Source organism: Microcaecilia unicolor, chromosome 2 (assembly GCF_901765095.1).
Source record: "Microcaecilia unicolor chromosome 2, aMicUni1.1, whole genome shotgun sequence".
Taxonomy (NCBI): Eukaryota; Metazoa; Chordata; class Amphibia; order Gymnophiona; family Siphonopidae; genus Microcaecilia; species Microcaecilia unicolor.
Window position 1 is genome coordinate 371473089 of NC_044032.1, and position 144179 is coordinate 371617267.

Consider the following 144179-nt stretch of genomic DNA (forward strand, 5'->3'; position numbering starts at 1 on the left):
TTATAAAATAGAACATAGGTCTGGGAAACTGTTAGGTAACGCTGATGTCTTATCCTGAATCATCAACTCTCCGGTTAAGGTTCAGAACCAAACGGAGAGTGGCGCTAGCTTGAGTAGGGTGGGGGGGGGGGGGGGGGGGTATGTGATGACTCAGTAGCTCTGCCTAAAGCTGGCAGGCAGAGCAGGGAAAATTCCTACCTGTTTTACCCTCAACCACAGCCTAGGTTTTTGAAGGAGGTAGAAAACCTGGCCTGGCAAGAGAAAGGGGAACGTATTCAGACAGCCAGATTCCATGCCATTTCAGGGACAACCCTTAAAGACAAACCAGGATCCCTATTTAGCTCAAGCTCCCTGGCTTACCAAGCAGTTGGGAGGGGGAGGGGTTCCCGCAGGCTAATAAGAAAGAGGTAGAAGTGAGGAGCAGGGTTGCCAGATGGGCGGTTTTCCCGCCCAATTGGGCGGTTTTCCGCAACCCGCCGCGGGAAACTTTTGCCCGCGGTGGGTTGCGGTTTTTTGGGCTGGTTTTGGGTTTTTTGGGCGGGTTTTGGGGCGGTTTTTCGGCCGGCGGGGGGGTGGGGCTAATGGTGACAGAGGTGGGGTTTATGACGTTTTGGGTGGGGTTTGCCGACGTATTGGGCGGGATGATGACGGTGGGGGCGTGGCTGATGACGGCGGGGGCAGGGGTGATGACGGAAGGGGCGGGGTTGATGACGGCGAGGGTGGGGGTGATGACGTCGGGGGTGGGGTGTGTGCGGTTTTTGGGCGGGTTTTGGGCTGTTTTGGGTCAGAATTTTTTTTTTTTTTTTTACTTTAATTATTTATTAGTTTCAAAAATTTTTTAACAAATAACACATTTGAAACAGAAAAGGTACCTTCGTCAATTTTACAAAGAAATCTCATTCCAAAATTAACTTTATGACTAAGTACACTCCAGTCCACAACGTCTAATCCAAGATTTACTACTAAGAGGGATTACAACTAAATTAAATAAAGGAAAAAAAGAGCCGGTCTATTTGACGGTGTCCTTTTTCCTTTAAGAGCTTTACCTCGTAGAACTTCTGGCGGCTATGAATTCAGATAATTGAACAGATTCATAAAAAACATATTTAACCGATTGATGACAAATTATGCATTTACAAGGAAATCGTAACATAAAAGTAGCTCCCAGTTGAAGCACCCCTGGTTTTAACAAAAGAAATTGTTTACGCTTCTTTTGAGTATCTTTACATACATCCGGAAATATACGGACCTTAAGTCCTAGGAAATCTTTCTCTCTACTTTTAAAGAATTTTTTCATAATTAAAGTTTTATCCATGGCTAAAGCCAAAGTAACTAGTAAAGTTGCGGAACTTGTTAAATCTGCTGTTGGTGTTTCTAAAATTGCGGAAACGTCCAGTGATTGATCCATCTGTTGTTCAGGTTCATCGAAATTTTTATTAGGTAAGTAATATACTTGAGTCATTGGTGGTAAAATGTCATCTGTAAAACCCAGAATTTCTTTCAAATATCTATTTATCATTTCTCTAGGAGTAGTAGTAACTACCCTAGGGAAATTCAAAAACCTCAGATTTTTAGATCTTTGAGCATTTTCCAGGTTTTCAATTTTTTTTCTCAAATTAGAAACATCTTTTACAATATTATTTTGCAAATCTCGTGATTTCTCTGAGTTTTCAGTCACTGAATTTATCTTAGCCAGCATTTCTTCTTTTTCCAATTCCAAACCCTCAGCCTTCTCTTCAATTTTCCTTACCCGGGACTCAAGACCTTGAATTTGAGGGCATATAGCTTTACCCAAATTAGTAATTAATACCCAGAGACTTTCCAGGGATATCTCTGCTGGTCTCTCTTCTAAAAAGGATAAAGTACCTTGCATTTGTAATCCTCCGGTTTGTATCTTTCTCACTTCTGAGTCCATAGCGTCCATAGCCTTCTCCTTCGTTCCTCCCGCAGTTAAAGTTGTATTCTCCCGGTTTAATTGAGGGCTTTTATCTCCCTCAATTCCTTCTCTCTCCAGGCTGATTTCTCCAGCTCCCGCTAGCTCCGGAACGCCAATTCCTGGCTGTTTCGGGGTCAACGCCATCTCTGGAGAGGAAACACACTGGGGTTGCGGGGGAGGAGCCCGTTGATCGGGGCTGAGAGTAACCTCCAGCAGGCGGATTTTTTTTTTTTTAATATATGGCAACCCTGGTGAGGAGATTGGAGTGGGTTGATCAGGACATGTCCCACTGCTCCAGAGATCACACTTCCTGAAGAGGAAAGGATGTAGGTAGCTATAGAGAATGATTGAAGATTGAAACTTCCAGCAGCTATGATTCACTGCACTGTACATTCTGCTTTCACACAATCCCTATGGGAGGAGCAGGGTTGCCAGGTGGAAAATATTTTTCCAGCCTAAAGGAGCCCAAAATCCAGCCCAAAACCCGCCCAAACTCAAACCCCGCCCCTGACACCCCCGCCCCCGCGTCATCACCCCCGCCTACGCCGTCATCAACCCCGCCCCCGCCGTCATCGGCCCCGCCTTCCCCGTCACTAACCCCGCCTTCCCCGTCACTAACCCCGCCTCCCACGTCACTAACCCCGCCTCCCACGTCACTAACCCCGCCCACAAACGTCACTAACCCCGCCCACCGCGGCCGAAAAAGCCACCTAAAAAAACCGCCCGAAGCACAAAAACCAGCCCAAAAAACCGCAACCCGCCGCGGGCAAAAATTTCCCGCGGCGGGTCGCGGAAAACCGCCCAATTGGGCGGTAAAACCGCCCACCTGGCAACACTGGGGAGGAGGACCAGACCTGTTTTAACCTGTAAAGTGGGAGGTGGGGCAAACCCCAGTGTGGATGTTAGCAACAGGTGTGAAAAGCAATTAACTATTTCTGAACTGTTTTGAACTGAGAAATGAACTTTAACTGATAAGCAGTAGCAGTGCTCTGAGTTTTTGTTTTGCGTTTATTTTTGAAAAAAAGACTGTGCTTAGAAGTGGGAGACATTTAAGTTCCCTGGAAGTTTTCAAGCCTGCAGAAGGACAAACCCTTAACATACTGTTTGGTCCAGGAGTTGAGAGGAAGATTAAGTGTTTCATCCTTTTTGGATTTAAACCATAGGAGGACTAACATTACAGAGGGCTGTGCAATAAGAAAGAACTATCTATGCTAAGGAGCACTGACTGTTACTTTGTTCTTGGTGAAGCCAAACTGAAATCCTGGACTGGAATTACAATTGGGATTGCAGTATTTTTATTGTTGTTGTTTGTTTTGTATTTTGGGGGCTTGCTTTGTAGCAGCCTCACCTTCCAACACTGGAAAGGACTCTGTTCCAGCTGCTACAAACTAGAGAATGACATGGGAGCGGGTAATCGCTGTAAACTGCAATAATCCGCAGTAAAACCGCAGGAATGGGGAAATTTTTCAAAGTTTTACCGTGGGTGCAAAAAGGTTATTTCCCCGCCCCGCAGGAGCAGTAATAACCCCTGCACTCGTGGTACAACAGCCGCCTACCCACGGGCGTAGTTTGGGGCGAGGGGGGCCATTGCCCCCCCAAACGCAGGGCTGGTGCAACGCTGCAGGCAGCTCTTCCCGCCAGCAGCTACTCCGCCTAGTTCCCACGCATGTGGCCGAGGGATTCGGGTGGCTACGCCCCCGAGGTACGAGGGCGACAGTAAGACCTGCCGGGGGTTCCTCAATCAATGCCAAATTGTCTTCGAGTTGCAGGCCCGGGATTTTCCTTCGGATCGGGCGAAGGTGGCTTATATTATCTCTCTACTGGCAGGCCCCGCTCTGGCCTGGGCCTCGCCCTTATGGGAGAAGAAGGATCCCCTCCTGGATAATTTGGCAGAGTTTTTGAAACAATTTCGGCTCATCTTTGAGGAACCCGGGAAGCCCTCCTCGGCGGCGACTCAGCTGTTGAACCTACATCAGGGGCGACTCTCTCTGGGTGAGTACGCCATCCAGTTTCGGACTTTGACCGCAGAGCTAGGTTGGGATAACCCAAGCCTGACTGCGGTATTTTGGCATGGTGTCTCGGCCAACATTAAGGACGAACTCACAGGCCGGGAGCTGCCCTCAGATCTGAATGACCTCATCCGTCTCTGTACCCAGGTGGACATCCGGTTCAGGGAGCGGGCCTGTGAACGTCGCGCTGGTCAGCAGGTTGCAGGGGCTAACTCGAGGAGCTCGCACAAGAGCCCTGCTTCCCCGTCGCTGGGTGTGCCCGATGGGTCTGAACCTATGCAGGTTGACCGGGCGGCCCAGGAGAGACAGCGGAGACGCTCTAAGGGGCTGTGCCTGCATTGTGGAGTGAAAGGGCACTTTGTCCGTGAGTGCCCGAAGAGAAAGAAGTCGGGAAACCAGCAGCCCTGATACCGGCTAGGGAGACCGGGTCAGGGCCAAAGTCCTTCTCCCCTTGGATGCAGGTTTTGGTGCCAGTTCTACTGGCGATTAAGGATACCCCTTGTTTTGAGGCGCTAGTTGACTCGGGGGCGGGAGGCAACTTTATCAGCGCGGACCTGGTGCGGGTTCATCAAATTCCTACGATGGAGTTACCTCAGCCCATCACCGTCTCAGCGGCTTGGGGACTGGTTCGGGGAGTTCTCCGCTCCAGAACCGTGCCTATGACCATACGGGTAGGAGTCTTACACAAAGAAGTTATCTCCTTCTACGTCCTTCCGTCGGCCACTGAGGCCATAATCCTGGGATTACCCTGGCTTCGCCTGCATAACCCTTGCATTGATTGGGCCCGGGGTGAATTGACGGCGTGGGGCCCGGGCTGCCAGAAGGTCTGTTTGGATAAGGTCTCGCCAGCCCCAGTGACGCTTCCTTTGGATCGAGCCAATGTTATGTTACCGGGGCCCTACAGATCCTTTGGAGATGTTTTTTCCAAACAGCAAGCAGAGATTCTGCCTCCTCATCGCTCCTATGACTGTGCCATAGAGCTACTACCTGGCACTGAACCTCCCCGTGGCCGCGTATACCCCCTATCCCGGCCAGAGACGGAAGCCATGTCCCAGTATATTCGAGAGAACCTAGCTCGAGGCTTCATCCGGCCCTCTAAATCACCCGCGGGGGCTGGATTCTTCTTCGTGGAGAAGAAGGATGGGGGTTGCGCCCCTGTATTGACTACAGGGGACTCAATGCCATCACGCGGAAGGACAAATACCCCCTTCCCTTGATTTCTGAGATGTTTGACCGCCTCCAGGGGGCCCAGATCTTCTCCAAGCTCGATCTCAGGGGGGCCTACAACCTTGTGCGGATCAAGGAGGGGGATGAGTGGAAGACGTCGTTTAACACCCGCGACGGGCATTACGAATATCTGGTAATGCCCTTTGGACTTGCTAATGCTCCAGCCGTCTTCCAAGCCTTCATGAATGACATCTTCAGGGATCTCCTGTATAAGTTTGTGATGGTCTACTTGGACGATATTTTGATTTTTTCAAGGGCTGAGAAAGAGCACCAGGAGCACCTGAAGACCGTATTGCAGCGGTTGAGGGAGAACCACCTCTATGTGAAATTGGAAAAATGTGAATTCCATCGCTCCGAACTGCTCTTCCTGGGGTACATCATTTCTAACCACGGGCTGCATATGGACCCCAGTAAGCTGACAGCCATCCTGCACTGGCAGCAACCTACGGGGCGTAAGGCTCTACAGCGCTTCTTAGGTTTTGCCAACTACTATAGGCAGTTTATTTGGAATTACTCGTCCCTGACTGCCCCTCTTACTGCCTTGACTAAGAAGAACGCTGACGCTCGCAACTGGTCGCCTGAGGCGTGTCAGGCCTTTGAGAATCTGAAACAGGCATTTGTTGGAGCTCCAGTGTTGCGCCATCCCAACCCGACAAATAAATTTTTCGTGGAAGTGGATGCATCATCGGTTGGCATAGGAGCAGTGCTGTCCCAGGCCCACCCCAGTGGGAAACTTCTCCCATGTGCATTCTTCTCTAAAAAGTATACCCCTGCCGAGAAGAATTATGCCATCGGGGATCAGGAGCTATTAGCCATTAAATTGGCCCTGGAAGAATGGCGTCATCTGCTGGAAGGGGCGCAGGAGCCCTTCACGGTGTTCACGGACCATAAAAACCTGACTTATTTACGAGAAGCGAGAAGGCTGAATCCTCGCCAGGCCCGGTGGGCACTATTCTTCTCCCGCTTTGATTTCATTCTGACCTATCGTCCAGCGGAGAAGAACATCAAGGCAGATGCCCTCTCCAGGTCCATGGAGGCTGACCTGGAGGAAGAACCCCTGCAGTATGTAATTAAACCTGATGTCATTGTGCCCGCGATGACGCTAGCAGTACCTTCAGGTATGACCTTTGTGCCACCCCGGCTGAGAGAAAAGACACTCCAATGGGGGCATGCCTCTCGAATGGCAGGACATCCCGGGATCCTGGGAACCAAGCGGTTCATCTCCCAGCAGTATTGGTGGCCTTCACTTGATCGCTGCGTGTCCTGAGTGCGCCCAGCATAAGGCTGACCGTCGGAGACCCCAGGGGTTGCTGATGCCTTTACCGGTACCTGAGAGACCATGGACCCACATTGCCATGGACTTTGTTACGGATCTGCCTAACTCTGAAGGGCACACAGTTGTCTTGGTAGTGGTGGACCGGTTTTCTAAAATGGCCCACTTCATACCCATGCCTACCCTTCCTTCGGCGGTGAAGCTGGCACAGTATTTCATCAGCTCTATTTTTCGTCTCCATGGTCTGCCAGAATCTATTACCTCTGATCGAGGAGTACAGTTTGTCTCAAAGTTCTGGAGAGCCCTGAATCGGGCCCTTGAAGTAAAGCTGAACTTTTCGTCGGGATATCACCCACAATCCAATGGCCAAACAGAACGAGTGAACCAATGCTTGAAGCAGTTCCTACGGATGTATGTCAATGAGCACCACAACAACTGGAGTCAGCTGCTGCCTTGGGCAGAATTCGCTCATAACAACCGAGTGAGCTCGGCCACGGGCGCGTCGCCCTTTTACATCGTATATGGACGACACCCGCGGATACCAGCCCCCTTGAAAACCAACTTGGATGTCCCGGCAGCGGTTGATGCGGTGACCTCGCTCCAAGCAATTTGGTCATCAGTTCAGAAAGCGCTGCGAGTGACCTCCACTCGTATGAAACGCCAAGCGGATCGGTCTCGCAGAGTGGAACCGCACTTCCAGCCTGGCGACTTGGTGTGGTTGTCCACGCGTAATCTTCGTCTGAAGATTCCCTCCTCCCGCTTTGCACCTCGATTTGTGGGCCCGTATCCCATTGTGAGGCAAGTGAATCGGGTCTGTTATCAGCTAAAGTTACCACCTACATTACGGGTACATAACACCTTTCATGTGTCCTTGCTGAAGCCTGTGATTCTGAGAAAAGGGGCTTTGCCCGCGTTGCCTGCTAGTCCAGCCATCTCAGCCTCCCAGGGGGAATACGAAGTCCGGGATGTCTTGGATGCAAGGCGCTTCCGGGGACATCTCCAGTATCTCATTGCGTGGATGGGATATGGACCGGCAGACAATTCCTGGGAGGACGCTACTCATGTCCACGCGCCAATCCTAGTCAGACGGTTCCATCGCCTTTTCCCTCACAAACCTAAACCTCGTGGACGGGGTAGGGGGGGCTCTTGAAGGGGGGGGTGATGTTATGATTCTGCCGGTTTGGCTGAGGGGGAGGGGGGACGTCTCTTCTGATTGGCTGCCAGGGGTTGTGCTGATGTCAGGGGATAGTACTTTAGCCTGCAGCTGAAGAGTTTCTCTGCTTTTGCGTTACTTATCTGGTGGTAACAGGAAAGCCTGATAGGTTTCTCTCAGAACGTGCTCTAGGTTCTGACAGGGATCTGTGTTGATTTAGAGTATTCTTTTCCTTCCCTCTGGGTTAGCTGCTGCTGTGTGTGTGTGTGTGTGTGTGTGCGTAGCTCTGTAATCAGGGTCAGCTGCTCATTTGTTTAGTGGGGGCTGGGCATTGCTCAGCCTCCGGGGCTCTGGGCTGAGTGAGAGCGTTCTCCTTTGTTTGTTTGTTTTAAGGATTTCTCTTCCCAGTGTCCTGGCCTGCTGGCTCAGTGAGTTTAACCCTTTGTGTACTGTGTGTATTGTATTCCTGCCTCTGCCAGTGTGTTTGTTTGGATGGGCCCCACTCCCTCTCCGGAGGGGAAGCATTCTCTCTGATTGTTTGTTGATTTATGGCACTCTCTCTCTGCTGGCTCTACAAGCTTAACCCTTTATGTTCTGTGTGCCTCTGTCTACAGTGGGTTTGAGGCAAAGGCTTTCTGCCTTCCTTTGTGTTTGGTTCCTCTGGCTTCTGCCTGGGGCTCCTACCCTGGTGGGGAGGGGGTTGCTGTGTTAGTTCCCCTGTCCTGCGCTAGTCCCCTGCGTGGGCGTGGCCCGCTCTGGTCCTTTGTTTCCCCCTCCGCCCTATTGCTGGTGTTCAGCGCGTGTCTGGCATCTTGGGGCCCTCTGGGTTCTTTCACCCCTCCCTGTGTGTGATTGGGTTCCAGTTCAGCCGTGAGGCTCGCACGAGTGGCTCTGTCTGCGTGGGTTCCGGTTCGGCCGCGAGGCCCGCCTGTATGCCTATTTCCCTTCTTCCTGAGGGACTGGGGGGAGGGGTAGCTTAGGGGGTATTGTGTAGCTGGGGTGTGCGGTGGTGGGTCGGTCTCCCCTTGGCCTGGGTCGGCGCCCTGCTGGCCTCGGCCAGGGCCCAAGGGCTCACGACCAACCCAACGGATTACAGGATGGAGTGGAGGGCAGGGAAGAGAGGAGAAATGTTGGACAAGGATGGAGAGAAGGAAAGCAACACCAGACTTTGTGGAGGGGGAGAGGGGAAAGTGACACCGGACCTTGGAGGGAAGGAGAGTGACACGACCTTGCAAGGGGGAAGAGGATGGAAGGGCATGGGGTATAGGGCCTTGGAAGCAAGGGAATGAAAGAGAGTAAAGTATGGAGCTGGGGACTGATAGGGTGATGAGATCCAGTGGAGGGTAGATGAGGGCTAAAGGATGGAAATGAGGGCTAAGGAAGTGAGTGAAAAAAGATAGAGGTTTAGGAGACTAGAGGTCATGCTGCCGTATAAGGTCCTTTTTGCAAGACTACTGCTAGGGGTCACCAGCACTGAACCTGACACTGGCAGGGGTAGAAGCAACTAGGGATTATTTCTGCCCCATTCTCACTAGACCCAAGGAATTTGAAAAAGTTAGGTGGAAAGGGGAGGGAAATGGGGGGGGGGGGTTGGAAAGGGATGCTCATCGGGAAGAGCCTATGTGCTAAGGGGGGGGGGCGGGTCATCAAGGGGCAGTATATGCTGAAGGGGTCATCGGGATGAGGGTGTGTGATGGGGAACTCCTCAGGGCAGGGGGATATGTTATGGGGGGGGGGGGGGGCTTTGGGGGAAGAGGCAGTTTAGCCATTATTAGCTAGCTTCTTTAAGATGAAGCCCGGGATCATTGGGCTACTAAGCCATGGCTCGATGGTCCATGGCATTATGAATAACACGGTTTGTGATCAACTTTGCAAGCAGCACTATTCATGTACTATGGGAGTCACTCAGTACTGAGGTAGTATAGGTTAGTTGCCCCCATGGCTGCTCTTTTATAACTACTCTCCTAAACATTGTTTTGTTTCTAAGCAAATGAGGGTGGGAAATGAAATGGTAGATGAGATCGATGTTCTTCTGGCTTTCAGCCTGGACTGCTAGCATGGGTTAATAAACAGGAGGGTAAATTGGTTGATTCTCAGGATCCTATTTTTGATCGGACAACCCTCTTGGTAACATTTGCCTCTGAAAAACATAAAAGTGTGGTTCTGAACACTTGTTACCTTAATAAAGATTTCCCTTTTGTGGTATGAAATTACAAGTGCTTCCAAATATTGAGTGAGCAACACAATGAAAGTGGAAATCTTTTGTTGCTTTTATGTAAAGGGTTAAAATATGTTTCAAAAAATATATAAAAGTTCTTTTTGTTTAACCTTGGGAGGCTTCTGGGACTCTGGAGGGGGGGCTTAAAATGTTTAAATTTTAATTTATGCTGTGAATTTAGTGTAACCTCTCTTCAGCTGGACTCTTTATGAAGCTAGTCACAAAATAAAAATATAAGCCAATGCCCTCTCTGAGTTAACCCAGTGTACCTAATCAAACCTGTTCTCAGTCAGATCCACCTGTCTGCAACTCTGATCTGATCTGGCAAGTTTAGTGCTTGGCAAGCAGATTCCCTTTCTGGGCCACTCTGCCTTTGGGTTTACCCTACTGAAGGAAACTTAATTCGTTTCAGCAATACTCAGACTTTTGGGCCTGCTTCCCAAAGTCACCCTTTTTACTGCCAATTCCTTGTGGCAAAACTCAAGAGAAATGCTTGGCCAACAATCCCACTGACCAAACCAAATCAAGCTTCTCCTTCTTTAATACTCCTCTAAATTCCCCTCTAAATTCCACTTTTAAAACCCACCAGTCTATGGATTGATCAGCTTGATGATATGGAAACTTCATTTGGCCACCCCCAAACACCTCTCAGGCCTGTTTATTTCAGCTAACCTGCCAGCATCTACAGAAACACCTCTCCCTTAGCAGTGCTAGTCTCCAACTGAACTTTTTGTCCTGCACATTGCACAAGCTGTTGTTATGGAAACAGAACTCTAGCTAGCATCATCTGACCCCCTCTGGCCAATCAGTGATCCCGAAACAAAAGTTACAGTTTTTACCAAGAATATGAAACCTGGAATCTTTTGAAGCCAGCTCCATTTTGTAAACCAAAATCTCCATAGATTATAATGGGAAAAGGAGCATTTTCCAAATATTTCAGTGATAATATATGTAACACACTTCTCGTTCGCTACACTGGTCTAGCACATCTCCCTAAACGCCCCTGTAATTTTAAATTTAAAAAATACTTATTTTTCTGGGTACACTACATTTTTCTCAATAAAGTCAATAAAATAACCAATGAGATTTCCCAAAAAACACCCAGAAATTTCCTCAAAATTCCTCTCTAACAACTATGACTTACGGAATTTCAAAACGTGTGCCCAGAGATGCGCAGGCCTTCCCTAACATGTTTTCCCATTTTACGGCTGTAAATTAATTTTTCCCCAGGTCAGACGCCCATAGCCCACCTAAAGAGAGTCCCCAAAGACCCCTACCACCAAAAATAATTTTCTAAAAATTTTCCCCTGAGCCCCTGTCAACTCATTCCAAAAAACACATTTTAAAATTAAAATTTAAACATTTTAAACCCAAGGGGCTTCTTACCTTGCTCCCCACACATCAATAAGACCACTTCCTCCTAAGTCAGTCCAGGTATCCCATCAGAGCTCCGTTAAAAATCCCCCAAAATTGTGATTTTTTTTCCTGGAGCTCCAGCCCGGCAGGCCAAAAATTGAGGTCCCAGCTTCTACTTTGGGCCTACTTGGAGTTCTGGAGCTATACTGAGCATGTGCAAAGTTCACGGCTGATCGCGTTTTCTGTTGGCTCCTGCCCTGAACCCCCTAATACCTTCTGATAGACACTGGCTATCCACAAAACACCCTGGAACCAGCTGCAACCCTGTGGACCACCCAGAAAATCCCCTCCAGATCCCCAGAAGCCTCCCAAGGTAAAAGAAAAAAAAACTTTAATATATTTTTAAACATATTTTAATCCTTTATTTATTTATTTATTTATTTATTTATTGCATTTCTACCCCACATTATCCCACCTTTTTGCAGGCTCAATGTGGCTTACAGAGTAGGTTATGATAAAGTCAATACATGATTTAAATACAGTTGATCATAAGCTGAGGTAAAAGAGGATTTAGATGGGCGGATGTTGGGTAGGTTGTGTGAGAAGTGTTTTAGGTGTGCTTGGGTGGTTTGGGGGATGATTTGTATCATTGAGGGTGACTTTTGTAAGCTTTGTTAAAGAGGTGTATTTTCAGAGCTTTGCGGAAGCTGGTTAGATTGTTCATGGTTTTCAGGGCCTTGGGTAACGCATTCCAAAACTGTGTGCTTTTGTATGCAAAGGTCGCAGCATAAGCCTGTTTGTATTTCACTCCTTTGCAGCTGGGAAAATTCAGATTGAGGAATTTGCGGGCCGATCTTTTGGCGTTTCTGGGCGGTAGGTCCACTAGGTTTAGCATATAGAGTCCCTCCAATCTTGTCCCTGACATTTCCATAACAACATCTACTATAATAAAAGCACCTCCAATGTTCTGAAGCTGACTCCATGGCTTCAGTGAAGGGTTCATAACGTTCGTAAGTCTGTCACATCTCTCTCTGCCCCGCCCTCGTGTCAAAACGTGATGACGTCGAGGGCGGGTAATCAGAAGGCAGGACTGAGGGAACGAACTCACCTCCAACGTTCTGAAGCTGACTCCTTGGATGGCCAGGGCTTTCAATAACGCCGCCGCTTTGACGGAGCTAATCTGGGGACAGTACAATCGCTGGGTGGCTGGAAGGGGGACAGGGGACAGAGGAGAATTGCAGGGTGGCTGGAGGGGGGCAGGGGACACAGGACAATCGCTGGGTGGCTGGAGGGGGGACAGGGGAGAGAGCAGAATCGCTGGGTGGCTGAAGGGAGGGGGCAGGGAAAGAGAGCAGAATCGCTGGGTGGCTGGAGGGGGGGCAGGGGAGATAGCATAATCGCTGGGTGGCTGGGGGGGCAGGGGAGAAAGCAGAATCACTGGGTGGCTGGAGGGTGGGCAGGGGAGAGAGCAGAATCGCTGGGTGGCTGGAGGGGGGGCAGGGGAGAGGAGAATCGCTGCATGGCTCGAGGGGGGGGCAGGGGACACAGGACAATCGCTGGGTGGCTGGAGGGGGGCAGGGGAGAGAGTGCAATCGCTGGGTGGCTGAAGGGGGGGCAGGGGAGAGAGCATAATCACTGGGTGGCTGGAAGGGGGCAGGGGACAGAGAAGAATCGCTGCATGGCTTGAGGGGGGGCAGGGGATACAGGAGAATCACTGCATGGCTCGAGGGGGGGCAGGGGAGACAGTAGAATCGCTGGGTGGCTGGAGGGGGGCCACAGGAGAGAGGAGAATCGCTGGGTGGCTGGAGGGGGGCAGGGGAGAAAGGACAATCACACACACTCTCTCACAGACACACTCGCACCCACTCTCACTCTCTCTCTGTCACACACACACACTCGCACGCTGCTGCCAACCACGCAGAGGGGGGAGAGGCAGGGGTCCTGAGACAACAGGGGAGGGGAGGGGAACACAGAGGGGGGAGGGGTTTCTCAGACCTGAGAGGGGAGGAGGGGATCCTGAGACCGGGGGGGTGTCCTGAGACCACAGAAGGAGGGGAGAGGTATCTCTGTCACACACACACTCTCTCACACACACTCTCTCACAGTCAGTGTCTTTCTTTCTCTCACTCTCACACAGTCTCTCACACTATGTCTCACACTGTATCACATTCACTCTCTATGTGTCACACAATCACTCTGACTCACTCTCGGTCTCACACACTCAGTCTCATACACTCTCTCGGTCTCACAGACAGTCTGTGTATCGCACACATACTCTCTCACAGTCTGTCTCACACACACACTCTCTCAAACACAGTGTATGTATGTGAAACGCACTCTCTCTCTCTCACAGTCACTGTGTCTCACATACGCACTCGCACACACTCTCATTCAAACACACACACTCTCATTCTCACACACACACACTCTCTCTCTCTCACACACACACACTCTCTCTCACAGACACACTCACACCCAGAATCACTCTCTCTCTGTCACACACACACACACTCGCACATTCACTCTCTCACACAGTCACTCTCATACATACTCTGTCAAACATATACACTCCGAGGAAAACCTTGCTAGCGCCTGTTTTATTTGTGTCAGAAACGGGCCTTATTTACTAGAACATCTATTCTCTCATTTACTATAATACACTATCACGCTTATTTTCGAAAGAGAAGGACGCCCATCTTTTGACACAAATCGGGAGATGGGCGTCCTTCTCACAAGGTCGTCCAAATCGGCATAATCAAAAGCCGATTTTTTGACACCCTTGACTGCTTTCCGTCGCAGGGACGACCAAAGTTCACGGGGGGGGGGGGGGGGGGGGTGTTGGCAGGGAAGTGAAGGCGGGACTGGGGCGTGCCTAACAGATGGGTGTTCTCAGCCGATAATAGAAAAAAGAAGGGCGTCCCTGACGAGCACTTGGCCGACTTTACTTGGTCCATTTTGTTTCACGACCAAGCCTCAAAAAGGTGCCCAACTGACCAGATGACCACCGGAGGGAATCGGGGATGACCTCCCCTTACTCCCCCAGTGGTCACTAACCCCCTCCCACCATAAAAAACAAGTTTAAAAATACTTTTTTGCCAGCCTCAGATGCCATACTCAGGTCCATCGCAGCAGTATACAGGTCCCTGGAGCAGATGTAGTGGGTGCAGTGTACTTCAGGCAGGCGGACCTGGGGGGGGGGGGGGGTTGGGGGCTCAGCACCCAAGGTAAGGAAGCTATGCACCTGGGAGCAATTTCTGAAGTCCACTGCAGTGCCCCCTAGGGTGCCCGGTTGGTGTCCTGGCATGTGAGGGGACCAGTGCACTACAAATGCTGGCTCTTCTCACGACCAAAGGGCTTGGATTTGGACGTTTTTGAGATAGACGTCTTTGGTTTCTATTATCGCCGAAAACTGAGGACGACCATCTCTAAGGTTGACCTAAATGTCAAGATTTGGGCGTCCCCGACCGTATTATCGAAACGAAAGATGGATGTCCATCTTGTTTTGATAATGCGCATTGCACCGCCCCTTTGCGGCACCGTCCTTAGAGTTGGGCGCCCTTAGAGATGGTCGTTCCTGTTCGAAAATGCCCCTCCATGTAATCTTTCAGGTGACGGGGCCTACACCCCTGAGTTATTCACTTTCATGACTGATATTAGTGCTTGTTATTCTGTCACTGGTACTTTCTATACTTTCTATGTCTCATTCTTCTTGCATGTTTTCTAATTCTAAGAGGCCACTATCTCTTCTTTCAGAAGCTGGTTCTGGATTATTTATCAAGAACCAAACGGTCGCTAACTACTCGACTCTGAGTCACTTTCTGTATGCGTGTCACTTTCTATGTATTGTCCTGTATCTTTATCCTGAAAAGTTTAATTGGTAACATTATCTGGGAAAGCATTTAACATAGGCCATGTCAGCACTTGCAACTTATTTCTATGTACAATTTTACAGAAACCCTTAGAATCCTTGATCCTGTATGTGCTTCCCTCAGTTGGAAACACATACACTACTTCATAGGGTACTTCTTACCATTTATCCCTTATCTTTTTCTGGCCTCTGAACTTATTATCCCTCATCAACATTCTGTCCCTTTTCGAGATGATTGCTCCTTTTGCGTGCCAGTCAAACAATCTTTTTCTTGATGCTGGACTGACTCTTGCTGAATGATTCTAAGAGCGTCTTGCAACTGCTGATGATGCAACCGAACCCAGTTATCAAATCTTCCAACCTCGATTTCTTCAAATTTTGTTTTCAAGTCATGAGGTAGACAGGAATCTCTTCCAGAGAGCAAATAAAATGGTGAGTAACCCATGTGAGCTACTATTATAAGTAAGTACTAACTCTGGCAAATATTCTGCCCACCAGCTCTTCTTTGCTTTGGAAAACATTCTCAATATATTAAGCATGGTTCTATTGAATCTTTCACACTGGGCATTTCATTGTGGGTGATAGGATGTAGTGTGGCTTTTTCGCATTCCGTACATCCAGCATAACTCTCAGATTACTTCCGACAAAGTTTCGGCCCTGGTCTGAATGCAGCTGTGAAGGATTCCCGTAGTATGATATTTAGTGTCGAACTAGAACTCTTGCAGTGGTATATGCAGTCTGATTTTGAGTGGACACGGCTACTGTGAAACGTGTAAACATGTCAGTTAATACTACTATGTGCTCCATTCTGTTGCTACTTGCCTCTAAGGTGACATAATCCACTGCCAAAATCTCCATTGCATAGCTTGCCTGAAAATATTTAAATTGTGCTCGCTCCCTGGGAAATAAATCTTTCACCAGTATACAGTGACAACATTCCTTCACCCAACACATAATTAAACTCTGGAATTCATTGTCGGAGAACGTGGTGAAGGCGGTTATCTTAGCAGAGTTTTAAAAGGTGTTAGACGGTTTCCTAAAGGACAAGTCCATAAACCACTACTAAATGGACTTGGGAAAAATCCACAATTCCAGGAATAACATGTATAGAATATACGTTTGGGAAGCTCGCCAGGTGCCCTTGGCCTGGATTGGCCGCTGTCGTGGACAGGATGCTGGGCTCGATGGACCCTTGGTCTTTTCCCAGTGTGGCATTACTTATGTACTTATGTACTCACATCTTGGCCCAGTCCTGGCCAATAGTAGTCTGTTCACAAATGTTTAAGTGTAATCTCTTCTGCTGGGTGCCCAGCGTGATCGTGTTTTGCTTGAAATACTCAGGGCCGCTGAGAGGGGGGGACAGGGGGGACAAAATTCCCCGGGCCTGGGCCTCCAGGGGGGCCCGGCGCTGCATGTCCTTTGCATGCAGCATTCGTTTCTTCATCCGTCGCCGGCAACGCTGCCATTCATTCTCATAGGCAGCTCCGCTCCCCTCTGCCGCGTTTATCCGGCCCTCTCTGATGCACTTCCTGTTTACGTAATGTAGGGCCAGATGGACGCGACAGAGGAGAGCGGAGCTGCCTGTGAGAATGAATGGCAGCGTTGCCGGCGACGGATGAAGAAAAGTAAAACGGTTAAACACGCATGGGGGGGTAGGAAGGAATACGAGCGAGGAGGGATGTCGGAGAGCTGAGGAAGGGCAGGGAGAATCGCTGGACAATGGATGGGAGGGCAGGGGGTGAGCAAATCGCTGGTCAAGGAGGGCAGGGCAGGGGAAGAGAGAAGAGATCGCTGGACATGGAGAGGAGAGGAGGGGGGAGAGAAGAGATCACTGGACATGGAGAGGAGTGAAGGGGAGAGCAGGGGGGAGAAAGAAGAGATCGCTGGACAGGAGGGGAGGGCAGGGCCGGGGGAGAGAAGAGATTGCTGGACATGGAGAGGAGGGGAGGGCAGGGGGGAGAGAAGAGATCGCTGGACAGGAGGGGAGGGCAGGGCAGGGGGTAGAGAAGAGATTGCTGGACAGGAGGGGAGGGCAGGGGGGAGAGAGAAGAGATTGCTGAATAGGAGAGGAGGGGAGGGCAGAGGAGTAGATAAGAGATCGCTGGACAGAAGAGGAGGGCAGGGGGGAGAGAGAAGAGATCCCTGGACAGGAGAGGAGGGCAGGGGAGAGAGGAGAATTGCTGGACAGGAGAGGAGGGTAGGGTAGGGGAGAGAGAGGAGAATTGCTGAACATGTATGGATGAATGGAGGGGGCAGGGGAGAGAGGAAATTTACTGGATATGGGTGGATGGAGGAGAGGCCAGGGGAGAATGGAGAGTTGCTGGACATGGATGGATGGATGGAGGGGAGGGAAGTCAGGAAGGAGATGCACATGGATGGAGGGGAGGGAAGAGAGGAGAAATGCTGGACATGGATGGAGTGGTGGGCAGTTAAGAAAGAAGAAATGTTGGACAAGGATGGAAGGAAGTAGATGCACATGGATGGACGGGAGGGGAGTGAGGAGAAATGCTGGATATGGATGGAGGGAAAATTGCTGAATTTAAGGGCTGGATCGGAACACTTTGAGGGCAGATGCTGAAACCGGAGGAAGGATAGGGACAGGGCTACAGATGCTAGACAGGACGCATAAGGACACAGGAGGATGGTGGACGTGGTGAGAGAAAAAATATCAAATGGAAAGAAGACACTGCATAAAACAGAAGACGCTGAGACCAAAGCGAATAGAAAAACTAAATGATCAGACAACAAAGGTAGAAAAAAATATTTCATTCAGAATTTATTAATTGGAATATGTCAGCTTTTGGAAATGTGCATCTGTGATATTTTTCATGTAAGTTTTCATTGTTCTAGTATTGCTGCATGCTGAGTCTGACTTCTTGAGGTAACTTTCCAGTTCAGTATTTTGCCTTCATATTTTTTTTTATTTCTAGTTCCTTGTATCATATCTGTTGTCATGTGTTTTTCATGTGTGATCAAGGAGCAGTATTCTGCTAGCGTGTAGTATTTGCAGCCCTTTTTGTTTTGTTTTTTTTTTGTTTCACTAGGTTGTGTACTGCTGTTTTAGATCCTGGTGTAATTATAGCGCTGCCTTTCCACGCATAAGGTTGTAGCTCGTCCTGTCCTTGGAATTAATGCTGTTATGGTTTGGTAAGGTTATGAGTGGGTTTTTGCACAAGTTTGTGTATAGTGTTTTGCAGTGGAGAGATTGTGTTTTGGCCTTACTGAGGTGGCACCAAAACATCAGAAGAGGTGTAGAGCCTAAATCATGACACTACCTCTTGAAGGATCTACATATAATGCAGGGGGCCAGCCCAGTGGCGGACGGAGGGGAGCGGGTGGAGGATGAGCGGTGGCAACCTCGAGGGGGGGGGGGCAGGGGCGGCCAGGGCCCGGCCAGTCTCTCGGGGGCCCTGGAAATACCTTTCTTATTATGGTACTCGGCACGAGGAACTGCTTTACTTCCAAGCTGTCCTGGGGATTAGTGACCCAACGATACCACACAATCCATGCTCACAATGCATTCTAGCCCGTTGTCGCCATAGCTTCTTTTAGCCAAAATACCACTGGCTGATGTCTACTGGTGTGTTCAGACTCAGACGGTCCCTCTCTGGGTTTTTCTGCTACTGCTCTCTTAGCTTCGTCATTCTAATATTTAACACTAAACGGTTACATTTAACTTTCTGAAATTTCTCCATTTTGCTTCTTGACCACAAACGGTCTCTCACTTCTGCTGCCTTAATCATTAGAAAATCTAGCCCCAAGCCCTCTTCTTCCATTTCTAGTTTCTGGGGTTGTCTGGACAAGGTATCAGCCACTTGATTGGTTTAACTCAGTTTGTAACAGATCTTGAACTCCAACTCTGCTAATTAGGCAAGCCACCATTGTTCTGTAGCATGAATATTGGTGGTCTCCAAGTATCGCAATGGACTATGGTATGTTTGTATCAGGAAATGTTTGTATTAGGTAATCCTTAAATTTCTCAGTCGCAGTCCACTTGAGTGCTAATAATTCTAATTTTAAAATGCTGTAATACTTGTAATTTTGCTTTGACTTGTGAAGGCCTTTACTGACATAAGTTATCACTTTTTCAGTGCCCTCTTGAATCTGGCTAAGAACTGCACCAAGGCTGCGATGACTAGCATCTGTTAGTATGAACAGCTGATCGAACATTGGGTAAGCTAGTACTGGTGTCGTAATCAAACTGTGCTTTACCTGCTCAAAAGCCTTCTGACATTCAGATGACCACTGGACAGGCATATTCTTTGACTGCTGCTTATTTTTTCCAGTTACCCTCTGAAGTGGCACGGCAATTTTTGAGAAAGATGGAACAAATGTCCGGTAATAACTGGCCAGTCCCAAGAATTGGCATATTTATGTAGTAGTAGTTGGTATCTTCTAATCTTTTACTGCCAAATTTTCTCACTGTCTACATCTACGCCTTCTGCTGACACGATGTGCCCCAAATATTTGACCCTCTTTACAAGCAAAGTGCATTTCTTGGGCTTGAACTTTAGACCACACTCAGTCAAATGGGTGAACACTTTGTCTAGCCTGTCCAATTGACTATCAAAGTCTTTGGAGAATATGGGAATATCGTCTAAATAAAGCCGGTGAATATAAAAAACATAATCACTAAGGACTCCTTCCATCAAATGTGAAATGTTGTGGGGGCATTGCTTAATCCAAATGGCATCCTGGTCCATTGGTATAAGCCAAATGAAGTTGTTACAGCCGTTTTTTCTTTGTCTTTCTTGTCCATAGCCACTTGGAAGTATCCCGATGCCAAATACAGGGAGGAAAACAATGTGGCTTGACTTAGAGCATCTAATGCTTTGTCGATGCATGGAAGTGGGTATGCATCTTTTATGGTTATACTATTTAACTTCCTGTAGTCCATGTAGAACCTTATGGACCTATCTTTCTTTTGTATTAAAACTGCAAGTGAAGACCAGGGACTCATACTGCTCTCCAAGATCCCTTGAGTCACCAAATCTTGGACATGTTTTTTTAAACTCCTCATATTCATGAGGTGACACTCTTCTGTATGCATGTTTGATAGGCAGATGTGTTCCCATATTCACAGTATGTCGGATGCGATCCGTATACCCAATGTCATTTTCATCTTTAGAGAAAACATGTGGATGTTTGCTCAGCAGTCTTTTCAGGTTCTCACTCTGTCTCCCAATCAATGGGCACATCCTCTTCAGCTCACTTCACTGCCTCCTGTAGCAATGTGGCAAATGTCATATCAGGAACTTGCTGTACCCTTCATCTTGCAGCGTAAGCCATCCTCCTGAATTCCTTGCACAAATCTTTCTTTGAGCATTTTTGTGGGTCATTAAAACAGATAGCATCTATTGCTTCAATTTGTTACAGTTTTTCTTGAAGCCCATAAGCATATGAATGGATATCTTTCCCTAAAGCCTGCCTTCTTTCGTAAAATTTTTTTACTCTCACCATCAGAGGAACTTTATCTCCATAAATGTTTTTCAGAACCTCAAACAAATCTTCAACAGGTTTTTTGTGAACCAGGGGCAACAAACCAATCTGTGTCCCTGGCTTGTCCAATCAGATGATCTTTCACTAGTTCTAGCTGGTCTTCAGGAGGGAGTCGCAAAACCTTGAGGGCAGCTCTAGTCCTCTCAATCCACTTTAATACAGAAAGATCACCATGTTTCTTTGGAGTACCAGCAAAATCAGGAATTTTCTTATCCCTAGGGATATGCATTGCTGTCGCAGCTCGCGGTCCCTCTAAAAACCTCTCAGATAGCTGCTGCTCTCTCCTCTGTTCCTCCTGAATTTGCGCAACTTTTCATCCCTCTGCCTCAGCTCCTCCTCTTGCCTACGCTGTCGTTCTTGTCGCTGCTGCTCCTGCTGTTTACGATTCCTTTCTCAACAGCTGGGCCCAATCTTTCATGCTGCTTCCAGAAGCACCCAACTCTACCAGGAGAAAAAGTGTTGTTCTGGGAACCTAGTGCTCACTCCTGAAAGGGTGTACCCTCACTTTGTGACCCCAAAACACTATTCTGTCCATGATACCAAAAAAGGGGCTCTGTAGCGCCCCCTAGATTTCAGCGCTGCTCTGTTTCTAGGCGATAGTGAAGTCCACTATCAGTCACAGTGGTCAGGGGTAGGATGGTTCTCCCTCAAACAATGCACACTTCCACCTTTCAATTCGGTCCAGGTATCCCAGCTGGAGCTCCAGAGAAAATCACAACTTTTGGCGATTTTTAAACAGAACTCTGACGGGATACCTGGACCGAATTGGAAGGTGGAAGGGTGCTTTGTTTCAGGGAGAACTAGCCTACCCCTGACCACTGTGAACAATAGCGGACTTCGCTATCACCTAGAAACAGAGCAGCGCTGAAAACTAGGGGATGCTATAGTTACATCACAGGTACTTGCTCAAGGAAATTTTTTTTTTTTTTTTTTTAAGTTCTCCTGCAAATTTCTTGTCACTTATAAGTGCATTCAATATGTTTTTGTTGATTCAGCACAATTGGAGAAGTTTCTTTTGGATAAGAAGTAATTGGATGGGGTAAAGAGACCTATGTGTTATTATTAGGGCTTAATAAATGGAATGATTTCTTTCTTGCTTCTTTTCTATATTATTGTTTCCTTATTTATTCTATTTCCATTTTGTCTCTATTGATGTGGTCTAGTAGTAAGCATAATGTTTTTAGATGAGTATATTTTTTTCTTCTTTTTTTGAGATTTAGGGTTCCTTTTACAAAGCCGCAATAATGATTACTTCGTTTCATATGCAAAGAAGTCCATACGAATTGAACGGGCTTTGTCGCATTTGGCACACTGCTCATCACTAGCATGGCTTTGTAAAAGGGAAATGGAACTTGATATACTGCCTTTCTGAGGTTTTTGCAACTACATTCAAAGCGGTTTACATATATTTAGGTATTTATTTTTGTACCACGAGCAATGGAGGGTTAAGTGACTTGCCCAGAGTCACAAGGAGCTGTAATGGGAATTGAACTCAGTTCCCCAGGATCAAAGTCTACTGCACTAACCACTAGGCTACTCTTCCACTCCCTTAGTATTGTTGAATGCATTGCTTTTTCCTTCCTTATATTTGAAATGTGTGGGTGCAATATTCACAATGATGAGAAGTGGGAAGTAAACCAGGCTTACCAGGAACAAATGCGGAGACTTCTGAGTATGGTAAAACATTTATTTATGAAGATTTGACACAGACCAGATTTTTTCATCTACTTTTATCGACCACTATTCACCTGTTGGTGTTTTATCCATATTATATGAAGGCCAGTTTTTCCCATTGGTTTGTACATGATCTTTTATGAGTCCGTTTAAGCATTATTTATAACATTTGTATCCCACATTTTCCCACCTATTTGCAGGCTCAATGTGGCTTACATAGTTCCGTAAGTGGTGTTTACCAGTTCCGGATAGGAGAAATACATAGTTGAGGTACAGAGGACAGAGTGGATTAGGTTACAGGAGGAAAGTTCGTCTTGTGATGAGAGCTGAAGGTATATTAGGTTAAACTTCATTCATGACAAAATTAACTTGAACATTAGGAACATTAAACTACAAATCAAGAAGATTTAGCAAAAACAGTTAAGACATATAGAATACATGTTGTAAAGATATGTTTTGTTAATTGGCATTTAGGATGAGTTGTTACTGTATGCTTTCTTAAATAAATACATTTTCAATAGTTTACGGAAGTTCATTATGTCGTGGGTTATTTTTATGGATTTTAGTAATTCATTCCAAATTTGCGTGCATATGTAGGAGAAGCTGGATGCATATGTTAATTTATATTTCAGTCCCTTAATGCATTATACAAGATGACCCAAAGAAGCTTGACATCTGATAAACATATGTACAGTACTGTTTATTATACGTACAGTATACAGTCTCCGTTAACTGACGTTATACAGTCTCTGTTAACTGACATTAGGCTTACTTGAAGTAATCAGTCATAGTCCTCTGTACACTCTGGTGTCTGTGAGTTCCATAGACTACGTCTGCCAAACAGTAAAAACTGTCATAGCACTGACATCCAGTGGCCTCCAGATAGGCCCGCACCATGTTGACACTCTCCAGCGCTCTTGCAAAAGTGACAGGAGGTTGTTGAATTTCGTCAGCATGTGCCTTGCTGCTCATTTCATCATCTTTTTCATCATCAGCCGTTGCCTGCGTGCAGGCGCATATCTCAACATCAGTGCTGTCGTCAGCTGTTTGTAGACCGTAATCAACAGCTACCTAGTGATGAAACTCCTCTTCAGTAACACCGGCTGGGATGTCAATAGCCTGTTCATCTGACGCATTTGCAACAGCTGCATCTGTTTCGTCCCTCTCCATATCCATAACAAAGCTTGCCCGCTTGTAGCAGTTCACAATGGTTGCCTGTGTAACATGATTCCAGGCTTCTTTTTGCATATGTAGGGAATCCAACAGTGATAGATTACGAGCCAGCTGAACAGCACGTTTATCCTTGCCAGTCTGCTCATCCATAACGCTCATCAGACGACGTAGCACAAGAGCCTGATAATGTTGTTTGAAATTGGCTATTATGCCCTGATCCATAGGTTGGAGAGAGAGGTAGTGTTTGGTGGCAGGAAGACCACCTTGACGTGAGACAGCCTGACATCATCACTGTGCTCAGCACAATTATCACAAAGCAACAAAATCTGACGCTTTTGTGCCCGCATTCTAGTGTCTATCTTCTTTAGCCACTGCTTCCAAATTTCCCCAGTCATCCATGAATTTGCATTAACCTCATATGACACAGGAAGTCGCTTAACATTCTTGAACCAATGGGGGAGTTTGCTCTTTCCAATGATGAGTGGTTCCAATTTCTCACTCCCATCCATATTGCAGCAAAGGAGGATCATCAGTCGGTCCTTCGACGTTTTACCTCCTGTAGTTTTGGCTTGTTTGAATGCAAGTGTTCCATCAGGAATCGCTCGCCAGTAGAGACCGTTTTCGTCAGCTTTGAAAATGTCACAAGGTGCAAACTCATTCAAGATGGTAGGAAGAACTGAAACAACCCAATTTTCAGCACCAAAGTCATCAGCGTCTTGTTTTTCACCATGCTGCTTTGTGAATTTTATGTTGTTCCTCTCCTTCCATCTTTCCAACCATCCAACAGTGGCTTTGAATTCAGTTAGTCCAAGACTTTCAGCTAGCTGATTAGCTTTCTCCATAAGCAGTGGACCACTGACAGGAAACTGTCTGCTCCTGACTGCTCCTGACTTGAGAAAACCACAGAAGAAGAGCATTTTCTACATCCTCAGCTTTTCCCGCCCATTTTCGTTTCCTGTGTGGATTTGTATTGTTTTGCCAGTCTTCCAGAAGCTGATCTTTCTGCTTCAAGATACGTGAAATTTGACTGGGATTGACACCATATTCTTTAGCAATAGATGCTTGACTTTGTTTTCTAATTTTTTAAGAACTTCTATTCGTTCAGTGTTAAAGTCTTACAGTTGCGCAACGACGACAACGACTCCAGTGTACACTCTAACAATGTTCTTTCGCTTATTCTGCCTGTGGCACTTAGCCAACGAGATTTCAAATTTACCGCCCCTTTGTCTCGTGCCAATCGGCTTCCATATTCCATGCGTGCACTTATGTGGAGTCTTTCCTGCAGAGGAGCGGTCTTAAACTACGCATATAAGCGAATCTTGCACTTATCAGTGGTGCGCTAAACCAAAATTTGGTTCCATAGAAATTGATGGCACCAAAAATGGGACCGAAATACGGCATGCAGTTAAACAGAGCATGCGCTTATCCGACGTGCACTTAAATGGAGTGCACTGTGTGTATATATATATATATAGTTTTATTATGCATATTCCCTTATTGTTTATTGTTTTTAATTTAGACTCCTGAAGCAGGCTAACCTCCGAAACACAGGTCTGTGTCGAGTCTTCACAAATAAATGTTTTACCATACTTAAAAGTCTCCGCGTTTGTTCCTTTTCATCATTGTCTGTCTGTTACAGTGAGATTTCAGTGTTCCTCTGCTTTGGCAGATTTGCACTGCAGTATTCACAAGACTTAATTTGGAAGGAGAGGCTCCTGTCCAGATTAACCCCGCTGAGTTATCTGACAATATTGAGTAACACTTAAGTAGTTAGTGCCTCTGAATATTGCCTATTATCACTCAGGCACTGTATAGTAAGTGCTGGGCAATCTAGAGGTGGAGTTTGGGTAGATTTTGGGCAGAGCTGGCCAGGGGCGTAGCCAGACTTCCGTGGGAGGGGGTCCAGAGCTCGAGGGGAGGGGGCACATTTTAGCCCCCCCCCCCCCCCCCCCCCCGCCGCCATTGCCACCCCCTCGTTTCTGCCGACCCCCCTCCTGCCGCGAACCCTCCCCCGCCGCCGCCTACCTTCGGTTTTGCTGGCGGGGGACCCCAATCCCCACCAGCCGACGTCCTCTCCGACCGTTCTGCTGCAGTCAGACTCAGAAAAGTCTTCTTCCTTCAACAGTTGATTTTTAGCCGTGACCCACATAAATGTCTAATACTGGTCCTGACTCAATATCAACCTGCATAAGAGCTGGCAACCTGACAGAGTCCGATCAGTCTCAGATTTTCAATGCTTGTACCCAGATATGGCCCAACATTGAACATCAGGGTCTCAGGCCTGCAGTGGTGAGCATTTAAAAAACTGATAACTGCCACCGGCGGCAGTCAGTGGTTTTATAAATGCTGGTGCTGAGGGTAAAATTAGGTCCCAATATTCAATGGTGAGCCATGAAGTACAGACTTAAAATACTGTGGAACATACTTGGTTAAAGCAGGCTGCAACATCCCTATTGGATTTATTATATGGTTTTGTGAAGCTTTAAAAGAAATATAGTTAGTATAAAATGAAAACAAGTTCAGCTTTTATTGCTGTGTAACCATTTTACAGTTTGTAAAAGTACATTTACTTTGACAAGCTATACTGTTCTTGGCACAATATCTTGAATCGTTTCTGAAAAATACAGGGCCCAATATATATTTGACTGAGGCCAGACAGTAATTTCTGTTCACATTGTTCAGATAATGTTACTGATTGATCACCCCAGTGCAGGGGCAGTCCTGGGGTAGAGCTAAGGTGGAACTGAAAGTTATCCTGGTACTCCTGATATCCAGCACTGATACCCAGATAATTATTCAGGTAAAGTTAGGACAGCAGAACAGCTGAATGTCAGTAGTAACCAAATTACTATGGTGCTGCCTTACACAAGATACTCAGCACTAGTATCCACGTATCGTTTGGTGTTGAATATCTCAGTATAAATTTAAATACTGCAAACAATGTTTGAACTCAGCACTGACTGTGGTGTATAAATATTATCCCCACAGTTTTAAAAAAAATTCACTTCTTTTTTCAGTGTTAGAACTGCAAAATGTAGCTCATTTTAAGTAACTACAATGAGGTGGGTTAATAAATGACAATTTGATCGTGCTTACAAATTTCAAACTTTACAACTTTATCTCTTTATCTTGAAAGGATTCCTTGACTGTGCAATTACTCATTTTAAATTAGATTGAGGAGATTGTGAAAATGGGGGTTAGTTGCCCTTGAAGTAAACTTATGAGAATATTAGGATACTGGCTAATTTATAACACCTTTGAAAATTCATGCTACTGGAAGCAGGCAATTCTCATTTTCTTAAGTTATATGCAATACTACTACTATTTAGCATTTCTATAGCGCTACAAGGCGTACGCAGCGCTGCACAAACATAAAAGAAAGACAGTCCCTGCTCAAAGAGCTTACAATCTAATAGACAAAAAATAAAGTAAGCAAATCAAATCAATTAATGTGTACAGGAAGGAGGAGAGGAGGGTAGGTGGAGGCGAGTGGTTGCAAGTGGTTACGAGTCAAAAGCAATGTTAAAGTGGTGGGCTTTCAGTCTAGATTTAAAGGTTGCCAAGGATGGGGCAAGACGTAGGGGCTCAACTTTTACATGAGACTAGTGCAACCAAGCCCGTTTCGTCAAAAATGAAACGGGCCCTAGGAAGGCTCTCATCTAAGCGATTTCTCCTCTCGGGGCTTCGGAGCCCATCTGTGAAGAAAGTTACGGACACAGGCAGGCAGACGCATAGAATGTTGGAGGTGAGAATTATTATATAGGATTTGGTTACAGGTCCTATGATTTAGAAGGAGGTCATCCTTTCTTCTCAAATGTATGTCATGGAGCATAAAGACTTTCTATTGATTGCCCTGGAGTTCACTGAACAATCTTCCCCCCTCCCCCACTTCCCTGGATTATTTCGCTCATTCACATTCCATGATCCTAGTTTTAATGATGTTAGCCCCCCTCGACTGTGGGCAGTGGTGCATCCATTTTGCAAAAATATACATCAAAACAAACAAACAAAACATCATTACCCAAGGCTTCACATATATAAGCTCCAGCACTTACACGCATAAGTGCAGATTTTTGTCAGCTATGCATGTAAAAGCCAGAACTTATATGTACATGTACTGGATGTATAAGAGATCAAATAAGGAAACAATCTTTAAAACTGTAATCCCCCTGTTTACTAAGCTATGCTAGCGGCTGCCACACGCTAATGCTGACACAGCCCACTCATGTTGAATGGACTGTGTTGGCATTGCCATGCAGCAGCCGCTAGCATGGCTTAGTAAACAGGGGGTATAACAAAAGAGAGGGAACAAAGTACAAACTAAAGTCCAAACAAAAAAACAGCACCACGGGCCTTTAAAATGGAACAAAGTTCTTTAATGAATGAGCCTTGACCCGACACGGGCCGTGTTTCGGTGACTAGCACCTGCGTCAGGGGTCACAGTGATGACGTGGAAAACTTGGGGAATAACTCGAATATTTTCATCTACAATATTCCTTACCCCACGTCTCATGTAGTAAAAGCTGCAAAGCACCAAGGCACTTTCACTTTCTGTATCCATTTTGATACAGAAAGTGAAAGTGCCTTGGTGCTTTGCAGCTTTTACTACATGAGACGTGGGGTAAGGAATATTGTAGATGAAAATATTCGAGTTATTCCCCAAGTTTTCCACGTCATCACTGTGACCCCTGACGCAGGTGCTAGTCACCGAAACACGGCCCGTGTCGGGTCAAGGCTCATTCATTAAAGAACTTTGTTCCATTTTAAAGGCCCGTGGTGCTGTTTTTTTGTTTAGTAAACAGGGGGTGCATAATTATTACTTTTTTAAACCTTTGCAGTTATAATCTTTTCTTCAGGGAAAAGGTGTTTCAACAATAACCATTGATGCTTCTTAACTCCCTTTTCCAGGCCTCTGTATTGTTTAGCAGTGGGATTTCCTCCTTTTCCTAGGTTCTTAGGTCATTGTAATCTATTTTATGTTAATCCAGCTTCCTATGGTTTTGTTTGGATTTCTCCTCAGCATATGTAGACTATATGGTTAATCTGATTCTAACTCCCATTTTGGATTACTCATTTTCTTTGTACCATTTCTGATTTTCTTTTCAGTGTTATTCTTTCTTTGTATATATTTTAATGCTTTCAAATAGCATAAACTGGTCATATGCAACAAAGTTCTCTCATTGCACCTCAAATAATTTACTCCCTCTCTTGACATCCCTGGGAAAAGGGTCCTCAGTAGAAGGCACCCCTCCCCCATCTGCTGATTTCTTGGAAGAAGATACCCTGAACCTCCTTGAGGTAAAAGGCATTTCCAACCCTCAAACCCCCTATGAGAAGGCATCCCCTGAAACCTCACTGGAAGAAGGAACTCCCTTCCCCAAGCCACCACCAGATGGTGGTACCCTCTGAACCCTCACTGGAAGAAGCTTCCTCCCCACACCAAAGATACACTGATCCCCACCAAGACCCCACTACACCATAGACAAAGCCTGGGCACACTAGTCTTTATTTGGCAGCATGATTGCTACTGATAGTACCAAGAAATTACCTCTAGGGGGCAACATACACCATTTTAATGCTGTGCCTGACAAGGTAAAAGTAACTAATAAATCCTAAATCCTAATAATAATAAATCCTAATAATAATAATAAACTGGGAATCTCCTATCCTGCTCCACTGTAGACACTTAGAATTGATGAGGTATGCCTTGGAGGCAGTTATGAGGAATGGGTGAGGGGGTCTTTGCTGGTGGTCAGTGAGGCCCTTATATATATGATGATAATGCCTCTTAAAATTACCCTCATACTGATTTTTTAAACATATTCTTTCAAGCAGGTTAACTTCAAAAATCAAATCAAAAGACAAATATATGACAGATAGCATTTAGAAAACAGTGGGGGAGCTTTGCAAACAAAGCACATTTTTAGAGGCCTCATCTCATTACACTGGTAAACCCACAAACTGCAGCAGTACTTTGGATAGAAGGAAGGGCATTTTTTCCTATTCTTCTTTCTTTGGTGAAATTTATGAATAGCTATGAGCTATTTGCTGAAAACAGAGCATTATCCTAGTAGCCTAGCTGTGTATGCATCTCATTAGAGTTTCATGAGATTGCCATGGTAAAGTACTACACATTTCACTGATGACATGAAACTGGAGGATATTAAATAATGAATTTGCAACTTCACCGTAGGCTGAAAATGAAAATGCCAGCATACTACGAGTGAGAAACAACGGCAGTTCATAGCGTATAACACTGATTACAATTTGCATGAGAACGAGGAGAGAAAAGAAATGGAATAGGAACACAAAAATTCTATTAACCTTCCTCATGATTTCACTGGTCCAAAATGAAAATGTCAGCCTCCTCCAGGGTGACAGTACCACTAGGAGAGCTGGCACTAAAATAGTACAAGTAGAATAGGGAAACATCACAGCTATTGCAGGAATATTCAGGTTCCAATACGCCTCTATCAAACATTTAACTTAACACCATGAAAAAGATCATTTGGAACTAGATTTAGATTTTGGACAAAAGTAGAGCAGAGTTTACCACAAGTTTGCGTGTCTGTTTATGGTACAGGTGTTTTAAAAATGACAGTGCAACGTGATGCAGACTTCTCTTTAGAACACAGTAACCTATACATACATTTATCATCATTATTATGAGGAGAAAATAGATTTTTGAGCTGTATTTTTCTCCTATTTATGTAAATTCTATAAAAAGAAGTAAAAAGGAGTCATTGATATTTTCTAAGAAAAAGTTCAAAGTTCAAATATCAATTCCATTTCAACCTTCTAGAGTATAATTGTATAACTGTCCGCATTAGAAAAAAATGCATGAGTGCACTTTCTTTTCTGTTTATTTTGCTAGAGTTTGAAAGTGAATTACTCATGCACTTTCACTTTGAAAATTATCCTAGTAAAAAACATACATATGCATTGACACCTACTCAGTAGCGTTCCTAGGGGGGGCTGACACCCGGGGCGGATCGCCGATGCGCCCCCCCCCCCCCGGGTGCAGCACCCCCCTCGGATGCAGCGCGGACCCCCACGGCGAAAGGACACCCCCCCCCGCGAAAGACCCCCCCGGGTGCACGCTGCTGGGGGGGGGGTGCCGCGTACGCCTGTCCTCCGTTCGTTCCGTGCTTCTTCTTTGGCCTGGAACAGGAAGTAACCTGTTCCGGGGCAGAGAAGAAGCATGGAACGAACAGAGGATGGGCGCGCGCAGCACCCCCCCAGCAGCATGCACCCGGGGCGGACCGCACCCCCCCCCACCCCCTAGGAACACCACTGCACCTACTACTGTTAACCACTCTGAAAGGCTCTTCAAACTTGAAATTTGAACACCTACTGACTTGCACTTATGGAGAAGATGGGGGGGTGGATTTTTAGAAAATTGGGTACTATACAATTGGCATGTCTAAAAGGTCTGGTCCTCAGTATTGAGCCATGGCACTCAGTGGTTTTGGTTTTTTTTTGTTTATTTTTTGGGAAACCAGATACAGACTGTCACTGAATATCTGGACTCAGAGCTGGCCAGTTGTGATATCTGGTTAGCGGCAATATTTAGCTTTTTTCTGTTGTGACTTTATCTGGATAGCTATCCAGTTAGCAGACACGCCAAGAGACTTATTTTCAAAGCACATAGACTTACAAAGTTAGGTGGAGGGGTATTTTCAAAAGAAACATCTAAATAAGAATTTGGACGTTTTACAAAGACATCCAAATTCAAAACAGGAAAGAAGGTCATTTTCAAAAAAGATGGATGTCTATCTTTTGTGTTCAAAAATACTATGGACGTCCTGTGATTTGGACGTTTTGGGAATTGGACATCCTTTTTTGGTCCATTTTCAAACAAAAGATGTCCAAATGCAAGCCTTCCAAAACAGAGGAGGAGTGGCTTAATGGTTAGTGCAGTGAGCTTTGATCCTACCAACATGGGTTCAATTCCCACTGCTGCTCCTTGTGACTTTGGGCAAGTCAAATGTACAAGGGGCATTTTTGGATATGACATCTAAGTCTGAATTTGGATGTTATTTGTAAAACGAACAGGAAAGGTAATTTTCTACAAAAAAAAGGCTATCTTTTCCTTTTGGAAATACTGTTTGGAAAAATGTTTTGTGATTTGGATGTTTTATTTTTTGGTCCATTTTCAAACAAATACATCCAAATGCAAAATGTACAAAATACACAAGAAAATCCACAATAAAGTGAAACCATTCACATATTCTAAATGTGGTAAAATCTTTGGTTGTAATGTAAATTTCAAAGTGCATCAAAAAGTCCACACAGGACAGAAACCATTTGTATGTATAGAATCTGGTAAAAGCTTGGTCAGAATGTAAACCTCACAATGCACCGGAGAATACACACAGAAGTGAAACCATTTACATGTTCTGAGTGTGGTAAAAGCTTTGGTTGGAAAGAAAGCCTCACATGGCATCAGAGAATCCACACAGGGATGAAACTATTTACATGCACTGAGGAGGTAAAAGCTTCAGTTGCACTGGGACAGGTAATTAGGGCATGTACACTCTTGATGTGAAGTATGGAAAAATAGCACTCTGGTATTTAGATATATGTAATGAGACCTCCTTTTCATCTATAGATCTGAATTCAAAGCCCAAATCTAAAGATAAACAATAGACAGAAGGCTCAGATGTTATAAAAAAAAAATTGAAAGCTTGACATCAGGTAGAATAGTGGAAAAGTGACATCCTAGGAAAGCAATAGGGCATCCTTGAGGACACTGCAGTAGACTTTATAAAATGCTCCCAGGTACACATCTCACCATTGCTCTCCTACCTCGTCTGCTGAGCCCCGCAAAACCCACTACCCCCAACTGTACACCACTACCATAGCCCTTACATGTGAAGGGAGCACCAATATTTGGGTACAGTGGGTTTCTGGTGGGTTTTGGAGGGCTCACAGTTGCCTCCACAAGTGTAACAAGTAGGGGGAGGTAGAGGCCTGGGTCCATCTGTCTGCAGTGCACTGCACCACTACTAGACTACTCCATGGACCTGGATGCTATTCTAATTGACCTGAGTATAACATCTGATGCTGGCATAGAGGGTGGCAAGTAATATTTTTAATCACATTTTTTGGGGTGGGAGGGGGATAGTGACCACTGGGGGAGAAAGGGGAGGTGATCCCCAAGTACCTGCAGTGGTCATCTGGTCATTTGCGGCACCTCTTGTGTGCTGTAGAGGTGTAGCCTAATGGTTAATGCAGCAGACTTTAATATTGGGGAAGTGGGTTCAATTCCCATTGCAGCTATTGGCTATAAAAACAGGTCTAGCTCAAAATGTTGGATGTCTTTGTTTTGTTCCATTATTGCTGAAAGACGTCCATGTCTTAGGAACTCCCAAGTCCCACCTTAAACATGGCCCTGGCACTCCCCCTTGAAATTTGGACATCTTTCTGATGGACTTCAGAGAAAGACGTCCAAAAAGAGATTTCAATAATATTGATTTGGACGTTTCTGTGAGATAAACGTCCAAATGCTGACATGTCACTTTTTGGACATCTATCTATTTTGAAAATTAGCCTGATAGTAACCTACGGAACTTTGCAAGTCTAAGTGCTTAGAAAATGTGCCCCCAACAGGCTCATTTTCGAAAGAGATGGACGTCCAAAAGGTGACATAAATCGGCATTTGGATGTCCATCTCACAGAGACATCCAAATCGGTATAATCGAAACCCGATTTTGAACGTCTTTCTCTGAATTTCGTTGGAAGGATGTCCAAATCTCAAGGGGGCATATCGGAGGCGTGTTTAAAGTGGGACTTGGGCGTTCCTAAGACTTGGACGTCTTTGAGCCATAATGGAACAAAGCAAAGACGTCCAGGACTAAAACTGACTTTTTCATCTACATCTGTTTTTATTACAAATCAGGCACAAAAAGGTGCCCCAGATGACCACTTGAGGGAATCGGAGATAACCTCCCCTTGCTCCCCCAGTGGTCATTAACCCCCTCCCAACCGCCAAAACTGTGATGAAGAACATTACTTGCCAGCCTCTATGCCAGCCTCAGATGTCATACTCAGGTCCATTATAGTGCATGCAGGTCCCTAGAGTAGTAGTAGGTGCAGTGCACTTCAGACAAGTGGACCCAGGCACATACCCCCCTACCTGTTACACTTGTGGAGGAAACAGTGAGCCCTCCAAAACACACCAGAAACCCACTGTATCCACATATAGGTGCCCCCTTTACCTGTAAGGGCTATGGTAGTGGTGTATAGTTGGGGGTAGGGGGTTTTGGGGGGGGGGCTGAGCACACAAGGTAAGGGAATTGTGTACCTGGGAGCATTTTATGAAATCCACTGAAGTGCCCTCTAGGGTGCCCGATTGCTGTCCTAGCATGTCAGGGGGACCAGTCTAGTGAAATTGATGGCTCCTCCCATATCCAGATGGCTTGAATTTGGACGTTTTAGACTTGGACATTTTTGTTTTTGAAAATGGCTGAAAATCAAAGACATCCAAATCGCAAAACGTCCAAATCCAAGGACGTCCATGGTATTTTCAAACACAAAAGATGGACTTCCATCTTTTTCAAAAATGACCTTCTCCCCGCCTCAAAATTTAGACGGTTTTGTAAAACGTCCCAATTCACACTTAGACGTTTCTTTCGAAAATGTCCCTCCAAGTCACATATATTTGGACTGTGATGCATGCATTCAGGCCCCTTCTCCAGCTCATATGCCTAAGTGCCACAATCTTGTGCATTGGCTCCCTTCTCCTGCTGGCGATCTGGCATCCTCAATTTTCTTTCTTTACTCCCACAGCCCAAAATCTCTCTCTTTCTCAGCCCCCTAATCCTCCAAATTTGCTTGTGTCATTAGCATTGCAGAGATGCAGCTTCCAGACGGTCCCGCCTCCTCTGATGCTTCATCTTGTTTCTAGGGGTGGGGCAGGCAGATAGAAGATATCAGGCCAGCAGGATGAAGAGTCTCTTCAGTGCTACTGGCAGAAGCAAGTTTGGAGGACCATAGGGGCAGGGGAGGGGCGGAGAAAGTGAGATATTGTGAGCTGCAGGAGTAGGGGAAGAAAAGGGAGAAAAAGAGTAAAATTCCATGTAAAGCTGCAGTAATTGCAAATTTTCACACATTTTAGAAAAATGTCCCCTTAGCTTTCAACAGCTGGGAGTAGCAATAAAATAATACATCTTAACTGTAGCCCATGTTGCTAACTCCCCTACCCCATCCCCATTACTAATAATTTGGGGTTAATAGTAAAATAACACATCTTAATGGTAGCCCATGTTAGTAACTATGGAGTCCTTTTACTAAGCTGTGGTAACAAATGAGCTTAGTGCAACCTTAAGTAGGTCATTGCTACACATTAAAGCCATTTTTACTACAGCTGAAAAAGCCTCAATTTTCTATTTTTTTTCATTAATGTTCATGTGTTAATGTTGCTATCAGTGCACGACCATTAAAAAAAAAACTACTGCAGGCACACTTACCGCCACATATTTTGTTGGCAGTAAGGGCTCCCGTGTTATTCATGCACGAACCAGTAAGTGTGTGGGAATGTAGGTGCACTAACTGGTTAGCACAGGAATGTCCACTCTCTGGCCCTGACATGCCCCTAAAAGTATTTATTGTGAAGTTAGGCGCGCACATGCAAAAACTAGCATATGATGCTATAGTATGTCCCATGTTAGGCATCTTTTTTTTTGCAGCATTCAGCATGTGCTAGCACCTAACACAGCTGAGTAAAAGGACCCTTGTGCCCCTGAAGAGAGAAGTTATCAATATGGGCTACTGTTAAGATGGATTATTTTACTGTTAATCCAAAAGTTATTACTAGCTAGGTCTCATTGCCTAAAATAAGACCTGTGCTAAAATAGTACGAGATACTGGTAAAATAACCCATCTTAGTGGTGTTCTATATTGATAAATTCCCTTTAGGTTGCACTGCATAAAATGAGATCTATGCTAAAATAGCATGAGTTGTGGTAAAATAACCCATTTTGGTGGGAAGTTAAGACATGCTATTTTACCTCTAATTTCTGCTATTTTAGTACTGGTCCCATTTTATGAAATGAGACCTAGTTACTAATAACTGGGCTTAACAGTAAAATAACATATCTTAACATAGCCCACGTTGATAAACTCTCACCCTTTAGTGGTAGCCCACATTGATATCTTGAATATCAGTCTGCTGATTTACACATACAGGGGGGGGGGGGGGGGGGGGAGTTATCAACATAGGCCACCATTGCAACCTCTACAACTTGGATGTTTTTCAGAGAAAAATGTCCAAATGCCACTTTATGCCATTTTTGAGACGTTTTTCTCTTTTGAAAATGAGCCCCCATATTGTGGTATTTATAGTCTCAAATTATACCCATTGAAGATAGCGGTGTCTGTCCCATAATGCATCAAGATGGTTATGTTAGAAATCTAGGACTGGTACAAAGTCTCTCTCCTGGATCAGGGTAACTTGATAGATCTAAATATATGTACTTTCCTTTTTATTGTAGCTCACTTTGATGTATCAAGTGATGAAATAAGTAAATTCATGAAATGAAAGTTACCATTTATAATTTATTTTGATGGTTTAAAATAGGGCTAATCTTGATGACATATACAGTGGTGGAAATAAGTATTTGATCCCTTGCTGATTTTGTAAGTTTGCCCACTGACAAAGACATGAGCAGCCCATAATTGAAGGGTAGGTTATTGGTAACAGTGAGAGATAGCACATCACAAATTAAATCCGGAAAATCACATTGTGGAAAGTATATGAATTTATTTGCATTCTGCAGAGGGAAATAAGTATTTAATCCCTCTGGCAAACAAGACCTAATACTTGGTGGCAAAACCCTTGTTGGCAAGCACAGCGGTCAGACGTCTTCTGTAGTTGATGATGAGGTTTGCACACATGTCAGGAGGAATTTTGGTCCACTCCTCTTTGCAGATCATCTCTAAATCATTAAGAGTTCTGGGCTGTCGCTTGGCAACTCGCAGCTTCAGCTCCCTCCATAAGTTTTCAATGGGATTAAGGTCTGGTGACTGGCTAGGCCACTCCATGACCCTAATGTGCTTCTTCCTGAGCCACTCCTTTGTTGCCTTGGCTGTATGTTTTGGGTCATTGTCGTGCTGGAAGACCCAGCCACGACCCATTTTTAAGGCCCTGGCGGAGGGAAGGAGGTTGTCACTCAGAATTGTATGGTACATGGCCCCATCCATTCTCCCATTGATGCGGTGAAGTAGTCCTGTGCCCTTAGCAGAGAAACACCCCCAAAACATAACATTTCCACCTCCATGCTTGACAGTGGGGACGGTGTTCTTTGGGTCATAGGCAGCATTTCTCTTCCTCCAAACACGGCGAGTTGAGTTCATGCCAAAGAGCTCAATTTTTGTCTCATCTGACCACAGCACCTTCTCCCAATCACTCTCGGCATCATCCAGGTGTTCACTGGCAAACTTCAGACGGGCCGTCACATGTGCCTTCCGGAGCAGGGGGACCTTGCGGGCACTGCAGGATTGCAATCCGTTATGTCGTAATGTGTTACCAATGGTTTTCGTGGTGACAGTGGTCCCAGCTGCCTTGAGATCATTGACAAGTTCCCCCCTTGTAGTTGTAGGCTGATTTCTAACCTTCCTCATGATCAAGGATACCCCACGAGGTGAGATTTTGCGTGGAGCCCCAGATCTTTGTCGATTGACAGTCATTTTGTACTTCTTCCATTTTCTTACTATGGCACCAACAGTTGTCTCCTTCTCGCCCAGCGTCTTACTGATGGTTTTGTAGCCCATTCCAGCCTTGTGCAGGTGTATGATCTTGTCCCTGACATCCTTAGACAGCTCCTTGCTCTTGGCCATTTTGTAGAGGTTAGAGTCTGACTGATTCACTGAGTCTGTGGACAGGTGTCTTTCATACAGGTGACCATTGTCGACAGCTGTCTGTCATGCAGGTTGATTTGGAGCATCTACCTGGTCTGTAGGGGCCAGATCTCTTACTGGTTGGTGGGGGATCAAATACTTATTTCCCTCTGCAGAATGCAAATACATTCATATACTTTCCACAATGTGATTTTCCGGATTTAATTTGTGATGTGCTATCTCTCACTGTTACCAATAACCTACCCTTCAATTATGGGCTGCTCATGTCTTTGTCAGTGGGCAAACTTACAAATTCAGCAAGGGATCAAATACTTATTTCCACCACTGTAAGTGATATCTATAATAGCTTGGATTTGTATGTTTCACTTGCTCCTTTCTTGACATCTACAGTTCTAGACATCAAGTCTTTTGTTGTTTATGTTTAGAGGGCGTGCAATGAAGCTACTAAGTACAAAGTTAAGACAAACTGGAGAAAACATTTCTTGTTCTTGTCCATAGCAATTGAAAACACAATATTTGAAGCACTGCCCCCTACTGGTAGCAGTGGAGTTGGAGGACACCTTCTTAGCTTAGAGAGAACAGTGCCAGCACTGCTGATAAAACCCAGAAAACCCCTGCGGCTGGTGGAGGTAGAGAGGAGCGTGAGCCTGGTGATCATTGCAAGAGGCACCCAGAAGATCTTATTGAGCTGACTGTGATTGTTTCTGGATCCATCTCATCGGCTTGCTGATGTCATCAGTGCGGGCCGGTGCTGCCGATAAAACCCAGCAAACCCTTGCGGCACAGTTATAGGGTATGGCCAAAGGGGTGTACCAGGCCCTTGTAAGCCCCTTTGGAACCCCAGTAGAGCTGCGGTGAACTAGGGTAATTGGCTTGGATTTCTATTTCTCTCTCATGTACACTATTTTCCTTTTTAAATGGGGAAGCATAAAGTATTTTGTTGCCAGTACGCCAGTAATGTTTTTCATCACATTTTTGGGGGATGGGTGGGAGGGGGTTAGTAACCGCTGGGGGAATAAGGGGAGGTCATTCCTGATTCCTCCAGTGTTTATCTGGTTATTTAGGCCACTTTTTTGTGCCTTATTCGTAATAAAAACAGGTCTATCTCAAAATGTCTAAGTTTTAGTCCTGGACGGTTTTGTTTTGGTCCATTATAGCTGAAAAATGTCTAAGTCTTAGGAACGCCCAAGTTCCACCCTGAACAAGTCCCTGGCACTCCCCCTTGAGATTTGGATGCACTTCTGGCGGACTTCAGACGAAAATGATTAAAAATAGGTTTCGAAAATGCAGATTTGGACGTTTTTGTGAGAAAAATGTCCAAATGCAGACTTACGCTACTTTTTGGAAGTTTTTCTCTTTTGAAAATGAGCCCGTTAGACATCTAACACCCGTACAAGTTTTTACAACTATATGGCCCTGTTTACTAAGCTGTGCTTTAGACACGCTAGCATTTTTAGCATGTGCTAAAAATTAGCACACACTAATGCTGGAGACACCCATATATTCCTATGGGCGCCTCTAGCATTAGCGTGTACTAATTTTTAGCACATGCTAAAAACATTAGCACACCTTATTATACAAGGCCCATAATGTGGTAAGTATTGGGTCAGGCACTGCAAAATGCTATCACCACCATATTAGAACATATAGGGTCAGATATTCAGATCGCGGGAGTTAGCCAGGCTGACTTCCACAATTGGCGCTGAGCTCAGATATTCAATGCCGGGCCATTTCCGGTAACCAGAATTGAATATCTGGGTGTTTTTTCACCAGTTTCAACTTAGCCCACAAAGCCAATATTCAGCGCTAATTGGTTAATTTCAAATCAACTAAAGATAAGCCAACTATTTCGGTGGCCAAATTTGGCCGCCAAACTTAGCCGGCAATGTGCTGATTATTAGTGGATAGCCAGTTATATCGTGTGATATAATCAGTTATTCGCTAAGCTCTGTTCAGCAGGAGATGTACAGTTATCTCCCGCTGTGTATTGCTGGATAACCGGTTAAGTGTCATTTAACTGCCAAGAGCTGCTCCTGGCCAGTTAGTTTTAAATATTGGGTGGATACAGAATACAATTAGCACTTAGGAGAACACACTTGTACATGGATATGGCCAGAAACACATATAATTGACCTCATATAAAATACTAATCAGCGCAAAGTACGCGCTTTGAAATGATGATGTATAGGGCCCCTTTTACCAAACTGCGGCAATAGGGGGCCGGTGCTGGTATCAGCACATGTTTTACACGTGTACCAAAGCCCCCTTTTTTTCCGTAGCTGATAAAAGGGAAGGTCTCGCTTTCCTTCAGGAAATGGCCAGATGGCAAGTAAATCACTTGCCACGTGGCCATTTCGGCGGGGAGCCCTTACCGCCACCCATTGAGGTGGCAATAAGGGCTCCCGTTCTAACCCGGAGGTAACTGGGCAGCACACAGCACTGCCTGATTACCACCAGGTACAGTCCAACGCTACAAAAATAAATACATTTTTGTAGCGCCGGAAATGATGGCACAGTAGGGGTGGGAAGTACCGCCGGGCTGCTGCGGTAGCCTGATGGTACTTCTGTTATAGCGAGCAGTACGCCCGTGTTGGGCTTACTGCCGCTTAGTAAAAGGAGCCCATAGTTTGGTGGGCATGTAAAGAAGTAGAATTTAAGTGCAAAATGGTGGAATATACACATATAGATTATAAATTATATTTTAGGTGTGTACTTGACAAATATTGGTACACTTAAAGTAACTCTAGGACAGGTATAAATGTTCCCTTCTGCCACTTATGGTAATATTTTATAAAGACAAGTAGGCATCTTCCTGTTTTAATAAAAGGGGCTTCAAATAAGCATCTCAAAAGACTCTTCAGTCAGGCACCACCTTATAAAATTAGCCTAACATGGGGTTATTTTAAGAAGGGATTTCTGTGGGTGAATGTCCCTTGGAAATGTCCCTTTAAAAATGGCCCAGGACCTCTGCATGGAAAATATTTGGTGCAGCGGTGAGGCTGAGGTGTTTGCAAATGAGCAAGCCCAGGGATTTCATTTTGAAGATCCCCTGTCAACTCATATACTGTGCACCTTCAAAGTATGCAGATTAAGATATTCCTGCCGGCACTGCAGTTCAGGAGATTTTAAAAGGATATTCTGCTCTCTAAAATATTGGTCAGTAACCCGGTGCTGCTTATGTTTATTTGTTTGTTTGTTTGTTTGATTGATTGATTGCTGGGATTCATTAACTGCCTTTATGGTGAGATTCACCCAAGGCAGTGTACAGCAGATACAGATTAACATTAAACTTACAATTTTGTTAACGGCATAACAATAGTAGAATGACCAAATGTAAGCGTAAATACAGTAAATGAGGTAAACTTGGAAATGGCAAATTGAGTCCATGGAATGAAACATGATACAGTATAAGAATTATAAATATTTAATAGCTGAATAATTCCCGGCTCTACACCAGCACCACTCCCTGTACCGCCTATGACCTGACCACTTTTTTGTTGGGCGATCTGAATATTGACCAGAAAGAATTTTGTGTCCATTAACTGAAGCAGCTCACCTAAAGGGTTGAGACAGATATTAAATACAATAGGTGAATGGATCCCTGTGGTTCCCTGCAGTTCAGTACCCAAGGTGATGATGTGCTGTTGTTGAATAGAACTGATTGTTGTCTACTTGACAAATAGGATTTGTATCATGTAAATACTGTGCCATCAATACTATACTTGTGTCTGACTGCCTTGTAAGCTTGACATTATAATTCACAGGCTGCTGACATCCAGTGTATAATTGCAGAGAACTGCAGGCCTTTAGTTATATACTGTAGGTTTTGTGCTACAAAACATTTTCCCAATTATTCTATAAACTTATCGCCTAAATGTGAGTGCCATTTGCAGTCTAAGATTATGTAATACTAGCACTTACATGCATGAACTTAACAACATGTGGAAGTGCTATGTGCAAGGTCAACAGTATTCTGAAGTATGAGAATACACGTCACATGGGGGGTAGATTCAGTAAAGGGCACCTTAGGTTAGGCGCTAGGATACAAAACATTAACTGCCAGATTCAAAATGTCATGCATAGTGTCCCATGCTGAAATCTAAGCGCATTCCATAACAACACATGTAACTTAATTGGCTTAACAAGCCAATCAGCGTTTTTAACAGCACTTAACAAGCAATAATGAGCACTAATTGGCAATAATTAGAATTTACACGCACAACTCGCTAAGCGTATTCTGTAATGAACTGTGCCTAAATTCTAAAACATGCAGTTCAAAGGGGGCATGGCCATGGGTGGGGAAATGGGCGTTTCATGGGTGTTCTGAAATTTACATGTGCTGTTATAGAATAAGGCCCAGTCCGCATAAATCTACATGCAGGGATTTATGTCACGTGTTAATTGGTGTAATTGGAGGTGCTCAGTTTTAGGCACTGGGATATCCAGTAAGCCTATTCTATATACTGTGCATAAATCTTATGGAATACGTTTAGGTAGAAATGTTTTCCACGTAAATGTTTTAAGAGCCATATATAGAATCTGGCCCTGAAGGGTAAATTCTATAAATCACGCCTAAAAAATCAGCATAGAAAACTCCCTGATTAAGCTCTATTCTATAAGTCACACCTAAAGTTAGGCACGGTTTATATGATAGCACTTAAGCTCAGAGGTCACACATAAATGTAGACACATCCATTTGCACCAATGAAAACATGGTGCAAATGCCCTAACTAAATTTACACACAGAATCCCCTTATTCTGTAATTGCATGTGTAACTCAATTCTACGCCCATGCTCTGCCATATCCCATCCTTGACCCACTCATTTCCACACCCCCTTTTCTGGGACATGCATAAAATATAGGAGCAGATCACATGCTGAATTTTGCACGTGTATATATTACTTAATTTCAATTAGCGCCAACAATTGCTTGTTAAAAAGCCAGTTATTGGCACTGATTGGCTGATTATTCAGTTAAATTGTGTGTGCAAATTGGGGCACTTTCAAATTTGTGCACACAATTTTTGGTGACTCATGGAATTAGGGGGTAAACATGAGTTCTAAAATGGCAGTTCCATGGGTAACTGCCATTATAGAATACTAGCTTAAGTCTGCTTTTTCACACCTACCTTTAGGCATGAGCATTTACGCCAGCCAAACGCTGGTATCACTGCTTGTGGTTAACTACTGACATTTAAACAAGTATTCCATAAAATTGTACCTAAATTCTGGGCATGACCCTAACCCGCCCATGCTACATCCCCTTTGGAGTTGCACACTAGAGAAATTAGGCATGGTTTATAGAAATAGGGCATAGAATAGTTACACATATAACTACTAATTAATGCCAATAATCATGTGTTAAGGCCAATTAAGTGCCAATTGCATGAATTAGTTTCTGCGTGTAAATGACCCTAGTCTATAACTGTGTTAACAATTGTGTGCCTATCGTTGGGTACCATTTATAGAATGTAGGGGATAATGCCTAAATGCAAGATAGCATTAATAGGGGATGGGTGGGTCATAGGTACGTCACAATTTTACACTTCAAGATTATAAAATACTGTCATATAGGCACGCTAGCATATGTTATCATATCCTAATCCAAAAGATGTGTTTTCATCCACCTTCCAATATGAAGCTGTTAAGTGGTGGAATCAATTACCAGTCAAAATTAGGACAATGTGTAATTATGATGTGTTTCTTAAAATTCTTAACTAATTTTTTCTCAAAATATGTAGTAGATAAACATTGATTATTCTAAATGTAATTAAATTTGTAGTTCCAGGAAATGTCCAGTTAATTTCCTGTAAATTGCATAGAACTCTATTTGAGGAAATTGCGGGGTAGAAGAAATTGAATTGAATTCTATAATGAAATATGGCTGTCCGGATGCAATTCACACACTTTGCACTGCATTTTGGTGCACTTTATAGATTTTCTCCCTTTGTAGTTGTATAAAAAAAAAAAGGTAAGTAAATTATTGAGTAAACTTAAATATATCCACTTGCCATAGGATGAGCCTAATGACAACTCTGGAATCGAGTTTTCTTATTGACCTACTTTTATAGCACAGAAATAGAGGGGGCACAGCATTCCATATATAATCCAATATCTTTTAAAAATCTATAAAAGCATTGTGGTGGCACTCAAGCAGAGGATTGACGTATTTCAAAGGGTTTAATAAAACTTGAAATGTGACAAAAAGATCTAGTTTCCACCTTTTCGCCAAGAGAACTGAAACAAAATTGATTTCTTGTGAATATATCTGCCTCAGAATTGCTTGTGACTTTTCAATTTACACTTTTGCTATTGTGCTACAGGACAGTGTGCATTATGTATTGAAAGTAAAGGAGTATACAGAAAATGTAATTGAATTGTTACTATGCTGTATTTCTAAAAGTCTAGGGGTCCTTTTATTAAGGCGTGGCAAAAAGTGGCCTCTGGTAGTGTGGGAGCGTGTTTTTGGTGCGCACCAGGCCAGTTTTTACTGCGTCTGGGAAAAAGGGCTTTTTTTTCAATAGGCCATGAAAGGGCCTTCAGTAAAATTAAAACCTGCAAGCGCCTATTTATGGTCTGAACCCTTAACACCACCCATTGATCTAGCAGTAAGCACTCACGTGCGGTATGCATGGTGACCGATCAATGTGTGCTAACTGCCGGGTTCAGCTGCATTTGTTCATCCATCTGTGCCATCTGCTGCTCCATGATCACCAGTGTCCATTCCTGTAATTCCAACTTACAGTCTCCATGGACTATTATGTCCCTGTTCTGAGCCAGAAGATCACATGCACAGGTCACAAGTTCATGCTGCCATCTAGATGAGAGTATTGAGCAGCACCCCACTATCAGCTGTTAGCTCTGCATCTTCAGCATGGTCCGTGAAGGGTGAGGGCACCAGCAATTTGATGTCCCCATAGTTGGTGCTACTTGTCACAGATGTCTTGCTGCCCTCTGGTTGCCTTTCCTCCTGGCTGAGCACCATCTGTTTCCTTCTGTCTGCAAAATCTGTTTTGCCCTGGACTCTGGGAGCAGCTGTCACTGTTTTCTGAGCTGGATGTTGATTTCTCAGTGGCCTCAGCTGGCTGGGAGCTCCCTCCCTGCTTGAGATCTGTGACTTGGCCTTCTGTCATAGGTAAGAGGACATAAAATCTATAACTATCATATTGGCTTGGGTGTGGAAACACAACTTCTGGCCGTAATATGCACTTCTTGGAGACCTGCTGGGATACATATATCCTGTGGCTCTTTCCCTATACCTGTATATTCATATGCCACTTTGTTGACTGTTGTTGAAGATGTTGCAGTTCAATCATTTTTGTCTTTGATTAATGATTTTTTTGATACAGGGAGTAGTTCCATATTCATGGAAAACAGCAGCTGTTCATCCTATCTTTAAAAACTCTACGCTTGATCCTAGTAAACCAGAAAATTACAGACCTGTTTGAAATTTACCTCTTTTTTTTTTAATCAAAAGTATTAGAGATGGTAGTATTAGTTCAGCTCCTGACGTTTGTTGATGAATGTAGTTTACTATCTATCTGTCTGGTTTCAGGAAATTTCATAGCACCCAGATTGTGCTATTAAATGTCACAGATGATTGTTGGAAATTTTTGTATAAAGGCTCTGATTTTCTTCTGGTATTGTTGGATTTGAGTGTGGATTTTGATACCATAGATCATTTCCTCTTATTGAACAGATCATTCTTAGAAGACAAATACAAAGTGTGTTGGGTGGGAGCCAACCCTTCAAAACCAAGGCCTTTTCTATCTGGAGTCCCTCGAGGTGATCTTCTGTCACCATTACTTTTTAATCTTTATGTGAGATCTGTGATTGAAATTGCTATAAAATATTAGATTTTTATTCATACTTTTGCTGATATACAACTATGTGTTCCTTTTGGCTCTTCTTGCGATAGAGAAATTGCAAAACTGTTTAACAAAAATCAAGAGTTGGATGGTTTTGAATAAGCTTCAGCTACATCCCTCAAAGACTAAAATTCATAGAGAAAGTTTCACTTATCAGTGTCTTAGTTTGTTGTGAGATAGAGTGGTTATATCATCAAAAGATCAAGGGGAGGGGGGAATTATTTCCTCTGCAACAGAGTCTGGACAGAGATGCGAAAGCACTATCTCGGGGAAGTGGCAAAAAGGAGTATGTTTCAGTTGTAATATTTGTGCCCCACTGTCCTGTTTCTTTCCTCTGCTCCTTAGAATATACACCAGGGAGTGGAATGTTGGATGTCCGAGAACACTTCTGATTTCAGTGCAGCACAGGTTACCAATGTATATGATTGAGTTGCTGGGAGGGGGGATGGGTAGACTTGGGATTCGTACATAAAGGGATAGGGGTAATGTTTTTATTGCCTTGAAAAGAGTTACTTGTTTTTATTGATGAGACAGTGTACCTTGTTTTTAATTGTGTATAGAGGGTGGGGTGGAGAGAAATGGGAACCTTTGTTTTCCCAGGGTGTAGCTGACAGATGAAATTGTAGTTAAAAGAAAGACTATACAATGTCTAGGTCCAAACAATGTAACATGTTTTATTCAGTTTTTAACAGAAATATGGAACATTATTATATATCAAAATAAATGAAAACTTGTCAGTCTTAAAATTGTAACTCAACTTGTCACTTGGTGAAGCATTTACTTGTTACAGTGGTGTAATAAATATACAGATGTTCATTAGGGAGGACCCTGTACTATTCAGCTGGAAGACAGGCTGCAGACTTGGGGGGGGGGGCTATGGGAGGTGGCACCCAGGTTTATATGACCCATAAGGCCTGTGAGTTGGGGGGCTAAGATGGGGGGGATCTAGTGATAAGTGCTCTTAGCTGCTTCTTGGCCTCTGTGAGGTCACATATCTCCACCCTTATTCCCTTCATGATTTTGAACATGATGCCCATGATATGGTGGATGTGTGTAAAGACCAGCAGCAGGTCCTACCTGAGGGACTCAAACCTCTGCTGGACTTCACGTAGCCACCTTGGCTCAGGCAATTCAGGATCAACACCATGGTCCACAGGCTGGGTGTATTTTGTTCCAGTGGGGTCAGCAGATACAGGGGTGAACATGGGACAGGTTGTCTTGTATCCAGCTCCTGCTGCTGATGTCCTCCAGGTTCCACAGCTTCCCTAGGGTTGGTGGTATGGATTGAAATGGAGCTGTAGGTCCCAAGGCCATCACTGCCTCATCCTCCCCATAATCCTCCTTTCCTTCCTCCTTCTCCCATACAGGGACCAGAGGTGGTAGGGGGCCAAGGTGGGCCTGATGCTCATCATGGCCCCTTCAGGGACTAGGCAGTGTGGTGGGGCCTCTGCTGCTTCTTGGCTCTCCCACTCCTCCTGTTCTTCTTCTTCCATCTCCTCCTCTGATACGGATGAGTTGTTCTCTTCTTCTTCCTCCTCCTCCTGCTACTCAGTGGCGTAGCCAGAAGTCAATTTTTGGGTGGGCCAACAGGTTGGATGGGTGGGCACTAGACAGTGGTTTGCTGGAAATGTTTAACAACAGGCTCTCTCCCTGGTCCACTTCTGCGCCCCCCCCCCCCCCCCCCCGTCCACCTCCCCTCAAAATTGCAGAGCTGGCTATAGCCGGGGAGAGAGCCTGGGGGGGGGGGGGGAGGCAATGCATTACTCTCTCCAGGAAAAAAAAATTAAATGATCCCAGGTTCCAATCTAATTCATGTTTAATGTGGGATAATATGCCATAAATAAGTAAATAAATAAATATAAACTTTTAATGTTGAGCACCTGATTCTCAAAGTGGACATATTCCAAACACTATAATGAAAATAAAATGATTTTTTTCTACCTTTGTTGTCTGGTGACTTTGTTTTTCTGATCATGCAGGCCCAGTATCTGATTCTGCTGCTATCTGTCCTCTTAACTCCGTTTCCAGGGCTTCCTTTCCATTTATTTCTTTACTTTCCGCCTTTCTTCTTCATTTCTTGCTCTACGTCCTTAAGTAAAAGCTGGGTCCTCCGCAGATTTGACTGTCCAGTGGATCCAGCTTCTGCCTACTTTCTCCATCCATGTGCAGTTTTTCTCCTTTCTTCCTTTTCCCTATCACCTCCTTCCTCTCTCTTTCCTCCCCTCCATCCATGTCAGCATTTCTTCTCTCTCCCTTCCCCTCCATCCATGTGCATCTCCTTCCTGTCTTCCCTTCCTTCCCCTCCATCATGTCCAACAATTCTCTCCCTGCCCTCCCCTCCATCCACCCATGTCCAGCAACCATCCTTTCTCCACTGCCCTTCCCTCCATCCATGTCCAGCAACTCTCTTCTACCCTCCCCTCCATCCTCCTATGTGCAGCAACTCTCCTCTCCCCTGCCCTTCCCTCTATCCACCCATGTCCAGCAACTCCCCTGCCCTCCATCCATATATCCATCCATATCCAGCAATTCTCCTCTCTACCCTGCCCCCCTCCATCCAGAAATTCTCTCTCCCCTGTCCTCCCCTCCATGTCCCGCAATTTCTCCTCTCTCCCTGGTACTTGTCCTCCCATCCATGTCCATCGATGCTCCTCTCTCCCCTTTGACCATCTCCCTCTCATTCCCTCTCCAGCACTCACATTCCCCCCTCTGTCTCTCCCTTACCCAGTCTCCTAAATTCCTCCCCCCATCTTTCACCCACTTCATTAGTCCCCCATTCCCCATACTCTGTACTTACCACCCCTCCCAGTCCCATCTATCTCCTGCTCCTTCCCTCAGCTCACCACCCCTCCCAGTCCCATCCTTCCCTCTGCTGAATAAAGAAGACAACGTGGATGCAGGCAGCACAGCAGCTCACTGGTTTGCTTGCTGTGTTTTAAATGAATGGCGACGGCTGCGCAGGGGAGTAGAATTGGCTTCCTTCTGTAGTCGCAGCAGCAAACTGGTGAGTGGCGGCACTAAAAGCATAAAGCAGCCAAGCTCTTCGATTCCGTCCTTCGCTTTCCGTTCCTGCCCTCTCAGCGTCCCGCCCGAAAGGAAATGACATCAGAGGAAGGCGGGACGCTGAAAGGGCAGGAAACGGAAAGCGAAGGACGGAATCGAAGAGCTTGGCTGCTTTATGCTTTTAGTGCCGCCACCCGCCAGTTCGCCGCTGCTGCGAGTCTGGATAGATCAGCTGGGTGGGTGGGCCTAAGCTGAAATTGGGTGGGCCTGGGCCCACCCAGGCCCACCTGTAGCTACGCCCCTGCTGCTACTCTTCCTCCTCATCCATGTTCTTGGCTTTGGGAGGAAGCCACTCAGGTTAATCTTTTGGAAAGGGTGCATAGCACATTTCATAGACATGATTGGGAGATGCAATGTTGGTTTAGCATACCTTGCCTTCTACCTTCCTGTGCCTCCTCCTTCTTCCCTTGTGTCTCCACGGGCATGCCAGTACTGCATTTGTCATAGTCAGTGCTGCCTACATATTTTATCATTGCAGTTTTTGTAAGAGCAACATTGTCCCTGATTGGAAGTGTAATGCTCATGTTTGATTTGGGGACATACAACTGCATCTGTCACATCTGTGTTCACTTAGATCTGACTCTCTAGAGTGGTTGGTTATGTTCCAGTGACCAGTAGAGGATTTGCAACAGTTTCAGTGTGATTCAAAATGCATGAGAGTGGATTTCGTACACAGGACTCATGCACATGATGCATCTTCCCCCCCCCCCCCCCCCCAATACAAGTGCATAATCATATACACAGAGCCCACTAGGGAATGGATGTCACATGTAGGCTGGCTTTCTATGAGTAGTGCAGAGCTGCTGTGTGATGATGACATCATCACCACCTGTGTAGTAACTTATTCCATATGTGGCCATGCACATATCATGTTTGGGTAATGAGGCTTGTGGCAGCCTAGGAAAGAGAGATGGCATGATATCTGTCCACCATGTCACAATTAGGTTGTGGGTGATGCAGCTGCAAGGAGCAAGGTGGTTTGGTTTACATGCTATAAGAAATGGTAAAATGCATTTTGAAGGGACATTCCTCTTCCGTGTTGCAGCCAATGCCTGATGTGCAGCAGCAGCAGCAGGAAAGGGCTAGCCCCCTAGATGGCCCAGAAGTAGCATTTGAGAGCATCAACATCTCTTGTAATGCTGAAGATTCTGTGAGATTGATGGAGATGGCATATGCATTATTCCAGTGCACCTTCAGATGTCTTTGCAGAGCCTCCCCTAGCATAATATCAGGATCTCCCTGTACAGGAGCCAGACCAGCAGCTGGGAATCCCACAGATATGTAAGGCTGGTAGATGCTAGTAGGGCCAGGCCTGGGTATGACAGACAACCCCTACAGCAAACTGAAATATCCTCTCATAATACTGTAATTGGTTTGGTTGGGTGGGATACTGGGAGTATGGCAAAGTGACCTGTACAGAGGTAGCAGGCCAGCCAAAGATGGCTCTCATTGGTGCCATCATGAGGCTTGTGTGGCACATTTGTGCCCTTGGGTGTCACTATGCTCATAGCAGCTGCACAGCACTCCATGTATATACTGTGAATGTGTCCTGGCCAACTTGCCACTGTGCTGTGACCTCAGAGGTCTGTAGCTGTGTGCGTGTGCTGTCAGCATTTTGCTAGCTGTATGACTTGGCAAAGTGTCACATAGGTAAGGTGATTGTGGGTGCTTGTTGGCAGTGTAAGCCCTTATTTTGCCTGGGTCTTTGGCATCTCCTACTAGACCCCTTTTTGCTGCTGCTTGTGGGACCCTACAGTATGCCTCCTGTCCCTGAAGAGGTGATCGTCATTCTGGTTGACTAGGAGTGACAGATGGTCACGTTCCTTCTCAAATAAATTACACTCTCTCCTGGCCTCCACTTGCTTTTGCATGTGGCAGGTTCCAATTGTTGGTTCTGTATATTGTGGGGCCTGAACCACATAGTGCTAGCCAGCATGATACTTAGATGGTGGATCTCGACATTTATCGTTGTTACCAGAAGCTGGACAGAAGACGCTGTAGGGCTAGCATTACACGTGTATGGCTGCTGCTGAACCCAGGTACAGGTTTTTCCCAGAAGGCGCTACACAGCCATCTTCCACAGCCAGGTAGCATGGTGGCCAATAGGTATTGCATGTGTATGGACCAGATAGGCACATGCTTCCCTAGTTGGACCTGCTTTCAATGTGTTTCTCCCCATTTTTTGAGCTATCAGGATTTTTACATTTGCTGTTGCATTGTTTTGATTATGTCTGCATGTATATCCTATAAAGCTTTTTCCTCCTTTTCTATGTTTTTTTTCAGTGGGGGGGGGGGGGGGGGTGCAGATATGTCTATTTTACATGACACACACACACACACACACACACACACACACGCAGTCCAGACTTTGTAAAACATGTTCCTTTTTCTGCACATTTGCTCTACCATGTTGAATATTCATTTATAAGGAAGTGGAGGCTGACTTGGGCTCCATGGCTCTTCAGTAAATTGGTGTCTGTATAAGTGGATGTGTACATGAAGAAGTGTCACTGCAGTTTTACATGTTAGTTCTAATTATAACAAATCTGACCATAAATCATTTCTTTTCAGTAAAGTTATTTCTAAACTATATCAGCATATAGAATGATATCGCTGATATCTTACAGGATAAATATTATATAGTGAGTCATTTTGATATAAATCTTATAGGCCTGCATATTACTTGCCAATGAACTGAAATTCTCAAAAGAACAGAGGTGGCATGTTTGCATCAAGGCAGAGTGTATTATAAAGCAAAAAAACAACTCTGGGGAAAACAGATCCAGACAAGGGTCTTGCTTTATCATAGCAGAAAAAGATTTTCTATTTCCTACTCACAATAAGGGTTTCAGCAAGGCCAGATTTATTTATAAGCTTAGACAAGCTATAGCTTAGGGCGTAAAGCTTCACTAATATGGAAAACTATTAAACCTCAAGCTTACTTCCTACTTAATTGAGAGGGCCTCTTAAATGTTACAGCGTAGGAGCCACAATACATATAAATCTGGCCCTGGGTTTCAGCTTAATAAAAACACTAGGAAGTTTATTCACATATTGTCAAATTTTAGGTCACATTACCAATGAAATAAAAGAACGTAAGAACACAAGAACTGCCATACTGGGTTGTAGGGCAAAGAGGTGATGACTGTGCCTAGGGTAACAATTACACCTCTCCCTGGCCTAGGGTTTACTAACTTTCTGCTGACAAAGAGAAAACTGAGAAAACAATTCAGTGCAATGAGCAATTTATTGATGTAACAAAAACAGCAAACTTTTAGGCAATAATCATAAGCAATATTTTTAAGTAGCAGTTCCGGCACAAAGGCCTATCTTTTTATAACAATAAATTGTGTCTTACATAAACAATGACCAAGGTATCAGTCCTTCAGGTTTTTGTGCAGATAAGTCAACATTATCTTACTATTATGTAACATTCTGTATATGGCATATGGCATTAAATTTGATTGTTTGCTGATATTAAATGTTGAAGACGAGGATCTTTTTGAAATTTCATACACTGTGGACACTGAACACTGCTCAAACTGGGTATGTAATTAATTACTTAATGAGCCAATTAGGGCAGATAATTGTGCATTAACAATCAATCAGTGCTAATTAGCACTAATTGAAATGTACACACACATCTTGATAGTCGCTATTCTATAAAAATGCGTGTGTAAATGTTTACACGCAGATCTGAAAAGAGGGTGTGGCTATGGGAGGGACATGAGCAGGTCAGGGGCATTTCTAGTATTTGTGCAGAGTGTTCTAGAATTCAGGGGATCCGTGTCTAATTTAATCATGGGGATTTACACCAGGATTCTGGCTCCTAGACAGTTAAATGGCACATAACTGGCTAACCGGCAATATTCAGAGGGAAATAGCCGGTTATCTTCCACTGAATATTACCAGTTAGCACTTAGCAGAGAGCCTATTATATCACATGATATAACTGGCTATACACCGATATTCAACACATCACTGGCTAAGTTTGGTGACCAAATTAACTGGTCATTGCTTAATATCAACTTGGCTGGTTATGTTTAAACCGGCCAAAAATAAACTGGATATGCAATGCCAGTCACCGTAAATGGCCCGGCATTGAATATCTGGAATCAGTGCCAACCGTGGGAGTCAACCGAGCTAACTTCTGCAGTCTGAATATCGATGCATAACTAGGGGTGCATTCTTGGTGCCTTTTTGGAGATCATTCTATAAAGAGCTTGAAGATCTATAAACCTACTTGTACTCTGAGATCTAGTAGTCAGTACCTCTTAGAGATCCCTTTATTCAGGCACATCACCTTGAAAGAATACAGGAATTCATTGTTCGTGGTTGTTGATCCATCCTTGTGGAATACTCTACTGTTAGATTTATGTTTAAGTAAATCTTTGCTTTCAATTTGAAAACATCTAAAAGCATTCTTATTCCAACATGCTTATTCTTGAAGCTTCAATTCGTGTTCATTTTTGTAAGTATTGTAAGTTGTTTTTTTGTTATGTATGTGATTTTGTAAGCTGCTCAGATTATTAGATGTGCAGGATATAAAAAATATTTAAACAAATAAAATAAAGTAAGGCAGCATTTAAACACATAAATGCAAGCATTCTCATCAATATCCTTGTCTGCCATTATTTATAGCTTTCTGAGAGACGCCTCATGATTTATTCTCCATGTTAAACAAGGCTGTTCACGATGAAGGGTTCCAAAACAGGGTACTCTGTTGGACAGTGGCTCAACAGTGGTGCACATAAGTGATTATTGAATATAAAAATGTGGAAGACATAGTTTTGGACTATTTTTGAATGTGTTTGACATTACATACCTTTTGTATTTATTAAGTGGACAGAGTGAGCTTTTCATGCTAGATCTCATTATACCGAAGTGGAAGGTTAATATTTTTGTTGTTGTTGTTATTATTATTTGATTCATATATGTACATGCATTTGCATGTTTGCTGAGGAGTATCAGTGATGACACAAAGATAGCCAATAGAGTGGATACCCTGGAGGGAGTAGAAATGAGGAAAAGGGATCTCCAAAAGTTAGAAGAAAGGTCGAGGGTCTGGCAGTTAAAATGTAATCACTCTCCTAATTCAATAGGGTATAAGTCCATTTGGTTTTCTTCTGTCATTTAAACTCAAATGCTGGAAAACCTTTAATGCTCTTTCACTACGTGAATCACAAAAACATGTGAACAAAATCAAATTCTAAAAAAAATGTTTTAAAAATATTTGTTTGTGCTCAGATTAGTGCATTACACTACCCTAGGACCTCAGGCCCTTCTTTATTGTGTAGTTCACAGCCATAGCCATCATCGCATGAGACCAACTTCCTACCTTATCTTATATATATCATTGTATTTTAAGTTATGCAATCCAATTTAAGCATAATACAGTTTTTAAAGGAGGCTGTTGTCGCAATGATTTTCTTTTGTCTTTTTTTTTCTTCTTCAAACACTGTGGCTTAGGCGAAGGGTCCCTTTAGTCCAAACAAAACCTGTGTTTATAAATCCAATAATATCCTTGTTTCAAACATCCCCTCATGCTCCCTAGGATGAAATGAGGACATTATTGGATTTATAAACACAGGTTTTGTTTGGACTAAAGGAGAAACAGGGGTGACATAATACAGACGTTCAAATATTTGAAAGGTATTAATCTGCAAACGAACCTTTTCCGGAGACAGAAAGGTGGTAGACCTAGAGGACATGAATTGAGGTTGAAGAGGGGCAGACTCAGGAGTAATGTCAGGAAGTATTTTTTCACGGAAAGGGTGGTAGATACATGGAATGCCCTTCCATGGGAGGTGGTGGAGATAAAAACGGTAATGGAAATCAAACATGCGTTTAGAAGGAATGGATCTATGAATTCTTAGCGGAGATTGGGTGGCAATGCCAGTAATTGGAGAGTAAAAGCAGTACTGGGTGGACTTCTATGGTCTGCACCCTGATCGTGAAGGATGGAGTGTAAATCTTAAGGGGCTTCGACGTTAGCTTCAGATCTTTTAGTACAGAAACAGTGCTGGGCAGACTTTTACAGTCTATGCCCTGAGAAAAGCATGGAGAAATCAAACTCAGGTATACATATAAAGTTTCACATAGCAAGTAAAATTAGTTTATCTTGTTGGGCAGACTGGATGGACCATTCAGGTCTTTATCTGCCATCATTTACTATGTTACTGAGATACTCCCCTTCACATTTACTACCTAATAAGTTTAAAGTCTCTGGGATTCCTATTCAGATAGATTTTTGTCACCGTCTCAGTTGTATTCTACAGTATCCTCATATAAAATTCTTCACAGTTTTTTTTTGTTCTAGTTTTAATTGGTGGTATTTTCATTGTACTGATGCTCTTTCCCAGTTGCCTATAGAGTTATTTGGGGTCCTCTCTAAATAATTTATTTTGCTCTCTCTTTGTTTTCTTCATTTCTACGTCTTTTGTGCTGATGATTGAAGCATATGAATTTATCTTTCATATTATCTTTGTTGAGCTTGAATCAGATACACATTTATCAGGGCTACTTCTTTACATAGTGGTTTTATTTAACTTCATTGTGCTTTTTCCCTCTTAAGAAGGATTTGTTATTTTTCTCCTTTGCTTCTGGCGCTGTGTAATATTTGGTAGGATTCTCTCAGTAACAGTTAAATCATTGGACAAAAAGCTATGGAAATGTCTTAGGAGGTCACCTAAGGGGGTGTCATGATTCACTTACATGAAAACTTTAAACTGCACAAAACACAGCAGCGCGTTTGATTTATGGAATTTCAAAATTTGAGAGACTGACACCTCTATGTATGAAATTGCACTGGCTTCTTATTGAAGTCCATGCTATTTTCAACTTGTAAGCTATGGGCCCTGTTTACTAAAAATGCACAAACATTAGAGACACCCATATATTCCTTTAGCACACATTAAAAACGCTTGCGCACCTATAGCATGGCTTAGTAAGCAGGGCCCTATGACTTTTCTTATTCTGCCAGATTCTATATAGTGTGTCTAGAGATACGCAATGGTTTTCACATGAGAGATGGTTCACGCACGTGCAATGGTTTGGATGAGCACACTGTCGGGAAAAGACTCTTTTAAAAGAGCACCACTGTTATCAGCAAACAAAAATACATGTTTTTATTAGTTAATGACATGCAATGACGTGGGATAGGTCATTGATATTGCCCATGTTGTTGCAAATGAAAGCACATCCCTATGAAATAGTGTAAGGGGATCAGGAGGAAAAGATATGAGTGCATAGGTAGGAAAAAGTGCAAGAGGGAAGGGAACATCTATATAACAACAGCTGTGCACCCTATCACCTATCTTCCTAATAGACAATCTCCCAGACACTCTCCACAGACATATTATGACACTCAAATGCACTCCTAACACACCCCTATCCTCCATATCCCCAGATATACAAACCTAGACTCTTTTCAAACATGTGCTTCTTATTCACTCACTGACTTACACACACACACATACACACACTTCAGCCCACCCCTGCCTCACCCATCCAGCTATCCACAAATGCACCACTACCCTACCAAGACAACATGGTTCTCCATATGGAGCCTCAGACAACATTGTAATATGATTTATGTAGTAATGAGAGACATTTCAGCTATACATTTTACTCCATGAAGAAACCCATTAAGGGTGAAATGCAGTACAGTACAACCTCAATTATCCGACATAAATGGGATTGGCCCTTTGTCAGATAAGTGAAAAGTCAGATAATACAGAAAACAATGGTAACCCCTCAAACAATGCATGAAAAACATACTGTATGCACAAAGAACAGGCACAGGGTAACTTTAATTAAAATATTGTTTATTAACACTAGTGGGCAATGAAAAAATGAAAAAGAAAATTGTGTAGCAGGCAATTTGAGCACAGATTCACAGTACAGTACACACAGCACAGCGATTATCAGCAGGCAATATGAACAGACATACTGTACAGGTAACGAAATGGGCAAGAGAAATCATATTTATCAATTGCATATACAGAAATACAGAACCAAGTACAGCTCCATTTCTCAAGATCACAGCATGCCTAGCCTCACTCGAGTTGTCTTCTCCAGTCAATAACAGTACCATATAAGCAGAAATCAAGACAGCAGAACCAAGCAGAGTCCCATGCTTCAGGACAGCAGAACTGCAACTGGAAACCCTCTGGATCTAAGAATGAGAGTAAGAATAAAGGAAGTGCTGTAAATGTAAATGAACAAACAGGAAATACAGTAGGTGTACATACGGCACTGCATAAAACTCATTGTGCACAAGAATCTTACCATGGTTCCATTTCTGCAAAAGCACAGCCTCAGATCAAAAATGGTTCCCTGACAGGAAAAGCAGGCTTTCGGGTCAAAACAGCTATAAAGTTCACTTTCTCTAGCATGTCCTTTCTGCAAACGTTTCTGCTCTATAGACAAAAAACATTTTTCCTCTTTTAACTGGCAAAAAATTGTTGTCATGCTGTTAAAGCAAGGTCCGGCGCTATAAAAATATTTCTATTTTCATAGAGCCGGTGCTTAATTGGTGGTAATCACTGCCTGGTTACTGCTGGGTTACCATCTAAAAAGGCATTTAAAATCAGAAACACGATGCGACTGGCCTTAGATCCAGTGATGAAGACACGCTATATGGAAACTAGAAATTCTTCCTTTACTGTTGCCAGTATGCAAATGTGGAACACTCTTACAGGACACTTGAGGCTTTGTAGTAATGTGATGAAATTTAAGAAACTTCTCAAAGCACAGTTGTTTGTGGCTGCATTTTATTGAGTTTTTGGAATGTTATGCCCTCTGATACAACATAAATTGAACTGTAATTTTGTATTAAAAATGTGTCTGTGTGTTAGGTTCTGTATCATATGGTTATGTATGTTTTTTGCAAATCACTTATGGGCTCATTTTCGAAAGAGAAGGACACCCATCTTTCAACATAAATCGGAAGATGGACGTCCTTCTCACAGAAACTTCCAAATCGGTATAATCGAAAGCCGATTTTGGACGTCCCCAACTGCACCATGAAATCATGGTCTCAAATCAAAAAATGGTTCCCTCGCTCCAAATGCAGGGTCCCAGATCCAAAAATTCATGCATAGAAGCATGGGATCAAATTACAAACAGGAACAGAATGAGGGGCACATGGAGTATCAACTGCAAAGCATGGTTCCCTTGCAGTGAAGCACAGTCTCAGCTAAAAGGAGTCTCAAAGATGGCTCCCTTGCAGCATATGAAGCTGAAAAACAGTAAGAGAATCAGTGCACTTCTTAATGGCAACACAGTGACATCACTGGAGGGAGTGTCTGTCGATAAACCGGATGGCTGGATTAGCGAAGAAGTGTACTGTGCTGCACTGGAGTTTTTGAGTCTTTTGTTTGGATATGGCAGTAATAATGGCTCTCTTATTTGGTTGTGTGTGCTAGGAATAGGACATTGTTGAACTTATAGACTGAGATAAGTGATACTATATATTTCCTGCCTTTAGCTATTGATCTGTAGAGTGTATAGTTACGATTATTTGTTGTCTATGGACTTTGAAGGTTTTTTCCTCGCACAGTGGTGACCTACAATTTCTCTTCTGTTTGCTATAAGCACAGGGCGGCTGTTGAGTGCATGATGTTTCCTTCATTAGTTTACTTTTGGATTTTTTTTTATTGGTTTTGAAGCATAGGGTTTTTTTGTATATTTTGTTTGTTTTGTTTGTAAGGAATCTAAAGTACAAGTCAATCTACGCTTCTTCCTTTGCGTACATCAGCCCGCACTCCTGGAATGCTTTGCCGAGACTACTGAAAGAGACAATGGATCACCCGACATCTAAAAAATTACTAAAAGCTCATTTGTTTAGTAAAGCCTATCCCCAAGACCTCCATACTCTTTAAACCCCTATTTCCGCTTTGTTTGATTTCCCGCTTTTTGCCTTATGTCTGCTTCTCTTTTGTTGCTCCTATTTTCCCATCCATATTCTCTTATTTAGCTGCTTTCATAACTGTATTTGTTAATTTTATATAACTATTATATCCTGCTGTATTATGTAATTCTCTTGTAACTCTGTTAGCCACATTGAGCCCGCACAAGCTGGGAAAATGTGGGATACAACTGTACCAAATAAATAATAAATAAATAAAATTGAGTAGAATTTTAGAAAGGATGTCCAACTCAGAATATAGATATCCAAGTCAGTACATCAGATATGAATGTCCATGTCTCATGTATTTTAGAACAGTATCTGCTGACATACAGCCCGTTTTAAATACAAGAAAATGGATGCCCACGTTCTGGCTACATCCAGCATTAACCTTTATTTTACAAACTGAAAGGTCCAAACTATGAATGGGGCAAAACAAGGCATGGATGTCTATGTGGCAGCAGAGGAATGTCCATATTATAAAATATTGCAAATTTCAACCCTCAGGCAATAACCTAGCCATTAACAATAGGGAGAATATATAATCATCGATCCAGTTATACGAAGTCCAAACTTATATAGTAGAACTATCAAAAACTTAGCTTTATTTGAGATTCTTCTTTTCTTTCTGTCTTTATTCTTTTTCTTTAAATAAACATTTCAATCGGGAGACGTATCACACCAACATGAATTCACATTTTGCCATAAGGCTGTCTCAAAGTCTGTCTTCCAAAATATAAAATAGTAATTACAAACGATTCTTCAGAAATTCATTGCATCCAATAATATAGACACCAACTATTAAAGTGCATTCCAGTGGTACATCCAAGATTGCCACAGCATTTTTCTTCAAATTATATATATAATGAAACTATGATACGATAGGCACCAATCAGAGCACAGGGTCAGATCAACATCATCCATTTGATTTCTCGATTCCAACCATTAGGTTCTACAGAGTTCAAAGCGAAGATCCAATATTGTTCTCTATAACTGAGGTAGTATTCCAAATTTCCACCCACCCAGCTGACACATGATTAATAATTATCCATCTTTCAATAACCAAAGATGCTAATTCCAAAAGAAATGTAGAGGAGATATGAGGGGAGGGTTGTCTTTGGTTATTGAATTTTTTTTTTCTAGCTTGATGGCGTGTTTTACCAACAAATACATGGTATTTGCTATGGGGTCCTTATACAAAGCCTCAGTAAAACATGGCCTGCGGTAGTGTGGATGAATCTAGTTGGCACGTGCTGGGCCATTTTTAACCACAGCTGGGAGAAAGGCCGCTTATAAATTGGTTAAGTTCATTGGACCCCAATTTGAAATTCACTGCTACTTGTCATCAGTATTTTATGAATTTTTTTGGATATCCATATTGAGAAAAGCAATGGATTTATTTCCTTCACCATATATTGGAAGAGTACAGATCAAAATAATTATTTACATTTGTATTGCTTTCATCCATATAGATTAAAATGCTTCCTTCCTATAAGTCAGTTTCTGTGTTTGTGAAGATTGTTCATCTTTGCCAGAATTTAAATTTCAAGCAGAAATTTTATCTACAAGATTTTTGGAACAACGTTACCCACAGGCTGTTGTAAGAAAGGCTTATGTAAGAGCTCGCTTTATACAATGTGAATTATTGCTTAATTATAAAGATCAAGAGGAGAAGGAGAACTTTGTATGTGTACTTCCCCATTCATCTTTGGCAAGTTCTATTGTACATTCTATTATATCTCACTGGCACATTTTGCAAATGGAAGATGTTTTCCATGAGAAGCCTATTATTGCATTTCAGCATTCAAAAAATATTGGTGAGCTACTATCTAAAAAGAAAAAAAAAATGTTTGTCCCATTCTACGATCAATGCCATTCCATGGCACATGTGGTCATTGTCAGTGATGCACTGGATCCAAGATAGGTCTCCTATGGGTGGATCCTCAAACTCAAAGGAGTGTTAGATCTCATATAGCATAGATTGTTCTACTTCTATGGTTGTTTATGTGATCCAGTGCCTCTGTGATAAGTAAATGACCTATTAAGTTTCATCTAACAGAATATAAATCTAGGATTTTAATTGATTCAACACAGGATGCGAATGAATCTTTGTATTGAAGATATTTGTTGGATAATTATTGATCATGGGTCAGCTGGGTGGGTGGGTGGGTGGAAATTTGGAATACTACCTCAATTCTAGAGAACAATATTGGATCATCTCCTTGAACTCTGTGGAACCTAATGGTTTGAATTGAGAAATTGAATGGATGACGCTGTGCTTTGATTGGTGCCTATCCTATCATATGATTGAGTTTCATTATATATATATATATATAGTTTGAAGAAAAATACTGCAGCCATCTTGGATGTACTGCTGGAATGCACTTTAGTGGTTGGTGTCTATATTATTGAACGCAATGAATTTCTGAAGAATTGTTTGTAATTACTATTTTATATTCTAGGAGACAGACCTTGAGACAGCCTTATGGCGAAATGTGAATTCTTGTTGGTATGATAATGTCTCCTGCTTGAAATGTTTATTTAAAGAAAAAGAATAAAGACAGAAAGAAAAAGAAAAATCTCAAATAAGGCTAAGTTTTGGTAGTTCTACTACATAAGTCTGGACTTTGTATGACCGGATTGATGATGATTACATATTCTCTCTATCTCTAATTGCTAAGTTACTGCCTGGGGGTTGAAATATGTGATTCTGAAAGATCCAATAATATGAGTGTATATGACGTTACTATTACATATTGTGGAGAAAGTTGTTTTTCTATGCTGAGATCATTTTTACCTCCTCCTGATTGAGTATGAATTGTGTTTTGGATTGAATTCATACTATAAAATGGCCACACAGACATCTATGTTAAGGAGTAACTTAATGGTTAGACCAGCCTGCTCAAAACCATTACAGAGATACAAAGATTGCTGGTTCAAGTCCTACTGGTAGCTTTTTGGAATTTTTTTTTTTTTCAAATTGTGTGTCATCTGGGGACAGGAAAATATCTACAGTGTCTTCCCTTAATTCATTCAAGCACCTTTCTGTAACCTGGATGTGCAAGTACCAGGACAAAATACTGACATCCATCTTTTGAACATGGACATCCCTTCCCCTTCTGCAATCAGAGCTGGACATATATCTGTTGGCCCCTTCCTAGCATCACCCACACCATACCCCTTGCCATATGAATATATAGCAGTTTTAGATGTCCATATTCTGGTTTTTAAAAATCGGTATTTGGACATCCATGCAATATGGATGTCTCAATGCTGATCCAAAACACAAATAGAGTCTCTAAAATAAGCACCTTGGTCTCTTATTTCCAGAATTATTTCAAAGTCAGTGGTTTACCTGATTACTTTAGCAGTTTGTCAGGTAAAACTTTTGACAACTGATCCCTATGGGTAGTTGTATATATGTTCATGTGAGGGAGAGAGATATACAATTCACTTTTATAACAAATGGAAGCAGATGGCTTTCACTTATTTAAATTCAAATCATCTTCTTATTTTTTAGGATTTACATTTTAAATGTTTCAGGAGCTACAAGCTAGCATAAAACCTTACTATCAACAATATTGTAAGCAGCACAGAACTAGAAGAAAAGTACTGTTTAATTTACCTCACTTGACTCGGTTGAAATACTTGTTCGTTGTTTTCATTTTTGTGTGCTTTAAAGTTCTCATCTGCAAATGGTATTCCTTTTACCAGAAAAGATTACAACATGCAATTTAGCTTGTATTATTACAGTGGGGGAAATAAGTATTTGATCCCTTGCTGATTTTGTAAGTTTGCCCACTGACAAAGACATGAGCAGCCCATAATTGAAGGGTAGGTTATTGGTAACAGTGAGAGATAGCACATCACAAATTAAATCCGGAAAATCACATTGTGGAAAGTATATGAATTTATTTGCATTCTGCAGAGGGAAATAAGTATTTGATCCCCCACCAACCAGTAAGAGATCTGGCCCCTACAGACCAGGTAGATGCTCCAAATCAGCTCGTTACCTGCATGACAGACAGCTGTCGGCAATGGTCACCTGTATGAAAGACACCTGTCCACAGACTCAGTGAATCAGTCAGACTCTAACCTCTACAAAATGGCCAAGAGCAAGGAGCTGTCTAAGGATGTCAGGGACAAGATCATACACCTGCACAAGGCTGGAATGGGCTACAAAACCATCAGTAAGACGCTGGGCGAGAAGGAGACAACTGTTGGTGCCATAGTAAGAAAATGGAAGAAGTACAAAATGACTGTCAATCGACAAAGATCTGGGGCTCCACGCAAAATCTCACCTCGTGGGGTATCCTTGATCATGAGGAAGGTTAGAAATCAGCCTACAACTACAAGGGGGGAACTTGTCAATGATCTCAAGGCAGCTGGGACCACTGTCACCACGAAAACCATTGGTAACACATTACGACATAACGGATTGCAATCCTGCAGTGCCCGCAAGGTCCCCCTGCTCCGGAAGGCACATGTGACGGCCCGTCTGAAGTTTGCCAGTGAACACCTGGATGATGCCGAGAGTGATTGGGAGAAGGTGCTGTGGTCAGATGAGACAAAAATTGAGCTCTTTGGCATGAACTCAACTCGCCGTGTTTGGAGGAAGAGAAATGCTGCCTATGACCCAAAGAACACCGTCCCCACTGTCAAGCATGGAGGTGGAAATGTTATGTTTTGGGGGTGTTTCTCTGCTAAGGGCACAGGACTACTTCACCGCATCAATGGGAGAATGGATGGGGCCATGTACCGTACAATTCTGAGTGACAACCTCCTTCCCTCCGCCAGGGCCTTAAAAATGGGTCGTGGCTGGGTCTTCCAGCACGACAATGACCCAAAACATACAGCCAAGGCAACAAAGGAGTGGCTCAGGAAGAAGCACATTAGGGTCATGGAGTGGCCTAGCCAGTCACCAGACCTTAATCCCATTGAAAACTTATGGAGGGAGCTGAAGCTGCGAGTTGCCAAGCGACAGCCCAGAACTCTTAATGATTTAGAGATGATCTGCAAAGAGGAGTGGACCAAAATTCCTCCTGACATGTGTGCAAACCTCATCATCAACTACAGAAGACGTCTGACCGCTGTGCTTGCCAACAAGGGTTTTGCCACCAAGTATTAGGTCTTGTTTGCCAGAGGGATTAAATACTTATTTCCCTCTGCAGAATGCAAATAAATTCATATACTTTCCACAATGTGATTTTCCGGATTTAATTTGTGATGTGCTATCTCTCACTGTTACTAATAACCTACCCTTCAATTATGGGCTGCTCATGTCTTTGTCAGTGGGCAAACTTACAAAATCAGCAAGGGATCAAATACTTATTTCCCCCACTGTATACATTCCTAAAGGGTATCACAGATTATTTAGGTCTTTTCCTCCATTATAAAATAAAAAAAATTGTAAGTTAAAACATTTTAAAAAATATATAAGTTGAGATTGTGGAGGTGTGCCAAGCACTGTATGTTTAAATTCACACTATTTTTTAAAAATAAAAATATGGACATACATTGCAATGCCACCTCTACTGAATGTGAAGAGAGGGGCAGAAATAGTGAAAGAGGCCAGAAACATTCTGAGGTATGAGCAGGACAGTAACTTCAATAGAAAGCAAGGAGACAATTGTGGCCATGTTTATTGTGTTTTAATTAGTGCATTCCCAAGGCTACTGGTACTCAGTGCAATTGTCTGCCAAATTGATTTCTTTCCTTGTTCAGCCTTTGGCTGCTGTTCCATTGCCAGCTCCTCTGTATTTTCCTCTACTTCTACTTGATGCCTTCCACCTCTTTGACAAACACAAGAGGCATATGTATTTGGCTGCCCTTCCCTCCTTGATTCTTCCTTTCCCTATTCTCATCCCTTGCTACCCCTGAAGGACAAAGGCTGAACTGTTAGAGAAGATGGGTACAGTTGGAACCTGAATCTCCCAGATAAAGGGCTGTAGAGACTAGGTGGAGGAATGCAAGAGAGCAGATCAAGGGTATACAATACATAAACTGTTTTGGTTGTACCACAGAAAGATGTTATATCAAATGCATGACCCATATCCATTGATATCAGGATAGCAGAGGAGTAGCCTAGTGGCTAGAGCACCAGTCTTGACATCCAGCAATGCCTGGATCAAATCCCACTGCTGTGCCTTGTGATCTTGGGCAAGTCACTTAATCCTCCATTGCCTCAGCTACAAACTTAGATTGTGAGCCCTCCAGGGACTGAGAAATACCCAGTGTGCCTGAATATAACTCACCTTGGTGTGACCAAAATCAAAATAAATAATAGAAGCATTCAGGAGAAGAATGCACAGAATCATGGCCACAATTGTCTCCTTGCTTTACATTGATGTTACTATTCTCTGGATGTCTCAGGCCTCTTTCATTGTTTCTGCCCCTCTCTTCTCATGTAGTTTGGACAGAACAGAGGTGAAGTTGCAATATAGATAAATTTGTGTCCATTTTCTCACTTGTCCTGCATCTCTCATATTACTTTCATACTTATCATGCATATGCACAGTTTCTTGCCCCTTTCCCATCTTTTCATGCAATGCATATACTCTCACACTCCTCTTCCAAGGTACTTATTGATATAAAAGACAGAGAGAGAGAAATACACCCTTACTTTCATTCTCACCTACAGAACAGGCACATCGAGCAGGAAAGGAAATGCACAAAAGAAATATAAGACACAATACAAGTCAAACATATATCTGATTTTTTTTTCTTGGAACACCTTGCTCTCCTGATCACACCTCTTTTGGAGTTCTGTTGCATGTCCTACTTTTCCATTTAAAACTGACAGACCAGTCTGTTTGTTCAGCTAACTAAATATAGAACTGAAACAGTGAGAAACAAATAACACTGACCATGGTTAATTTAGTGCATATGTACTATTTTTGTAGTAAACACATTCCATTTAGTACCCAATAAGACAGAATGAGATTGATATTCCAAAGCACTTATATGAGTGGTGACGGCACTAGCTACTTAAGGGGCCCTTTTACGAAGCGGCATAAGCTCGACGCAGGCTTACCACATGCTATTCCGGGACTACTGCTGGCCCAACGCAGGTCAAGTGCATGCCATTTCCATGGAAAAAAAATAAAAACCCTGGAAATGGTTAGTATGGTGGCAACCCGGCAGTAATCAAGCATTGCCGCACGCTATCCGGTTACCGTTGGGTTATCACAGGAGCCTTACTGCCACCTCAGTGGGGTGGGAAAAATGGCCCTTGCTGCTACCACAGGGCCTTTTTTCCCACAGCTTGGTAAAAAAGACCCCTAAGTGCTTTAAAATATTCCTGGTGGATCAAAATATAACTTCGCCCATGTATTTATAGGCACATTGCATTCTGTTCTCTCTCCTTCTCATTATGGAATGCTTTACCAATCTCAATTCCTAATGAAAATGTGTTCCCTAAATTTTGCATGTCTCTGAAAACCCATTTTTTTTCACTCTTGTTTTCCCAGGTGCCATGGGGATTGGATAGTGGTTGTGCTAGTACTGGAGGTTAGATTTGATGTGGTTTTTTTTATTTTATTTTTCTTTATCTTAAGTATCCTTTTCTTTACTTTGCCTGTTTCCCCTATCCTACATATTTTAAGCATTGTAGTTCCTTTCCTTTGGTTACAATCTCAGAGAAAGTGAGCCCTTGGGCCACTGCCAGATACCAGCTAGTGGCAAGCAAACTACCTGTGCAGGACAGAGCACTAAGGCAGAAACCAGGTGAGACAGGGAAGGAGCACCCTTGACCCACCCATGCCCTTCCCACAGCCAAGGCCCCTAGAAGCAGCACACGACAGAAATTGCTCAAATGGCATATAGAACAGTGACTAAGGTCAGTTGGGAATGCAACTGCCAATTGGTGCCAATTAACACCAATTTAAGCCACTAATTGACTGTTAACTCCAATTAACAGCCAATTATGAAAGTTGCACATGCAACTGACCTTATTCTATAAAATGTGCTTGCAAATTTGTATGCTGAGCATAAAGTTGGGCACCCAAGTTTTAAAAATTCGGGGGATAATGTGCATGTAAATATGAGAGCCTAGGTTATAGAATTGCCCTTAAAATGTATACAATCTGCCTTTTTCTAGATGTTACCCGTGACACTCAAAAGAAACATAGGGATCCTTTTACCAAGTTGCGGGAAAAAGGGCCCTGTGGTAGTGGTGGGGGCCATATTTCCCACATATCAGGGCCCTTTTTACTGCACCAGGTAAAAAGCCTCCCAAAAAATGGCCACGCGGTAAGATAACTCTTATCGCATGGCTATGCGGCAGGGAGCACTTACCACAACCCATTGAGGTGGCAGTAAGGGCTCCAGTGGTAACCCAGCGGTAACTGGGCAGCGTGCGGTGATGCCCGATTACCACTAGGTTACCACCACACTAACCATTTCCAGGGTATTTATTTTTGTTCCCGGAAATGGCATTCACTTAACCCAGAACTACCGTTGGCGGCCATGTTGGGCCAGCAGTAGTCCCAGAATAATGTGTGGTAAATGTATTATCCAATTTCAGTCCCATAAGTATGTTTTCTGGGAGCCTAAACACCTTACCTCATTTCTCATTTCTGAAGGGTATTAGATTTTGACCTTCTGAATGTCAGCTAGTTGATATTGGTGATAGTCAGGATTATGTTAACATCTAGGTATAGTTATGTATAGTTATCGATCATTTTATAAGATTTTGATTATGGTGCATAAAGCATTATATGGAGGGATTCCTTCTTATTTGCGGTCTATGATCTGTTGCTATGTTCCAGCCAGAGCTTTAAGGTATGCCAGTGGGGCTTTTTTGTTGACACTCCCTGAGTCATCCCAAGCTCGGTTGACACTTACTTGGGAAAGCATCTTTTTTTGACGTGTTCCTGTTTTGTGGAAGCAGCTTGGAGTTGCAAAGGGAAGTATCATTGGACCAATTATAAATGAAATTGAAAACCTGTTTTTTTCAAAAAGTGTTTGGATCAGTTGGCTGACCTTTGGCAATGTTACTTGGTAGCCTGTGAAAATAATGAGAATAATGTGTGTGAGTGTAAACTGTGTGAGTGTGATTGATTGATTCTATTCTATGTTGGCATTCTTTTCTGTTTCTTTATTATTCTAGTATGAACCATTCTGACTGGCATTAGAAGGATGGAATATCAAGCATTTTAAACTGTTAGACTACCGTCCTTTCCTATTTCATATACACTGAGATGTAAAGTGTATCTTTTCCCTATTTGTTTATTCTCCATTATCTATATTGGATCCCACTTAGTTGTGGACTGAAACCTTTTTCTTTCCTTTTTATTAGGTTCGTTTGTATTTTTTTCTTACTATTTCTGTTTCCTTTTGGCTATGCTGTAAAGAGTATACCTTGATTTGTAATTTTGAAACTTATAAATAAAAAACATATTTTCAAAAAATGTGTAAGTTATATGCCCAAGTGCCAGCAATTAAATACAGAGTAGAACTTCTAAAAGTCTAACTAGTTGTTTAAAATTCTATGTGGATTTTCAAAGTGGCAGTTGTATACAGTGGGGGAAATAAGTATTTGATCCCTTGCTGATTTTGTAAGTTTGCCCACTGACAAAGACATGAGCAGCCCATAATTGAAGGGTAGGTTATTGGTAACAGTGAGAGATAGCACATCACAAATTAAATCCGGAAAATCACATTGTGGAAAGTATATGAATTTATTTGCATTCTGCAGAGGGAAATAAGTATTTGATCCCCCACCAACCAGTAAGAGATCTGGCCCCTACAGACCAGGTAGATGCTCCAAATCAACTCGTTACCTGCATGACAGACAGCTGTCGGCAATGGTCACCTGTATGAAAGACACCTGTCCACAGACTCAGTGAATCAGTCAGACTCTAACCTCTACAAAATGGCCAAGAGCAAGGAGCTGTCTAAGGATGTCAGGGACAAGATCATACACCTGCACAAGGCTGGAATGGGCTACAAAACCATCAGTAAGACGCTGGGCGAGAAGGAGACAACTGTTGGTGCCATAGTAAGAAAATGGAAGAAGTACAAAATGACTGTCAATCGACAAAGATCTGGGGCTCCACGCAAAATCTCACCTCGTGGGGTATCCTTGATCATGAGGAAGGTTAGAAATCAGCCTACAACTACAAGGGGGGAACTTGTCAATGATCTCAAGGCAGCTGGGACCACTGTCACCACGAAAACCATTGGTAACACATTACGACATAACGGATTGCAATCCTGCAGTGCCCGCAAGGTCCCCCTGCTCCGGAAGGCACATGTGACGGCCCGTCTGAAGTTTGCCAGTGAACACCTGGATGATGCCGAGAGTGATTGGGAGAAGGTGCTGTGGTCAGATGAGACAAAAATTGAGCTCTTTGGCATGAACTCAACTCGCCGTGTTTGGAGGAAGAGAAATGCTGCCTATGACCCAAAGAACACCGTCCCCACTGTCAAGCATGGAGGTGGAAATGTTATGTTTTGGGGGTGTTTCTCTGCTAAGGGCACAGGACTACTTCACCGCATCAATGGGAGAATGGATGGGGCCATGTACCGTACAATTCTGAGTGACAACCTCCTTCCCTCCGCCAGGGCCTTAAAAATGGGTCGTGGCTGGGTCTTCCAGCACGACAATGACCCAAAACATACAGCCAAGGCAACAAAGGAGTGGCTCAGGAAGAAGCACATTAGGGTCATGGAGTGGCCTAGCCAGTCACCAGACCTTAATCCCATTGAAAATTTATGGAGGGAGCTGAAGCTGCGAGTTGCCAAGCGACAGCCCAGAACTCTTAATGATTTAGAGATGATCTGCAAAGAGGAGTGGACCAAAATTCCTCCTGACATGTGTGCAAACCTCATCATCAACTACAGAAGACGTCTGACCGCTGTGCTTGCCAACAAGGGTTTTGCCACCAAGTATTAGGTCTTGTTTGCCAGAGGGATCAAATACTTATTTCCCTCTGCAGAATGCAAATAAATTCATATACTTTCCACAATGTGATTTTCCGGATTTAATTTGTGATGTGCTATCTCTCACTGTTACCAATAACCTACCCTTCAATTATGGGCTGCTCATGTCTTTGTCAGTGGGCAAACTTACAAAATCAGCAAGGGATCAAATACTTATTTCCCCCACTGTACATGTTATTCATGTGAGGAGGCATTTTCTAATGTAGATAAAGGGAATGGTGCACATCCTATATAATAATTCTCACCACCAACGTTCTAAAGTAGCTGCCTGTGTCCGTGGCTCCTGGAGTTGCTGAACTAGGCTCCGTAGCCAGGATGACGTCACTCACAGCTGATTCCCAGGCAGGGGGAAGAGTAGCCTACTCCTCCCCCTGCCTGGGAATCATCTGTCAGTGTGCTGCTCCCTGCCACTTCGGAGCAAGTGGCAAGGAGTGGCGCATCAAAAAACTACAAGCGCGGCACCACAGAACCCCCCCCCCCCCCTCGGCGCATCACCCAAGCTCCCCCCGGCACATCAAACACCCCCTCCCCCCGGGCACATCAACCCCCTCGCCACCTGCAGCTGCCAGTGGTAACGCTATCCAGCCACTGCTGCTTCTCCTGTTGAGCAGCAGCGACCGCTACAAAAAGAAAAAAAACGTAAATGTTTTTAAACCCAGCCCAAGTCGTTCGCAGTCTCTGCAGCCGCTCTTCCTCTCGCCTCCACGACACTGCCCCTGGCCTAAGACCCCGGAGGAGCGCAGCGACATGACAGGCGAGAGGAGGAGCAGCTGCAGAGACTGCATTTTAAGACTCAGGCATTTGCGAATGATTTGGGCTGGGTTTAAAAACATTTATCGCTTTTTTTCTTTTTGTAGTGGCTGCTGCTGCTCAACAGGAGAAGCAGCAGTGGCTGGATAGCGTTACCACTGGCAACTGCGAGTGGCGAGGGGGTTTGATGCGCCGGGGGGGAGGGTTGCTGGACATGGGTAGCTGGAGGGTCGCTGGACATGAGTCACTGCAGGGGGGGCAGGGGAAGAGGAGGGTCGCTGGACATGGATGGCTGGAGGGGGGCAGGGGAGAGGGAGGTGGGGAGGGGGCTCTGAGACCAGAGAGGTGGGGTGGGGAGGGGGGCCCTGCGAGAGGGGGGGGTGGGGGCTCACACTCACTCACTCACTGTCTCTCTCATACACTCTCTCTGACACACTCCCTGTCTATCACACTCTATCTCTCTGTCACACACACACAATCTCACACACACAGACACTCCTGCTTATAATCGAAAGAGAAAAACGCCTATATTGCGACCCAATTCGGGAGATGGGCGTCTTTCTCCCGTGGGCGCCCAAATCGGTATAATCGAAAGCCGATTTTGGGTGTTTCCAACTGCAATCCGTCACGGAAATGGGTAAAGTTGACGGGGGCGTGTTGGAGGCGTGGTGAAGGCGGAACTGGGTCGTGGTTATCGGCCAAGGAGAGATGGGCGTCTTTAGCTGATAATCGGAAAAAAAAGGTGTTTTTACCGCGATGTTGGGTCACTTTTTTTGGACCCTTTTTTTTCACGAACAGGTCCCAAAAAAGTGCCCCAACTGACCAGATGACCACTGGAGAGAATCGGGGATGACCTCCCCGGACTCCCCCAGTGGTCACTAACCCCCTCCCACCAAAAAGACCCCACTTTAAAAACTTTTTTTCCAGCCTGTATGCCAGCCTCAAATTCCGTACCCACTCTTCATGACAGCAGAACGTGTTCTATCCTGTGACAGCCTTTCCCTGGTTCTGATATGGCTCTCGGGTGAGTGTGACACCTTTTCTGTTATATGCACTGCAGAGTCACATCAGCAATGCATTGTGGTGGGTGTAGGGTATTGGGCTCCGTGATTCCACTAGCTTGTGGCAAATGCTCACGATGTTGGTAGTTGGTAGGCTCTACTCCCATGGTGCTTTTCCCCCTGCTTACTGGGTCAGAGTGTGTCCTGTTTTGTTTCCGGTAGTCCATGAGGTAGTGGCCATTTTTGTAAGCCAGTTTTAGATCCCTTTCACGTGTTAGCCACGTTACAGAACTTAGTTCTTCCCTTGAATGTTGCTGAAAGAGGGCATTGTACAGCATTCTGCCAGCTCTGACCTACTGCTCATCTCAGTACCAGGGAGAATCGTTTCCAGTGGGGCACAACCTCTGATCTGCAGTTAACTGTGAGTAAGTGTGCTTATTCCAATAAAGGACGTTTTCGTAGAGATTAGTCTTCAGGTGTCAACTGGTGTGCCAATGTTATATAGCAGCAACAAGTCTAGAGGTCTGCGTTTATGCAGATCCCTGGAGCACTTTTAGTGGGTATCGCAGTGCACTTCAGTCAGGTGGACCCAGGCCCATACCCCCCTACCTGTAACACTTGTGCTGGTAAATGGGAGGTCTCCAAAACCCACTGTACCCACATGTAGGTGCCCCCTTCACCCCTAAGAGCTATGGTAGTGTTGTACGTTTGTGGGTAGTGGGTTTTGGGGGAGGGGGGGTTGGGTGCTCAGCACCCGTGGTAAGGGAGCTATGCATGTGGGAGCGTTGTCTGAAGTCCACCGCACTGACCTCTAGGGTGCCCAGTTGGTGTCCTGGCATGTCAGGGGGGCGAGTGTACTACGAATCGTGGCCCCTCCCACGACCAAATGGCTTGGATTAGGACGTTTTTGAGCTGGGTGTTTTTAGTTTCCATTATCGCTAAAAAAAACAAACGCCCAGCTGAAAAACATCCATTTTTTCGAAAATACGGTCTGTCCCGCCTCTTCACATACCCATTTTCGGACATAGACGCCCATGGAGATAGGCGTTTGTGTTCGATTATGCCCCTCACTGTCTCTCACACACTCTCTCTCTCCCACAAACACACACACACTGTCTCTCTCTCATTCTCTCTCTGACACACACACTTCATCTCTCACACACACACTCTCTCTCTCAAACATACACACTCCGAGGAAAACCTTGCTAGTGCCCGTTTCATTTGTGTCAGAAATGGGCCTTTTTTACTAGTTTTTTGATAAATTATGGGTCTTTTACTAAGCTGTGCTAATGGATCTAGCATGCACTAACAAATTAGTGTGTGTTAAGTGCCTTGTAGCCCATATGTATACAATGGGTTGAGCAGCATTTAGCAAACACTAACCCCCTAACTATATAAAAGCCGTCAACAATTGTGCATGTAAATTTGAGTTGAGTGGAGGAGTAGCCTAGTTGTTAGTGCAGCAGATGTTGAGCCTGGGGAATTGGGTTCAATTTCCCCTGTAGATCCTTGTGACTCAGGGTAAGTCACTTCACCTTCCATTGCCCATGTACAAAATAAGTACCTGTATATAATATGTAAGCTGCTTTGATTGTAACCACAGAAAGGTGGTATATCAAGTCCCACTCCCTTTTCCTTAATTGAATAATATGCCAATAATTGGCTTTTTAACAAGTAATTATTGGCACTAATTGTATTTAATTGGACTTTTGGCACTAATTAAATTTAATTGGACAGGATCTGCACCTAAATTTTACACACAATTGGAAACAGGAGTCATAAAAATGGGAGGAGCATGGTTAAAATGGGGGCATCCCTAGCATTTAATCACGTTATTATAGAAGAAGGGGGAAAACACACCTAATGTAGGCACTCGCACTTGCACCACATTTCACTTGATGTAAATGGTCACGCCTAAAGTTAGGCATGACTCCCGGGCATAAGCGATATTCTATAAACTGCGTATAACTTTAAGCATGGCTTATAGAATAGCACTTTTTTTGCAACTAATTGTTTGGCACTATATATAGAATCTAGCCCTAAATCTGTTAGCACACCTTAGTAAAAGGACCCCTATATGTGTTAAATGCAAAATCAGGTGTTAGTTTCTCATAATTCACAATTTTTAGCTCAGCACAAATTACATAATAATAAAGTATGTAAATGAATGCTAAGCAGCTTATTATTATCCAAAATGATTAACACAGCTTATATTTAACCTGAGAAGCTATGTCATTCATGGAAAGAATACAGCAGCTTTGAGCAAGCAAACATTATCTTTCTTCCCCAACAGCATTGGTTGTAGCTCTGATCGTAGGGTTATAACCATAGCTACTCAGCACATTTGCCACAATTTTCTGTTAAGCTTAGACTTAAAGAGGCCAGTATGGTGTATGTATGATACAACCTGCCCACCCTAATTCCCTCACCAACAGGTACCCAATGATTCCCCCCAAGAGAACCTCCCATCTCCTGTTTCCCTCAACAGGAATCCTCCCATTCCCTGATCCCTGTTGCACCTATCAGGAATTTCCCTGGTGGCTAGTGGGAGAGGAACAATCCCTGGCCGCTTTTACCCTGTTGGCGACTCTATTAAAAATGACGCCCAAATCCCCCTAATTGCACTTGAGACAGAAGCATTTTGTCAACTTTTTGATACACAGTTTTACTTGCAGTTATTAGATCCAATTTGAGAGTTACATGGGGACAGAAATTTCACCCATCCCCACCTGTCCTCACTGGAATCTAACCTGTCCCCACCTATCCCCACCGGAATCTCCTCCAACCCCGTAAGTAATCTTCTCCATCCCTGCCCATTCTCTGTACTAAAATAACCCGACTTGTGGTAAAATAACCCAACCTTTACCATTTTATCTATCTTTCCTAGCCATTTGCAAATATCTTTACCAGGAGGTCCCATTCATAAGCATATTTATTTGTACATGTATTGTGGGAATCGAGGAGGAAGGAAATATAGAGATCTCTTAACCTTTCAAACTGCTGTGCCATACATCTAGCTTACTCAGAGAGCCCAAGAGAAAAATATTTGTCATCTATTATATGGCTACTGTACATGTAATGTATCCCCAGCGAACAGATGAAACCAATATTGCTTCCTACAAAATTAGCATGACAAGTTTAAGATTAGGAGCTTTTATTTCACTACATTTTCCTTAATTATTGTTAATCTTAAAATTGGTATTATAGTTACATCTTTTACAGCCATCTGCGAGTAAGCTGCTTAGCACATACAAGTGACAGCAAGCACAAAGCTGCTGTTCCTGCTCTATATTCTGAATTTCTCTGTGTACTGCACACCAAGATAGGCAGATAGGACTAAGGAACTCACTGCTTTCATGTGCTGGACGTCTTGTTCCTGCTCACATAAGCCATGTGATAATTCAGCTATGGTTTTGTGCAATTAAATGCCCCCACACAACAAAATTATAACACATTTAAAATCATTAACAGGAAGTACATCTCTAAAGTACCCTACTAACTTCCCAGAATAACCATAATGTTTTGGAATTTAAAACAAATCGGAAAAAAATTTCTTCACTCAAAGTGTAATTAAACTCTGGAATTCGTTGCCAGAGAATGTGGTAAAGGCGGTTAGCTTAGCGGAGTTTAAAAAAGGTTTTGACGGCTTCCTAAAGGAAAAGTTCATAGACCGTTATTAAATGGACTTGGGGAAAATCCACTATTTCTGGGATAAGCAGTATAAAATGTTTTGTACATTTTTGGGATCTTGCCGGGTATTTTGTGACCTGGATTGGCCACTGTTGGAAACAGGATGCTGGGCTTGATGGACATTTGGTCTTTCCCAGTATGGCAATACTTATGTACTTAAATGCACTTATGTACTTATGAATTCCTTCCATTGGCCATCTGTTTATATAACTCACCATCTTCCGGAATGGCATTCCCAGCAGACTGGATGGTAGTGAATGGTAAAGACAGCAAGCTGCACTCAATACACCTGTCCTGACTCTCAGTAGCTCATGTTGATGGTAACTTAGGATGCAGGAAAAGAACCTGAAAATGGCACTGTGACATGGGACAAGGCTGGGAGGTCGCACTCATTATCACCAGTCATGACCTCCCAGTCCTGCCCCCTGCCATCTTCAGTTTTCTTTGCATTAGAGTGGTAGGATAGGTAGGTAAGTAGGCTGGTGTGGTGCTACACTACCGTGAGAACCCCAGGATCCCTGCGGACATTGAGGGGATCCCTGCAGGAGTCTTTTGGCCCTGGAGGGGATCTCTGCAGGATTCCCACAGTAGCTGCGGGATTCCCACTAACCCCGTTCTGTGCAGCTCTCCAGATCCAACTAAACAGTTTCAAGAAGAGATTCAGGCAATCTTAGTTGAGGTTCAAGAGAAAAGTATCATCTCAAGTTGAGAATTAAAGTTGCTAGATCAGATATACCCAATAGTTCCCTGTATTTATTTTCTATCTAAGATACGTCAGTCTTTGAATAATCCTCCAGGATGTCCCATTGTTTCGGGTATAGGTTCCCTTTTGAAACCTTTATTTTAGTTTTTGGATACCTTTTTACAAACTCTAGTTCCTCAAATACAATCTTACATTAGAGATTCATCAGATTTAACACGTTTTTTACAACAATTGGAACCAATTGAGAGTCAAGAGGTGATTATGGTTACTATGGATATTACAGCTTTATATACTAATATTCCTCAGGACCAGATGGTGTCTTTGGTTAATATATATTTACAACAAGAAATGTTGTCTATAGATAAAATTGAATTTTTAGTCACATTATCATCCATTATATTGAAAAAGAATTATTTCCAATCTCAAGATCAATGTTTTTTGCAAGTGAAGGGAACAGAGGTGGAGGCTTCAGTGGTCCTCTCGCTAGCATGTTTATACATGGATTCATTTGAGAAAAAGTTCATATACAACTCACATTATGTTCCCAAACTTTTATGGTGGAAAGGATTCATAGAAGACATTTTTTTTATTTGGTTGGAAGATGTGAATTCTCTTTCTGAGTTTTTTTGACCTAGATCAATATATATGATTATAATATTAAATTTACAGCATCTTATAGTTAAACTCATGTTTGGTTTCTAGATAGTAAATATTGAACATGAAGAGGCCAAATGTATAACATCCATTTATAGGAAACACACTGATTGTAATTCTTTACTCCACCTTAGAAGTTACCATCCACAACATCTGCAAACAAATATCCCCATGGGTCAAGTCTTTCAATTAAGAAGATTATGTACAACACTTAGGAGGTCTTTTATTAAGTGGCAGTAAGCCCAACGTGGGTTTACCACTCGCTAAACCGGAAGTAACGCCAGTACTGCCGCAGCAGCCCTGCGGTAATTCCCACCCCCAGCGCACTTCATTTCTGACACTGCAAAAATATTTTTATTTTTATAGCGCCAGTGTTTACATGGCAGTAATCAGGCAGTGCCACATGCTGCCCGGTTACTGCAAACTCAATGAGTGGCAGTAAGTGCTCCCCCCCCTCCCGAAATGGTCACGCGAAAGTGCTCGCTTGCCATACAGCCATTTCGTTAACAAAAAAACCCAGCCTTTACCCACTATGGTAAAAGGGGGCCTCAGCGCACATCAAAAATACACACTGATGGCAGCACAGGCCTCCTTTTGCCGCAACTTAGTAAAAGGACCCTTTACAGTTTCAAGCTAGTTATATGTATCAACAGTTTTTGAATCGGGGATATCCAAGAGTGGTAGTCAAAAAGACATACAAGAGAGCTTTATATTCACAATGGGAGTGATTATTAATTCCACAACAGAGAGAAGGTATGAAGTCTTTGATTTATGTTTTGCTCAACAAGTCTTATACATCCTACACATGTAAGATATTTGTTCAGCATTGTCAAATGTTGCATTATCGTTCAACATTGAATCTGCCACTGAATTTTGCCTGTCATAGAAGCAAGAATCTTAGTGATACCTTGATTTGTTCCTCCATGTACAGTTTGACAGATATTGTGGAGGATCAATCTTCTATCAAAGGTCAATTTAAATGTACCCATTGAGTTTATTGTCAATACATAGGGTAGACTGACCAGGTTCAGATTCCAACAACTGACTGAATGTTTAGATTACGTCACTCAATCTGCAGCCCCCCATTACCTCTCTACCCTCCTCTCCCCCTATGTCCCCACCCTTAACCTCCGCTCTCAGGACAAATCACTCCTATCTGTACCCTTCTCCACCACCGCTAACTCCAGACTCCGTCCCTTCTGCCTTGCATCACCTTATGCCTGGAACAGACTCCCCGAGCCCATACGCCATGCGCCCTCCCTGCCCATCTTTAAGTCCTTACTTAAAACCCATCTCTTCTCCCTTGCTTTTGGCGCCTAACCACCTTCCCCATTCATGATACACTGACTACACTGACTGCATAGTTTGTTACCTTTAGATTGTAAGCTCTCTTGAGCAGGGACTGTCCTTCCCCATGTTTTAACTTGTACAGTGCTGCGTAACCCTAGTAGCGCTATAGAAATGCTAAGTAGTAGTAGTAGTAGTAATGTGTTCTTGCGGATTGTATTATATTGGCCACACTACTAGGATGATTAAAATTCAGGCTACTGAACAGTTAACACTTAAGTAATCTTTGTTCCAAAGAAATGAAGCACCCTCACCAGTCCAACATTGGAGTTCTGCAAAACAGAGAGTCAGTTATTTATGTTTTATTATACTGTTACGAGGCAATATATCTACATCGTTACTAAGAAAAGAAGAAATGTTCATATTGAAATGGGGAACTGTTATACCTGGAGACTTAAATAAAGAAGTTGAGTGGCAAAAATTGTAGAAACGAATCATTCATGGCAATGTCATTTGTCAGAGGGACAATGATTTGAAAAAGAGGCTCAGTGTTTTTTGTTTGTTATACAGGAATGGGACTCATGATATCCTGAGTATAAGCCATACAATTAATGTTAGATTTTTTGATGAAAAATATTTTAGATGTATTTTGATATTAAATATCATTTTTTTAATGTTCAGGTTCATAGTTTACCCCCTGATGAATCTGGGATCCTTGTTGAGGTTCTTTTTACATATGGAAGCACCTTGAATGAAGACATTTCCTTGGTTTGAGTGTTTCTATACATGAAAATTTCATCGGATTGCACCGTTATCTTGAAGAGACACAGATAATAAAGTAGTCGCTGAAATATTTTCTTGTTAAGCTATTGCATTATTGAAACTGAGTACTGTGAACTGAGTTTATTGGAACTGGAACAAATGGAACAGCTATTGGTTTATTCAGACATGGATTGCACTAATTTTCTTTCTGGGAACTTTTCACTTATTTCATGTAAAAGTGAAAGTTTACATAGATACCTGTTTATTTATTTATTTGTTGCATTTGTATCCCATATTTTCCCACCAATTTGCAGGCTCAATGTGGCTTACATTGTTCCGCTATGGCTATCGCCATACCAGAATAAAAGAAACAATTAGTAATTGCATTAGAACATGGGTAACATAATGGAGTAAAGCATCAAATATAAAGAGAACATTATCGGAATAACAGATAAAGCGGTAATGTTTTAGAGTTCATATGATGGATCGCTATGGTATGCTCTGTTGAAGAGGTAGGTCTTCAGTGATTTCCGATAATTGATTAGGTCACGCATTTTTTTCGCATCCAGTGGTAATGCATTCCAAAGCTACGTACCTATGTAGGAAAAACTGGATGCATGTATTAGTTTGTATTTTAGTCCTTTGCAGCTGGGGAAGTGGAGATTCAAGAATGTGCGAGAAGTTCTTTTAGAATTCCTGGGTGGTAGGTCTATGAGGTCTGACATGTAGACAGGGGCATCTCCATAGGTAATTTTATAAATCAGGGTGCAAATCTCGAACGTAATACGTTCCCTGAGTGGGAGCCAGTGTAGTTTTTCTCTATGAAGTGTGGCATTTTCGTATTTTGTTTTACCAAATATGAGTCTGGCTGCAGTGTTTTGGGCTGTTTGAAGTTTCTTGACGATTTGGTCTTTTCATTGATATGGAATGTGACACAAATGTAATATATATGAGATTGAGATTAATTTTTATCAACTAAATAGGAAAAATGTGTATTTTTTATATGAATTGTAAGGTTTGTCATTTGAAATATGTGTCGTCTGCAAATATAAAAAATTGCTATATGTTGTTTCTTTAAATATGTATATTTAATACCATATTAAAAGCTACAATATTACTCCATCATGTCAGAGATATACATGGAGGGGCATTTGTGAAAGGACATCCTAGTCAGAATATCCCAAATAGACATCCATTTCAAATGTATTTTTGAACAGGAAATCAAAATTAACAAGGGACATGGACATCTATATGGCAGCATTCTTTGAAAATGGCTGTACAGATGTCCATGCAGAGCACACGGGTAGTGGTTTGTGCAGTGGAATGTGTGCCAAGGGACTCAGGTTTAAATTCCACTTTAACTCTTTTATTTTGTAATTGTGAACCCTCCAGGAGCAGTAACATACCTACTATACTTGAATGTATACCACTTTTATAGTCTTTAGGCTTGCAAATGGCTTATACTTGTAGATAAGGTAGATATTTTTGTTTTTCTGGAGGGCTCACGATTACAAAATAAAAATAATAATAATAATAAAACAAAAGAGCTGAAGTAGGATTTGAACATACATCCCTTGGTTTATAGCCCATTAAACTAACCACTAGTCTACTCCTCAGACTTGCTTCATGCTTTATTTATTTCATGTATTTATCCAAGTATTTGATGTACTGCAACTAAATCCAATACTGACAACCAAGCGGTGTACAAACAATCAAGAGGCCACAATGATAGTGGAGAAAGGTAGTAGGGAGAATAAAGAGAAAAAGGGTAAGAGAGCTGGGGAATAGGTGTAGAAAGGCGAGGTATGGCAGAGCAGACAGGGAAAGGGAACTAGCTAGAAGAGGAATCAAAAGCAGCAGAGAAGAGAAAAGTCTTGAGAAGGGCCTTAAAGGCTTAAAGGGAGGTAGCAGATCTGAGAGAGGAAGGAATGGAATTCCAGAGCCGAGGACCAAGGTAGCTAAAGACAGTAGACCTTGGTATCTCCTTTTAGTTTTGCTTGCAGGGGAGAGGGAAGGGGTAGCAGCCACTGGGGGATTAAAACATGTTATGCCTTAATCCTTCCAGTGGTCAGCTGCTCAATCATGTCCTTCTTTGTAGACATGGACATTTATTCCCCTTTGGTAATTGCTCTTGGATGTCTAGATTTCAGGCTCTCCCATATCCCACCCAAAACAGACCTACAACACACTCACTACTATTTGGATGTACTGCAGTGTTGGACATCCCTTTTCTGCCTTTCAAAACTGACACTTGGACGTTTCAAGCACATGGACATCCATTTCAACATTTTGAGACATCCATATGCTGTGAAAATAAGCAACAAAGCCAGTTTTGATTTTCAATTCTGGTCTTACGGAAATGAGTTTAGAGCCATAGACAGAAGGTAAGCTTCAGGCTGGCAATGGGACTCCCACAACTAGTTTATTGTGATCAGTTTAGGGATTATTATGGTGAATTTAAGAACCTCAGGGGTCCTTTTACTAAGGTGCTCTGAAAAATGGCCTGTGGTAGTGTAGGCACGTGTTTTGGTCATACACAGATCCATTTTTCAGCAAGCCTGCAAAAATACCTTTTTTAACATTTTTGCCAAAAATGGCATGCGGCAAAATCAAAATTGGCGCATGTCCATTTCCAGTCTGAGACCTTACCGTCAGCCATTGACCTAGCAGTAAAGTCTCACACGGTAACTAGGCAGTAATGACCTATGCGAGTCAAATGCCACTTGGCACGCATCCAATACGTGCATCTGAAAATAAAAATTATTTTTTGGACGTACATATCAGACACGCACCAAAAATGAAATTACCATAAGATCCATGTGGTAGCCGGGCTATAACTCCATTTTGGTGCATGTTGGGCGCACAAAGATGTTTACGCAGCTTAGTAAAAGGGCCCCTCATAATTTCCCATGGCAGTTTCTGCAGATGGTATTGCGAGAGTCCATATGTGCTACAGCTTGAAACTAGGACTTATACGACTTATACAATTTCTCTGTGATGACCTCCTCTAACTGATAATGCAGACAGTAATGTGCGTCTTTCTATATCCATCATATTGAAAAAGGTAACAGTAAAGGGAATATAAATGGTAATAGAACAACTGAATTACAAGTTAGCTATAGTGCACAGTTCACACAGAGGAGGCACGTTTTGTTTAAATTCTCCTCGAAGGGCTGATCTGAGCTGCCTATCAAGAGCACTGAAGTTAGCTGAGATTGGGAGTGTTTAGATTTTGGCTCTAGATCAGGAGCAGTAAAAATGAGTGAGCTATGCAATCAGAGCCTCCCCATGCTGTTTTCATAATCAAAAATTAGGTAATAAAAAGCTTTATAGATTAAGCAACCAGTTGCAACACATTTAGAAACCCACATAATAAAAATCAATCTTGATGTTTAAAAGGAATTAGGTTGACCTGGTCAATGAAGGATTCAATCTCTTTCATATTAATCTCTAGCAGGGCTGGTCATTGATCTCTAGTCATTTGCTCATCTAACTATTTCATTCCATATATGCAATACTTCTTTTCCAATTGCAACTCCTCCTGCTCTGCACACCACATGCAGATGCTTAAGGTTTCTGGATGAGATTAAATGGGCAGACAAGCCACAGCTAAGAACATAAGAATAGCCATATCGGGTCAGACCCAATGGTCCATCTAGCCCAGCATCCTGTTTCCAACAGTAGCCAATTCAGGTCACATGTACCTGGCAGAAGCCCCAAAATATAGTAGCAAGATTCCATGCTACCAATCCCAGGGCAAGCAGTGGCTTTCCCTATATCTATCTCAATAGCAGACTATGGACTTTTCCTCTAGGAACGTGTCCAAACCTTTTGTAAACCCAGAAATGCTAAACACTGATACCACATCCTCTAGTAGCACAATAAATGATGGTAGATAAAGACCTGAATGGTCCATCCAGTCTGCACAACAGTGGGTTTCGGCAGCAACTTCAGTAGTTGGAAACTATGGACAAGGCCAGGTGAATTTCAATGATCTGTTTCCCAGAAATGCCAAAGAAAGACAATGGCCACATATCTAAAGGAAAAATGGAATAAGAAACACATAGCTGTCATTAAAGATAAGACAGGATGGGTATATATTAAGCAGGAGGATATAGCCTGGCAATTTTTGGAGTTCTATCAATAATTCTACACTGTTGATAAGAATCTGACTGAAAGCTTTTTAAACTCCATACGATGGCCCAAACTGGATGACAAAGTTGTGCATGCTCTAGATGCCCTAATAACATGTGAAAAAATTACCAAAGCTATAAGATCTTTGCAAAATGGTAATGATGGGTTTACAGTAGAATTTTATAAATATTTTCAGGGTCCTATATCTCTGGAACCATTAGAAACCTAACATTATATGATCTCTATGGGTAAGATTGATAGGACCATGGTGGAAGTGCTCGTGATTGTCCTTTCCAAACCAGGTAGGGACCCTATTTTAGTGGCTAATTACTTTCCCTTGTCACGTATTAATGTGGATGGTAAAATCCTGTCCAAAATACTGGCATTGCAAGATCATTAATGAGGACCAGACTGGTAAGCTCTTTGAGCAGGGATTGTCTTTTTTGTGTATGGTGTACATCGCTGCGTATGCCTTGTAGCGCTATAGAAATGTTAAATAGTAGTAGTAGTAGTAGTAGTTTTGTGGCCAATAGGCATTCCTCTAATAATACACATTTGGGTCTTCAACTTATATATGTGGCTAACAGGATAGATGTGCCAGCTTTCTCGGTGTCAAGCTTTTTATAGGGTGGAATGGCTGTTTATGTTTCAGTATATAGCAGAACACCGAAGATGACTCAAGAAACAGACAGTGAACCAGATGATTAAAACTGTAGAATCAACAAGACTTAACACAGCTGTGTTTCAGCCGACTAGACCTGCACCTGATGCAGGCCTAGTCGGCCGAAACACAGCTGTGTCAAGTCTTGTTCACCCTTTAATAAACAGTTTTAATCATCTGGAGCATTCTCCACTGTTCTTGAGTCATCTTTGCTGTTCTGCTATATACTGTATATTCTTGCAGAGATTTGTTTCTTCTTTGTTTATGTTTCAGGCCATGAAATGGCTTTGTATTGGGGAAGGTTTTATCAATATGGTGAAAACAATATATAATAATCATAGGACACAGGTCTCCATTAATAATGGTACTAGTGAAGTGTTTCATCTGCACAAAGGGACCCATAAGGGCTGTCCTCTGCCCCCTTTCCTGTTTGATATTGTTTTAGAACCCTTACTGCTGGCTATTCAACAGCCTATCCAGATCAAGAGAATTCCATATATAGAACAGATGTATACGTTCTCAACATATGCTGAAAATATTCCTCTGTATCTCACCGACCCCGACACTATTGTTCCTTCTTTGGTACCACTCATAGAAACATTTGGCGTCTTCTCTGACTACAAGATTAATTGGACCTGATCTGAGTGCATGAGGGCATGAAGCAAGGCCAAGACTTTTGTGGAAGACCACAAAAAAAGAGCATTTCAATAATCTAAATAAGGCAACACATAACTCTGCATGACAAACCAAATGTTTTCTACAGAAAGCAAATCTTTGAGTCTTGCAACCAGCCATAAAAATACAATTTGTTGCTTAAACTACAAAGCAGTATCGAGAATTACTCCTAAACTTTTCACTGAACCTAATATAGGGAGAAATATATTTTCAAACTGGAAGTTCAACAGTGGACATATTTCCCCAGAGTGATATAACCACAAAATTTGAGTTTTTCCAATGTTCAGAAAGAGAGAATTATCATTCATCCAAGCCAATACTGCTCTCAGATGAACTTCAATCAATTTAACTCCTTCCTCAATTTGAAAGAAAACAGGAAAATAAAACTGAAGGTCATCGCATATAGTCAATAACAAACACCCAAATTTGTTAATAGTTTACAGACAAGAAACATAAACAAATTGAATAAAAGAACAGATAATGAAGAACCCTGTGAGACTCCTGACTTCACAAAAAAATCCAGTCTTATCTTACGGATATTTGAATAACCTATGGCTCTTCAGCTTGGAAAAGAGACAGCTAAGGGGGGATATGATTGAAGTCTATATAAGCCTGAGTGGTGAGGAACGGGTATAAGTTAATCATTTTTTCACTCTTTCAAAATGTACAAAGACCAGGTGACACTCAATGGAAATACTTTTAAACAAATAGGAAGAAATATATTTTCACTCAAAGGATAGTTAAGTTCTGGAACTCACTGCCAGAGGATGTGGTAACAGCAGTTAGTGTATCTAGATTTTAAAAAAATGTTTGGACAAGTTCCAGGAGGAAAGGTTCATAGTCTGTTATTGAGCTTGACATGGGGGATCTTGGGAAGCCACTGCTTGCCCCAGGATTGGTAACATGGAGTGTTGATACTAACTGCATTTCTGCCAGGTACTTGTGACCTGGATTGACCACTGTTGGAAACAGAATACTGGACTAGATGGACCATTGGTATGACCCAGTATGGCTATTCTTTTGTTCTTATGAGTCTTTCAATACAGGCACTTAGGTTCCAGAGGCCTGAAATCGCTGCAGAAAATCTTGGTGTTGAGCTGGATCTTCAAAACTAGTAGTGTTACTCTGATAAGTAATCTTCATGATGGCCATATAAGAGAGGCCAAACTGGGGTCCAATTTAGTGAAGTCGAGGCCTCAGTGCCAAATGTTTTTCTCCCCAGCGCTGTGTCCCATGCAAAATCAGGGACAACGTGAATTCTATCATCATTCCATTGTGAATTCCTCCTAGATCTAGCAGCAAGTATAATCTCCAGGGTTTGTTGTTATTGCAGAACTTTCAAAATAACCAGTCTGGGCCCTTCACTGCATTTAGCCACATGAGTAGGGATCTGGTGAACCCGCTCCATCTCAAATGGATGTTTAAAATGGAGCTCCAACAACTTAGGCAGAAAATCCTCCATAAAGGAGACAGGATTGGCCCCTTCCATGCCTTCAGGCAGGCCCAGTACCCTCATATTGTTTCTCCTGTTCTGGTTGTTTGCATCTTCAAAGTCTTTCAGCAACTGCACCATTTTTTATGGTCCTGTTTACACTGCCTCCGTCATCCTCCAAGTTAGACATCTTATCTTCCATCTGTTCAGTGTGGGTGTTACAGGTCGTCAGTTGTTGTGAAAGAATCGAGATGATCTGGAGCATACCAATTTTATCCATGCTCTCCTGTAAGAGCTCTACAGAGTCCCAGGAAGATGCCATTTTGGCCATTGTTGGTGGATCAGGTTTAGGCCACTTCCCTCCCCCAACAATGTTAAATGCTGCCTCGATCTTATTTTGTTTAGAAGCAGCCATCAGAGTACCTCAGCCATTGAAAGTAAGTAGAATATTTGTTCCCAAAATAGAAAATGTCGCAGTTTGGGGGTAAATAATAAAAACAGGGAGGGAGAACTATAGAGTCAAGTGTCCATCCCGATGCGGTGCCATGGTCTGCCCCTCATATGCACGTAATTTTTAATTAATGCCAATTAGTACTGATGATTGTTAGCACCTAATATTGACACTTTTTGGCTCATTCAGTTAAATTGCACACACGCTCAAATTTGCACACGCAACTTAATGCACCATTTATAGAATTAGTGGGTCCACACAGAGGCACTTAACATCTCCCATTTAGGTAGCGGTAAGTGCCTCTGCATTAATAAGGCATTAATCGGTTTAATGTGTAGTAATTCCAGAGCATTAGTTGTAGGGACCACTCCAAGTCCATTCTCCACCCATACTCCATCCAGTTACACTTCCTAGCCAAAAACTCCACTAACATGCAACTTATCACATACTAATGGATTTTTTGAATATAATTGCAGGTTAGTGCATCCTTGCATTAGCTGTTATAGAACTTTAATCTATGGGTTAACAGCTAATGCAACTCAGTAAAAGGGCCTCTTAGTTTTGCCTAATGTGAATGAAGAAATTATTGATATTTAGCTCCACCTTTCCTTGATTTGCAGTCTTTTCTAACTCATGAAACTGAAGCATGGATTATGCTTTATTCTCTCTTGGATGCTTTCAACTTCTTTTTTTTCTTTTATCGGCTGACACAATCGTTTAGGGGAGAAAAAGTAATTTCACTCTTGTGTCCCATTATTCAGTTGTTTTCTTTCCTGATTCCAATCTCTTTCATTCTGTGACACTGTTATAAACAAGCCACTTTATCTGACAGGGCTCATCTGCTATGAATAATTTTAGAAAATATATAATCACAAACATATGAAAAGGTTTTGATTGTGCTTTACTGTGCACCGTTGGTAATTTTGCTCCTTTTTAAAAAGATATAATGGGGAAAAAGCACCATAGAAATCTTTTGTCCTGCTATAAAATATGATTTGACATTTGTCCTTCACTTTAATTGCATCCTCTGGTTATCGTGTTATCACCAGTCTCCAACAATAAGCAGCAAGGGGATAAAAAAAAAAACACACATGAAAAGGCTTAATTGGCTGTCTTTGTCTCTGTTTACCTTCCTTTCAAAAACACAATACTCTAATTTATCAAGTAATCATCCTACCTCATTTTTGTTTGTGTTCATTTATATCCTCTTCCTAGAAAGTGGTGGTTCTGCTACTGCAAAGCTTCCAATTCAGAGGAAAAATAGGAAACTTGAGCAATACGGAGTGGAGGAGTAATCCACTGGTTAGTGCGCTGGATAGAGAAACCAGGTTCAATTCCTACTGCAGCTGTTTGTGACTCTGGGCAAGTCAATTAGGGGCCCTTTTACAAAGCCATGGGAGGGCTAACATGCGGGCGGGTAGCGCATGCCAAATCAGCACTAGCACCGGGGTAGCGTGTGTGTCTGGTGGTAATTCTGAGTTTGGTGTGCGCCGAATCCCACAGTAGAAAATATTTTTCTATTTTCTACCGAGGGAGGCATTCCCAGTGGCAATCGGCAGCACAGCCATGTTGGCGCGTGCTGCATGGTTACCGCACGGTTAGCGCATAAATCCTTACCACAAGGTCAATGGCTGGCGGTAAGGGCTAAGGCCATAAATAGGCATGCAGTAGTTTTAATTTTTGTGCATGCCTATTTCCTGGCTCAATAAAACTGTTAATCAGCCCATGGAAATGTAGGTGACAGCAGTTAAGAACTAATTTCCCCAATCAGTCTATATAGTTATCTTATCTTCTGGTTCCACACCCTTATGGCTAGCTGAACACATGCATTCTTACACTTAAAACAATCCTGGTTTCCCTCACCTGTGGAAATTATCCCAATTAATCAGTTTTTCATGTCATTGTTCTAGTATGAAAATAAAGAAATTGATTGTTTGTCCTGAGTTACTAAATTTCTTATCTTTTCCCCTAAACCAACCTCTCCTCCTCCTCCCCCATTCTCTATTTCTGTGGATAACACTCTCATCCTTCCTGTCTCATCAGCTCGTAACCTTGGGGTCATCTTCAATTTATGTAGAGTCTTAGTCAACTGGATACCCAAATAATGGGTAGAGTCTCCTCCCCATTGAATTGGAAAACGAGCAACTTCAAAATCAGTGGGTGTTGTGTTAATAGGAATGGCTACTGTTTTTTGGTCATTCAATTTAAAGTCCATTGCTGACCCAAATGAGTCAACAAATGTGAGCAGGGCTAGTACTGAATCCAAAGGTTTTGTTAACCTAATAAAAATATCATCAGCAAAAGCCATTGTTTTTAATGTAGGCCCACCCAAGGTAACCCAATATATATCTGGGGCAATAAATATACTTTGTAACAAAGGTTCCAAAAATAACACAAATAATAACAGGGATAGAGGACAGCCCTGATGGGTACTCCTCTGCACTGTGAAAGTCGAAGATGTCACTCCATTGACCAATGTCACTGCCTCAGGTTCTGTATTCCAAATCCCCCGAATTCTATGAAAGGCGCTTTAAGTTGTGCGCTCTAATTTGGCCACATGGCCAATTTGTGCACACAACTTAATTGATTAACAAGCCTGTCAGCGCCAGTAATTAGAATTTACGCACACAAGTTTCTAGGCGTATTCTATAACATGAGTCGTATAAATTCTAATCCGCACAGCCAAAAAGAGAGTATGGCCATGAGTGTGGAATGGGCAGGTTGTGGGAATTTTAAAAAACTATATGCTCTAAGTTAGGCACAGGTATTTAGGCCTGGTTTTAGGTGGCCTAAATGGGTGTGCCTACATTTTAGTCACAAGAACAGTGTGTAAGCATATTATTAAACTATACCAAACTTTAGGCGTAGTTTATAGAATCACACTAAGCGCATAGTTTTTCAGCGCCAATTTTTAAGGTGCTGTTTATAGAATTTTGCCCAATGTAGATAGCTTGCAGGAAAAATCCCTGAAAGCCAAACATCTCTAAGACTGGAAAAAGAAAGGCTTTTTCAGCATTACAGATTAAAGCCAAAGCTTCATATTTGTGTAAAATACAATATTCCGAAGCTGACAAAATCTTATACACATTAAACATGGAATGACTGCAATGCACAAAGCCCACTTGGTCTTGATGAATTAAACAAGACAAAATAGTACTAAGTCGCAGAGTCAGAACATTTGCTAAAATTTTTGATCCACATTTAATAACGATATTGGCCTGTAGGAAGCAACATAATTCTCAGTTTTCTAATTTAATCCCATAGATTCCAGAGAACTCAAATGAGAAATCTACTTTTGTTCACATCACATTAACTGTAATTAACAATCTCCTCACCATGTTTCATTACAGTCATAGGTCAGTGGCATAACCAGACCCCCTATTTTGGGTGGACCTGAGTCCAAAGTGAGTGGGCATGAGAACCTCACCTTCCACCCGGCATCTCTCTCTTTCCCTTTCATAGGCAATGGTGCATCTCAGGTGATCTGGCATTCCCCTTCCCCCACCCCCTCTGTACCTTTTAAACACTTTAGTTTTGTGCTGGTAGCAAGCAGTGATTCATACACACTGCTGCACTGGCCCCAGGGCCTTCCCTCTGACACAACTACCTGTTTCCACATAGGAGGGACCACAGCAGAAGCAAAGATCTAGGTCCAGCACAGCAGATTGTATGAGTCACTGCTCGTTGCCAGCAAAGAACTAAACTATTTAAAAGGTACATGTGGGGGAGGGGAGGGAAAGATGCTAACATCTTAGGTGGAGGGATTTGGTAGGGGGGGACTGCTTCTGTTAATAGGGTTGGAAGGGGTGCTTCTGGAAGCACAGAACTTGGGTAGAGGGGTTCAGTAGGGGATGCTGCTAATATTGAGTGTGTATAGGAGAGGTGGATTGGATAAACAGAGGTTTTCAACCCAGTCCTCGGGGCATACCCAGCCAGTTGGGTTTTTCAGTATATCTCCTGAAAACCCCGACTGACTGGATGTGCCCCAAATACTGGGTTGAAAACCCCTGGGATATAACCACCTGAGCCTGCTACCTGGTTATGGTATGTGCTTGTATTCTGGCAATAGGAAGAAGCCAGCCAGAAGCCAGATAGTCAGTGACGGTACCCGCATAGCTGATGCTGACTGCCTTTGGTTAAATATTGACCATTCTGTTTTCTGGTTACCATCTCAGTTTCTGGGTTTGGGCAGATAAGACCTAGTAGCCAACAGAACTGGAAGGAAGGTGGTCAGTTACAGATGGCAGACCCCAACCTATTTCCCCCTGAACATGGGAGTCCATGCCATGTGGGGGCCCTGTCCATGGACCCAGTCTGTCCACCACTCCTCTCTATTGACAAGAACTGTCACATGTTAAAATATATGAACATATATAGTGAAAAGATGAGTTTGACCACAGTGGTCCATGCCATGATAACATCATGTTTAGACTACTGTAATGCTCTGTACACTGGCCAAACCAAAAAAAGTTTATAACAGCTTCAGCTAATTCAGAATGCTGTAGCATGACTGATAGAAGGCTACAAGTAGCGTGACCACATCACACCCTTCCTGCAAAAGCTACACTGGCTACCAGTACTTTACAGTATGGTATGTTTGATTTTCAAGGTCCTCAGACAAAATGGACCAGAGTAGTTAAAGACTAAGTTAGCCCTTTACACACCTTTGAGACCTTTACGGTCCTCTCAAGGATCATCACTATATGTACCTTCATCAAAAGAAATTGGGCAATGTGATACCAGCCAGCGAGCCTTCTCAGGAGTAGCCCCCACACTCTGGAATTTACTCCCTGAGGGGCCAAGTATGACTCGAGACTACCTCTACTTTTCTCCCAAGCCTTTAATACATAGGGTGACTGACTATACACTTATTCTGCACCTGGACTAGCTTGCTACACACACTGTAACTCAGATCAATTCCTTTTCTCTTGCTTAACTATACAACGGACTTGCCTTGAGTTTAACTAACTATCAAATTATCCCAACTGAATCTCTACCATGCATCTTGTTCCCATCATGTATCTGCTCTTGGTCCCTCATCTATATGGTAAGCCATATTGTAGAAAATCTTTAGCATATCTATGTTAGTTGAATGTTGTAATGCATGCTTATTAGGTATATCATTAGTATTATTCTAACTTTGTATTATATCTCAGGTATTTGAATTCCAGTGCTCTTAAATGTGTGTATTTTTGATACTGTTTCATGGTAGTTATATTATTAGGTTTTAATTTACTGTTTTCAAGTTTACCTCATTTATTGTATTTATGTTTATTCTTGGTTATTTTATAATTGTTATACTGTTAACAAAATTATAAGTTTTATGTTAAACTGTTCCTACTGTACACCACCTTGGGTGAATCTCTTCATAAAGGCGGTTATTGAAGCCCAATAAATAAACAAACAAACATGTAGATAGTATATAAAAACTCAGGATGGGGAGTCATAAAATGTTTGTTTTGTATCATTTCCTGTGTTTTTTCTTTAAATATTTTATTTTCATTCAGCCATTTTTTCATCATAGGAGCAAAGTCCTTGAATGCACACTCTTGAAAGAGGGTGCACTCTTTCTGAAAGAGGCTCACTATGCATGCATGTGCAGCGGTTTGTGCATGATGATAATTCATGTATGCGCAATGGGTGCCCTATCAAAAGAGCATAAACAATTATCAATAAACAATGAAGCATTCATTTATGTGTTTTTTTTCTGCCCATTTTCATTTGATAATAGCGTACAACAATATGGGATATGCCATTCACTTTTTCCCAAATTGTTGCAAATGAATTTCCATCTATAATAAAAACATATATAAACAAACAAGCATATATCAGCTTTTAGTTTTACATTGGAAGGCACAGCAACAATATGTTGCCATTAAAATTTGCTCAGTCCACTAGTTGATATCGTCATCTGCCATTAAAAAAGATTGTTGACAACTTTCCCAAATCCAGCCATAATAATAACAACAGACCTAGAGATCCCTTTTAAAACAGACACCAAAGTAATTGTTTCATTAAATAAGTATTTCATTAAAGCTCATTAAAGCAGGAAATTTGCTATCTAAAAGTTGGCACCCAGACTAAAGCAGCAATCACACAGATTGTGGGACATCAACAAATAAATGCTGTCAATGTTCTTTTACAAAAGATGATGCTTGTATTTGTATTTAAAAAAAAAAAAAAAGATGTATCAATGGGTATGCAAGCTGAAAATGGTGTGATCTGCTAGCATTCACAACTATAGAAACCTCTTTTATTTCAATGTCTTTTTAAAGCTTCCTATGCAAGAATAATGGTAGAAATAGTTACACAGCCATTAGGCAGGAAAACAAAAAAAAAATCTATTATGCATTTCCCTGACAAGCAGGGCACTATCATTTCCTATTACAATGCACTCTCAGTAAATAACACTAGAATCATAAATTAGCAGTAGAACAATACAGGAAAGACAAGGATTAAACTATAGCCTACATGCAAAACACATGCAATAAAGTCAAAACAGTTATTAGAAATCTTTAGGTTAGGAACAGATGTTTTCATAGCATTCTAACTTGGTGGTGAAGCCATGTTTTCCCAACATTGTGTTATCAGTGTAATCATTCCTAAATCCCCCTGTGCATGCATTTGGCACAGCACTGTACGTGGAAGGAGAGCTGTAAAGCAAGAGTTGCCCGGCAAGACTGAAAGATTGAAAACAAATATATATCAGACATATTTACATTCTCTAAGAATAAGACTAAAAATGGACCTTTTTGTGGCCTTCCAGTACCCAGAATATGCAAACATGCATACATAATAATTAAAAACAAGAGAGTATAGACATCTATGTAAGTGAGACTAACGATAGACAACATTAGTGAGGAGTGGAAGAATAGCCTAATGGTTTAAGCAGACCAAGAACCAGAAGAGCCCCGTTCATATTTCACTGTAGTTCCTTGAGATCTTCATTGTCTCAGACACAAGCTCAGTTTGTGAGCCCTCCAGGGACAGAAAAATACCTTCTGTACCTGAATGTACATTGCTTTCAGGACAGCAGGTAGTATGCAAAAAATACAACTTTTAAAAATGGCTAATTTACAAGGACCAAACAGTTTATAATGATTATATTAAATAAGAACATAAAAACATAGGAATTGCAATATTGGATCAGACCAAAGGTCCATCTAGCCCAGTATCCTGCTTTTAAAAGTGGCCAAGCCACATACATACATACATATACATACAAATCATAAACCATTAATGTTTGGGTTTTCCTTTCAGAAATGGCTCAAAGTTGGTGCTTTTGCACTGAAGATGTCTAAAAAGAAGAGCCATTTTCCAAATTTCCAAACTGACATGTCCAACTTTTCCATAAAACCAGGCACAAAAATTCCTGCCTGGCATCATTTTGAGAGAAAGGGTCACACAGACATCCCTGCAGATCAATGGTCAGTGCAGTGGATTTTAAACAATAGTGCTCAGGTACAATTCCCACCATAACTCCTTCATTTTGTATTTTGAGCTCTCCAGGAAAAGAATAAAAGCATTGCAATTGCCTTTCACCCTGCAAGTGTCGCCTATATTTAGGTACAGTAGGTAATTTGGTGGTTTTGGAGGGTTCATGATTTTCACCACAGTGGGATTTAGGTACAGTGGGACTTAGACCTGGATCCCCTTGTTCACAGTCCACTACACTGACCACTAGGCCACTCCTAGGAGCTACTTGCTGCTCTGTTGGTTATGCCTATAATACCTGAAGCTGTCATAAAGCCTGATATTCCCTTTCAGTTTCATTTCTTACGGGGGTGGGAGGGGGACAGCATCTACTGGGGGTGTAAGTAGGAGGCAAGCTTTAATCCCTTTAGTGGTCAGCAAATCAGTCAGAGCACCATTTTGTAACTTAGGTGTGATTGAAACAGTTCTAGATAAACATGGCCTTTTATTGTCTTCGATGTTTCTTCCTGTTCCGTTATCGCATGATGAAAGACGTCCTAATTTTAGACCCACCCTAGTCCCACCCAAAACACACCTCCAACATGCTCACTTACTATCTGGATGAACTGCAGTGAAAGATGTCCTAATTTTGCATGTCAAATAGACATTTTTAGCCCATTTTGAGACATCTATGTGCTTCAAAAATGAGCATTTTAATCTCATTAGCATTTCCTCATACGAGAAGAGTTTCTTTCCCTTAATTATATTAGTTGCCCTTCTTTGTACCTACTCTAATTCTGCTATAATTTTTTTGAGATGTGGAAACCAGAATTGAACACCTTCACTAATTTTCATACACTTATTGCAGATTCTTTTTTGGTATTTTGATGGGAGCAGATTTATCTTGGAGGTTGTTTTGGGTGAAACAGCACTTCCTCATTATTCTGTTTTGTATACTTATCAGCAAACCATAATAAAAATAAGCCTTAATGATTTCTACCTGATGTGGAAGTAGTCATCCAAATAAGTTAACAATTAACAATCCTCCTTCATTTAGGGGCCCATTTACTAAGCTGTGGTAAGCACTAGCGCATGCTTACTGCAGTCTAAAAGGGCCTACCATGAGAGGTCCTGCAGTAAGGGTCCTTTTACTAAGCTGTGGCAAAAGGAGGCCTGCACTGGCATCAGCACATGTTTTTGACGCATTCCAAGGCCATCTTTCACAGCAGCGGGTAAAAGGTAGATCTTTCTTTTTTTCAGGAAATGGCCATGAGGCAAGTGAAGCACTTGCCACATGGCCATTTCCGGGGGGTGGGGGGGGGAGCCCTTGCCACCACCCGTTGAGGTGGTGGTAAGGGCCTCCCACACTAACCTGGCGGTAAGTGTGCAGCGTGAAGCACTGCCCGATTACAGCCGGGTACACACCAGAACTACAAAAATTAAAATATTTTTGTAGCGCCGGATGTGATGCACGCTGTGGGTGGGAACTACCGCCGGGCTGCTGCGGTAGCCCAGCAGTACTTCCTTTTTAGCGAGCAGTAAGCCCATGGTGGAATTACTGCTACTTTGTAAAAGGGACCCTAAGTTTGAGATCAGCACATTCAAACAGCACGCTAAAAATATCTTCAATTTTATCACAGAAGTGGGGGGGGGGGGGGGGTGTCAGGGCTGGAGAGTGGGCATCCCAGCACTGATCAGTTAGCGCACTGCACACTGATTAGCACATGCTTAGCCTGTGAACCCTTACCACCTCCAAAATAGATGTCAGTAAGCACTCGCATGCTAAAATCGGTCATTTTATTGCTGTGGTAGAAAGGGGCTTTAATGTGCAGGGCCAGGCCACTCAAAGACCACTTTTTACTGCACCTTTGTAAAAGGACCCCTTAATATTGAAAGTTCCCCTACAACACAACATTTACTCTCACTTAAATGGCAATACTGTTGTATTTGTTCAATTAAGTTTAATTTTATAATAATTTAATTTTATAATTGGGCACCTAAGATAGGTGCATAGGAGCATATGCTGTGTGTTTTATATATCCCCTAATTCTAGCAAGTTGCATGCCCAAATTTGCAACTAGTGCACAAATTTGTGCACACACTTTACAGAATAAGGTCAGTTACGTGTATAAATTTAATAATGAGATAATAATTGGTGATAATGAGCTTATACTACTACTACTACTAATTGTTCCCGGTAATCCCTAAGTATAAGATGCTACACCAATAAACCCCTTTTCATTGGTGTATATTCCATGTACCATTACATTCATTTGTCAGTTTCTAACCAATCTAAACCAGGATAGACTAAAAATCAAGGACATAATAGAACAGAAGTTGGAGACTGGAAGCTTCCAGGGAGCAGTGCCCCGCTGAGGGGAATGGCAGAGGAGCACCTTCTTCCCTTGGGGCTAGAGATCTTGTTGTTTTCCCCTGACATCTAATGCATTCCCGTGTCCTGTGTTGGCAGTGTTGTGTGGGGAAATGCAGCCAGCTGAAGTGTCTGAGAGAGTGTCTCCCAGCGAAGGGACTGAGTTATCTAGAAAGACATAGTCTGTTGAAAACAACAAGGAAGCAGCTGGTTTTCCCGCTGCCCTGAAGGAGGTGATTTTACATACTTTATGATGGATTCTACTATTGCTGTCCACAGGAGTGGCAACAAGTTTGGTTTCTGTCAGGTTCTCAGGTTCAGAGCCCGCGGGGCCGGGCTCTGGAGCAAACGTGAGCCCTTGGGCTGCTGATGAGGAGCGACAGCAGCAGGCAAAACCCACCAACCAACGCTGGGCAAGCCCACCGATGCCGGCAGGGACTGCAGGCACCGCCCAGCGAGCCGGAACACACGGACTGGAACACGGGACTGGAATTCCCCAGACTGGAGGACACAGGACTGGAACCCAGACTGGAACACTGGACTGGAATCCCCCGGACTGGAGGACACAGGACTGGAACACTGGACTGCAGCACACCGGACTGGTCCATACAGCTTCACCTGCACTTAGCTACTAAGCCCCCCAGGAGTTGAGCTCCTGGGTTTGAGTAGCCGGCAGGACTTACTGGATGACACCGGGACCAGGACTAGAACAGGCTGCAGCTGAAGTGCGCCTAACTCCTAAACTGACCAAAAGTGTTCCTAAGCCCGGCACCAACCAAAGAGCTCCTGAGCCCTCCACTGACAGCAGTGTTCTTAACAGAAACTAACAGGGGTGCCTCTACGCCCTACACTAACAGAAGTGCAAGGAAGCCACAAGTGAAAAGGAAGGGAAGACAAACACCAGACCTAACACTGGTGCTTCCTAAGCACCAAGCTGCAGCAGCTAAACATGGGTTCTCATCCCGATGCTTCCTAAGCACCCAGCTACAGCAGCTAAACACAGGTCATGAGGAAAAGCGGGGAAAGCACAAGGAAACAAGCAGGAAAGCCAAATACCCAAACAACAAAAGGTGCTTCCTAAACACTTATAACAAGGGTGCTCCCAGCACCAAACTCCAGCACTGCACTAACAGCAGTGCTATACACCATAGCAAAAGGGAAAGCAGAGGAGTCAAAGGGAAAAACAGGGAAGTCAAACACACAAGTCACAAGTGCACACTGCACTAAACTAACCTGGACCTAAAGCAAGTAGCCAGAAGCAAACGTTGCGAAGGCTCTGAAGGAAAGAACACCACTTCCTTATCAAGGCCCTCCCTGATGATGTCACACTCCCTAGACCCAGGCAACAGCACACTGACCCAGAGAGCACACTGAAAACCATAGAGGCCCAACCCACACCAATGCAACACCGTGAAACACTTGAAGCCAGTACACCCAAAGAGAGTTAGAGCAACTCAGACTACACCCACAGCTGCAGTGAAGTGAGACAATTAGCCCCATGCTGGCAGCAGCCGGCACAGAGAGAGAGAGAGCTAGCTCAAACAGGACAGTAAAACAGAACAGAAGCCAGCTAAAAAGCTGACCCCCAGGCACAAGGTAAGTTTGAGAGGGGTTCTGACCACGATCATAACAGTTACTAAGGGTTTATTTTTTTCAAAGGCACGCTAGCATTTTTAGCATGTGCTAAAATTTCATGTGTGGTAAATGCTAAGATGCCCATCCTGCTTATTTTCGAATGAGAAGGCCGGCCATCTTCCAAAACAAATCGGGAGATGGCCGGCCATCTCATAAACCCGGCCAAATCGGTATAATTGAAAGCCGATTTTGGCCGGCTTCAACTGCTTTCCGTCACGGAGCTGGCAAAAGTTCAAGGGGCGTGTCGGCAGTGTACCGAAGGCAGGATGGGGGCGTGGTTATGAGATGGCTGGCTTAGCCTGATAATGGAAAAAAGAAGGCTGTCTCTGACGAGCACTTGGCCGGCTTTACGTGGTCCATTTATTTTTAGGACCAAGCCTCAAAAAAGTGCCCCAACTTACCAGATGACCACCGGAGAGAATTGGGGATCACCTCCCCTTACTCCCCCAGTGGTCACAAACCCCCTCCCACCCCAAAAAAATAAATTATAAACATTTTTTGTGCCAGCCTCTATGCCAGCCTCAAATGTCATACCCAGCTTCATCACAGCACTATGCAGGTCCCTGGAGCAGTTTTTAGTGGGTACTGCAGTGGACTTCAGGCAGGCGGACCCAGGCCCATCCTCCCCTACCTGTTCCACTTGTGATGGTAAATGGGAGCCCTCCAAAACCCACCCGAAACCCACTGTACCCACATGTAGGTGCCCCCTTCACCCATAAGGGCTATGGTAGTGTTGTACAGTTGTGGGTAGTGGGTTTGGGGGGGCTCAGCACTCAAGGTAAGGGAGCTATGCACCTGGGAACAATTTGTGAAGCCACTGCAGTGACCCCTAGGGTGCTTGGTTGGTGTCCTGGCATGTGAGGGGGACCACTGCACTATAAATGCTGGCTCCTCCCACGACCAAATGGCTTGGATTTGGCCGGGTTTGAGATGGCCGCCATTAGTTTCCATTATCGGCGGGAAACCAATGGTGGCGATCTCTAACGCCGGTCATCTGTAACACCGGCCCAAATGTTGAGATTTGGCCGGCCCCGACCGTATTATCGAAACGAAAGATGGCCGGCCATCTTGTTTCGATAATACAGTCGGGTATGCCGCTTTGCGGGGCCGGCCTTAGAGATGGCCGCCCATATAGATGGCCGGCCCCGTTCGATTATGCCCCTCCATAGGAATATAATGAACATCTTGTCGTTTAGCACATGCTAATTTTTAGCACCCACTAAAAATGCTAGCACGCCTTTGTAAAAGGGTCTCTAAGTTTGATTATCTTGTTAAGACTGTCAACTCTGTTAAAATTGATCTTATCAGCCAGGCCAGGCAGGTGCAAGGCGATGTAACATCATTGCAAGAATTTAAGATGGCTGCAATAAAAGACAAAATGATGCTTCACAGAAAAATTGAACAGAAGTTGAACTTTAATTGTCGCCTGAATATTTGTTTGCTTTTTGCTTAATTTACCTAAGTCTCCTGGGGTATGCCAATAGATCTTTTAAAAAGATTTTTGATAGAGAATTTAAATGTTTCTTTGGAAGTGATGCCTCCTATTAACAAGATACATTATTTGCATTCTAAACTTATGCCCCAGGAGGATAAAGGAAAAGATAAGGGAGAAGATAACAAGTCTGAAGTTGACCTATCTATTGATGAAAATAATATTTCAGCAATTTTGGAACAGTCTATATCTGAATCTACAGAGAGGACCACATTTTGTCTTTGAGCAGGATGTGAATGCGCTTATAAGACTCTTTTTCAAGCATTCTAAAGTTCCTTTAGGAGGACAGAAGATTTGGATTTATCCTGATGTTTCAAAGACTACACAGGAACATAGAGAGGAGTTTTTATCTATGAGACAAGAAACTTTAAAAATCGGAGTGTCCCTTTTTTTGGCATACCCCTGCAAGTTCCTGGTCAAGTCTGGAGGGTCTAAATATATCTTTTATACTCCAGAGAAGCTTAAGGCTTTCTTTGACGTGAAAAACGTTGTTTGATTATTGTTGGATGTAATAGTAATATTGAGTGAGTGCTCATGTTAAGCCTTATTTAAAAAGTTTATGCCTTATTTTGTTTCTCCTAATTTGCTGTTTTCACTCCCCACTTCTAATATTGGAGTCTAAGAAAGGTTAATGATGTTTCCATTTGGGAGTGTATTCCGTCCTCTTTCCTTAGTTCTTTTTTTTTTTTCTTCTTTTCTGTTTTACTGTAGCAAGATTTGTTGTCTTGTGAATATATTTGAAACTGCAAAAAAAAAAAAGAGTTGAGAAGCATAACTCATTTTTTTTTTAGTACCATGGCATGCTTAAAGAAATTCAGGACTAGATTTAAATGTATGATCTTCCTCTGTCATATTCTCACATCCTGATCTGATCAAATACAACCAGAATGTGTTTGTACTTTCTAAAGTGATTAAGGTATGACTCTTGTGAATTCATCTGAGATGATAATTTAAACATATCTATTCAAACTCAGTTAATCATATGATGACTTTACCAGAAATACTCAGCTAACATAATTATGTTTGTCTTTCTTTTCTGAAGAAGTTGATCCTTTTAGCTTAGAAACTTTATTACTTTGTATTGGTTTTATTTTATTGCATATCCTCATGTCTTTAAAATTGCCTCACAAGTATTTTCTAATGCACTGGTCTGTTGAATTAACAATAATCTCCAATACACAGAACATATATTGTCCGTTAGCAATCTCTTGAGGGTAATTTTATAAGTGACTTGAATAGGCAGAACAGCGTTCTATGTCCTTGCGTATGTGCTTATAAAATTACCAAGAGGGTTATTGGTCCAGGCACTGCTGCTGAGCTCTTTAGATTATTGCAATATGATATATTTGGGTTGTTTTCAGGTACTGTTGTGAAAGTTACAGACTATTCAGAATACTGCATTAAGACTGATTTTTTTCCTTGAAATATTCTGATCATTTATCAGCTTATTATTATTGTCTAAAATAATTTGGGTTTCTCAGTTATTTAACCTTTTCTTTTTTCCAACTATTTATTTATTTTTAATTTTTTTGTTACATTTGTACCCTGTGCTGCTTTCCCACTCACGGCAGGCTCAATGTGGCAGGCAATGGAGAGTTAAGTAACTTGGCCAGAGTCACAAGGAGCTGCTTATACCGGGAATTGAACTTAGTTCCCCAGGACCAAAGTCCACCACCCTAACCACTAGGCCACTCCTCCACTCTGCTATGAAGTGTAAAATATGAAAGAGGTGTATAGATTCTTTGCTTTCTTATCAGGCTGCTAAAATAGGCAAGGAGATCTCTTCTTTGATAGTTCAGGCATCAAGCTACGTGCATTTTAGACATCTGCTAAAAAAAATACTTGTTTCAGAATTATGGAAGGAAATGAATGTATTAGTTTTAAATGATGATAATGCTATGCTGTAATTCCTGATTTGTCCAGTCTCTTTGTATGTAACCTGCATAGAACTGTGAGGTATTATGGGTTATAAAAACAAAGTGTTATTTTATGTGTATGTGCGTAAATATAGGCACTCAAAAAATATGTAATAGTGGTTATTTTAATGCAGTACATCCCTGAATCTGGAGAATGGGTAGTGCAAGGGTAGGATCAGTACCTATGTACTGTATGTACTTTATATGAAATATGCACACATGCACTCATTCTTACCTAGATATGCAAGTACAAAGTTACTCCTGCCTCATAGCAAAAGTAATTTTGTGCAACAGCTTTCAGTTAGACATTATCCCCCAAATTCTTTAAAGTTGCATGCCCAATTTTAAGCTTAACCCCGAATTCTATAAAAATTGTGAGTGCAAATTTGTCAAATGTGCATCTGCAATTTAATTACATAACAAGCCAATTAGTGCCATTATTGGCACTAATTAGATTTAATTAGAACTTACGCATGTAAATTTAGGCACGGGATCCACACCTAAATTTTACACATGGCCCAAAAAGGGGGCACAAAAATGGGGTCTGGTTTTGAGTCACATGCATAATTGTACATATGTGCACTCCATGCATAAATTTAAGTGCTAGCATTTGCACCACGTTTTCATTGGTGCAAATGGCAGTACCTATATTTATGCATGACCCCTGGACCTAAGTGCTATTCTATAAACTGTGCCTAACTTTAAGTGCTGTTTACAGACTGACGCTTTTATGGGGCTGTTTTTTTTTGCGCCATATATAGAATCTAGCCCTTAGCATGCAAAGTTGTATACACAAGTTATGGAATGAGAACAGTTGCATGGATAACACGGAGAGGCATAATTGAAAGAAAAAGTCTATCTCCATGGGCATTTATCTCCGAGAACGGGTCCGTGAAGGGGCGGACCGAACCGTATTTTCAAAAAAAATAGACGTCCATGTTTTATTCGACAATTTGTGAGCTGGGCGTTTTGTTTTTCAGTGATAATGGAAAATGAAAGCGCCCAGCTCAAAAATGAATAAATCCAAGGCATTTGTTCGTGGGAGGGGCCAGGATTCGTAGTGCACTGGTCCCCCTCACATACCAGGACACCAACCGGGCACCCTAGGGGGCACTTTTACAAAAACAAAAAAAAAAAGGTAAAAGAGCTCCCAGGTGCATAGCACCCTTCCCTTGTGTGTTGAGCCCCCCAAATCCCCCTCAAAACCCACTGCCCACAAGTCTACACCATTACTATAGCCCTAAGGGGTGAAGGGGGGCACCTATATGTGGGTACAGTGGGTTTGGGGGGGTTGGACGACTAAGCATTAAGCAGCACAATTGTAACAGGTAGGGGGGGATGGGCCTGGGTCCACCTGCCTGAAGTCCACTGCACCCCCTAACAACTGCTCCAGGGACCTGCATACTGCTGCCAGGGAGGTGGGTCTGACATTTGAGGGTGAAAATAAAAAGTTGTGAAACATCATTTTTTGTGGTGGGAGGGGGTTAGTGACCACTGGGGGAGTCAGGGGAGGTCATCCCCGATTTCCTCTGGTGGTAATCTGGTCATTTAGGGCACTTTTTGGGGCCTTATTCGTGAAAAAACAGGGTCCAGGAAAAGTGCCCTAAATTCTAGCTACAAACGCATACTTTTTTTCCATTATGAGCGAAAGGCGCCCATCTCTCCTCGGCCAATAACCACGCCCCAGTTCCACCTTCGCCACGCCTCCGACACGCCCCCGTCAACTTTGTATGCTTCCGCGATGGAGTGCAGTTGAAAACGTCCAAAATCGGCTTTCCATTATACTGATTTAATCGTTTTTGTGAGATAAACGTCTATCTCTCGATTTGGGTCGAAATCTAGGCGTTTTTCTTTTTCAATTATAAGCTGCTTAATATCCTAATGAACTGCTAATCAAAGTTAACTAACAAAAATTAGCAAGAAGTGGTGTTACTTTGTACTAATAGTTACCAATTAGCAGTTATGCGTGCAATGGGTATTCTACTAAATGTGCACCCAAAATCCATAGCCACAGCAGCAAGGGGGGCAAAACTGGGCAGGGGCATGGTAAAAACTTGGTGTAAATGCCCATGTATTATTTAGGTCCAGATCGGGCATATTCTGTGACAGTGCACATAAATGTTTGGAATGCCCATGAACCGCCCATGCCCCTCTAATGGCCATGCCCCTTTTGAGATCCCTTTTGTGGTCTGATTTACGCACATTTTATTTAGTTAGCTAGTTATAATGATATTTATATCTCACAATATCCCAAATAGAGTTCAGGTTCAATGTGGTATACAATCCAGACAATTTAGTACATACATATTATAGTTATAAATCTTCTGCTAAAGGAAACATGTTGAGTAAATCTTTTATATACGGCCATATGAAACATAAAAAAAGTAGCTTATGAATTATTTTACAAGGTTGTATTGTGTAACAAACATCAAATTATAAGCAGTTAACAGGATAAACTTTGAAACAGCATTTTGCATAAAAGTGGTTATTCCTGTCTTCCATTATCTTGTTGCAGGAACTTTTTCAAAAGAAAAGGTTCTAATAATTTCTGAAAGCAACTGTAATCATGGTACAGATCTACAGTCCTTGGAAGAAGATTCCACTAATTAGTAGACTGTTTTGTAAGCAATCTTTTTACAATTAGGATGATGGAAAATTAGGAATTCTCTAGATCCAGGGATGGGAGGTCAGTCAAAGGGAGCACATAGTCAGGTGTCATACCATAGATAATTTGGAATGCAAAGACATATAATTTGAAGGCAACCCTGGCTTTGTTCGGAAGCCAAAGTAATGAATAAAGAAGTGGTGATGCCTTGTTTAATCGTGAGGTGTTACATACAATCTTGCAAACTACACAGGGGTGGAAGTGAACTAAGTCCAAATGACCAGCCCAAAACATGGTAGTAAGAGTACCAAAGCAAAGTTTATTAGGACCCTACATGGTCCATGTTTTGGCTATGAGCCTTCCTCAGGGGTCAAAAAGGTGTTTGTGAATGGCACTACGGTAGGGAGAATTGGGAGCTGTTGGGATTAAGGCAATGATGTAAATTGTTGCTGTGGTGTTGGGAATGGTGAGAATGTGTGTGGGGGCAGAGTTCAGTCAAAGGGCTTTTGGGAGCTGAATTTGAGAGGGAAGATATTTTTTGTGGTAAGGGTGGGGGGCGGTTGGAGGACAGTGTGGTGGTAGAATTTGTGTTTGTGTGGTACTTGCCTGATTTGTTGTGCTGTGCTCAGGATCCAACCTGCAGTTTGTGCTGCTGCTTGGATACGCTATTTATTTGATGTCTGCTTGTGGCAGTTTTTTAAATTGCTGCCGGGGCTTACAGGAGGTTTTGGGAGCATTTTGTTGCAGCCAGGTTCAGCAGCATGGTGTGTGCAGTGGTGTGACAGAACAGTGTGTTTTAAGTCTGTAGAATTGTCTCTATTGATTCTTTACATACATTTCTCTAGTTTGGCCAGCAGGTGGTGCATGTTATGTTTTAAGCTGTTACAAAGAACTGACCTTTCCCTTCTTTAGTTAATATAGATAAAGAAAATTGCCTGTAGTGATGTAACCAGCTTTTTTCGAATGTTGTTGTTCTAGGCTCTGATTGGCCTGGACTTTGAAATTACCCAGTATTACTGGCTTTTGCTCCAGTCTTAGCCAACAAGAAGAGAGAGACAGATCTCTTTGCTAAGGCCCTGTAAACACTTACATTTGATAACTTGTGAGCAGCTATATGTCCTTATCTTCCCAGGTATTTTTCAGAAAGTATACAAATGTTTAGTTAGTGTTATAATTGATCCATATTTCAGTTACCTGTTATTGTTTGCTGATTGCACATCAGGGGCGTATCTGCGTGGGGCCACAGGGGCCTGGGCCCCCGCAGATTTCGCCCTGGCCCCCCTCCCCGCCGTCAATCCTCCCCCGCTGCTTACTTTTGCTGGCGGGGTCCGACCCGCAATCTCCATATTTCGGCTTCCTCCGTGGCCATGTGCTTCCAGGAAGTAACGCTGCAGTGCTGATTCGTTGAATCCAGTTCGGCGTCTGACGTCCCAGCACGTCAGACGCCGAACTAGATTCAACGAATCAGCGCTGCAGCGTTACTTCCTGGAAGCACATGGCCACGGAGGAAGCCGAAATATGGAGATTGCGGGTCGGACCCCGCCAGCAAAAGTAAGCAGCGGGGGAGGGTTGACGGCGGGGAGGGGGTGGAGAGAGGCGGCGGCGGGGGGGGGGGGGGGGGAGGCAAAAATGTGCCCCCCCTCTCTGGCTCTGGCCCCCCTACCGCCGGATTCCAGATACGCCCCTGTTGCACATTGTTCATTGTTCAATTTTTTAAGACATTAAATAATATTTAATTTATTGCCTCTCTGTCTGGATTGATAAAGCGTTCTGGTGGTTTGTGTGTTGGGTCTATGAGTGCTTTCTGGGACCTGTGGGACCACTGGGAGTATGGCTCCAGTAACCTAGAAACCACTAGGGATAATTTGAGAGTGGGAGACCTCACCCAGTCAGTGGGAGGAGGGTACCAGTGTAGAGCACAAGCAGCAAGTGCAGGCAGACCTGAGCTGTGCTGGGGATAGACCCTCTAAGTGGCTATGGGGTAACCCCAGGTGGGTGGCTAGGCATTTCGTGACCTGTGTGGCCTGTGTTTGTGTTTGGTGCCTGGGAGCTGCGGATACTGACAGGCATGGTCCTGCATTGCTGCAGCGTGGCGACTGCCCAATTTTGCTGGTGGCAGTGCCAATGTGTGGGAGCTGTCTCTGGTTGGGTCCTCTCTATCAGGGGTTCTTGTTTATGTGAGATTGCATGTGTCCAGGACCATAGGCGCCAACTCCGTGGGTGCTGTGGGTGCTCAAGCACCCCCAATATTTGACCCACCGGAAGTCCCGGAACGGAAGTTCCCAGCTAGCCTGACCTGCACTGCCTGCCCTCTTCTCCCAGTCCTCCACCTGCCCCTCACCTTCCTGCATGCTGCCCAGAATTTAAAAGTCATCATCTTACCTCGGGGTCTGGCGGCAGCAGTAAAAGGCGAGCAGGCTAGGCACTTCATCCTGCCTTCCCTTCTCTCTCAGCTCTGCCTCTGGTCCCGCCCTCATTTCCTGTTTCCGCAGGAAGGCGAGGGCCAGGCGGAGGACTGGGAGAAGAGGGTGGGCAGCGCAGGTCGGGCTGGCACTCAGAGGAGGGAAAGAGAGAGAGAGGGAGGTGGCCTGGAACTCGGAGGAGAGAGGGGGCCTGAAACTCAGAGAGAGGGAGGGAGGCAGGTGGCCTGGAACTCAGAGGAGAGGAAGGCGGGGGCCTGGAACTCAGAGGAGAGGGAGGGCTTGAACTCGGAGGAGAGGGAGGGGGCCTGGAACTTGGAGGGGAGGAGAGGGAGGGAGGGGGGCGTGGAACTTGGAGGAGAGGGGGGCCTGGAACTCAGAGGGGAGGGAGGGGGACCAGGCTGGAACTCGGAGGGAGGGGGAGGAGAGGGGGGAGAGGGGAAGGAGGAGGGGGAGAGGAGGTGGGGAAGGGGAGGAGGGGGAGGGGGGAATGCACCACCTGTAAAAAAATATATATATTTCAGCACCCCCAATCATTTTGAAAAGTTGGCTCCTATGTCCAGGACTGTGCTTGAGTGTGTGGAATGTGTAAGTTTGATGTGCTGTGCCATTTTGTAGGTTTGTGTAGTGTGTCTCTGTTGTTATGTCCTTTAGATTGTAAGCTCTTTCGAGCAGGGACTGTCTCTCTCTTCATGTTTGACTGTACAGCGCTGCGTAAGTCTGGTAGCGCTTTAGAAATGTTGAGTAGTAGTAGTAGTGATTTTCCTGGGTGAGGGATTCTTTAAAAAAACAAAACAAAAAACAGACTTGGGGGAGGGATTTATTAATTGTGTTATAGTGCACCAGGGATAATTGCTGGGTTGTGGGTGTTGTGGGCCATGGTAACCTGAAGATCTGTGGTGGAACAAAGGAAAAGGTTTCCTATGGTGTTGGGCAGTAAGAGTCAGGCCAGGACATAGATGGCTGTAAAAAGGGCTGTGGGTGTCCAGGGTAAGGGCAAGGCTGTGGTAATTAAGCATAGGACGCTTCTTAGTGGGTCAGTTACTGACTGGCTGAGTGTGTCCCGAGGACTTGGTTGAGTCGAACATTGAATAAAAAAAAAAAACTGCCAGCAGGTCACATTTTTTAAATCTCAATGCATCAGTAGCAGATTCCATGGTGTTTTTCTAGAGGATCTAGTCCCTGCTTGTATCTGAGAGGGAACCTATATTATTTTGTAGGGAGATTATAATCAATCCCTGGACTTACTCCTTGGTAGAAAATCCACTACGAAGGGGCCCTTTTACAAAGCTGTGATATGTGATATTTTTAGCACTTGGGTTTCCTGCATGCCGAGGCCACTTTTAGCCTGGCTGTAAAATGGCTGCAATTTTTTTTTCATTAATAGCCACGCACTTACTTCCCTCCACCTTGGAAGCTGAAATAATGTCCATATTGGTGTCATATCATGTAGCTATCTCTATACAAATTACAGGGCTTCAAGGGTATAAGAACTTTCTTTTGTGGTGTGCTAATAATGCCCTATTGTGAAAGTCTGAATTAATCTCTCTTATTAAGGTGACTATAAACACTTTTTTCAATTTAAAAACTCCAGCCCAGTGACAACTGCTACTAAATGGGATGCCTTTGAGATCACTCTCATTATTATTATTATTATTATTATTTTACTAGTGACTGTAACAAACTGAGGAATAAAGAGTTAGCCCAGTTAGAACACCAGATCAAAAAGCTGAAAGACAATCTGTTTAATCGGTTTGACAATGGTTTTCTAATGCAGTTACAGGAACTGAAATAAATATATAGGACTTCTCAGCCAAAGGGCCTAGAGCACAATTTTCATGCACAAAAGTAACTGCTGTTGTAACAAAAACAGAATTTGCCAGGTATTAGCACTGAATCTAACACTGTAATCTGGAGGCACATTTTAGAAAGGCCCAGCAGCTCAAAATATGCATATCCAAGTTAGAACACCACAAATGGATGTCAATCTCACATGTATTTTAGAACACGATACAGCCTGTTCTAAAATACACGTGTGATGGGTGTTCATGTACTAGAAACATCTAGAATGAACATTTGTTTTACAAACGGTAATGTCTAAATTATGAACTAGGAAAACAAGGGACATGGACATCTATGTGGCCACATAGACATTCAGTATAAACGAGACAACATTCTCAGCGAAGTTATTGTAAAAACTCAACTAGCAAGCTGAAATTTCAAATTAATAATTTTTCACTGTGAGATGTTAGCCGCATTGAGCCTGCCATGAGTGGGAAAGCGTAGGGTACAAATGTAACTAAAAATAAAAAAAAATTTAATATTTGAGTAAATTCTTATATTATATCAATGGAGGAAAAGACCTCGACAGTTTACGCTTGGCAGCAGATCAAAATTTCTAAGTGCCAGCTTATTTAGACTCCAGTATTATCACTGGTCAAAAACCTCCATATTTTATTAGTTTTGTTAATTTTTTAAAAATATTTTATAGTGATTATAACAATTCAAGGCACTTTATCAAAATATATTTAAAGCACTTAGCTTAGGTCTCCACCCAACGGGGCTCTCCGTTTCACTCTACTATTGAGCTTCATCAGGGAACTAAGCGCATTTCACACTTTCATTGTGCCAAAATCCTAAAAATAATATCAAAACATTAATAAAGTGTTCCTCACAGTGAAATCTCTAGACAAATCATTGATTCTTACCGAACCTTTCACAGATGGTGTCCACTGACTCTAAGGCACCGACACTCTAGTGTCAAACCAGAAGTAGGATCAGGCTTCTTAAATAATTAACATGATTAAAGAAATTGAGTTCATTGAATAAATCCACATCACATAGACATCCATACAGAGGAGAGGGATAGCCTAGTGGTTAGAGCAGTGGGTTATGAAGTAAGAGATTCAGGTTCAAATCTCATATCAGCAGTTTGTGACTTTGTTTTAAATTGTGAACTCTCCCGGAACAGAAAAAAATATCTACTGTTCCTGAATGTATATCACTTCAGTAGCATTCAAGTGTCTTATATATTCAGGTACAGTAGATATTTTTCTGTTCCTGGAGGTTTCAGAGGATCTGGATCTTCAGCAGTGTTCAAAGATAAATTAGCAAGGTGAGTCAAAAATGGGGCAATTGCTTCTCTACATAGAGACAACTAACAAAATAGAATCAAATCCAATAAAAAGGCTAAAGAATTAATGGATTGAAGATGTTTGACTATATCAGTTTCATTCACAGATTGAAACTTATCCCAAATAGTTTGTGGTTCCTCAGATCCGGAAGACAGTTCTGACACATCTGAATTACGTAAAGGTTCAGTACTGTTGTCTACAAGATTGTTTGAAATGTACAAATTAGACAGCTTACTGTCAAAAAAATCTGAGACAACCAAAAGCTTTTTCAGGATTCCTCAGAACACTTACCAATCATTGTCAAAGATGTTAAAGTCGAAACAATTTTAAAAGGATGATGAGGATTATTGCCAACTTCAGAAAGTTTCTTGTCAATATATTCTTTTTTACATTTAAAAATCTCTTGATATTAAATCTTGCTTTGAGTTCTGCAGTTTTGTTGTAATTCGTCAGATGGATGTTTGTGCCACTTACCCTCAAGTGTCTTAACCGATGCCAGGATCTATGATTGCTTCAGATAATATGAACATTCTTAACAGAATGATATAGAGATATGAGGAGTAGCTAATAGTGCAGTAGACTGAGAACCAAGGGGTCCAGATTCAACTCTAGCACCAGCTCTTTTATTTTTGATACAGCACTCCAGAAAAGTGCTTTATCAAGGTTTCTTGAAAGCAGGTTTGACACGTTTTTCAGAGTCTTTTTTGAAGACTGTATGAGAGACTCCTGAGCAGGGCCGCCGAGAGACTGGGCTGGGCGCCCCCGAGGTTGCCGCCGCCGCTCCCCCCTACACCCGCGCCCCTCCATCCGCCACCGGGCCCCCTGCATTGAAATCGAAGCGCCTCTCACCTCCGTGTGAAAGCACTTCAGGCAGCAGGGCAGCAGATTGCCTCTCTTCAGCCTTCCTTCCCTTGTGTCCCGCCCTCGCGGAACTTACGTCAGACGAGGGCGGGGCACAGGGAGGGAAGGAGGCCCAAAGGGAGGTGATCTGCTGCCCTGCTGCCTGCAGCGCTTTCACACGAAGGTGAGAGGTGCTGTGATTTCAATGCAGGGGGCCCAGTCAGGTGGCAGATGGTCGACGACGGGGGGCGGGTGGGATTTTGACCCCCCTGCCCCCCTCTCGGCGGCTATGCACCTGAGGCAGGCACTATTGCCAAAACATGGTGTCATGTTGAGTCTTCTATAAGCATTAAAGCTAGTTTCATCAATCAATTGGTGTCCTGCAGTTATGTTCTGAAGATCCATTGTTCACTACCCACTTTGGGCTAAATTCTATATATGGCACCTAAAATACCCAAGCAGAACAAATTTCCACGTAAGCATATTCTATAAGCAGCACCTAGATTTAGGCATGTTATATAGAATACGCTTAGTTGATATCCCAGCGTCTAGAGCTATTCTTATCCATTTACATCAAGGAAAACATGGTGTAAATATCTGCACATAGATTTAGGCAAGGTAGGGCACATTCTATAACAGTGCATGTAAACTTTGGAATTTCCATGAAACACCTATTTCCCTGCCCATAACTACATCAACTTTTTGGCTGCGCGTATAAGAGTTTAGGGGTCCTGCATTACAGAATACGCTTAGTGAGTTGTGTGCATAAATTCTAATTAGTGCTAATTAGTGCTCATTGCTTAAGTGCTGTTAAAAATGCTGATTGGTTTGTTAATCCAATTAAGCTATGCACGTTGTTGTAGAATATGCTTGGATTTTGGTGCAGAAAGCCTGCTGTGATATATAGAATCCGGCAGTTTATGTTTGTATTGCTGGTACTTCAGAACATACATGTGTATGTCAGTCATTTTAGAAACCTTCCCCAGCTATGAAGGAGTCCAATATCAGTTGCCAGTATTGCCTCTGGGGGGAGGGGTAAATAAATGCAGAATTAAGTAGATGACCTTCCTTATTCCCTCCAGTAGAGTGCTACACAAAATGAGCACCCCAGGAGCAACTGTAAATCCTAACCTTGATCTTGACAGGTATAGATAGCAAAATAGGGTGGTACACAGGGGCCATACCTCCACCAATATTGTGCCCAGCACAGCATCAGCAGCTAGACAGCTTGGAAACTGGGCTAGTGATTGGCTTTATTGGTACCTCCAACCAAAAAGGTGCTCTACAGCCCTGTCAGTGGACAGAAATGTGCTTTCCCATTCTTATATGGGTAATGTATGTGTATATTTTAGCCACGCCTTAGCCCCATCCAAATTCTACCCAGACTACACCTCCTTGCAATATGTAAATAAATTCATTATGGGCTGATCACATGCTTACCTTGAACATTAACTTTTTCCGTGTAATTCACTGTCTTATGCAAACTACCAGCAGTATATAAATGGAAAGGCACATTTTGTCTAAAGAAAATTGACTACAACAGGAATCTACACATTTTTGATATCATAATCATTCTAATTTACACCTATTATTATCTCATGATTACTTGCAAAATCTCATTTACGTTATCCATTTTTAATATATTTTACACCACTTTGAAGAGGCAGAGGTTACATGTCTGTAATAGAGTTTCCAGATTTTGTTTAAAAGATGCTTTTTAATAACATAATAATGTGCAATTCTGGGTAAATGACATATATAAAAGAATTTTTAAAGAAGGTTAACAATAATGCTGTACCCATGTGCCCTCATTTTGAAGACTTAAAGGCCCTTTTACTAAGTGGCGGTAAGGATTACCACGTGCTTACTGCATTCTTAAAAGGCACTACTGAGGGATGAGTTTAGGCATCCCACGGTAGTTCTGGGATTGATGCACACTAATCCAATGCTAAAAAATATAAAATATTTTTAGCGTGTTGGGTCGTGTTTGGGGAGCGTGTCCTGCACTAATTAGCAAATTGCCACGCACTGCCGATTAGTGTGGGTTTAGCGCAAGAGCCCTTACCACCTAGTAAATAGGTGGCGGTAAGGGCTCACATAATTGGGCTAATTGGGAAATTAACGTGTGGCCATTTTACTGCCACGCTAAATGTGGTCTCAGTGCACGGGAAATCAACACACTAAAAATAGTGCAGGCCACATTTTAGAGTGGCTTAATAAAAGGGCCTCTAAGATTTCATTCAGAATGTTCAATAACTCCCAAAGAGTGTCAAAATAGGATTGAAGTTTGATTTGTTTTTTTCTCAGCCTGGAAAACAAAATCATTAATTGTTGCTGTGTAGGAACTAACTGACACTAGCGCAATAATCATGTTAAATCATACTCCCTTAAACAAAATTTTGAAAGATACAGCAAGAGATTTAGCAAACAAAAATCTCAATATGCCGCATTCCAAATATTTTGAAATACTAATATCTACAACATAGACATCAGTAATTCTCTGTAAGGCTATAGAACAGGAAAGAAGAGTATAATAACGTTTGCAAATAATAAAGATAAAAAAGAAAGTAAAAAAAAGCTATACTGATACCGATTAATGCTTATAATCCACAACAACCTTTAAATTCAGTGCGGATTACATCAAGAATAGAGTTTCATACAAACTCGAAGATTTATAAACCAAATAAAGTACTAAAAATAATATCCCCAGTATAAGATCAATCCAAAATCAGTAAAAATATTTCTTGAAGAAGAAGGTTAACTGTTTCCTAAAAGTCATATAGTCTGAAATAATTCTAATCCTAGCTGAGATAGAGTTCCAGACTTGTGCTGCCATATATTCTTATATTGTAGAAACTCCTAAAGAATCAATACAGACTTTAACAGAAAGTCTTATTTCAAATTAAACTTTACAATTGTTCTGATCTATACACAATAGCATGGTTTTCCTACTATCTAATTAAATATTTAAAAGGAAAACATAAGTAATAATCTAGGGTTTTTAAATATTATAGGCCCTGTTGACTAAGCAGCGTTATAGGTGCGTTAACATTTTTAACGAGCATTAACCATGTATGTGCCTACAATATCCCTATAGACATGCTATAAACACTAATGCACCTTAGTAAACAGAGCCCTATATCATGAGCCATCATATCCTCCATAAGGAGGCAGAGGGCACAACCTGGGTGGTGGTAGGATATTTTCCCTAGTATCCTCATAAGGAGGAGAGCAGTGGGCTGAGCTTTGCAGTTCCAAGTTAATCAATCCCTTGTGGTGAATGCTGGGCACAGGGCTGGATTTCTATCATGAACACCATAGGCAATGGAGGGATGGGTGCTCTGTTCCCTCATCCCTGACCATGACCTCTCCCTTGCTACCTTCTTTGCTACTCTTAGTCTTGTTTGAAATGTAGCAAGTGCACTACAAATATTTAGCATGGGATCTGCAAGCCCTTGTACTCTGAAGGCCTCTGTGGTGCCTTAGCCTCTCCTCTTACACATGTGAGCAGAAGGGGAGGGGTACCACAGGGTCTGGAAAACATGAGAATTAACAGGACCCATGCTGAATTTTACATGTGATGCTGCTGCTCAAGAATGAATAAGGCAGAAAAAGGTGCCCTAAATGACCAGATGACCACTGCAGGTTATCAGGGTTGACCCCTTCCTTACTCTCCCAGTGGTCAGTGACTCCCTTCAACCCCCACCCCCAAAAGTGTGAATAAAAATACTACTTACCAGACTCTATAACAGCTTCAGATGTTATCGCCAGTTCTCTTAGAGCAGCAAGCAAATCCCTGGAGTAGTATAATAGTTGGTGCCGTGCACTGTAGAGAAGGGAACCCAGGCCCATATCTCACTCTACCTGTCAGTCTTGTGGTGAAAAGTGTGAGCACTCCAAAACTCACCAAAAACCTACTGTACCCACATATAGGTGACCTCTTCACCCATAAGGGCTATTGCAGTGGTGTACAGTTGGGGGTGGTGGGTTATGGGTGGGTTTTGGAGGGTTCAGCAGATACGATAAGGGAGTAATGGTGAAATGTGTACCTGGGAACTTTTATATGAAGTCCATTGCAGTGCTTCCTAAGGTGTCCCATTGCTCTTCTGAGATGTCTGTGTGGCCAGTCTACTAAGATTGCTGGCTCCTCCTACATCCCAATGGCTTGATTTTGTTCGTTTTTGCACTTTTTTTTTAATGGATCAAAAAGAAAAATGCACAGAGCACAACCCATCTAGCATGTGGCCTTAAAAAAAAGTTGTTTTGCTGTTTCGAAAATGGACTTATTTTCGGAAGAGCGCCCATTTTCCGACATAAATCGGGAGATGGGCGTCCGTCTCTCAGGGTCGCCCAAATCGGCATAATCAAAAGCTGATTTTGGGCGTCCACAACTGCTTTCCATCGCGGGGACGACCAAAGTTCACGGGGGCATGTTGGCACCATAGCGAAGGCGGGACTGGGGCGTGATTAAGAGATGGGCGTCCTTGGTCGATAATGGAAAAAAGAAGGGCGTCCCTGACAAGCACTTGGTCCATTTTTTCTTGCGACGAAGCCTCAAAAATGGTGCCCGAACCAACCAGATGACCACCGAAGGGAATCAGGGATGACCTCCCCTTACTCCTCCAGTGGTCACCATCCCCCTCCCATCCTAAAAAAAAAACTATCTTTTTGCCAGCCTCTATGCCAGACTCAAATGTCATACCCAGCTCCATGACAGCAGTATGCAGGTTCCTGGAGCAGTTTTAGTGGGTGCAGTGCACTTCAGCCAGGCTGACCCAGGACCACCCCCCCCCCTACCTGTTACACTTGTGGTGTTAAATGTGAGCCCTACCGAAACTCACTGTACCCACATGTAGGTGCCCCCCTTCACCCCTTAGGGCTATGGTAGTGGTGTACAGTTGTGGTAGTGAGTTTTGAGGGGCTCAGCACCCAAGGTAAGGGAGCTATGCACCTGGGAGCAATTTCTGAAGTCCACTGCAGTACCCCCTAGGGTGCCCAGTTGGTGTCCTGGCATATCAGGAGGACCAGTGCACTACAAATTCTGGCTCCTCCCAAGACCAAAGGGCTTAGATTTGGTCGTTTTTGAGATGGGCGTCCTCGGTTTCCATTATGGCCGAAAACCGGGGACGGCCATCTCTAAGGTCGACCATCTCAACATTTAGGTCGACTATCTCTAAGGTCGACCTAAATGTTGAGATTTGTGCGTCCCCAACCGTATTATCAAAACGAAAGGTGGACGCCCATCTTGTTTTGATAATACAGGTTTCCCCGCCCTTTTGCGGGGCCGTCCTGCAAGGACGCCCTCATGAAAACTTGGGTGCCCTGTTCGATTATGCCCCTCCACATCTCCTATTCAGGTTTGGGCCGTTTAGCGCTAAATCTCTAAAGTCTGACTTAGACGTCATATCAAAAATGCCCTCCATAGTTGCTTATTTCATGAAAGATCTGCTTCATGTAAAGTCTCCACTACAAACATTCCATTTTCTGTGGGATCTAAATTTGGTGCTTGCTTCACTTAAAACATCTTTTTTGAATCTCTTGTAGTTGCATCAATTAAGTTCATAACCTGGAAAGCACTCTTCTTAGTACCAATTACTTTAGCTAGGAGTAAGTGAGTGAATGTCAAGATCTGATCACATACAAACCCTATATGGAATTCCATCATCACAAAGTTGTTCTTCAGATACATTCCAATCTCTTGCCTAAAGTGGTGACGCTTTTTCACCAAAGAAATACTAGTTCTTACTTTATGTATAAAGCTCCATTCATGTCCTTGTGAGAAAACCTTCCATAATGTAAACTGTAAGCAAACCTTTGCTTGCTAAATGAGGAGAACTAAGTCATTTGTATAATCTATTCAACTTTTCTTCCCTTTTGATCCAAACAGACTTGCTATGTCAGTTGCAATAAGGACTTTAGCCAACTGGCTTGCTTTATATATACAATTCTGCTATAAATAAGGAGATGCTTCTCTCAGTTCCAAGGTCACATTACATCAAATTAGAGATACTGCAGCATCAGTTACCTTCTTAAAGTCTAACTGAATATGCAAAGCAGTTACATGGCTCTCTCTTTATACTTTTACTGCACAATATTATTTAGAGCAAGCCCTAGCAGAGGAGAGTTCCTTTGATGAAGTCATACTGGCAATTTGGGGACACGTTTTGTACCTTTGGGTCTCAGTGAGCTCCATGTCTGGAGGTGACATTATGCACTGGTACTCATTTTTGTTTAAACACTGTTTCTGTGGCATATGGCTGCTAGTGCATAAAGAAAGTGGCATGACCGAGAGCAACCTTGTGTGTACCTTGTGTTTTTATCTGATTCTAAGTTGATTAATCTAGATCTATTAGATATCTTAATTGAGCAAGTCCCATGGACATAATTTTTATTGCAATTTTATTGTAGAATATGGATAGAAAGTAAGCAAGAGCTCCAAGTAACTTAGGGGTCCTTTTGCTAAGATGCACTGAAAAATGGCCTGCAGTAGTGTAGGCGTGGGTTTTGGGCACACGCAGATCCATTTTATAGCGCACCTACAAAAAAATGCCTTTTTAAATTTTTTGCCAAAATGGATGAGCGGCAAAATAAAAATTGTCACGTGTCCATTTTGAGTCTGAGACCTTACCGCCAGCCATTGACTTAGCGGTAAGGTCTTTCGTGCTAACTGTGCGGTAATTGCTAAAGAGGAAGAAGCGACAGGTCTTGGCTGTCTGCTGGATATGTGCAGAGAAGGAGAGGGAGGAGTCAAAGATGACTCCGAGGTTGCGTGCGGATGAGACGGGGAGGATAGGGGTGTTATCAACTGAAATCGAGAGCGGAGGAAGAGGAGAAGTGGGTTTTGGTGGAAAGACGATAAGCTCGGTCTTGGCCATGTTCAGTTTCAGGTGGCAGTTGGACATCCATGCAGCAATGTCGGATAGGCAGGCCGATACCTTGGCCTGGGTCTCTGCGATGATGTCTGGTGTGGAGAGATACAGCTGGGTGTCATCAGCATAAAGATGATACTGGAACCCATGAGATGAGATCAGTGAGCCCAGGGAAGAGGTGTAGATAGAAAAAGAAGGGGTCCAAAGACAGATCCCTGGGGAACTCCAACAGAGAGCAGGATGGGGGTGGACGAAGATCCATGAGAGTGTACTCTGAAGGTGCGGTGGGAGAGATAGGAGGAGAACCAGGAGAGGACAGAGCCCTGGAACCCAAATGAGGACAGTGTGGCAAGAAGTAATTCATGATTGACAGTCTCAAAAGCGGCGGATAGATCGAGGAGGATGAGGATGGAGTAGTGGCCTCTGGATTTGGCTAGGAACAGGTCATTACAGACTTTAGAGAGTGCTGTTTCTGTCGAGTGTAGAGGGCGAAAGCCGGATTGAAGCGGATCGAGCATGGCCTGAGAAGAGAGAAAATCAAGGCAGCGGCTGTGAAAAGCGCGCTCAAGTATTTTGGAGAGGAAGGGTAAGAGGGAGATGGGGCGGTAGTTGGAGGGACAGGTAGGGTCAAGTGATGGTTTTTTGAGGAGAGGTGTGACTACGGCATGCTTGAAGGTGTCAGGGACAGTTGCAGTGGAGAGAGAGAGGTTGAGGATATGACAGATTGGGGGGGGGGGGGGGTGACAGTATGAGAGATGGTGTTAAGTAAGTTGCAACTGTGAGGGTCAAAAATTTACATCAGGCATGGATGCTGTTCAAAAACTCCATCCTGGAAGCCCAGGCCAAATATATTCCACGTATTAAAAAAGGAGGACGGAAGACTAAATGACAGCTGGTGTGGTTAAAAAGTGACGTGAAGGAAGCTATTAGAGCTAAAAGAAAATCTTTCAGAAAATTGAAGAAGGAACCGACTGGAAATAATAAGAAACAGCATAAGGAATGTCAAGTCAAATGCAAAGCGCTGATAAGGAAGGCTAAGCTGGATTTCGAAAAAAAGATTGCGTTGGAGGCAAAAACACGTGGAGGGGCATAATCGAACGCAAATGCCTATCTCCATGGGCGTTTATCTCCGAGAACGGGTCCGTGAAGGGGCGGGTCGAACTGTATTTTCGAAAAAATGGACGTTTTTGAGCTGGGCGTTTGTTTTTTCTAGCGATAATGGAAACTAAAAACGCCCAGCTCAAAAACGTCCTAATCCGAGCCATTTGGTCGTGGGAGGGGCCAGGATTCGTAGTACACTCGCCCCCCTGATATGCCAGGACACCAACTGGGCACCCTAGGTCAGTGCGGTGGACTTCAGAAAAAGCTACCACATGCATAGCTCCCTTACCATGGGTGCTGAGCTCCCAACCCCCCTCCCCCAAAACCCACTACCCACAAATGTACACTACCATAGCTCTTAGGGGTGAAGGGGGCACCTACATGTGGGTACAGTGGGTTTTGGAGGCCTCCCATTTACCAGCACAAGTGTTACAGGTGGGGGGAGATGGGCCTGGGGCCACCTGGCTGAAGTGCACTACGGTACCCACTAAAAGTGCTCCAGGGACCTGCATACACGCAGGCCTCTAGGACTTGTTGCTGCTGTATAACATTGGCACACCAGTTGACACCTGAAGACTAATCTCTCCAAAAACGTCCTTTATTGGAATAACCGCATTTACTCACAGTTAACTGCAGATCAGAGGTTGTGCCCCACTGGCAACGAGTCTCCCTGGTACTGAGATTAGCAGTAAGTCAGAACTGGCAGAATGGTGTACAATGCCCTCTTTCAGCCACATTCAAGGTAAGAACTAAATTCTCTAACGTGGCTAACACAGGAAAGGGAACTAAAACTGGCTTACAAAAATGGCCACTACCGCATGGACTACAACAGGAAACACAACAGGGCACACTCTGACCCAGTAGGCAGGGGGAAAAGCACCATGGGAGTAGAGCCTACCAACTACCAACATCGTGAGACTGTAACACAAGCTAATGAAATCACGGAGCCCAATACCCTACACCCACCACAATGCAATGCTGATGTGATCCTGTACTGCACCCGAGAGCCACATCTGACCCAGGGAAAGGCTGTGACAGGATCGAACACATTCTGCTGTCATGGAGGTGGATACGGCATTTGAGGCTTGCATACAGGCTGGAAGAAAAGTTTTTAAAGTGGGGTTTTTTTTGGTGGGAGGGGGTTAGTGACCACTGGGGGAGTCCAGGGAGGTCATCCCCGATTCCCTCCAGTGGTCATCTGGGCAGTTGGGGCACTTTTTTGGGACTTGTTCTTGAGAAAAAAGGGTCCAAAAAAGTGACCCAAAATCGTGGTCAAAACGCCTTTTTTTCGATTATCAGCTAAAGACGCCCATCTCTCCTCAGCTGATAACCACGCCCCAGTCCCGCCTCCACCACACCTCTGATATGCCCCCATCAACTTTATTCGTTTCCGCGACGGAGTGCAGTTGGAAACGCCCAAAATCGGCTTTCGATTATACTGATTTGGGTGCCTTTGCGAGAAAAACGCCCATCTCCCGATTTGGGTCGAAATATAGGTGTTTTTCTTTTTCGATTATAAGCTGGATAGTAAATTTTTTTTTTAGGTATATTAAAAGCAGTAAGCCGGCAAAAGAATCAGTTGGACCGCTAGATGACCGAGGAGTAAAAGGAGCGATTAGGGAAGACAAAGTCTTAGCGGAGAGATTAAATGAATTCTTTGCTTTGTTCTTCACCGAGGAAGATTTGGGTGGGATACTGGTGTCAGAAATGGTATTCGAAGCTAACGAGTCGGAGAAACGTAATGAATTCTCTGTAAACCTGGAGGATGTAATGGGGCAGTTCTACAAACTGAAGAGTAGCAAATCTCCTGGACTGGATGGTATTCATTCCAGAGTACTGATAGAACTGAAAAATGAGCTTGCTGAGCTATTGTTAGTAATATGTAATTTATCCTTAAAATCAAGCGTGGTACCAGAAGATTGGAGGGTGGCCAATGTAACGCCGATTTTTAATGGTAGAGACTATTATTAAGTACAAAATTACAGAGCATATTCAAAAGTATGGATTAATGAGACAAAGTCAACATGGATTTAGTGAAGGGAAATCTTGCCTCACCAATCTACTACATTTCTTTGAAGGGGTGAACAAACATGTGGATAAAGGTGAGCCAGTTGATGCTGTGTATCTGGATTTTCAGAAGGCGTTTCACAAAGTACCTCATGAAAGACTCCAGAGGAAATTGGAGAGCCATGGGATAGGAGGTAGTGTTCTATTGTGGATTAAAAACTGGTTAAAAGATAGAAAACAGAGAGTAGGGTTAAATGGTCAGTATTCTCAATGGAGAAGCATAGTTAGTTAGTTAGTGGGGTTCCCCAGGGGTCTGTGCTGGGACCGCTGCTTTTTAACATATTTATAAATGACCTAGAGATGGGAGAAAATAGTGAGGTAATTAAATTTGCTGATGACACAAAGTTATTCAAAGTCATTAAATCACAGGAGGATTGTGAAAAATTACAAGAGGACCTTACAAGACTGGGAGACTGGGCGTCTAAATGGTAGATGACATTTAATGTGAGCAAGTGCAAAGTGATGCATGTGGGAAAGAGGAACCCGAATTATAGCTACATCATGCAATGTTCCACGTTAGGAGTCACGGACCAAGAAAGGGATTCAGGTGTCGTCGTTGATGATACGTTGAAACCTTCTGCTCAGTGTGCTGCTGTGGCTAGGAAAGCAAATAGAATGTTAGGTATTATTAGGAAAGGAGTGGAAAACAAAAATGAGGATGTTATAATGCCTTTGTATCGCTCCATGGTGCGACCGCACCTCGAATATTGTGTTCAATTCTGGTCGCCGTATCTCAAAAAAGATATAGTGGAATTAGATAAGGTGCAGAGAAGGGTGACGAAAATGATAAATGGGATGGGACGACTTCCTTATGAGGAAAGGCTAAAGTGGCTAGGGCTCTTCAGCTTGGAGAAAAGGCGACTGAGGGGAGATATGATAGATGTCTATAAAATAATGCGTGGAGTTGAATGGGTAGATGTGAAGATTCTGTTTATGCTTCCCCAAAATACTAGGACTAGGGGGCATGCGATGAAGCTACAATGTAGTAAATTTAAAACGAATCAGAGACATTTTTCTTCACTCAACGTGTAATTAAACTCTGGAATTCGTTGCCAGAGAATGTGGTAAAGGTGGTTAGCTTAGCAGAGTTTAAGAAAGGTTTGGATGGCTTCCTAATGGAAAAGTCCATAGACCGTTATTAAATGGACTTCAAGGAAATCCACTATTTCTGGGATAAGCAGTATAAAATGTTTTGTACTTTTTTGGGATCTTGCCAGGTATTTGTGACCTAGATTGGCCACTGTTGGAAGCAGGATGTAATACTTGTGTACTTATGTACCCAAACCATAAATGATAGGATCTCTTGCCCAAGATATAGATACAGAAAACACCATAGAATTATTACCAGATTATTTGTGTTTGAATTTAAATCACTATTCAACCAAATATGATTAATGTATTTGGGACACTATCCAGGGACGAATCAAATCAAATACACATATTTGGTACAGCCCTAATAGGCAACATACTAAAAAAAAACCCCAGATTTTCTGACCCATAAACAATTTTTCTTTGCTTCAGAAATATAATTTCAATCATGTCTTATATGGCTCCAAAACTAAAGTAACCAGGACAGTTACTCTTTGCTTTCAGCTTGAGAATCTTCCAAAACATGAGCAAGAGATGAAATGTCTTCCAAAGATTTTGATCGATGTATGTTCTTTGTCAGATCAGCTGCACATTTTTTTTAAAGGCAAATAGTGAAACTTGGAAGTTGGTGGAATAGTATCGTCTGGAACTGCATAAAGTATTAACAAGTGCTTAAAGCGAGAAAAATAGCTTAACACAGAATGTGATAAAGCCTTTTGCATTGGTTTTGTCATTTGCTAACCACGTGGTATTTATTTATTAATACTTTTTGAAGGGGCGTATCAGGGGCAGAAAAAGGAAGCACTGTTCAGCTAGTGTGCTTACATTAGCATGTGCTTACATTAGCATATGCTAACTGAATAATGCTGACGAACGCCAGTGCCCTTCTTGCCTCATAAATAGGAGGCAGTAAGTGCTCCTGCATTATTTTTATTCTGTGGCCACATGCTAATGCTAACACTAGTGCATGACCAGGAAAATACATAATTGAAAAAGTTCAAGTTTACGGCCGTGCTAGAAATGGGCTTAGCACATAGGAAAGTCCCACGTTAGGATGTGTTAAGTCTATCTACTAATGCAGCTCAGTTAATAGGCCCCAACATTTCAAAAAGATATTTGTTTTAAACAAAGCAGCTGAAGCTTGTAAAGAGTATACCAGAAAATGTATAGATCTCAAATTTCTAGCTTAGTTTTCAGATTTTTCCAATTGAGAATGAACGGCAACAGGATCTTTCACTACAGTCTGTGACTCGTCCTTTAAAGACAACCTATTCAGAAACCAAAAAATCCTTGCCTTTTCTATTTTTCTCAAGATTTCATGAGGGATTCCACCTTCAAACTCAAATCAGTAACAAAAATGTTAATATGACCAAGTTGCAAAGAAATCATACCCTCCAGGCACATTATGGCTGACTAAATAGAATCTAATGTTACAACTGCAGACTTGATCAGTGTTTCACTCCAGAAGCTCTTCCCAAGGCTGCACTGGATCTACTTCCCCTCTTACTTGTGTAGGCTTTTCTCCCAAACTAGGAAGCCAACTTGCCTCGCCTTGCCTCCCCACCACTAGATCTTCCAGGGAGTGATTGCCATGGTCAGGATAGAGGTCACGTTCACCACTAATGCCTCTCCAGGACGGATATGCAAAGCTGCAAACTGCTCTAAGATTCAGCTTCCACCTTTGTCATTGGCTTGGGTGGTGAAGATCTGTAGTTGGGGCTTAGACAGGAAGTACAGCCTCAATGCCAGCTCCAGCTCCCTCACTGAACAAAACTCCAGTGCAGGCATCCGCAAACTCCGTCATGAGTTTCTATGTAGCTGGGAAGGACTCAACTGGATACATCTTCAATTTTCCCTTGCATTTCACCATATTCAAAAAGGAAATAAAGCACCAAAGATTCACTCAGGTAGAAGTTGAACAGCATCATGGATCTCAGGATGCTTCCATCTTGGCTCCTCTTCTGTAGTATCTCTTTATATATTACTGTCCACCTATAAGAAAGTTCACAGTCTTCTAAAATAGCAGCAGGATGTGAAGAAGAGCTTGCTGGTAAGTAGCTTTTCTTTTACAGGCATGACATTCTTGGCAAGATAGGTGGTTGGCATTGTTTCCTGTAGACCAAAAAATCTGGTGTTCCCTGGAAGGTTTTCTATCCATCTGTTAGTCATATCTGACCCTCCTTAACTTCTGAGATGTGGAGTGGCATTTTCTAAGTCCGACTTTGGACATTTTGAAAAAAACATCTAAAATCTGAATAGGAAGAAGGTAATTTTCAAAAAAGGAAAACGTCTATCTTTTGTTTTCGAAAATAGAAGCTTTTGTGATTTGGACGTTTCGTTTTTTGGTCAATTTTCAAAAAAAACAAACGTCCAAGTGCAAAATGAAGTCATTGGGATGTAAGAGGAGCCACCATTTTTAGTAGACTGGTCCCCTTGACATGCCAGGAAATAAATAGGGCACCCTAGGGGACACTGCAGTGAACTTCATAAAATGCTCCCAGGTACACATCTCACCACTGCTCTCTTACCTTGTCTGCTGAGCCTTCCAAAACCCTCTACCCTTACAGGTGACGGGGGCACCTATCTGTGGGTACAGTAGGTTTCTGGTGAGTTTTGGAGGGCTTACAGTTTCCTCCACAAGTGTAACAGGTATGTGGAGGTAGGAGCCTGGGTCCACCTGTATGCAGTGCACTGCACCCACCACTAGACTACTCTAAGGACCTGCGTGCTGTTCTAATGGACCTGAGTATAACATCTGAGGCTGGTATAGAGACTGGCAAGTAATGTTTTTCATCACATTTTTGTGGGGTTAGTGACCACTGGGGGAATAAGGGGAAGTCATCCCTGATTCCCTCCAGTGCTCATCTGGGTATTTAGGGCACATTTTTATGCCTTATTCGTTATAAAACAGGTCTAGCTCAAAACATCTTAGACCTGGACGATTATGTTTTGTTCCATTATGGCTGAAAAACATCTACGTCTTAGGAACATTCAAGTCTGGTCCTGAACACGCCCCTGACACAACCCCTTGAGATTTGGACGCACTTCTGACGGATTTCAGAGAAAAGCGTCTAAAAATAGGTTTTGAAAATACTGGTTTGGATGTTTTTGTTAGAAAAATGTCCAAATGCAGATTTATGCCACTTTTTAGACATTTTTCTGTTTTGAAAATGAGCCTAATAGCGAGTTGAGGGTCTCCAAAGTCCTGAGTAAAGAACACTGGGTGAAAAGAACACTTCTTGACAGTGGAATAGACTCTAATATAGAATGCTGACATGGAGAAAGTATGTGTGTGTTTTTATGTGGGGTAGGGGGTTAGGGCACATGCTGGCCTGCTATGCATAGCATACTAAAAACGTAATTTTTCTTTTTAATTTCCAAAAAAGTAGGTCGTGTAAGTATTTGAACTGCTGTTTAAATAATGTAATGAAATAACTGAAATATGGGGAAGCTGTTTTGCCTTCTTGTCGTCAGATCGTGCTACCCTCACATCATGAACACATACAGTACATTTCTTCCCACTCTGTTCCAGTTGAAGCTGATATCATCAGAGTGACTGTCCAAAAAGGTTTAATGAGGCACCTGCATATTGTAATGAAGCTAATGATTTATTGTGTGTCATAGAATGGGAACTGACCCGAAACCACTTGCAAAGGGAACTTAGACCTCTTGATAGTCATTATCAAATATAGGACAGGATTAAATTTGCCTGAAACAGCAAAGATGTGTTTTGCCAGAAAATGTTCTTTCAAATCGAAATGAATCAATTCTCTAATGCACACACTTTCATTCAAGTATGTGAACTCCTTCATGTTATTAGAAATTAAATTTAACCCTTGAACAAAAGATGCACATTTTAAAATGTAAGCAAGCATAGTCACATCTGGATTTTTGTGTGTATGTGAAATTTATTTATATGGCATACACATCCTTTTCTTATTCTCATTTCACTCTTTCCCCCCCATCTTGTCCTGCCTAATTATGCTCTCACCTATCCACCCTTAATGTTTTGTTTGTCCTTGAGATAGTCTAAATACCCGGTTACTTACTGCATGTGTATTAATTTGCTTCTTGAAGTTATTATAATTTCTGTTAATAGTCTGTACATTATTATGTTTTATTACCTTATTGTTTGTTTGTAAGCCACATTGAACTTGAGTCTATTTCAGGATAATATAGGGTATAAATTTCATGAATAAATACATAAATAAAAGGAAGATTGTCTTGTCAATTTGCTAAAATACAGATGTGTATATTATACTATTTAGTATTTATTATTTACTTAGGAGCCCTTTAGGTGCTAAGCATGCCTAAAACATATACAGTGGTGGAAATAAGTATTTGATCCCTTGCTGATTTTGTAAGTTTGCCCACTGACAAAGACATGAGCAGCCCATAATTGAAGGGTAGGTTATTGGTAACAGTGAGAGATAGCCATCACAAATTAAATCCGGAAAATCACATTGTGGAAAGTATATGAATTTATTTGCATTCTGCAGAGGGAAATAAGTATTTGATCCCCCACCAACCAGTAAGAGATCTGGCCCCTACAGACCAGGTAGATGCTCCAAATCAACTCGTTACCTGCATGACAGACAGCTGTCGGCAATGGTCACCTGTATGAAAGACACCTGTCCACAGACTCAGTGAATCAGTCAGACTCTAACCTCTACAAAATGGCCAAGAGCAAGGAGCTGTCTAAGGATGTCAGGGACAAGATCATACACCTGCACAAGGCTGGAATGGGCTACAAAACCATCAGTAAGACGCTGGGCGAGAAGGAGACAACTGTTGGTGCCATAGTAAGAAAATGGAAGAAGTACAAAATGACTGTCAATCGACAAAGATCTGGGGCTCCACGCAAAATCTCACCTCGTGGGGTATCCTTGATCATGAGGAAGGTTAGAAATCAGCCTACAACTACAAGGGGGGAACTTGTCAATGATCTCAAGGCAGCTGGGACCACTGTCACCACGAAAACCATTGGTAACACATTACGACATAACGGATTGCAATCCTGCAGTGCCCGCAAGGTCCCCCTGCTCCGGAAGGCACATGTGACGGCCCGTCTGAAGTTTGCCAGTGAACACCTGGATGATGCCGAGAGTGATTGGGAGAAGGTGCTGTGGTCAGATGAGACAAAAATTGAGCTCTTTGGCATGAACTCAACTCGCCGTGTTTGGAGGAAGAGAAATGCTGCCTATGACCCAAAGAACACCGTCCCCATTGTCAAGCATGGAGGTGGAAATGTTATGTTTTGGGGGTGTTTCTCTGCTAAGGGCACAGGACTACTTCACCGCATCAATGGGAGAATGGATGGGGCCATGTACCATACAATTCTGAGTGACAACCTCCTTCCCTCCGCCAGGGCCTTAAAAATGGGTCGTGGCTGGGTCTTCCAGCACGACAATGACCCAAAACATACAGCCAAGGCAACAAAGGAGTGGCTCAGGAAGAAGCACATAGGGTCATGGAGTGGCCTAGCCAGTCACCAGACCTTAATCCCATTGAAAACTTATGGAGGGAGCTGAAGCTGCGAGTTGCCAAGCGACAGCCCAGAACTCTTAATGATTTAGAGATGATCTGCAAAGAGGAGTGGACCAAAATTCCTCCTGACATGTGTGCAAACCTCATCATCAACTACAGAAGACGTCTGACCGCTGTGCTTGCCAACAAGGGTTTTGCCACCAGGTATTAGGTCTTGTTTGCCAGAGGGATTAAATACTTATTTCCCTCTGCAGAATGCAAATAAATTCATATACTTTCCACAATGTGATTTTCCGGATTTAATTTGTGATGTGCTATCTCTCACTGTTACTAATAACCTACCCTTCAATTATGGGCTGCTCATGTCTTTGTCAGTGGGCAAACTTACAAAATCAGCAAGGGATCAAATACTTATTTCCACCACTGTACATATACTGCAGCAGGACATGTTTATCCACTCCTACCCTAGCTGAGATAATATTTAATCATCTCTCTGACCTCATGTGCAACTTTCTTCCTACTTTCTTACATATCTATATGTTACATCTTTGCTTTACCCTTCACTATCAATTATAATGTTCTATTACGTATTCTGTTGACATTGTAAGTAGTATACCATGCCATACTTTGTATTGTTTTTGAATATTTTTACCACTGTCATTGTCTATTGCTCATGTTTGATCTATTCTTACTGTACACTGCCTTGAGTGAATTCCTTCAAAAAGGCAGTAAATAAATCCTAATAAATAAAAATAAAATAAATAAATAAAGCAGCATAAGTGACCTATTGCAGGATATGCTAAAGTGTTTCCGTTTTAGTTTTGCTAATTGTGTGGTCATTTCTTTTTTGTATTTTTGGCGGGGGTATGTCAGGGGCAGAGAATGGGCATGGATGCAGTAATCAGCTAATGTGCTGACATCACCGGTGTGTTAACTAGTCAGCACATCCATAACATGGGAGCCCTTAGCGCCTCCTAAATAGGAGATGGTAAGTGCTTACACAGTATGAGAGTCTTTTACTAAGCCACTCACTGAACTGGAAGCACCACTGGGCTACCACAGCAGCCTGGCAGTAGTTCCCACCTCCAGCACATGCCATTTCTGGTGCTATAAAAATATTTTTATTTTTGTAGTGCCAGTGTATACCTGCTGGTAATTGGGCAGTTCCATGCGCTGCTCGGTTACCATCAGGTTAGCGCAGGAGCCTTCAGTGCCACCTCAATAGGTGGCTGTAAGTGCTCCCCCTGAAATGGCACACGGCAAGTGCTTCACCTGCTGCACGGCCATTTATTTTTTAAAAACCCAGCCTTTTACCCGCAGCGGTAAAAGGGGGCCTCAGCGCGCATCAAAAACATGCACTGGCCCCCTTTTGCCACAGCTTAGTAAAAGGACCCCTAAGTTTTTTTTTAATGGCCAATCACTAATGTTACTATTAGCACTTGGCCAGAAATAAAACAAATAGGAAAAAAAGCTCTTTTTGACAGTTGCACTAGAAATAGGCTTCAAGCATGGTAAAGCCTGCAGCTTAGTATAAGGGCCCTTAATTATTTTGTTGAAGCTAAAACTTTTTCCTTGGTAGCTGAAAGTGAGTTGCATTCATCTACATTAATTCTCTATCCCTAGAGCAGAGCTTCCCAAACTGTAGACTGGGACCTCAAATGGGATCACAAAACCCGTGTTCGTGATCTGAATGGGCTATCCATTTTCTGCCTCTCCGGAAGGTGGAGTCACAAAATTTATTTGGCTGTGATCATGGGGTCACAGCCACATAAAGATTGATAAGTACTGCCCTAGACAGCTTATAAACTAAAGGCTACAGGGCTTTAAAAATCAGCTGGCGTTAAATGCTGAGATGCCCATAGGAATATTACAGGCATCACAGCATTTACTCCCAGATGATTTTTACCGCGAGCTTTAAACATTAGCATGGCTTTGTAGAAGACCCCCTAAGTTTACAAAGAGGTATTAACATTTTAACTTGCATTATTTTGTGTGTGCATGCATTCATGTGATTTAACATGCATTATTTAATGCAAGTTCCATTATTCTCAATAGATTTGTTTACTGTTAATGTTCATTCATTGCATTAATTTGTGCTAAATCTTAGAGATCTACAAATGCAAAAAATGTCAGCTTATTTTTTTCCCCAATCTTCAGGCCTTTTTCAGTCTGCTTGAGTCATTCTTTTTCATAAAACATTTTAATACAAAGTTTCCATGCATGCAAATTGATTATATTTTTATTTTTTAGGTTTTGCTCACACCTTTTTCAATAGTAGCTCAAGGTGAGTTACATTCAGGTATACTGGGTATTTTTCTGTCCCTGAAGGGCTCACAATCTAATTTTGTACCTGAGACAATGGAGGGTTAAGTGACTTGCCCAAGATCACAAAGAGTAGCAGTGGGATTTGAACTGGCCACCTCTGGGTGTCAAGACTGGTGCTCTAACTGCTAGGCCACTCCTCCCTCATGTGTGTTAAGCAATAGATTTATGCATATTAAACATATATATGTTTAGACGCCCTAGTCACAATTTACCTATATAAGTACCAGCATTTATACATGCATATTGAACAAAAGTTAAAAACCCAATTTTAGAAAGCCAGGATTTATATGTGTAGATCTACAATATGTACATATGACAAGGGGACAAGGTTTGAGCCGGCGGTAGTTGCAGGTCGCCGTGTGGCAACCAAAGGGCCCCTATGTCAGCAGATTCTTTTCTAAAATATTACCAGAATTTGACATATCCTGACATGGGATCTCTCAGTTCTGATTTCTATGTTCTATCTAAAATGGGGCTACATGCTTGTTCTAATTTTTAAGGCATGCCATAAACCAAATTTATACTAACAAATGCACATTCCCATTAAGTGGAATCTAATCTCCTTTAACATTTTAGGGCTCCTTTTACTTAACGTGTGCTAAAAGATTTAGTGCATACTAACAATTAGCACATGCTAAATACTAAGAAACCTATTTAATTCCTAATGGCTTCTTAGCATTTAGCACATGCTAATTGTTAAAATGCACTCAATCTATTAGTGTACCTTAGTAAAAGGACCTCTTAATGTGTTTACACACATTAGTAAATCAAGCCCTAAATTTGTGCCTGAGGAAGTGGACAATGAAATGATTAGCCCAAGGTCAAAAGAACCATAAGCCAGATACTGACCCTGGTTTCTTTGGTTCTTAGCTTGTTTCTCTAGCTTACCAAAAAGAAGGTAAAATGTAACTTCTAAATAAGCCATGATGGATGCTCTCATTTGGCATATGTTTTAGCTCTGATAATGCATCAGAAGGATACTGACAGCAAATTTTACCTTACAAATCTAATTGATTTATTTTGTTGGGTAATCAGGGAATTAGATAAAGGGATAGTACTGAATACAATGAACTTACATTTCAGCAAGGTCTTTGACTGTGTTCTTCACAGAAGATTCATTACTAAATTGGGCATGCAGGGCCGCAGGGTGAACTGTATTCAATATTTTAATAAGTGACATTGTAGAAAGGCTAATAGGGAAGGTGTGCCTCTTTGTGGATGACATGGAGATCTTCCATATAGCTGAAAAAGGAGAGAGAACAGAAAATGAATGTAACAAAACTAGAGGCATAACAAAAAAAAACAGTTATTGAAGATTTGGGTTTAAAAATGTGCAAGACCATAATATAAGAACAATGCTCTAAAAAGGCATAATTGGACACTGTGTATTTAAATATTAACCTTTGTTCTGCATATGTATATATGATACACCAATGTTAGCCTCAGAATAGGCAACATGGTGGTTTACAATGATACATACAATATATACATAAGAAGGGCAATTTTTAAAAGCAATTTACCTAAGAAAAAGAGCCATTTGACAACTGTTCATCATCCCTGCAGGTAAAAGTGTTCATGTACTTTTTGCCCTTATATGGCAGCTGGACTTCTAGCTATAGTAGCTATCACTAGGTGTTAGGGAGCCATTTTAAACCCAGGACTGATGAACAACTGGTGATCGGTTTATATTGGATAATAATATATGTCATATCAGGAATGTGCACCATCTGTATAATTTATCTGAATTGTCTGGAAATGTCTATGTACCAAAAAGTCCCAAAGATTCTTTCTTCATGAAAACAATATATTCAGTACCATTATCTAAGGGTCCCTTTTACAAAGCTGCGTTAGCTGCTGGTGGGTGCCTAATGCAGCAAAAAATAGAAGGCCCCTTTTACCAAGCTGCGGCAAAAGGGGGCCAGCGTTGGCATGTGTTTTACACGTACGCTGAGGCCCCCTTTTACTGCAGCTGGTAAAAGGGAAGTGTTGCTTTCCTACAGGAAATGGCCGGGCGGCAAGTAAAGCACTTGCTATGCCACCATTTCGAGGGGGAGCCCTTACCTGCCACCCATTAAGGGCTCCTGCGCTAACCCGGCAGTAATCAGGCAGTGAAGTAAATGGAGTTCTCACATCCTGCCAGATTACCTCCGGGTATACTCCAGTGCTACAAAAATAAATAGATTTTGTAGCACTGGAAATGACAGCGCGCTAGGGTTGGGAAGTACCACTGGGCTGCTGCGGTAGCCCGGAGGTACTTCCTGTATAGTGAGTGGCAAGCCTGTGTTGCGCTTACTGTCACTTAGTAAAAGGAGCCCAGAGTGTCACAGGACATGCTAACATGCTACAGTGTCCTGCAGTAGTTCTAGAATGTGTCACACTAACCATGTACTAATTTTCTTTGAGCTGGCATGCCTGGTGAGGGGAGTGGGCATTCCCATGGTAACCAGTTATCTTGTCTACATTACTGTGTGCTAATTGGTTAGCACATAGATAATGCATGAGCCCTTCCACATACAAAATAGGTGACAGTAAGTTCTCACACAGTAATGTTTAAAAATGTTCATGCGCTAACGGCATGGTCATTTATATAAAAAATAGGAAATCAGGGTTTTTATGGTCACAGTAAAAATTACCTTAGTGTGTGGGGAAGACCCACGTAAAGGATGTCCTAGGGTCTATTTTTACTATATCTTAGTGAAGGACCACTAAGTGGATAATGGCACAGAATGTGTGTGTTAAACTCACTCAGTTCCTGCTGTAATCAATCCAGCTGAAAATTCATATATTTTTTTTTATCAACATTGAAAGATAGAGTACAATAACAAAAGTAAATTATGTATTCTAAGAATTCAAGCAGCTAATGCATAAGCGAACAGTTAAAATAGACTATAGCAATTAAAGAAAACAAGCAAATAATCACATCATGCAAATTGTTCATTAGAACAGAATAGATAGCAAAACAGACTATGCCAAGAAAGCAAAGCAGAAACATAGACATTATTACTTTACTATTCAAACCAAACTATAGTAACAACATCAACCGCATGTATATTCATTCATAACAGCAATTTCAGACACAACATTGCATTAACCAAAAAAGGAAGAAGTTGCAATTGTTAATCAAAAACAAATTGTTCACTTACTCATTCAAACAGGCATAATGGGACAGGCATCATATTTCACCCATATGTAAGTGAAAAATGTATTTGTCATAAACTGTCATACCTTGTATACTTTCATAGGTCAATATCCAATCTACTAAACATATATCCCAGGGGCGTAGCCAGACTTTGGCGGGAGGGGGGTCCAGAGCCCGAGGTGAGGGGGCACATTTTAGCCCCCCCTGATGCCGCCGACCCCCCCCGCTGTCACCACCACCACCTTTGACCCCCCTGCCGATGACCCTCTCGACCCCCCTCCCGCCGACAACCCTCCCCCGCCACTGCCTACCTTTGCTGGTGGGAGACCCCAACCCCCGCCAGCCGAGGCCCTCTTCTTCCGGCGCAAGGCTTTGTTCTGTTTCTGAGTCTGACGTCCTGCACGTCAGACTCAGAAACTGAACGAAGCCTTGCGCTAGAAGAAGACCTCAGCTGGCGGGGGTTGGGGTCCCCCACCAGCAAAGGTAGGCGATGGCAGGTTGTCGGCGGGAAGGGGGGGTCGAGAGGGTTGTCGGCAGGGGGGTCCAAGGCCAAATCTATGGGGGCCCAGGCCCCCTTGGCCCCACATAGGTACGCCAGTGATATATCCACAGATTCTATATACAATATATGGGCACCATTCCAAGATATGTGTCCATCTACCCCCTCCTTTTTATAAAGCAGCGCTAGCAGCTGCTGGTGCTGTAATGCCGACACAACCCATTCAAAGTGAATGGGCTGTGTTGGCATTGCCGTGCAGCTTTGTAAAAAGGGGGAGGTCAATTGGCAAAAAAGCCATTTAGTGCCAATAATTGGGTGCTAATCACATCTTGCTACATGATATTCTATAATAACATGTGCCTATATCCCATAACGAGCAATCCAAAAGGGGGCATGGCCATTTGAGGTTTAGGGGAGTTCCTGAAATTTGCATACAATGTTATAGAATACCAGGGATGTGCATCAAAATTGGGCAGTGAGATCTGCACTCAATGCTATTCTATAATGGGTACTCATCTTTGAGTTCCCCTCCCCTTATTATAAAATAGATTTCCCCCAAATTCTATACATGCCATTGAAAATTGCACACAGAATTTAATTGAACAAACCACATAAATCCCACATCTGGGAATGCCTCGCCAACACATACTGCATGTGTTGGGCACTTTTCAAGATCCCCGTTACTGAACATAAAACACTGTTTGACGTGTTGAAATGCCTTTGAAATTTGCCGCCATGAAGCCTTCTTCAATTATCTGAAAGACATCTAAAAAAAGAAACATAGGAAGAAATTTCAATTTTTTTTTTTAATTTTCTGTAATAACAATACCACTAGTAAAAATAAACCAACTCCAGGTGTTTATGGATAAGGTGCTGTCATTTTAGAGTATAATTACTGTAGCACTAAGTACATTTTCTTTAAAAGTATATTATTGCTATTTCTATTTTTGTTTTATCACAACTTTCCTCTCAGAAAGACTGTTCAAAGTAGCTTGCAATTAATTTCAAATCAGTATGTCATTAATGTAACAACAAATATAAAATGTATGAAACAATGAATACTGTGAAACAACCCTTAAATAACACACCTAGAACCCCTAATATATATTCATTTCTTTTTAATCAAAAGTAAAATCCAACAACCTCTCACAGAGGACTAGGGACAGTTTAAGAGGTAGAGTAACCAAGCCACATTAAGGGGTCCTTTTACTAAACTGTGGTAAAAGGCGGCCTGCGCTAGCATCATTGTGTGTTTTTGAAGTTTGATGAGCCCCCCTTTTACTGCAGCAGACAAAAGACTCTCTCTCCCTCTTTTTTAAAATTAAGAAATGGCTGTGCGATAAGTGAACCACTTATCGCATAGCCATTTTAGAGGGGAGAACTTACTGCCACTCAGTGAGATGGCAGTAAGCGTGCTGGCCAATTACTGCTGGGTAAGCGCCGGTGCTATAAAAATAGAAAATATTTCTGTAGCACCAGAAATAGCTCATGTTGGGGGGTAGTTCCAGATTGGCGTTCAGCAAGCCCATTGCCACACACCAACCCTTTAGTAAAAGGGCCCCTAAGTGAATCATGTTAAGATAATGAATAAGCATAACCACTTTAATCTCTATGTCGAATATGGTCTCTCCATAGTCGATGACCTAAAGAATGATACAACCCAATTTCGTACTCAGGAACGTTCATGTATTACTATAATTTATTCTTCCTTAACATATATATGCACATGATATATATTTATACCATGATCTGTTCACGTATGTTATGTTACATGTATGTTACCATGTATGTATGCAACTTAACACATTACCATTTGTAATTCTGTTACCCAGAAATGGCAACTGCCATTACGGCAAATGTAAGCCACATTGAGCCTGCAAATTGTTGGGAAAATGTGGGATACAAATGCTACAAATAAAAATAAATAAATAAAAATAATGTGCAAAATGGCTGCCATATATGTTATCTTAATATGTTCATGTTACTCTAACACACTGCCTGCTATTTGAATTTTAGTGCAAATAAGAAGGAAATTTAATTGAAATCAGAGCATTCCAAGACGCTAATACAGAAGAGATGACCAACCAAATACCACAATGTAGTGGTGCCAGTGTACAAGTGACAAGATGGCTACTCGGAGACAATGCTGTCTGGAAAACATGAATTTAGTGAAATGTTTATTCCATGAAGAAATTTCTTACTCTTGAATAAGCTTTTCTGCAGAACTTGCATAGTTATGTGTGATTATCTTTTTCCTATTATTGTGTTCAATTTCCTTTAATACGTATCTAACAATGGTCATATCCCTTTTGTTGTAATCTGTTGTCAAGTTTTTCTGTTTATATTTTATCTCTCTTTTCATTTATTGTTCGGTGGGGGTAATTTGATAACAGAACACCATTAACATATCCTGCCTGTTTTATAATGGTAACATGCACAGCTAACTGCCTTTATAAATACACTTCTAGAATAGACCTCAACGGAATACTAATACTCTTGTACACATTTATACATGTTGCAAGGCAAGTAAGCGTGTGTATGAAGTCTATGCACTTGTGTACATTTTGTAAAGACCCCTTCTCAATACATATAGGTGTAGGTAAGATTAAGGACCTGTTTACTAAGACACGCTAGCGTTTTTAGTGCCCAGTAATTTTTAGCACGCACTAATGCTAGAGACACCCATATATTTCTATGGGTGTCTCTAGTGTTAGCGTGGGATAATTTTTAGCGCATGCTAAAAACATTAGCACGCCTACAGCGTGGCTTAGTAACTTAGGAGTGCTTTTACTAAACCACGTAAGCATCTATGAGTGCCCAATGTGCACCAAATTGGAGTTACATGTGGCTCTTGCAGTAATTTCCTGCAACACAATGAAACCAAAGCACGTCACGTAACGGACATACTTAACTCTTCCTCTCTAAGATCCCCCAATATGTATATCACACATGAACCTTATTCTAACACAAGATCACCTTGTATTTGTTCATACCGGAATCGGCGAAAGTCGTTACGGTATCATGTAAGCCACATTGTGCCTGCAAATAGGTGGGAAAATGTGGGATACAAATGCAACAAATAAATAAATAAATGTTGATGCCTATATGTGACATTTATTCACATAAATTACAGTATTCTGTAAATTATGCAAACAGGTGCCAGCCATGCCTATGCGCTGTCCATGCCTCTCCCTTGTGAATGCTGCTCAAGTATTTTAGCATATAATGATAGAATAGTGCATAGGCACTCTACTGCTACTTATGCACATATATGTTCACTTATCCGCACCGATGACAATATTCTATAAATTTAAGCACACAAAAGGCGCTTAAATATAGGCACCCTGATAGAGAATGAGGAGGTAAATCACCAAATCCCCCTGCAAAATAACAATAACTTACCCAGAGAGGCTTCTGCTCTCATCACTTAGAAAGTTACTATTCGGTCTTTGGGTCTGTTCACTTCACCGGAAACTAAAATGATCCTGGGTAAACTGAGTCCCATTGAGTTGCAATCTGAATCCAGCCCCATAATGCCATGATATGTCATAATTAGAATCCACTGTTTGATATGAGACAAGAAAGGTTTTTTTTCACTGAAGCAGAAATCACAGAAGAACAGAGTATCATTATAGACATTGTTCCTTTCTTTGTTTTGTGGCCTCTTGTAGGAATAACACATGAACTTGCTGCTTCAGTGTTTTGTTAAATTTTTGGTCCAATACTTGTCTTTGGATGCAAGATTCTTTTTGAGTCAGTACCAATTTATTTTCTGCATGAAAGCTAATTGCCAATTATCTCTGTTGTGAGGGTACATGGGTGTGCAAGATAGAGGAGAGGTCAAACTAAATGTCAAGTTGTATTGGCATTATTTTTTGAGAAAGGACATCTTGTAATATTTAACTTGAACTATCACTAGCCATCACACTTGCAGCTGCTTCCATGAGGCACTTTTGTATGAAAGCTTTGGAAACCTGTGATAATTAAATTTATACAGAGACAGAGTTTCCTAATATAAGCTGGAGCACTGATGGAAAGGAACAAAAAAAAAACCCCAACAAAATTGTTAAATATTTTATCCACTACCTTTTGACTTCTAAGAAAGCTGAATATGAAGGTGTGGAGGTGGTGCAATGAACATAGTAACATACATAGAGGGGCATAATTGAACGAAAACGTCTATCTCCATGGGCGTTTATCTCCGAGAACGGGTCCGTGAAGGGGCGGACCGAACCGTAGACGTCCATGTTTTATTCGACAATTTGTGAGCTGGGCGTTTTTGTTTTTCAGTGATAATAGAAAATGAAAGCGCCCATCTCAAAAATGAATAAATCCAAGGCATTTGTTCATGGGAGGGGCCAGGATTCGTAGTGCACTGGTCCCCCTCACATGCCAGGACACCAACCGGGCACCCTAGGGGGCACTTTTACAAAAACAAAAAAAAAAGGTAAAAGAGCACCCAGGTGCATAGCACCTTTCCCTTGTGTGTTGAGCCCCCCAAATCCCCCTCAAAACCCACTGCCCACAAGTCTACACCATTACTATAGCCCTAAGGGGTGAAGGGGGGCACCTGCATGTGGGTACAGTGGGTTTGGGGGGGTTGGACGACTAAGCATTAAGCAGCACAATTGTAACAGGTAGGGGGGGATGGGCCTGGGTCCACCTGCCTGAAGTCCTCTCCACCCCCTAACAACTGCTCCAGGGACCTGCATACTGCTGCCAGGGAGGTGGGTATGACATTTGAGGGTGAAAATAAAAAGTTGTGAAACATCATGTTTTGTGGTGCGAGGGGGTTAGTGACCACTGGGGGAGTCAGGGGAGGTCATCCCCGATCCCATCTGGTGGTAATCTGGTCATTTAGGGCACTTTTTGGGGCCTTATTCGTGAAAAAACAGGGTCCAGGAAAAGTGCTCTAAATTCTAGCTACAAACGCATACTTTTTTTCCATTATCGGCGAAAGGCGCCCATCTCTCCTCGGCCGATAAGCACGCCCCAGTTCCACCTTCGCCACGCCTCCGACACGCCCCCATCAACTTTGTACACTTCCGCGATGGAGTGCAGTTGAAAACGTCCAAAATCGGCTTTCCATTATACCGATTTATTCGTTTTTGTGAGATAAACGTCTATCTCCCGATCTGGGTCGAAATCTAGGCGTTTTTCCCTTTCAATTATAAGGTGGATAGTAACATAGTAAATGACAGCAGATAAAGACCTATAAGGTGCATCCAGTCTGCCCAACAAGATAAACTCATTTTACATGCTATACCCGAGTTTGATTTGTCCTTGCCATTCTTAGGGCACAGACCGTAGAAGTCTGCCCAACATTTTATAATGAAAAAGAATTATAAAACAACTCTAAAATGTAAGAAATAAATAAATAAATAAAAAATGAAACTTGATAATCTCCTATATAATAATTCGTCAATCTGCCTCCCTGGATGGCTGGCTGGCTGGGTTCGTAACCATATGCAAATGAGCTACTACATAATCAGCTCACCTCCAGCCTTCCCTTCCCTCTCAGTGTCCCGCCCTCGTGGAAAGAGGAAATTACATCAGAGGAGGGCGGGACACTGAGAGGGAAGGGAAGGGTGGAGGCGAGCCAAGCCGAGCCTGTCGCTTTCATTGACCCTGCTGCGACTTCAGGTAAAATAAAAGTTTTCAAGGAAGGGTGGTAGGAAGGAAAGGAGGGCTGTTGTGGGAGAAGAGGGCGGGCAGGTGAGGGTTGGGGTTGAACTGGAACTCAGGATGCTTAAAAGGTGGGGCAGGTGGGGGTTGGGGCGAGTCACTGGACATGGGTGGGAGGGGAGGGGCAGGGGAGAATCGCTGGACATGGAGGGGACGGCAGGGGAGAGAGGAGAAATCGCTTAGACAATAGCCTTCCTAGGGCCCATTTCATTTTTGGAGAAACTGGCTTTTTTTCTTGTTAAAATATAAATGAATAGATCTGAGGAGGCCATGTAGGGAGCAAAATCTATAACTGGGTGCCTGGGTATTTATGTATACCCAAGTTTGATTTGTCCTTGCCATTGTCAGGGCAAAGACCATAGAAGTCTGCCCAGCATTGTATAATGAAAATAATTATAAAACAACTTTATAAAAATGGAACTTGATAATTAAAATATAAATGAATAGATCTGAGGAGGCCATGTAGCGAGCAAATCTATAACTTGGTACCTGGCAGGATCCTACTTTTTAAAGGAACTTAAAGGTAGATATTCAAAGTGATTTAAATGGCCAGGAGAGGCTCCTGTTCATTTGAATCACTTAGTCAGGGTTAAGTGAGGATGTTCAGTGGCACTTAACTGGTTGGTGTCAAACAGCTTGACATCTGCTCGATTCACTGCTGAACTGACCCATAGGGTAAATCTGACTGCCCTCTGCAATTTTTCCACCAGTCATAAATGCCCAGTTAACTTTTTGCATCGCATAGCATTTGTAACTAGGTAGCCAGAAAGATAAGGGTATGATCTCCACCCCAACCAAAAAGTGTTCTGCTGCCCCTTTTATGAAGTATAGATTATATCAAACAGCATGAAGTGGGGTATAGCACATGCTAGAGCAGCAGCTACGATATGACCTGCCAGTTGGGAAGGCAAGACTGTAGACAATGTTTCATAATGGCACATACTGTAGTCCTGTGTGACTGCAATCCCACAACAAAGATCGGGCTCTCTCCAGACCATTTGGGATGCTAGTTAGGCAGATGACAAATAGAAGGCTTTGCCTTGGCTGCCCTGCTCATTCTTATGCAATGCTTGTGTTCTAGGTGGCCTAAACTTAGGTTCCCTTTTACCAAGCTGTGGCTAAAGAGGGCCAGCACTGGCATCGGCACGTGTTTTACATGCACGCCGAGGCCCCCCTTTTACTGCAGCTGGTAAAAAGGAAATCTCACCGTCCTGCAGGAAATGGCCATGCAACAAGTAAAGTACTTGCTTTGCGGCCATTTTGGGGGGGGGGGGGGGGCTTACCACCACCCATTCAGATGGCGGTAAGGGCTCCCGCGTTAACCCAAACAGTAACCGGGCAGCACGTGGCATTGCCTGATTAACGCTGGGTACACTCTGGTGCAACAAAAATAAATACATTTTTGTAGTGCTAGAAATGATGGTGCACCAGGGGTGGGAAGTACTGCTGGGCTCCTGTGGTAGCCTGACGGTACTTCCTGTATAGCGAGTGGTACGCCCGCATTGGGCTTACCGCTGTTTAGTAAAAGGAACCCTTAGACTTATAAAGTTCTATAGGTTACTAGTAACTTTGTAAGTCTAAGTGCTGTGAAAATATGCCTGACTGTCTCTATATAATATTGCTGAGAGCACCATTTCTAAAATATTCATGTATAAATAAGTCCATGTGCATTTTTATATGTGCACTTGTGTAAAATTTATGTGTACTAGAGGGGGCAGTGATACACTATTTTATAAACGGTGTGGCTCTTTCCAATTTATAAAATAGAGGTGCAGGTTTAGGCAGCTCATTTTTCAGATGTACACATCTACTTATCTGGCCTATGTAAATCTTTGATCTTTTATACTTACATAGTGGTACTGTGAGCACCAGTACTGAAACTATCTATCCCAGTAGTGGAAAGATATAATTAAAACTGTCTGTATAGCTGTGGATACTTTGAATATTAGAATCTGTAGTACTGGCATAAAGGATTCCCCTTTAATCAACCACATCTATACAACCCTTTTTATTTATTTCTACTTAATCATAGCCTGATTAGAAGTATTATTTGCATTTCAGACATCCATAAACCAGCACACCTCACTAAGTGTATTCTGTAACAAAATACGTCAAACTTCTAAAGTGTGCAGGCAAAAAGGGATGTGGTTATAGGCAGTGAAATGGGCGTTTTGTGGGCGTTCTGAAATTTACACATGCAATTATAGAATATGGCCCAGAGTGCCTAAATCTATGCACTGGGATTTGCGCCACATTTTCGTTGGTGTAAATGAATGCGTGTAGTTTTAGGTGCTGAAATATCATCTACATGTATTATAGAATATTTATTTATTTATTTATCCATTCTTATATCCCACAATTATCCAAAAGCAAGTTTCAGTTCAATATGGCATACAACTAGGAGGGATTACAGGGAGGGGCATAATCGAACGGTGGTGCCCATCTCTGGGGACGGCCCCGGGAAGGGGCGGGGCCAACCTTATTATCGAACAAGATGGGCATCCATCTTTCATTTCGATAATACGGTTGAGGCCGGCCAAATCTCAACATTTAGGTCAAACTTAGAGATGGTCGACCTAAATGTTGAGATCGCTGGACTTAGAGATGGCCAACCTTGGTTTTCGCCGATAATGGAAACCGAGGCCGGCCATCTCAAAAATGACCAAATCCAGGCCATTTGGTCGTGGGAGGAGCCAGCATTCCTAGTGCACTGATCCCCCCCTCACATGCCAGGACACCAAACGGGCACCCTAGGGGGCACTGCAGTGGACTTCAGAAATTGCTCGCAGGTGCATAGCTCCCTTACCTTGGATGCTGAGCCCCCCAAACCCCCCCAAACCCCACTACCCACAACTGTACAACAGTACCATAGCCCTTAAAGGGTAAAGGGGGACATCTACATGTGGGTACATTGGGTTTCTGGTGGGTTTTGGAGGGCTCCCATTTACCACCGCAAGTGTAACAGGTAGGGGGGGGGGGGACCTGGGTCCGCCTGCCTGAAGTGTACTGCAGTACCCACTAAAAACTGCTCCAGGGACCTGCATAGTGCTGTGATGGAGCTGGATATGACATTTGAGGCTGGCATAGAGGCTGGCAAAAAATGTATTAAAACATTTTTTTTTGGGTGGGAGGGGGCTGGTGACCACTGGGGGAGTAAGGAGCAGTGATCCGCGATTCCCTCCAGTGGTCATCTGGTCAGTTCGGGCACCTTTTCGAGGCTTGGTTGTGAACAAAAAGGGACCAAGTAAAGTCGGCCAAATGCTCGTCAGGGCCGCCCTTCTTTTTTCCATTATTGGCTGAGGACAGCCATCTCTTAACCATGCCCCCGTCCCGCCTTCGATACACTGCCGACATGCCCCCTTGAACTTTGGCCGTCCCAGCGACGGAAATCAGATCAGGATGGCCAAAATCGGCTTTCGATTATACCGATTTGGCCGCCCTTAGGAGATGGGCGCCCATCTCCTGATTTGTATCGGAAGATGGGCGCCCTTCTCCTTCGAAAATAAGCCGGAGTGTTAGAATTTGATTACATGTAATTATGGAAGTTTTTGACGTATGAGGTTAGCTATAAGCTTCCTTGAATAAATTACTTTTTAGTACTTTTCTAAACTGGAGGTAGTTGTTGATACTTCTTATGTCCTTGGGGCTGAGTTTCACCATTAGGGCCCAGGTAGCTGAATCCAGTCATTTGGATGGATTTGTAGATGGTGCTGCTGCAGTTGGGTAGGTAGAGTAATAAGTAGCTCCTGGTAGCAGGGTTTGCATTTCTTGAAGATAGTTTGATCAGGTCTAGCACGTAATCAAGAACCATGCCATATACACATTGATGTCAGCAGGGACAAAAAGAAAATAAAAATACTCTTAGTCGGCATTGACTTCAGAGCTGATTTTTTTAGATGCCATATATAGAATCTTCTTCTCCTAAGTGGCCAGGTTTAATGTATAAATGGGACCGCATTAAAATCTGTCCTATCTTTATGTGCTAGCACATGACCACTTAAATGCTGAATATCGACTTAAGCAGCTATGGATTAGCCGGTTCAAAAATAATCAGATGTTCAAAACTGAAGCCTGGAGAGGGCACAGCTTTGAATATCTGGAAATAACTCCATCAGTGGGGAGGAAAACACCCACCATGGCTGAATATCGGAACCTCTGTCTCATATGGTGTTGACATAATCATGAATAAAAGTTATAATAGGGTAATATCAAAACAGAATACCCAAAGAAAAGGTTCTAAAATTATACAAAACCACAAATCCCTAAGGGCTTCTTTTACTAAGTTGCAGTAGAAGGTAACCTTAGCAAGCCCTTATGTGGGTTTTCCCCACATGCTAAGATCATTTGTCCTGCAGCTGGAAAATGGCTGATTTTCCATTTTCCCTATTAATGGCAATGCACTAGTGTTGACATTAGTGTGCCACCATTAAAAAAAAAAGTATGTGAGCATTTGTCAACACTTATTTTGTAAATTGTATGGGCTCACATGCTAATTAGTCAGTACATAGTAATATAAATGCACTAAAGTTGTGATGAGACTCTTTAACTAAACAGTAATCACTGCTATAAGGCACCTTGCCAGCAGTCTTTCAAAGCAACAGTAAGGAACTTTGCCACTGATACTGTCTAGTAAACAGCAGCAGTGCCATAGCGAGGGCGGCTGACACCCGGGGTGGGTTGCCGCTGTGCATCCCCCCCCCCCCCCCCCCCGGAGCGCATTCTTACTGCCATACAAAAGCACCTCGAATATTGTGTTCAATTCTGGTCGCCGCATCTCAAAAAAGATATAGTGGAGTTAGAAAAGGTACAGAGAAGGGTGACAAAAATGATAAAGGGGATGGGATTACTTCCCTATGAGGAAAGGCTAAAGCGGCTAGGGCTCTTCAGCTTAGAGAAAAGGCGGCTAAGGTGAGGTCTATAAAATAATGAGAGGAGTTGAACAGGTAGATGTGAAGCGTCTGTTTACGCTTTCCAAAAATAAGTACATAAGTATTGCATACTGGGAAAGACCAAAGGTCCATTGAGCACAGCATCCTGTTTCCAACAGTGGCCAATCCAGGTCACAAATACCCGGCAAGATCCTCAAAACGTACAAAACATTTTATACTGCTTATCCCAGAAATAGTGGATTTTCCCCAAGTCCATTTAACTATGGTCTATGGACTTTTCCTTTAGGAAGCCGTCCAAACCTTTTTTAAGCTCCTCTAAGCTAACCACCTTTACCATATTCTCTGGCAACGAATTCCAGAGTTTAATTACACATTGAGTGAAGAAACATTTTCTCCGATTCATTTTAAATTTACTACATTGTAGCTTCATCGCATGCCCCCTAGTCCTAGTATTTTTGGAAAGTGTGAACAGACACTTCACATCTACCCGTTCAACTCCACTCATTATTTTATAGACCTCTATCATATCTCCCCTCAGCCGCCTTTTCTCCAAGCTGAAGAGCCGTAGCTGCTTTAGCCTTTCCTCATAGGGAAGTCGTCCCATTCCCTTTATCATTTTCGTCGCCCTTCTCTGCACCTTTTCTAATTCCACTATATCTTTTTTGAGATGCGGCGACCAGAATTGAACACAATATTCGAGGTGCGGTCGCACCATGGAGTGATACAAAGGCATTATAACATCCTCATTTTTGTTTTCCATTCCTTTCCTAATAATACCTAACATTCTATTTGCTTTGTTAGCCGCAGCAGCACACTGAGCAGGAAAGTTTCAACGTATCATCAACGACGACACCTAGATCCTTTTCTTGGTCCGTGACTCCTAACGTGGAACCTTGCATGACATAGCTATAATTCGGGTTCCTCTTTCCCACATGTATCACTTTGCACTTGCTCACATTAAATGTCATCTGCCATTTACACGCCCAGTCTCCCAGTCTTGTAAGGTCCACTTGTAATTTTTCACAATCCTCCCGCGATTTAACGACTTTTAATAACTTTGTGTCATCAGCAAATTTAATTACTTCACTAGTTACTCCCATCTCTAGGTCATTTATAAATATGTTAAAAAGCAGCGGTCCCAGGACGGAGCCCTGGGGAACCCCACTAACTAACTAACTATGCTTCTCCATTGAGAATACTGACCATTTAACCCTACTCTCTGTTTTCTATCTTTTAACCAGTTTTTAATCCACAATAGAACACTACCTCCTATCCCATGACTCTCCAATTTCCTCTGGAGTCTTTCATGAGGTACTCTGTCAAACACCTTCTGAAAATCCAGATACACAATATCAACTGGCTCACCTTTATCCACATGTTTGTTCACCCCTTCAAAGAAATGTAGTAGATTGGTGAGGCAAGATTTCCCTTCACTAAATCCATGTTGACTTTGTCTCATTAATCCATGCTTTTGAATATGCTCTGTAATTTTGTTCTTAATAATAGTCTCTACCATTTTGCCCGGCACCGACGTCAGACTCACCGGTCTATAATTTCCCGGATCTCCTCTGGAACCTTTTTTAAAAATCGGGGTTACATTGGCCACCCTCCAATCTTCTGGGACCACGCTTGATTTTAAGGATAAATTACATATTTCTAACAATAGCTCCGCAAGCTCATTTTTACAGTTCTAGCAGTACTCTGGGATGAATACCATCCGGTCCAGGAGATTTGGTAGGACTAGGGGGCATGTGATGAAGCTAAAATGTGGTAAATTTAAAACGAATCAGAGAAATTTTTCTTCACTCAACGTGTAATTAAACTCTGGAATTCGTTGCTAGAGAATATGGTAAAGGTGGTTAGCTTAGCGGAGTTTAAAAAAGGTTTGGATGACTTCCTAAAGGAAACGTCCATAGACAATTATTAAATGGACTTGGGGAAAATCTACTATTTCTGGCATAAGCAGTATAGA